Raw genomic sequence first — 144,179 nt, 5'->3', positions numbered from 1 at the left:
TACAATTCTCACAGGCAAACCAAAATTGGACAATAGAAGGTTGGAAAAACGTTGCCTGGTCTGATGAGTCTGGATTTCAGCTGCGACTTTCAGATGGTCGGGTCAGAATTTGGCGTAAATAACATGAAAGCATGGATCCATCCTGCCTTGTATCCACGGTTCAGGCTGGTGGTGTAATGGTGTGGTGGATCCATCCTCCCTTGTATCCACGGTTCAGGCTGGTGGTGGTGGTGTCATGGTGTGGTGGATCCATCCTGCCTTGTATCCACGGTTCAGGCTGGTGGTGGTGTCATGGTGTGGTGGATCCATCCTGCCTTGTATCCATGGTTCAGGCTGGTGGCGGTGGTGTCATGGTGTGGTGGATCCATCCTGCCTTGTATCAATGGTTCAGGCTGGTGGTGGTGGTGGTGTCATGGTGTGGTGGATCTATCCTGCCTTGTATCAACGGTTCAGGCTGGTGCTGGTGTCATGGTGTGGGGGATCTATCCTGCCTTGTATCAACTGTTCAGGCTGGTGGTGATGGTGTGGATCTATCCTGCCTTGTATCTATCCTGCCTTGTATCAACGGTTCAGGCTGGTGGCGGTGGTGTTCTAGTATGGGGGAGATTTTCTTTGCACACTTTGAGCTCCTTAGTACCAATTGAGCATTGGTTAAATGCCATGGCCCCCCTGAGTATTGTTGATGACCATGTCCATGCCTTCATGACTCCAGTGTCCCCATCTTCTGATGGCTCCTTCCAGCAGGGTAATGCTCCATGTCCCAAAGCTCAAATCATCTCACACTGGTTTCTGGAATATTACAATGAGATCACTGCATTCCAACAGCCTCCACAGTCCCCAGATCTCCATCCAACAGACCACCTTTGGGATGTGGTGGAACGGGAGATTCTCATCATGGATGTGCAGCCAACAGCATCTCACAGTTGCTGCAGATTTATCAATATGGTGCAAAATCTCTGAGGAATGTTTCCAACACCTTGTTGGATCTATGCCACGAAGAATGAAGGCAAAAGGAGGTCCAACCAGGGACGAGCAAGGTGGACCTAATAGAGTGGCCGGTGCGTGTATATTTCTTCTACACAGCAGCGTAGTGTGAGCTGTGAGAACAGGTCCATGTAAAGTGTTCAGTATAGGGGTCAGGGCCCAATTGTTTCATGAGGTGCTTGTAGTACAGATAATAGAATGTTCCTAATCATTTATTAAGGGAAACTGGGCAGAAGTCATTCTGATATGACTGGGTCATGCTGCTATCTACAGAAATATTGGACACTGACAGCCAAAATAAGTGTTTTCCAGCATAACATCTCCCATCATGCTTCAGTTTTTTGCTAGTGTTTTATGAGTATGGACGTCTGTTCTCCAAGAGAAGCAAAACCTTTTTGTTGGCTCTTTTATTCGTACAGTACAGGGCACAGGCTGAATATTCATAGTCCCTGCGTTGTGAGGGGAAGGCTTGTAATCTCAGGTTAATATTCAATATTTGGGAAGATTGAAGGCACCAGGTGAAGAGGGAGACTGGCTACTAGAGGGTTGGACACATGGACTATATATGTGGAGATGTTCTCTCCAGACTAGCACAACACTTCTCCTTAGATCTCTTTATCAAGTTGCTAGGCCTCGGACCTGAGTTGATTGCACTTAACTATCCTTCAGGTGACTGGAAATTAGCAAAGCTTTGCTGGACACACCCCCCTGGAAGCCTCCCATATAACCCTACCCTCTCCATGAGTCTTCAGTTTCTTGGTCGTGTCCGTAGGTCATGAACCTTTTCTATATGAAGAAATCACTCCTAGCTTAACTAGTTTAAAGTTTTACTTCAGTTTCTTCAACTCTTCACTGTTTGCTAATACAACAATAGGAGTGCATCCAGATTGTTGCGGCCTCTGTAAAACCTTGAGAGCTGAACCCGGGCCCTATGCCGGGTGGGGACAGCCTTGTAATGTTGATTTGGGACTGGATCCTATATATTCACTCACTTCAGCACTTGGTGCAACGTGTGTAGTAGGCCACAGGGTGCGATACAGTTCCAGGGTCATGGTCCATATCTATTGTACCCAGATGCTGAAGAGCCCTCCGGGAGTTTGCACACCGTGTTGGGAGAAGGCTGGACCCTATGAAGGCACCAGGGATGTGGACAATACTGTAGCCTCACTATTTACAGGCTTTCAAAATAGTATTTGCTCTGTGATAAAGTTATAAGGAAACCAAGTGTTGAGTGAAATTCGTTCCCTTGTTCAGTGTTAAAAGTATGAAACCTGGAGGTAAAATTCCACCATTCAGAGCTTAGTCTCAGATGCATAACAAGGTGCTACATCACACAACAGGTCGCACCGTTACCACAAATCTCACCTAGCTCCCTTTTTTAAGATATTGGGATGCCTTCTTTTGCATTCTTCAACCTCGAAGGTCTAATCTGCAACTGGCTATTGCTGCAAATTCTGTTTGCCAACTAATTGCACTAGGGCAATGATCAAACAGGATCTGGTCTTCTGGGATTGAACCTTGGCAGAGCACTTACAAACACTGCCCTTTGCCTTACTCTTGAATTTTTGATTCCTTCGAACAAGTCATGACATAGATGTCCAAAATGGCTTTCATTTCTGTCCTTATGTGCAGGTCTTATGACTAAGGGCCTGGACAGCTGAAGCGAATGTTGAATCACACACGTGCCCTTTGAAGAGGTTGTATTTTTGGTGAGGGACTTGACAAATTCATTAAATACGTCACAGGAGGAAAATTACTTCTTACATAATGTACCTAATAATAAATTACCTCCTTAAAAGGGAGTGCCATTGGTTTCCTCAGAATTCAGCTTCAAAACCAAGATTCAGTCCTACCTTTTGACACAAGACTTAGAACACTATCAAGTCCACACCAAAATCCTCTTCACAATGAAGAGGTGCCATAAGAGTGTGGGGGGGGGGGGAAGCATCTGTTTGTCTTTTTCTGGATCACAAATATCTTAGACCCGTGGGTTCATTGGGTAGTTAGAAAGGGCTACAAAATAGAGTTCAATACTCTGTCCCCCTTATTGGTTTCCTCTTTCATACCTACTGAAAGCTTCTCAAGGACATTCAAATTTTCACACCACCCTGAATCATCTCCCAGGGGGTGGTCATTCCAATTCTATTGGAGGACAGGTTCAGATTATTCTGGTGAAACCTGTTCACTGGGGCTTCACCTTCCAAAGTTTTGCATGAAATGCTGAGGGTTGGTTATTGCCTCTGTGAGACGAGGAATACTTAACATTAGTAGACATTCAAGATGTTTATCTACAGTACATATCCCCATTTCTCCACCTCACCTACGCTTTCGATGCTTCACAGTAGGAGACAAACGCTTCCAATTTGTTCCACTCCTATTTGGGTTATCCTCTACACCCAGAGTATTGACAAAGTCACTTGCACCTCTTCTTGTCCTCACCCTAGAAACAAAAAAATTAGTCCTAACCCTTTTAATAAAAGGACACTTACCTGCCCAAGGATCCAGTGCAATTCTCACCAGGCTGGTTCTTCGCGGCTCTTCAAGTCCCCGGTGCCGGCATCTTCAGTGTGAAAAGCTGGCTGTGACTCCTTGCAACTTCACACTGCGCATGTGCAAGCCGTGCTGTAGTTTGTAAATGGTCCCGCACCCTTCGGGGACCTATGACATGTCCCAAGAAGCTGCAGGGAGGGATGGGGGTGATCCGAGCTGAAGTGGGAATGAGTATGTGTCAAAACCAGGTACTCCATCCTCCTAAAAAAAAAATGTAATCTGCTTTCAAAAGAGCCCTTCAACCTTCCCTTCACTTTAAAATTCTTAGGCCTCATTTTGGACACGAGCCAGGCTAAAGTCTCTTCTAGCCAACAAAATTCTCTTTTTAAGATCACCTGCTGAGATACTAAAATTGAAGACATCCCTCCGTGAAATTCACTGAGAGTTCTGGGCCTCATGGTCGCCTTGTTTGAAGCCATACCTTTTGCTCAATTCCAGTCTAGGCCTCTCCAACACAACATCTTGTTGACCTGGAACAAGCATGCTCCTCTCCAGCCGAGCAAGGAACTCCTTACTTCCAATCCAATCTATCCTTCACAATGAGGAAGTTGTTTCTAACATACCCATGGAGGGTGATAACAGATGTCAGTGTTCCAGTCTCTTACAGTTCAGGAAATCTGGTCATCCAAAGAATCCAAACTCTCTATCAACATCCTGGAGCTCACAACAATAATACTAGACCCACCTTCTTCAGGGTCACTTGGTCAGGGTCCAATCAGACAACACCACAGTTGGGACCTATATCAACTACCAAGATGGTACTGGTCATCAGCCAGCCCTGATGGAAGCAAGTCTGATCATCACATGGATGGAAAAACACTGCCCAGCCCCCACTGCTGTTCTCTTCTCAGGAATGGATAAGTGTAAGGCACATTACCACCTGGACCAATGGAAATGAGTCCTTCATCCCAACATCTTCAATCTCTTAGGTCAGAAATGGGAAACACTAGATGTGGACATCCTGATCTCCAGGTACAACAAGTTACCCCTGTCTGTTGCCAGTACCAAGGATCCGCTATCTCTGGATGTTCTGATAATTCCCTGGACCTTGTTCCAGTTCATATATGCCTTTCCTAGAGATTCTTGTGGCAGCAACCTGACCCAGAAGAACCTGGTACACAGAAACACGTACACTTCTCATCCTGCTTCTCAGTTACTGGCTGTAATGAGATGGTTGTTGAAACCCAGGTCTTGAGGGACAGGCTTATCTCGGGGCAGCACAATGGCCACATGGTTAGCACTTTTGCCTGGCAGTACTTGGGTTTTTGGTTCAAATCCCAACCACAGCACCACCTGCCTGGAGTTTACATGTTCTCCCTCTGGAATGTGGAAGGAAACCAGAGTACCTGGAGGAGGAAACCCACACAGGCAAAGACATACAGGTAGGTTAACTGGCTCCTGTCTAAATTGTCCCTAGTATGTGTATGTATGAATGTGAGTTAGGGACCCTAGATTGTACTCCCCTCGGGGGCGGGGCCTAATGTGAAGGTACAATATATATGTAAAGTGCTGCGTAAATTGATGGCGCTATATAAGTACCTGAAATAAATGTAATAAAATTTTTCTGCTATCCCACAATGCTCCAAGCCAGAAAACTTCCAGAATAATGTACGATCATACCTGGAAATCCCGGAGGTTTCTTTATGCCTCACATTCTGGCCTTTCTACGATCAGGACTTGACCAGAGTATGGCCTGAAGGGTTCCACCTTGTCCATCTTGTTCCAAAAACCTCTGGCTTCATTTTCCCTGATCTAAACCTGTAATCAAGGTGTTTCTTGGATCGGATCACCTTTACAGCACCCTGTGCTTCCTTAGGACCTTGAAGCGGTTCTCCTAGTCTGAAATCAAATTAGAAGTGAACTGCTACAAATACTGACCTTTAATAGAAGAACACTTACCTGTCCAGAGGTCAAGTTCCGTCTTCACCCCAACTGGATCTTCACTGGTCTGCCAGTCCCTGGTGCTGGCATGTTTACTGTGGGCAGACGGCTGATTCCTTGTGGCTTCATATCCAGCTGCCCACTGCGCCCGTGCGTGCCACGCTGTGGTTTGTGAACGGTCCCACAGCTTTCTGGGAATTGTCACGTGTCCCATAGGGTTGTGAATGGGGGAGGATTCAGGTGGATCGCTGCAGCAATCTGCCTGGAAGTGTGAGCGGTTACCTGTCAAAAGGGTAAGCATTTGGGGGCTAAGAATGTGCATGCATCATACATACTAGGGGGTTCATGGTGAAGGATCGGGGGGGGTCAATGGTGGAGAAGGATCTGGGGGGCTCAATAATGGTGGAGGATCTGGGGGGGTCAATAATGGTGGAGAAGGATCTGGGGGGCTCAATAATGGTGGAGGATCTGGGGGGGTCAATAATGGTGGAGAAGGATCTGGGGGGCTCAATAATGGTGGAGGATCTGGGGGGGTCAATAATGGTGGAGAAGCATCTGGGGGGTTCTGGTAGATCACATGCAATGCCAAGCTGAGGGCTCTAAAGCAAGCAAAATCCTCTCTTGTATTAAAAGAGGTATAGACTCCAGAGAGAGAGATATCACCCCCCCCCTCCCCCCCCCCGGGTACAAATCATTAGTAAGACCTCATCTGGAATATGCAGTTCAGTTTTCGGCTCCAATTCACAAAAAGAACATTGGGGAACTGGAGGAAGTACAGAGAAGGGCAACCAAACTGATACGAGGCATGGAGGAGATCAGCTATCAGGAGAGATTAGAGGGACTGAATGTATTCTCTACTGAGAAGAGGAGATTAAGGGGGGATATGATCTCCATGTATAATACATAAGGGGGGGATATGATCTCCATGTATAATACATAAGGGGGGATATGATCTCCATGTATAATACATAAGGGGGGATATGATCTCCATGTATAATACATAAGGGGGGATATGATCTCCATGTATAATACATAAGGGGGGGATATGATCTCCATGTATAATACATAAGGGGGGATATGATCTCCATGTATAATACATAAGGGGGGGATATGATCTCCATGTATAATACATAAGGGGGGGATATGATCTCCATGTATAATACATAAGGGGGATATGATCTCCATGTATAATACATAAGGGGGGGGATATGATCACCATGTATAATATATAAGGGGGGATATGATCACCATGTATAATAAATAAGGGGGGGTATGATCTCCATGTATAATACATAAGGGGGGATATGATCTCCGTGTATAATACATAAGGGGGGGGGGGATATGATCTCCGTGTATAATACATAAGGGGGATATGATCTCCATGTATAATACATAAGGGGGGGATATGATCTCCATGTATAATACATAAGGGGGGATATGATCTCCATGTATAATACATAAGGGGGATATGATCACCATGTATATTACATAAGGGGGGATATGATCTCCATGTATAATACATGGGGGGGGATATGATCTCCATGTATAATACATAAGGGGGGGATATGATCTCCATGTATAATACATAAGGGGGGGGGATATGATCTCCATGTATAATACATAAGGGGGGATATGATCTCCATGTATAATACATAAGGGGGGGATATGATCTCCATGTATATTACATAAGGGGGGGGATATGATCTCCATGTATAATACATAAGGGGGGATATGATCTCCATGTATCATACATCAGTGGTTCATATAGTGATCTCGGTGTAGTTATTCCCCCTGAGGTCATCACAGAGGACAAGGGGGCGCTCTTTACGTCTGGAGGAAAAGAAATGTCATCTCCAAACACGGAAAGGTTTCTTCACAGTAAGAGCTGTGAGAATGTGGAATAGACTCCCTCCAGAGTTGGGTGTGGCCAGCTCAGTGGATTGCTGTAGGAAAGTCCTGGATCCTTTCTTGGATACACAGAATATAACTGGATATAACATTTATAGGGAAAGTTGATCCCGGGAATATCCGATTGCCTCTCGGGGGGTCAGGAAGGAATGTTTCCCTTGCAGGAGGAGATTATATCGTACTTTGCTGGTTTTTGCCTTCCTCTGGATCAACTATTGGTGTAGGATTAAAACTTTTTTTTTTTTTATGGTTGAACTGGATGGACTTTTGTCTTTTTTTCAGCCAGACTAACTATGGAACTATATGTAACCCATCAGAGAACTCTCTTTGGATGATCTTTTCTGTAAAGTGGCCTTCTTAGTGGCAATCACATCTGTCAGGCTTGTCTCTGATCTAGTATATCTGCCTTGTCAGGTGCCATTCCTAATCCTTCACAAAGACAAAGTAGTCCTGCATACCAGACCTGCCTGTCCATCCGAGGTGGTATCTAACTCACCAAAATGAAGACAGTCCTTTCCTACTCTTCAGCACCCTAAAGAGATTGCTCTTCATTGTGTGGATGTTGTCAGAGCTATCAGAGTTTATTTTTAAAGCCGCAGCTTTTTCTTGTCATCGGGACCTGGCAAAGGACATCCGGGCCTGATAGCGACATTGTTGGACGTGATGGAGAAGTCAATGGGGGGGGTGGTGTCTGGGCTGGGGGGAAGACTAGGAGCTCGGTTTTGGAGAGGTTCAGTTTAAGGAAGTGGAATGACATCCAGTATAATATGTCGCTCAGTAGGTGTGTGATTCGGGCGGAGACCGAGGGGGTGAGGTGGGGGGTTGAGAGATTTGCGTGTCATCGGCATAGAGGTGATAGTTGAAGCTGTGAGAGTGTATGAGTTTGCCAATGGAGGAGGTGTAGATGGACAATAGAAGGGTACTGAGAACGTAGCCTTGAGGGACCCCAACAGAGAGGGGGAGTGAGGGGGAGGTGGTAGCATTATAGGTAATGCTGGAAGAGCATTGTGATAGGTAGGACGAGAGCCAGGAGAGGGCGGAGTCTCTGAGGCCGAGGGAGTGTAGTTTTTTGAGGAGGAGGGGGTGGACTGTTTGGAAGGCCGCAGAGAGGTCAAGGAGTAGGAGCACTGAGTAGTGGCCATTAGCTTTGGCGGTTAGCAGGTCGTTGGAGAGTTTGAGTAGGGTGGTTTCGGTGGAGTGTAGGGCGGTTTCGGTGGAGTGTAGGGGACGGAAGCCGGACTGTAGGTGATCGAGGAGGTTGTTGTCGTTGAGTGAGAGCTTAGGCGAGTGGAGATGGCAGATGTCCAAAGTTTTGCAGATGCAGCCTTCGGCCGCAAGGTTCTTGCAGCAGCCCTGTGAGTTGGGTCTGTTGCCCCTTGTGACATGCCTACTTACATGCCCCCACCTTTACAATTCATCAACACTACGTGTGTTTTGCTGTGAGCACACAATAGCACCAGTGTGTTGCCCTTCCTCTTGGTCTGTGCACTGCCACCTTGGTCTTCACCAAGGTCCTAGCCCATGTACGTACTCTACCTGCTTCGAGGACATTCCTATAGTGGGATACCTAGATGACATTCTGCTGAGAGAACAGTCAGTACAGATCTTATCAGTTAATGTTCAAGACCCTGAACCTCCTAAAGTCTGTGCTGGAACTGGTTAACCTTTTGTAATAAATTGGCTTTCTTCTAGGTACCACTCCTAGGACTAAGTGATCTTTGACCTACTGGCCTACAAATCTGGCTCTGGAGTAAAGGGAATCCTTCCTTTTATCAGTCAGGAATTTTCTCATGACATATGGCTCCTGAGGAGTCATGAACACCACCTCAGGGCCGGGGACATGGTCACATGGAAGCTCACTTCCCAATTACCTTAATGCAATTAGGAGTCTTTTAGTTAATTCTTTGCAGCTCAAACCTCTTGACTGCAGGGTCATCCAACCCAGACAGCAGTAGCTTGCATTGACCATCAGTAAGAAACCAAATGTCTCATATTTCAAAGACATGCTGACCAGATTCTGTCTTGGGCAGAACTTCATGTTCCAGCCCTGGCTGCCATGCACATTCCAGGCTTGGAAAGTTGGAAGGAGGAATTCTTCAGTTGACAACATCTAGATTCAGAAGAGAACAAAGGACATCACTTCACACAATCCACTTTATTGAACCAAGATAAAACCAATACAGACCATGGAAATACAATGGGGGGGCTGGCAGGTAAACACGTGTTACGCTAAAGACAGCGATTATTCATTACCCAGTGGACCCACAAAGTACAAAGTGTTGGTTTTCAGCAACAGCTGTTCCTCCTGATCAACCCTGGGTCCATCTCCTGCTACAGTAAACCAATTTAAATGTAAAGAGAGATCTGCAAATAACAACAGTTTTAACTTCTTCAAAGTGCAATGCATAAAATCCAACGCACCAACCACGGGATATGTGCAGGAATTCCCCCATTGCACAACTGAGATAGCAAATCTGAAAATCAAGCTGTAAAGAATGTATGGGAAGAAGAAACAAAAAACAACAAACCACGAAGAAAACACCACATCATTTATACATGTATATTGGATCAATCCCAAATCAGAAGATATACAAATGATAAAAATAGATATTCCTCAGATCAATAACAAAGTCTATTATATCTGGGATGGTGAGGATAGGATGAAGGCCAAGAAGGCAATGGAACGGGCAGAGACACAGAAAATAATCAAGAGATCAGTAAAACAATCACATCAGAGAGGGAGGGGTGAGGCCATTGCTGGGCAAGGAAGTCACTCATAAAAATGGGTAAGATCCCATTCAACCCATTAGGAATACGTGTACACAAAAAATCCAAAAGACGTCATGTTTGCACAGCAATCTAAAGCCATCTCCACCCCGAGGAGACCTGTCCACCTTCTTGATGACCTGTATGCTCAAAGCACTAAGGTCACCTCCATGAGCACTGTTCACATGACTGGCGACATTGGTAGAACGATTCTTTTGTATGTCATAAACATGGTCATGAAGGCGATCTTGTAGCCTCCTAGTTGTCCTACCAACATATTCTACTTAACAACTTCTACAGGCAATCAAACATATCAGATGCTTAGTATTACAGGTGATAAAGTTCTTGATACTGTTAACCAGGGGTGTCAAACTGGCAGCCCTCCAGCTGTTGCAAAACTACAAGTCCCATCATGCCTCTGCCTTTGGGAGTCATGCTTGTAACTGTCTGCCTTGCAATGCCTCATGGGACTTGTAGTTTAGCAACAGCTGTAGGTCCACCAGTTTGACATCCCTGTTGTAAACCTTGCCACTAATTATGGATCTAAGTTCCTCCCCTTTCCTAATACAGGAGCAGCAGGAAAAACTGTCTATACCACACCTATAGTTACCCTCTGCCATGTTCTCTGGGTTGTTCTAGAGGAGAAACAGCTAGAGGACAGAGGATTGCCCAAAGTTGGTGCATGTCAGGAAACAGTTTTAGTACCTTGGGACAATATTTGTGCAAACTGGTGGTCCCTACCTGGGACTACACCTCTCCTTCGTTATGAATAAGTTGTTCCTGTCAGTATTGTTAGCTATACTCACACCACGATCCATCATGGGAGCCGGATAACCTCTCTGTAAAAAGTGATCCCTCATGTGTGTCACCTCTCTACTGAAATCTTCATCCTTATTGCAAATCCTACACAATCATAGGAACTGTCCCGCGGGAATCCCCCTAAATGTGTGTTTTGGGATGTCCTGAGTCGGCTCGTAGAATGCTATTGCCTGATAAGGGTTTCCAACATGAACTGGAGACCACTGCACCCTCACACCCCCTCAGTGTGACATCCAAGAAATGAATACTATGATCACTCATCTGTCCAGTGACACCGAGGCGAAGTTCATTGTCATTAAGATGCAACAAGAAACCTTCCAAATCCCCGAACTCACCGGAACGGATGAAGATCAAATCATCTGTGTGGTACCTAAAAAATTGGATGCAGGGATGGAACAGGTTGTTAGGTCCAAATATCTTCACCCTCTCCCATCAACTCATGTAGAGGTTGGTGAGACAGGACCTGGCACCCATCGCCACCCCACAGTGTTGGAGGTAAAAACACCATCAAAAGAATAGTTGTGTGATAATAGGTATTCAAGACATTCCAAAATGAATTCCCTCTGTATGCAGAAATGTGTGAAATGCATTTACCTGTCCTTCCCCCGCTGTATTTCCACTGTCTGTATTGGTTCAATAAAGTGGAATGTTTGGAGTGCAGCTGGTCGGATGTCATTTGTTCTCATCTATGCAGCACACGAGCCGGACTACTACCTCCAGGAGGAGTTGTGCTTGGAGATTGGGAGTCTCTCTACCTTATATATATATATATATATATATATATATAATACCTTATATCTATATATATATAGATACATATATCTAGATCCAGAAGTGTGGTCTCTCCACCCGGAGATGTTTCAAGATCTCTCTTGCAGGTAGTGAACTCCGGACATGGACCTTCCAGCTTCAACAAACTGACAAAGGTTGTCTCTGGGTCCAGGGATCCTCCAGCCTTGGCACTGGAAGTTCTGATGGCTCTGTAGAGTTAATTTTACCTGACCTTCCACTTTATCTCCCTTGAAACATTTTTATCATCTGCTTTTCAGGATCAAAATAGGGATCATTCTGGTGATTGCCATTGCATTGTACTGGCCTAGGATGATGTGCTACTCAGGCCCCAACAGGTTACTGGCAGAGTCTCTGTGGGCTCTCATACCACCCGGATCTCTGATTCCAAGGACCAGGCTACCACCCTGCCTTTGGTTCAAGGGTTTACCAACATTGTTGAAGTGCTAAGGGATAGAGGTCCATCAAATGTTGTCATTCCTATGCTCTTGAATTCATGAGAAATCCACCATTTACAAGGTTTGCCATTGTACCTGGAAAGCTTACTTCCGATGGTGTGAGGCACAGAGGTTTTATCTCAGTACTCCATGGAATGTGTCCGGACCTTCCTTCAGTCTGGTCTGGCCTCTAGCATCTAGCCTTGAGTACTGTCGGGACAGATCACTGCTCTAGACTGCTTGTCTCCTGTCACTTGGTACAGTGTCTTGAAAAACTCTTCCTCCCCTTTGAAATTTTCCACATCTAACAAACCTGAGGGCTTCACAGAACAGCTGGATTTATACTGAGATCACATGGCACACGGGGGCTCTATTTACTAATGAGGTGACTTCTGAAGGCAATTGGTTCCACTAGATTGTAGTTAGGGGTATCAGAGTAAAGGGGGCTGAATACAAATGTCCCCCACGCTTCTCACAGATTTATTGGTCACAAATGTTGGAAACCATTTCTCATTTTCCTTCCACTTCACAATTATGGGCCACTTTGTGTCCGTCCATCACATCCAATCCTGATAGATACATTGTAACATGACAACATGGGGGGGGATACATTGTAACATGACAACATGGGGGGGCATTCCAGGGGGAGGGGGGATACATTGTAACATGACAACATGGGGGACATTTCAGGGGAGAGGGGCATACATTGTAACATGACAACATGGGGGACATTTCAGGGGGGAGGGGGGATACATTGTAACATGACAACATGGGGGGACATTCCAGGGGGAGGGGGGATACATTGTAACATGACAACATGGGGGACATTTCAGGGGAGAGGGGCATACATTGTAACATGACAACATGGGGGACATTTCAGAGGGGAGGGGGGATACATTGTAACATGACAGCATGGGGGACATTCCGGGGGGAGGGGGGATACATTGTAACATGACAACATGGGGGACATTCCGGGGGGAGGGGGGATACATTGTAACATGACAACATGGGGGACATTTCGGGGGGGGATACATTGTAACATGACAACATGGGGGACATTTCAGGGGAGAGGGGCATACATTGTAACATGACAACATGGGGGACATTTCAGGGGGGAGGGGGGATACATTGTAACATGACAACATGGGGGGACATTCCAGGGGGAGGGGGGATACATTGTAACATGACAACATGGGGGACATTTCGGGGGGGGATACATTGTAACATGACAACATGGGGGACATTTCGGGGGGGGGGATACATTGTAACATGACAACATGGGGGACATTTCGGGGGGGGGGGGGGGACTTCTTCAAGGCGCTGTAAAAGCATTCACACTCAATCTTACTCCACCTGTATTTTCCTGGGATGGGATTGAACTGCACTTTGAACCTATCATGGATGTTCCTGTCCACCAAGAAGGTTCCTTTTCCTTGTCATCATCTAGATCACGGGTGTCAGACTGGTGGCCCTCCAGCTGTTGCCAAACTACAAGTCCCATGAGGCATTGCAAGATTGATAGTTACAAGCATGACTCCCAAAGGCAGAGGCATGATGGGACTTGTAGTGTCGCAGCAGCTGGAGGGCGGCCAGTTTGACACCCCCGGTGTAGATGAAGTGGCAGCCACATTCATCTGCTGTAAGATGGACAATGGGGATTGCTCTTTTCCATGCTACCATAAAATATATTTTTATTCAGCGTAAGATCTTTTTGAAATGTGAGATGAAAGTCTGTCACTGTTTATAGGAAGCGAGTTTTATGTGAGTTGCAGGTTTGGGTCATCGCCCATCAATATACAGAGAGACAGGCAACACACCCGAGTCACATCAACTTCTCTTTTGTTCTCTAATATCTATCAATTATCTCCCATCTGCTCCACCGAACTGGGATGACATCTTCCCGGAAATGCTATCGTACCATTAATCATCCGTGTGCACTATGCCAATAAATGAAAGTCAAGCTGATGGCTATATGGGCCCCGCTCAATGCCAGGAATACCATTCAGCCAATTGGGAAGGGGTTGTCACCAAGAGATCCCGCAGCCGATCCAGTAAAAAGATTAGTCTTTATGGAGACACAACAGATGGGTTTTTGGAGAAGCTGGTCCTTGTTCTGTTGGTTTTAGTCACGATCAGGGGCGGACTGACAACTCATGGGGCCCCCGGGCAATAGGGGATCATGGGGCCCCTGTGTCCTTGCCCAAACACAAAATAGCCTATGAAAGGGTACCAGGGGCATCTCATGGGGCCCCCTACTGACTCCAGGCCCTCGGGCACTGCCCGAGTTTCCAAATGGTCAGTCCGCCCTGGTCACAATACGACTTTGCCGTGTAGAGCAGGGGTGTCAAACTGGTGGCCCCCCAGCTGTTGCCAAACTACAAGTCCCATCATGTCTTATTCTTCTTCTCAATTCAGGAAGTCTCCAGTAATCACATACCTCAAAAAAACAAAAACTCAAAATAGTGTCATATCCTTTATACAATTAAAATATACACCCCCCCAATATATACCCCCCAATGTATACCCCCCAATATATACCCTCCAATATATACCCCCCAATATATACCCCCAATATATACCCCCAATGTATACCCCCCCCAATGTATACCCCACAATATATACCCCACAATATATACCCCCCAATGTATACCCCCCAATGTATACCCCACAATATATACCCCACAATGTATACCCCCCAATGTATACCCCACAATATATACCCCACAATATATACCCTCCAATATATACCCCCCAATGTATACCCCACAATATATACCCCACACTGTGCAACAACAACAACAAAAAAAAAATATTTTTTTACAAGAGTATAGATATAGATGCGTTCAGCTGCACATATATTCCATAACCTTCGATATATAATCAAACTTTTCAATGTGAAACACTCCAATATGTGTTCACTCCAACCAATCAGTGACGCATTCCTGTGTATATCACCCACTATATCCAACTGTGCTGACAAACCACTCCAACTCGTGCAGCAATGAATGATTACCCTCCTTTGACTTTTTCTGAAGTGACGAAACGCGTCAGACCAACGTGACGTCTGACGCATGGTCTTCGAACCGGAAGTGCGATTGCGGCCATTTTGGAAGAGGGAACATGCGGTTACTGTTCCCTAAGCTTTGTCCATAGACCCCGTCTCTAATGTGAGGAGCTGCTTTTCTTAACCCCTCGCCTACCGGGCACTTCTACCCCCTTCCTTACCAGGCCAATTTTCAGCTTTCAGCGCTGCCGCACTTTGATTGACAATTGCGCGGTCATGCAACATTGTACCCATATGAAATTTTGATAATTTTTTTCTCACAAATAGAGCTTTCTTTCGGTGGTATTTAATTACCGCTGGGCGCTTTACTTTTTGCGCTATAAATAAAAAAAGTGCAAAAAATTTGAGAAAAAAAAAAGTTTCTTTGTTTCTATTATAAAATTTTTCAAACAGGTATTTTTTCTCCTTCACTGATGTGTGTTGATGAGGCAGCACTGATGGGCACTGATAGGCGGCACTGATGGGCACTGATAGGCAGCACTAAAGGGCACTGATAGGCAGTACTAATGAGGTGGCACTGATAGACAGCAGTAATGAGGTGTCACGGATAGGCGGCACTAATATGCAGCACTGATAGGCGGCACTGATAGGTGACACTGATGATGGGTACTGATAGACGGCACTGACTGGCATCACTGCTGGGCACTGACTGGTGGCACTGACTGGCACAACCGCTGGGCACTGACTGGCAGCACTGCTGGGCTGCACTGGTGGGTGGCACTGGTGGGCACAGGTGGGTGGCACTGCAGAGTGGCACAGGTGGGTGCATTGCTGGGCACAGGTGGGTGATCTGCTGGGCACAGGTGGGCGGAACTTGCGGGTGGCACTGCTTGGCACTGATCATCAGTGCCCTGATGATCGGTGCCGATCCCCGCTCTGACAACTGCCGGTTCTCGGCAGTACTTTCCTCACGATCTGACAGCGTGAGGAAAGTGCAGCCGAGAACCGGCACTTGCATTTCCCTCTGATCAGCGTGTCATTGGACACCGCTGATCACGTGGTAAAAGGCCGCTGTGATTGGCCTTTTACCACATCACGTGATCAGCTGTGTCCGCAGGACACAGCGATCACGGAGATCGCCGGGTGCGCGCCCCCTGGGGTGCGCAGGAGAGCGCGTTCTGGGAGGACGTCATATGACGCCCACTCAGAACTGGCCGGCCGCAGTGCAGCCGTCATTCGGTTATCTGCGGTCGGCTACTAGTTAATCTTTGATGTAAGTTGCTGAATACATTTGTACTTCATTGAATCTACCTGATCTAACTACTGATTTATGAGGAAATTATAGGAAAAGATGGGTAGATCCCGAAGAAAGAGATTATCCCAGTCTTGTGATGTGACTTTCTGATACACCCAGAGGCTAATCATTCATTGCTGCACGACTTGGAGTGGTTTGTCAGCACAGTTGGATATAGTGGGTGATATACACAGGAATGCTTCACTGATTGGTTGGAGTGAACACATATTGGAGTGTTTCACATTGAAAAGTTTGATTATATATCGAAGATTATGGAATATATGTGCAGCTGAACGCATCTATATCTATACTCTTGTAAAAAAAATATTTTTTTGTTGTTGTTGTTGCACAGTGTGGGGTATATATTGTGGGGTATATATTGGGGGGTATACATTGGGGGGTATATATTGGAGGGTATATATTGGGGGGTATACATTGGGGGGTATATATTGGGGGGTATATATTGTGGGGTATATATTGGAGGGTATATATTGGGGGGTATATATTGGGGGGTATATATTGGAGGGTATATATTGGGGGGTATATATTTTAATTGTATAAAGGATATGACACTATTTTGAGTTTTTGTTGCGGGTGCATTGTTGGTCAGTGGTGAGTGGAGGGGTCAGCGGGTGCATTGTTGGTCAGTGGTGAGTGGAGGGGTCTGCGGGTGCATTGTTGGTCAGTGGTGAGTGGAGGGGTCTGCGGGTGCATTGTTGGTCGGTGGTGAGTGGAGGGGTCTGCGGGTGCATTGTTGGTCGGTGGTGAGTGGAGGGGTCTGCGGGTGCATTGTTGGTCAGTGGTGTGTGGAGGGGTCAGCGGGTGCATTGTTGGTCGGTGGTGAGTGGAGGGGTCTGCGGGTGCATTGTTGGTCGGTGGTGAGTGGAGGGGTCTGCGGGTGCATTGTTGGTCAGTGGTGAGTGGAGGGGTCTGCGGGTGCATTGTTGGTCAGTGGTAAGGTGGTGAGTGGAGGGGTCTGCGTGTGCATTGTTGGTCAGTGGTGTGGTGGTGAGTGGAGGGGTCTGCGGGTGCATTGTTGGTCAGTGGTGAGTGGAGGGGTCTGCGGGTGCATTGTTGGTCGGTGGTGTGGTGAGTGGAGGGTCTGCGGGTGCATTGTTGGTCAGTGGTGTGGTGGTGAGTGGAGGGGTCTGCGGGTGCATTGTTGGTCAGTGGCGTGGTGGTGAGTGGAGGGGTCTGCGGGTGCATTGTTGGTCAGTGGTGTGGTGAGTGGAGGGGTCTGCGGGTGCATTGTTGGTCAGTGGTGTGGTGAGTGGAGGGGTCTGCGGGTGCATTGTTGGTCAGTGGTGAGTGGAGGGGTCTGCGGGTGCATTGTTGGTCAGTGGTGGTGAGTGGAAAGGTCTGCGGGTGCATTGTTGGTCAGTGGTGTGGTGAGTGGAGGGGTCTGCGGGTGCATTGTTGGTCGGTGGTGAGTGGAGGGGTCTGCGGGTGCATTGTTGGTCGGTGGTGAGTGGAGGGGTCTGCGGGTGCATTGTTGGTCAGTGGTGAGTGGAGGGGTCTGCGGGTGCATTGTTGGTCAGTGGTAAGGTGGTGAGTGGAGGGGTCTGCGTGTGCATTGTTGGTCAGTGGTGTGGTGGTGAGTGGAGGGGTCTGCGGGTGCATTGTTGGTCAGTGGTGAGTGGAGGGGTCTGCGGGTGCATTGTTGGTCGGTGGTGTGGTGAGTGGAGGGTCTGCGGGTGCATTGTTGGTCAGTGGTGTGGTGGTGAGTGGAGGGGTCTGCGGGTGCATTGTTGGTCAGTGGCGTGGTGGTGAGTGGAGGGGTCTGCGGGTGCATTGTTGGTCAGTGGTGTGGTGAGTGGAGGGGTCTGCGGGTGCATTGTTGGTCAGTGGTGTGGTGAGTGGAGGGGTCTGCGGGTGCATTGTTGGTCAGTGGTGAGTGGAGGGGTCTGCGGGTGCATTGTTGGTCAGTGGTGGTGAGTGGAAAGGTCTGCGGGTGCATTGTTGGTCAGTGGTGTGGTGAGTGGAGGGGTCTGCGGGTGCATTGTTGGTCAGTGGTGTGGTGGTGAGTGGAGGGGTCTGCGGGTGCATTGTTGGTCAGTGGTGTGGTGGTGAGTGGAGGGGTCTGCGGGTGCATTGTTGGTCAGTGGTGGTGAGTGGAGGGGTCTGCGGGTGCATTGTTGGTCAGTGGTGGTGAGTGGAGGGGTCTGCGGGTGCATTGTTGGTCAGTGGCGTGGTGGTGAGTGGAGGGGTCTGCGGGTGCATTGTTGGTCAGTGGTGGTGAGTGGAGGGGTCTGCGGGTGCATTGTTGGTCAGTGGTGAGTGGAGGGGTCTGCGGGTGCATTGTTGGTCAGTGGTGGTGAGTGGAAAGGTCTGCGGGTGCATTGTTGGTCAGTGGTGTGGTGAGTGGAGGGGTCTGCGGGTGCATTGTTGGTCGGTGGTGAGTGGAGGGGTCTGCGGGTGCATTGTTGGTCGGTGGTGAGTGGAGGGGTCTGCGGGTGCATTGTTGGTCAGTGGTGAGTGGAGGGGTCTGCGGGTGCATTGTTGGTCAGTGGTAAGGTGGTGAGTGGAGGGGTCTGCGTGTGCATTGTTGGTCAGTGGTGTGGTGGTGAGTGGAGGGGTCTGCGGGTGCATTGTTGGTCAGTGGTGAGTGGAGGGGTCTGCGGGTGCATTGTTGGTCGGTGGTGTGGTGAGTGGAGGGTCTGCGGGTGCATTGTTGGTCAGTGGTGTGGTGGTGAGTGGAGGGGTCTGCGGGTGCATTGTTGGTCAGTGGCGTGGTGGTGAGTGGAGGGGTCTGCGGGTGCATTGTTGGTCAGTGGTGTGGTGAGTGGAGGGGTCTGCGGGTGCATTGTTGGTCAGTGGTGTGGTGAGTGGAGGGGTCTGCGGGTGCATTGTTGGTCAGTGGTGAGTGGAGGGGTCTGCGGGTGCATTGTTGGTCAGTGGTGGTGAGTGGAAAGGTCTGCGGGTGCATTGTTGGTCAGTGGTGTGGTGAGTGGAGGGGTCTGCGGGTGCATTGTTGGTCAGTGGTGTGGTGGTGAGTGGAGGGGTCTGCGGGTGCATTGTTGGTCAGTGGTGTGGTGGTGAGTGGAGGGGTCTGCGGGTGCATTGTTGGTCAGTGGTGGTGAGTGGAGGGGTCTGCGGGTGCATTGTTGGTCAGTGGTGGTGAGTGGAGGGGTCTGCGGGTGCATTGTTGGTCAGTGGCGTGGTGGTGAGTGGAGGGGTCTGCGGGTGCATTGTTGGTCAGTGGTGGTGAGTGGAGGGGTCTGCGGGTGTATTGTTGGTCAGTGGTGGTGAGTGGAGGGGTCTGCGGGTGCATTGTTGGTCAGTGGTAAGGTGGTGAGTGGAGGGGTCTGCAGGTGCATTGTTGGTCGGTGGTGTGGTGGTGAGTGGAGGGGTCTGCGGGTGCATTGTTGGTCGGTGGTGTGGTGGTGAGTGGAGGGGTCTGCGGGTGCATTGTTGGTCAGTGGCGTGGTGGTGAGTGGAGGGGTCTGCGGGTGCATTGTTGGTCAGTGGTGGTGAGTGGAGGGGTCTGCGGGTGCATTGTTGGTCAGTGGTAAGGTGGTGAGTGGAGGGGTCTGCGTGTGCATTGTTGGTCAGTGGTGTGGTGGTGAGTGGAGGGGTCTGCGGGTGCATTGTTGGTCAGTGGTGAGTGGAGGGGTCTGCGGGTGCATTGTTGGTCAGTGGTGAGTGGAGGGGTCTGCGGGTGCATTGTTGGTCGGTGGTGTGGTGAGTGGAGGGTCTGCGGGTGCATTGTTGGTCAGTGGCGTGGTGGTGAGTGGAGGGGTCTGCGGGTGCATTGTTGGTCAGTGGTGTGGTGAGTGGAGGGGTCTGCGGGTGCATTGTTGGTCAGTGGTGAGTGGAGGGGTCTGCGGGTGCATTGTTGGTCAGTGGTGGTGAGTGGAAAGGTCTGCGGGTGCATTGTTGGTCAGTGGTGTGGTGAGTGGAGGGGTCTGCGGGTGCATTGTTGGTCAGTGGTGTGGTGGTGAGTGGAGGGGTCTGCGGGTGCATTGTTGGTCAGTGGTGTGGTGGTGAGTGGAGGGGTCTGCGGGTGCATTGTTGGTCAGTGGTGTGGTGGTGAGTGGAGGGGTCTGCGGGTGCATTGTTGGTCAGTGGTGGTGAGTGGAGGGGTCTGCGGGTGCATTGTTGGTCAGTGGTGGTGAGTGGAGGGGTCTGCGGGTGCATTGTTGGTCAGTGGCGTGGTGGTGAGTGGAGGGGTCTGCGGGTGCATTGTTGGTCAGTGGTGGTGAGTGGAGGGGTCTGCGGGTGTATTGTTGGTCAGTGGTGGTGAGTGGAGGGGTCTGCGGGTGCATTGTTGGTCAGTGGTAAGGTGGTGAGTGGAGGGGTCTGCAGGTGCATTGTTGGTCGGTGGTGTGGTGGTGAGTGGAGGGGTCTGCGGGTGCATTGTTGGTCAGTGGCGTGGTGGTGAGTGGAGGGGTCTGCGGGTGCATTGTTGGTCAGTGGTGGTGAGTGGAGGGGTCTGCGGGTGCATTGTTGGTCAGTGGTGAGTGGAGGGGTCTGCGGGTGCATTGTTGGTCAGTGGTGAGTGGAGGGGTCTGCGGGTGCATTGTTGGTCAGTGGTGTGGTGGTGAGTGGAGGGGTCTGCGGGTGCATTGTTGGTCAGGGGTGAGAGAGGGGTCTGCGGGTGTATTGTTGGTCAGAGGTAAGGTGGTGTGGTGAGTGGAGGGGTCTGCGGGTGCATTGTTGGTCAGTGGTGTGGCCAACCGACCAACAATGCACCCGCAGACCCCTCCACTCACCACCACACCACTGACCAACAATGCACCCGCAGACCCCTCCACTCACCACACCACTGACCAACAATGCACCCGCAGACCCCTCCACTCACCACCACACCACTGACCAACAATGCACCCGCAGACCCCTCCACTCACCACCACACCACTGACCAACAATGCACCCGCAGACCCCTCCACTCACCACCACACCACCGACCAACAATGCACCCGCAGACCCCTCAACTCACCACCACACCACCGACCAACAATGCACCCGCAGACCCCTCCACTCACCACTGACCAACAATGCACCCGCAGACCCCTCCACTCACCACGACACCACTGACCAACAATGCACCCGCAGACCCCTCCGCACACCACTGATCAACAATGCACCCACAGACCCCTCCACTCACCACCACACCACTGATCAACAATGCACCCGCAGACCCCTCCGCACACCACTGATCAACAATGCACCCACAGACCCCTCCACTCACCACCACACCACTGATCAACAATGCACCCGCAGACCCCTCCACTCACCACTGACCAACAATGCACCCGCAGACCCCTCCACTCACCAAACCACTGACCAACAATGCACCTGCAGACCCCTCCACTCACCACACCACCGACCAACAATGCACCCGCAGACCCCTCCACTCACCACTGACCAACAATGCACCCGCAGACCCCTCCACTCACCACCACACCACTGACCAACAATGCACCCGCAGACCCCTCCACTCACCACTGACCAACAATGCACCCGCAGACCCCTCCACTCACCACCACACCACTGATCAACAATGCACCCACAGACCCCTCCACTCACCACCACACCACTGATCAACAATGCACCCGCAGACCCCTCCGCACACCACTGATCAACAATGCACCCGCAGACCCCTCCACTCACCACCACACCACCGACCAACAATGCACCCGCAGACCCCTCCACTCACCACCACACCACTGACCAACCATGCACCCGCAGACCCCTCCACTCACCACTGACCAACAATGCACCCGCAGACCCCTCCACTCACCACCACACCACCGACCAACAATGCACCCGCAGACCCCTCCACTCACCACTGACCAACAATGCACCCGCAGACCCCTCCACTCACCACCACACCACTGACCAACAATGCACCCGCAGACCCCTCCACTCACCACCACTGACCAACAATGCACCCGCAGACCCCTCCACTCACCACCACACCACTGACCAGCAATGCACCCGCAGACCCCTCCACTCACCACCACACCACTGACCAGCAATGCACCCGCAGACCCCTCCACTCACCACACCACTGACCAACAATGCACCCGCAGACCCCTCCACTCACCACCACACCACTGACCAACCATGCACCCGCAGACCCCTCCACTCACCACTGACCAACAATGCACCCGCAGACCCCTCCACTCACCACCACACCACTGACCAACAATGCACCCGCAGACCCCTCCACTCACCACCACTGACCAACAATGCACCCGCAGACCCCTCCACTCACCACCACACCACTGACCAGCAATGCACCCGCAGACCCCTCCACTCACCACCACACCACTGACCAGCAATGCACCCGCAGACCCCTCCACTCACCACACCACTGACCAACAATGCACCCGCAGACCCCTCCACTCACCACCACACCACTGACCAGGGTGGATTTGATGTAAATCCTCGTTTTCTACATACAGACTAATTCTTCTGGTATAATATACAAGTAGATGAAGATTTATAGAATAACAACTTTTCATGTTAGTTTTTTTAGGGTTAGGTTATGTTATAACATTTTTGCTGTGAAGAGGCATCTGATCTCCGCTGAGTCACATTCAGTTTTGGGAACTGCAAAGTAAACCAATCATCTGTGATAATATCTTGTAGGCCGAGAAACTGCGCAATAATCCTACAGACACCTCTGGAGAGCGTGACATTGTGAGGAGGGAGGGGCTGACATTGTGAATGGAGTCATGGGATTTATGTACCAAACAATGAACCATATACAGCCTTATGCTACATAATTACAAAACTCATCTTTATTTCATGATGGAATAACCTTTATATGGTAATAGATTTTCTTTCAATTTAAATAAATAAAATCCGATTTAAATAAAAAAAATCTGATTTTTTTTATTTTTAAAAAAAAATCATTGATTTTTATCCACCCTGCCACTGACCAATAATGCACCCTGTGGATGGAGGGGTCTGTGGGTGCATTGTTGGTCAGTGGTGTGGTGGTGAGTGGAGGGGTCTGCGGGTGCATTGTTGGTCAGTGGTGTGGTGGTGAGTGGAGGGGTCTGCGGGTGCATTGTTGGTCAGTGGTGAGTGGAGGGGTCTGCGGGTGCATTGTTGGTCAGTGGTGGTGAGTGGAGGGGTCTGCGGGTGCATTGTTGGTCAGTGGTGAGTGGAGGGGTCTGCGGGTGCATTGTTGGTCAGTGGTGTGGTGGTGAGTGGAGGGGTCTGCAGGTGCATTGTTGGTCAGTGGTGTGGTGGTGAGTGGAGGGGTCTGCAGGTGCATTGTTGGTCGGTGGTGTGGTGGTGAGTGGAGGGGTCTGCAGGTGCATTGTTGGTCAGTGGTGTGGTGGTGAGTGGAGGGGTCTGCAGGTGCATTGTTGGTCGGTGGTGTGGTGGTGAGTGGAGGGGTCTGCGGGTGCATTGTTGGTCAGTGGTGGTGAGTGGAGGGGTCTGCAGGTGCATTGTTGGTCGGTGGTGTGGTGGTTAGTGGAGGGGTCTGCAGGTGCATTGTTGGTCAGTGGTGAGTGGAGGGGTCTGCGGGTGCATTGTTGGTCAGTGGTGAGTGGAGGGGTCTGCGGGTGCATTGTTGGTCAGTGGTGTGGTGGTGAGTGGAGGGGTCTGCGGGGGCATTGTTGGTCAGTGGTGTGGTGGTGAGTGGAGGGGTCTGCGGGTGCATTGTTGGTCAGTGGTGAGTGGAGGGGTCTGCGGGTGCATTGTTGATCAGTGGTGAGTGGAGGGGTCTGCGGGTGCATTGTTGGTCAGTGGTGAGTGGAGGGGTCTGCGGGTGCATTGTTGGTCAGTGGTGAGTGGAGGGGTCTGCGGGGGCATTGTTGGTCAGTGGTGTGGTGGTGAGTGGAGGGGTCTGCGGGTGCATTGTTGGTCAGTGGTGTGGTGGTGAGTGGAGGGGTCTGCGGGTGCATTGTTGGTCGGTGGTGTGGTGGTGAGTGGAGGGGTCTGCGGGTGCATTGTTGGTCAGTGGTGAGTGGAGGGGTCTGCGGGTGCATTGTTGGTCAGTGGTGAGTGGAGGGGTCTGCGGGTGCATTGTTGGTCAGTGGTGAGTGGAGGGGTCTGCGGGTGCATTGTTGATCAGTGGTGAGTGGAGGGGTCTGCGGGTGCATTGTTGGTCAGTGGTGAGTGGAGGGGTCTGCGGGTGCATTGTTGGTCAGTGGTGAGTGGAGGGGTCTGCGGGTGCATTGTTGGTCAGTGGTGAGTGGAGGGGTCTGCGGGTGCATTGTTGGTCAGTGGTGAGTGGAGGGGTCTGCGGGGGCATTGTTGGTCAGTGGTGAGTGGAGGGGTCTGCGGGTGCATTGTTGATCAGTGGTGGTGAGTGGAGGGGTCTGCGGGTGCATTGTTGGTCGGTGGTGTGGTGGTGAGTGGAGGGGTCTGCGGGTGCATTGTTGGTCGGTGGTGAGTGGAGGGGTCTGCGGGTGCATTGTTGGTCAGTGGTGTGGTGGTGAGTGGAGGGGTCTGCGGGTGCATTGTTGGTCAGTGGTGAGTGGAGGGGTCTGCGGGTGCATTGTTGGTCAGTGGTGAGTGGAGGGGTCTGCGGGTGCATTGTTGGTCGGTGGTGAGTAGAGGGGTCTGCGGGTGCATTGTTGGTCAGTGGTGTGGTGGTGAGTGGAGGGGTCTGCGGGTGCATTGTTGGTCAGTGGTGTGGTGGTGAGTGGAGGGGTCTGCGGGTGCATTGTTGGTCAGTGGAGGGTTCTGCGGGTGCATTGCTGGTCAGTGGTGGTGAGTGGAGGGTTCTGTGGGGGCATTGTTGGTCAGAGGCAAGGGCCATGGGGGGCAGGTGTCATTACTGGCGCAGCACAAATGTGTGACAGACTGCCTGACACCCCGACTGGGTATCTCCACCAAACTCCAGCTTCCTCCAATCTGGAACAGAATATATCAGATGTACCCCAATCATCAGACAGACCCGATGTTGGACTATTAACAAGCAAACATCACAACATTTATACACAACAACCTTCCCCGGGACGGCTGTGACCCACATCACAAGTTCCAGAGGAGAATTACATAATCAGACACATGAAAGCAATAGATTCCTTCCCGGCACCTAGCACCCTGGACTCTGGAGGGGAATGAACAAAGTGAGAGCTGATCACCTAATTACAGCAAACAATAGTTGATGCCAGGAAACCATCTATCCAGGATAATAGTCCCACTATGCCAAGGGGTCCCAGAAACAGTCCCTCTCGCTCTGATTGCATGGAAAGGGTAGGTAGTATAATTCATGGCCAGCCAGGTACCCAGGGATGGGGGAAAGGTTCCTTGTAACCCCAAGAGGGGGGTCTCCTTAGTCCTGGGAAGAAGGCTGGCCCCCCAGGCCCCTCCAATTCTGTGACAAGTGGTATGTCCAGCACATGAAGATATGAAGACCATGCTCACTCCCCCCCCCAGGATTGATGGTCAGTTGGGTTTATGGGTGGCACGTTGATTCATGTCACAGTGGGTGCCCAAGTGCTGTAGAATGAGGACCTGCAGGCATGTAGATCAGCACAGCAGGGCAATACGGGGGGCATATATCACAGGGACATTGGGGTTGGGCACGCACCGTGGGTCGGGGTTGTTTCTTCGTTTTGTGGTCCTCTCCAGTCATCGTTGGACTGTTTCGTGACTCTAGTAGCAGGACAGGTCATGGAGGAACCTTCACCGGCGTGGATTCAGCCGCAGGGATGGCAGCGCAGTGAACAGTTCACCTCAATGGCTTTCACCTTTTTTATGAAGTGTGAAATCTCTCACATTCCGAGACAATTATGAAGTCATTATTGTTAATTGCTGGAGAGGAATGAACACAATAGGATTGGGATTGTCTCATGAAATGTCACATAAAACTCCGGAAGGAAAGATTCTGACATTTGCAGATGCCAGTAGATGGCTTTTATTTGCCTGGTATCATCATATGGAAAGTGATTACCTCCCTCTAGAAGAGAATGAACAATCAGAGCGGTTCCTTTCCTACTCCATGTGAAATCAGATTCCAGGCATTCTTCTTCAATGGTGGCTGGAGCTCGGAGGGCCAGGAACCTGTCAGGCCCTTATATCGGTCCCTAATGGGCCACTGGGACACAAGATCCGGATACTTTGCTTGTTTGTCTGATTGTCCGACAACAAAAACGTTACACTTTGTGAGAAGCTGACAAAATATCTGATTTATACGGCACCATGATTATTTAGGAGTCATTGCAGAACCCCAACAACCACCAGGCCGATCCCACTGTAGCACACCCTTGGGTGGAACTTGGCTAGATATATAGGTTCAGCTCCCACCTGAATCTGGTGACACCTCCGATTATCCCCAGAACACTCCGACACTCTGAGAATATTCTTTATGGGTTTTATTGAAGAAGACAAACCCTGAAAAAGAACCATCTGATGTAACACCCGAAATGTACATAAAACACAGATACCACTCTGCATAACACAGTAAGAAGTCACAATTCACTCGCCAAAGGCTCCAAAAACTGACTAGTATCACACTGACTAGTATCACGCTGACTAGTATCACGCTGACTAGTGTCACACTGATTGGTATCACGCTGACTAGTATCACGCTGACTAGTATCATGCTGACAAGTATCACACTGATTGGTATCACGCTGACTAGTATCACGCTGACCAGTATCACGCTGACTAGTATCACACTGATTGGTATCACGCTGACTAGTATCACGCTGACTAGTATCATGCTGACTAGTATCACACTGACTAGTATCACACTGATTGGTATCACGCTGACTAGTATCACGCTGATTGGTATCACACTGACTAGTATCACACTGATTGGTATCATGCTGACTAGTGTCACGCTGACTAGTATCACGCTGACTAGTGTCACGCTGACTAGTGTCACGCTGACTAGTGTCACGCTGACTAGTATCACCCTGACAAGTATCACCCTGACTATTATCACTCTGACTAGTATCACGCTGACTAGTATCACACTGACTAGTATCACGTTGACTAGTATCACACTGACTAGTATTACGCTGACTAGTATCATGCTGACTAGTATCACACTGACTAGTATCACGCTGACTAGTATCACGCTGACTAGTATCACACTGACTAGTATCACGCTGACTAGGGTGACATATGAGAGTGACATTGACACATGAAACAATGACTGTTAATGAGGTTTAGCAGCTCACTGACATTTGCTGTAGCAGTTCTATCTAGAGCAGAAATGTCCTACCTAACCTCTGGCCAGTGGGATGAAACTTAAAGTCTCTCAATGTTGGGGCCCTTTAATCAATGGAAGAGCGCTCTCTCTCTGCATGGGAGGGTATTGTAGTCCAGGGGTAGCAGGATAGCACAGTCTCCTTTAGGCAGAATCTTCCAGTGAACATTACATAGGAAACACTTCAACAAATCTTCACCATACAGGGGAAATCCTGATGTACTGACACTCGCTCAGTATATTCAGAGCAGCAAGCTTCTGTGAGGACTTGGAACTAAACGCACTCTTCAGCCACAAATCTTGAGGAGACAAACCAGTAATATACAGAGACAGAGTTCTCTCATCAATCAGCATCAGGAATAGCTAATTATGAGCAGCTTGGGCTTTCCAAGATCTGTGTCACTCTGAGAATTAGAGAGCAGGCTTTCTCATGACCATTCTCCAGAGATGAACAGCAAATGCAGCAATATCAAAATCCCCTTTCATCACAGAGTACTCACTGTTTCTGGATTGTCCTCTAGATAGCATTAGACAGTAGTAGAAATCCTCTCTCTTTCAGCAGCTCAAACTTTGGGAGACACATGCACTTGAGTGGCTGTAATCCTGAGTGTCCTCCTGCAACAATTCCTCTGCTATAGGATTGGACAATAGAAGATTGGAGAAACGTTGCCTGGTCTGATGAATCTGGATTTCAGCTGCGACATTCAGATGGTGGGGTCAGAATTTGGCGTAAACAACATGAAAGCATGGATCCATCCTGCCTTGTATCAACGGTTCAGGCTGCTGGTGGTGGTGTCATGGTGTGGTGGATCTATCCTGCCTTGTATCAATGGTTCAGGCTGGTGGTGGTGGTGTCATGGTGTGGTGGATCTATCCTGCCTTGTATCAATGGTTCAGGCTGGTGGTGGTGGTGTCATGGTGTGGTGGATCTATCCTGCCTTGTATCAATGGTTCAGGCTGGTGGTGGTGGTGTCATGGTGTGGTGGATCCATCCTGCCTTGTATCAACAGTTCAGGCTGGTGGTGGTGGTGTCATGGTGTGGTGTATCCATCCTGCCTTGTATCAATGGTTCAGGCTGATGGTGGTGGTGGATCTATCCTGCCTTGTATCAATGGTTCAGGCTGGTGGTGGTGTCATGGTGTGGGGGATCCATCCTGCCTTGTATCAATGGTTCAGGCTGGTGGTGTCATGGTGTGGTGGATCCATATTGCCTTGTATCAATGGTTCAGGCTGGTGGTGTCATGGTGTGGGGGATCTATCCTTCCATGTATCCATGGTTTAGGCTGGTGGAGGTGGTGTCATGGTGTGGGGGATCCATCCTGCCTTGTATCAATGGTTCAAGCTGGTGGTGTCATGGTGTGGTGGATCCATCCTTCCTTGTATCAATGGTTCAGGCTGGTGGTGGTGGTGTCATGGTGTGGTGGATCCATCCTGCCTTGTATCAATGGTTCAGGCTGGTGGTGGTGGTGTCATGGTGTGGGGGATCCATCCTGCCTTGTATCAATGGTTCAGGCTGGTGGTGGTGGTGTCATGGTGTGGTGGATCCATCCTGCCTTGTATCAATGGTTCAGGCTGGTGGTGTCATGGTGGGGGGGGATCTATCCTGCCTTGTATCAATAGTTCAGGCTGGTGGTGGTGTCATGGTGTGGGGGATCCATCCTGCCTTGTATCAATAGTTCAGGCTGGTGGTGGTGTCATGGTGGGGGGGGATCCATCCTACCTTGTATCAATAGTTCAGGCTGGTGGTGGTGGTGGTGTCATGGTGTGGGGGATCCATCCTGCCTTGTATCAATAGTTCAGGCTGGTGGTGGTGGTGTCATGGTGTGGGGGATCCATCCTGCCTTGTATCAATGGTTCAGGCTGGTGGTGTCATGGTGTGGTGGATCTATCCTTCCATGTATCCATGGTTTAGGCTGGTGGAGGTGGTGTTATAGTGTGGGGGAGATTTTCTTGGCACACTTTGGGCCCCTTAGTACCAACTGAGTATCGGTTAAACACCATGGCCTACCTGAGTATTGTTGCTGACCATGTCCATCCCTCTATGACTCCAGTGTCTTCTGATGGCTCCTTCCAGCAGGATAATGCTCCATGTCACAAAGCTCAAATTATCTCCAACATGACAATGAGGTCACTGGACTCCAATGGCCTCCACAGTCACCAGATCTCCATCCAATAGAGCCCCTTTGGGATGTGGTGGAACGGGAGATTCCCATCATGGATGTGCAGCTGACAAATCTGCAGCAACTGCGTGATTCTAGCATGTCAATACGGAGCAAAATCTCCTAGGAACGTTTCCAGCACCTTGTGTGATCTATGCCACGAAGAATAAAGGCAAAAGGGGGTCCAACCCTGGAATAGCAAGGGGGACCTAATAAAGTGGCCAAAACATTCGTCCAATCTATGAATAGTAGAAAGGTCCGGTCCCAGCATGTAGGCCCTTTACAGAACCATCTAGAGGGGGGGGGGGACAAAGAGAAGGGCAATGTATGAAATCCCTTCTTCAGCTCTGTGTATGCAAAGGAGCATGGGGGGCTCTTGTCCATAATGGGGGGTGGTACTGACACCGACAGATGATCCACATTGGCTCACAATTGATATGATGCAGAAATATTATAGAATAGAATAAAGGTGAATAAAGCCCATGGACCGGATGGCAGACACCCACGGGGCCTTACAGAATCCAGCTCTGTCATCTCACAGCCATTGTTTCTCAGTTTTAGGGACTCTTTAATGACTGGCATAGTACCACGGGATTGGCGTAAGGCCAATGTGGGGCCAATATTTAAAAAATGGTCAAAATCTCTCCCAAGTAATTATAGAGCTGTTAGTGTAACTTCTATAGTTGGGAAGATACTGGAGAGTTTAATAAAAGACCACAGAGAGGAGTTCTTGCAGGAAACAAATATTGTAACAGACAGCGTGGATTCATGACAGACAGAAGTTGTCACACAAATCTGATTTCTTTTTAAGAGGTGAGCAAAATCTTGGACAGAGGGGTGGCGGTGGACGTGGTATACTTGGACAGAGGGGTGGCGGTGGACGTGGTATACATGGACAGAGGGGTGGCGGTGGATGTGGTATACTTGGACAGAGGGGTGGCGGCAGACATAGTATACTTGGACAGAGGGGTGGATGCGGTATACTTGGACAGAGGGGTGGCAGTGGACGTGGTATACTTGGACAGAGGGGTGGCAGTGGACGTGGTATACTTGGACAGAGGGGTGGCGGTGGACGTGGTATACTTGGAAAGAGGGGTGGCGGTGGAAGCGATATACGTGGACAGAGGGGCGGCGGTGGAAATGGTATACTTGGATAGAGGAGTGGCGGTGGACGTGGTATACTTAGACAGAGGAGTGGCGGTGGACGTGGTATACTTGGACAGAAGGTGGCGGTGGACGTGGTATACTTGGACAGAGGGGTGGAAGTGGAAGCGATATACGTGGACAGAGGGGCGGCGGTGGACGTGGTATACTTGGACAGAGGAGTGGCGGTGGACGTGGTATACTTGGACACAGTTCCCTACACATGGCTAATGTGTAAGGTACCCCAAGGTTCAGTGTGATTTGTGGGGTACCCCAAGGTTCAGTGTGATTAGTGGGATACCCCAAGGTTCAGTGGGATTAGTGGGGTACCCCAAGGTTCAGTGTGATTAGTGGGGTACCCCAAGGTTCAGTGTGATTTGTGGGGTACCACAAGGTTCAGTGTTATTAGTGGGGTACCCCAAGGTTCAGTGTTAGTAGTGGGGTACCCCAAGGTTCAGTGTTAGTAGTGGGGTACCCCAAGGTTCAGTGTTGGGACCCTTACTTTGTAATCTATATATACGATATGGTGTCGGGGATCTCAGTTTGCAGATGACACCAAGCTGTGCCGGGAATAACGTCCTTACAGGATGTCTCCAACATAAGGGGGGATATGATCTCCATGTATAATACATAAGGGGGGATATGATCTCCATGTATAATACATAAGGGGGGATATGATCACCATGTATAATACATAAGGGGGGGATATGATCTCCATGTATAATACATAAGGGGGGATATGATCTCCATGTATAATACATAAGGGGGATATGATCTCCATTGTATAATAAATAAGGGGGGATATGATCTCCATGTATAATACATAAGGGGGGGATATGATCTCCATGTATAATACATAAGGGGGGATATGATCTCCATGTATAATACATAAGGGGGGGATATGATCTCCATGTATAATACATAAGGGGGGGATATGATCTCCATGTATAATACATAAGGGGGGATATGATCTACATGTATAATACATAAAGGGGGGATATGATCTCCATGTATAATACATAAGGGGGGATATAATCTCCATGTATAATACATAAGGGGGGGATATGATCTCCATGTATAATACATAAGGGGGGATATGATCTCCATGTATAATACATAAGGGGGGATATGATCTCCATGTATAATACATAAGGGGGGATATGATCTCCATATATAATACATAAGGGGGAGTATGATCTCCATGTATAATACATAAGGGGGATATGATCTCCATGTATAATACATAAGGGGGGGATATGATCTCCATGTATAATACATAAGGGGGGATATAATCTCCATGTATAATACATAAGGGGGGGATATGATCTCCATGTATAATACGTAAGGGGGGATCTGATCTCCATGTATAATACATAAGGGGGGATATGATCTCCATGTATAATACGTAAGGGGGGATCTGATCTCCATGTATAATACATAAGGGGGGATATGATCTCCATGTATAATACATAAGGGGGGATATGTTCTCCATGTATAATACATAAGGGGGGATATGATCACCATGTATAATACATAGGGGGGATATGATCTCCATGTATAATACATAAGGGGGATATGATCTCCATGTATAATACATAAGGGGGGATATGATCTCCATGTATAATACGTAAGGGGGGATATGATCTCCATGTATAATACATAAGGGGGGATATGATCTCCATGTAGAATACATAAGGGGGGGGATATGATCTCCATGTATAATACATAAGGGGGGGATATGATCTCCATGTATAATACATAAGGGGGATATGATCTCCATGTATAATACATAAGGGGGGATATGATCTCCATGTATAATACATAAGGGGGATATGATCTCCATGTATAATACATATGGGGGGAATATGATCTCCATGTATAATACATAAGGGGGGATATGATCTCTATATATAATACATAAGGGGGATATGATCTCCATGTATAATACATATGGGGGGAATATGATCTCCATGTATAATATATAAGGGGGGGATATGATCACCATGTATAATACATAAGGGGGATATGATCTCCATGTATAATACATAAGGGGGGATATGATTACTATATATAATACATAAGGGGGGATATGATCTCCATGTATATTACATAAGGGGGATATGATCTCCATGTATAATACATAAGAGGGGATATGATCACCATGTATAATACATAAGGGGGGATATGATCTCCATGTATAATACATAAGGGGGGATATGATCTCCATGTATAATACATAAGGGGGGATATGACCTCCATGTATAATACATAAGGGGGATATGATCTCCATGTATAATACATAAGGGGGATATGATCTCCATGTATAATACATAAGGGGGGGATATGATCTCCGTGTATAATACATAAGGGGGGGATATGATCTCCATGTATAATACATAAGGGGGGATATGATCTCCATGTATAATACATAAGGGGGGGGGGATATGATCGCCATGTATAATACATAAGGGGGGGGGATATGATCTCCATGTATAATACATAAGGGGGATATGATCTCCATGTATAATACATAAGGGGGATATGATCTCCATGTATAATACATAAGGGGGGGATATGATCTCCATGTATAATACATAAGGGGGGATATGATCTCCATGTATAATACATAAGGGGGGATATGTTCTCCATGTATAATACATAAGGGGGGGATATGATCTCCATGTATAATACATAAGGGGGGATATGATCTCCATGTATAATACATAAGGGGGGATATGATCTCCGTGTATAATACATAAGGGGGGGATATGATCTCCATGTATAATACATAAGGGGGGGGGGATATTATCTCCATGTATAATACATAAGGGGGATATGATCTCCATGTATAATACATAGGGGGGATATGATCTCCATGTATAATACATAAGGGGGGGGGATATGATCTCCATGTATAATACATAAGGGGGATATGATCTCCATGTATAATACATAAGGGGGGATATGATCTCCATGTATAATACATAAGGGGGGAAATGATCTCCATGTATAATACATAAGGGGGGGGATATGATCTCCGTGTATAATACATAAGGGGGGGATATGATCTCCATGTATAATACATAAGGGGGGATATGATCTCCATGTATAATACATAAGGGGGGGGGGATATGATCGCCATGTATAATACATAAGGGGGATATGATCTCCATGTATAATACATAAGGGGGATATGATCTCCATGTATAATACATAAGGGGGGGATATGATCTCCATGTATAATACATAAGGGGGGATATGATCTCCATGTATAATACATCAGGGGGGATATGATCGCCATGTATAAATACATAAAGGGGGGTATGATCACCATGTATAATACATAAGGGGGAGGATATGATCTCCATGTATAATACATAAGGGGGATATGATCTCCATGTATAATACATAAGGGGGATACAATCTCCATGTATAATACATAAGGGGGGATATGATCTCCATGTATAATACATAAGGGGGGATATGATCTCCATGTATAATACATAAGGGGGGATATGATCGCCATGTATAATACATAAGGGGGATATGATCTCCATGTATAATACATAAGGGGGGATATGATCTCCATGTATAATATATAAGGGGGGATATGATCTCCATGTATAATACATAAGGGGGATATGATCTCCATGTATAATACATAAGGGGGGATATGATCTCCATATATAATACATAAGGGGGATATGATCTCCATGTATAATGCATAAGGGGGGATATGATCACCATGTATAATACATAAGGGGGGATATGATCTCCGTGTATAATACATAAGGGGGGATATGATCTCCATGTATAATACCTAAGGGGGATATGATCTCCATGTATAATACATAAGGGGGGATATGATCTCCATGTATTATACATAAGGTGGATATGATCTCCATGTATAATACATAAGGGGGGATATGATCTCCATGTATAATACATAAGGGGGGATATGATCTCCATGTATAATACATAAGGGGGGATATGATCTCCATGTATAATACATAAGGGGGATATGATCTCCATGTATAATACATAAGGGGGGGATATGATCTCCATGTATAATACATAAGGGGGGATATGATCTCCATGTATAATACATAAGGGGGGATATGATCTCCATGTATAATACATAAGGGGGGGATATGATCTCCATGTATAATACATAAGGGGGGATATGATCTCCATGTATAATACATAGGGGGGAGAAGGATCCGGGGGTTCTGGTAGATCACATGCAATGCCAAGCTGCGGGTTCAAAAGCGAGCAACATCCTCTCTTGTACTAAAAGAGGTAGACTTCAGACAGAGAGACATCCCCCCCCCCCCGATAGAGAGAGATATCATCCCCCCCCCCCCACACACAAACACACACATACAAATCATTAGTAAGACCTCATCTGGAATATGCAGTTCAGTTTTGGGCTCCAATTCACAAAAAGAACATTGGGGAACTGGAGGAAGTACAGAGAAGGGGAACCAAACTGATACGAGACATGGAGGAGATCTGCTATGAGGAAAGATTAGAGGAACTGAATGTATTCTCTACTGAGAAGAGGAGATTAAGGGGGGATATGATCTCCATGTATAATACATAAGGGGGGGATATGATCTCCATGTATAATACATAAGGGGGGGGATATGATCTCCATGTATAATACATAAGGGGGATATGATCTCCATGTATAATACATAAGGGGGGATATGATCTCCATGTATAATACATAAGGGGGATATGATCTCCATGTATAATACATAAGGGGGGATATGATCTCCATGTATAATACATAAGGGGGGGATATGATCTCCATGTACAATACATAAGGGGGGATATGATCTCCATGTATAATACATAAGGGGGGATATGATCTCCATTTATAATACATAAGGGGGGATATGATCTCCATGTACAATACATAAGGGGGGATATGATCTCCATGTATAATACATAAGGGGGGATATAATCTCCATGTATAATACATAAGAGGGGGATATGATCTCCATGTATAATACATAAGGGGGGGATATGATCTCCATGTATAATACATAAGGGGGGATATGATCTCCATGTATAATACATAAGGGGGATATGATCTCCATGTATAATACATAAGGGGGGGTATGATCTCCATGTATAATACATAAGGGGGGATATGATCTCCATGTATAATACATAAGGGGGGATATGATCTCCATGTATAATACATAAGGGGGGATATGATCTCCATGTATAATACATAAGGGGGGATATGATCTCCATGTATAATACATAAGGGGGGATATGATCTCCATGTATAATACATAAGGGGGGGATATGATCTCCATGTATAATACATAAGGGGGATATGATCTCCATGTATAATACATAAGGGGGGATATGATCTCCATGTATAATACATAAGGGGGGATATGATCTCCATGTATAATACATAAGGGGGGATATGATCTCCATGTATAATACATAAGGGGGGATATGATCTCCATGTATAATACATAAGGGGGGGATATGATCTCCATGTATAATACATAAGGGGGATATGATCTCCATGTATAATACATAAGGGGGGATATGATCTCCATGTATAATACATAAGGGGGGTATGATCTCCATGTATAATACATAAGGGGGGATATGATCTCCATGTATAATACATAGGGGGGGATATGATCTCCGTGTATAATACATAAGGGGGATATGATCTCCGTGTATAATACATAAGGGGGATATGATCTCCATGTATAATACATAAGGGGGGATATGATCTCCATGTATAATACATAAGGGGGGATATGATCTCCATGTATAATACATAAGGGGGGATATGATCTCCATGTATAATACATAAGGGGGGATATGATCTCCATGTATAATACATAAGGGGGATATGATCTCCATGTATAATACATAAGGGGGATATGATCTCCATGTATAATACATAAGGGGGGATATGATCTCCATGTATAATACATAAGGGGGATATGATCTCCATGTGTAATACATAAGGGGGGGATATGATCTCCATGTATAATACATAAGGGGGGGATATGATCTCCATGTATAATACATCAGTGGTTCATATAGTGAACTCGGTGTAGTCATTCACCCTGAGGTCATCACAGAGGACAAGGGGGCGCTCTTTACATCTGGAGGAAAAGAAATGTTATCTCCAAACACGGAAAGGTTTCTTCACAGTAAGAGCTGTGAGAATGTGGAATAGACTCCCTCCAGAGTTGGTTGTGGCCAGCTCAGTGGGTTGCTGGAGGAAAGTCCTGGATTCTTTCTTGGATACACAGAATATAACTGGATATAACATTTATAGGGAACGTTGATCCCGGGAATATCCGATTGCCTCTCGGGGGGTCAGGAAGGAATTTTTTTCCCTGCAGGAGGAGATTGGATCGTGCTTTGTTGGGTTTTTTTTGCCTTCCTCTGGATCAACTGTGGGTGTAGGATTATAACTTTTTTTTTTTAATAATTGAACTGGATGGACTTTTGTCTTTTTTCAGCCAGACTATGTAACTATCAGTAGCTGCTGGATTAATTCCCCTCTTAACCCCCCCGGAGGTATTCCCGAGTGTAGCTCGGGGTAAAGTTTCATCACCACAAGCGGTAACCCCCCCCAGCTACACTCGGGAATACACTGCAGCGTTGCTCCGGGATCTCTTCTGCACTTACCTTGTCCTGCTGTCCCGCGATGTCCCCCCTGCAGTGTCCCCTGTAATGTCCTCCAGCCGATGCCGGCATCCATCTTCCGGGCTCCGTTCCCTGCGACGTCGGGACGTACGGGGGACGGAACCGCGGGAAATTTGAAATTTGTGAAAGTGACATTCACTAAATAGACTAAAATCACATCGTATAACATTCCTGTATCCAACCATTTCACATACATTGTGTCCCGAGTGCTTTGTCCGGTGCCCTGCCTGCATTTTTACCGCCCTTTCTGCCTGGAAACTGAGAAACGTGCATGGTGTCCAAAAAGCGTCCCTTTAGGTCAGACGCGGGTTTAGACCGGCTAGAGAACAGCGATAGTAAATCAGAACCACTTGCAGAATTGAGTGATAATGATTCGTGGGGGAAATTCCTCATCAGACACTGAAAACGATTCTGCGACTGAGCTCAGCGATGGGCCAACTTGGCCCTCTATTTCACATTTCAGTGTTTTTGGTTTGATTATATTATTGAATTAAATTTATTATTATTATATTATTATTTTTTATGATTATTTATTAAATTATAATTTATGATTTCGTGTTTCAAATTTTAACATCCTCGGGATGGTTACTAGACTCTTGTCCGGACAGATTTCAGGGAGTTATTCCTAAAAATTACAGCCTACAATAAATAAAGTACATATTTCCATGCAAAAAAATGTACCGTTTTGAGCACAGAAATACTGACATAATCAGACCGCTAGGGAGGGTAACCTGCTCACCCTCTTCACTCCAGCCAAATCTCCCATGGAACTGGCTGGGCTTCCACTTGAAGTTTGCCTGTCTTAGGCCTAGTAGCAGAGAGCGGTTCCAGGTTATCCACCACTGGAAGCAGAACATGGATGTTGATGACTTTTATGTTCTTTGCCCGTGTTCTCTTTCATGTTAGGTTTTCTAATAAACAGGATTTGTCTTGAGGGCCTCTCCATCACTGAAGGTTGTTAGCCCATGAAGTGTGTAAGTTGATTTCTACGTTTCCTGACTTCTTCCTTCCAGGTCAGGATGAACATTGTCCAGTCTTGTGCTCAGTGATTTGGTGGTGGACTATGTGCCTCTGCGGTGATGTGAGATCCTGACTGTGCCAAAAGCAGACCATTCATGTCATGGCTGTCCAGCATCATCGCAGCACAGAGGAGAAATAAAAGGACATGGCCAACATTTGTATAGAGAGAAGATCATTGAATGTAAAAGATGATTAACAATTACACTATTTTACTGTATTCTCATCATTTCCATAAAGTTTTAATATCTATCAATAATGTACTATATATATGTCAGGATTATCACACAAGAAAACAACGAGAATGAAACCAATACTAGGCTTTGTGGCGTAGCTTTGTCCAATGTTGGGTCTGCCCTGATGTCACCTTCCTCGTTTCTTCTCCAGGTGGGTGCCGGACCTGAACCCCCCCAATGCAGAGTTCTCACATACTGCATGTCGTCAATATGGGGGTGAGAGGTCCTATTCTCTAATGCTGAATCTCCACCAACGGAGGGTAAACGATTACCAGGGGTCCAAACTCAATGGGAAATAATGAGGTTCGATAGAAATGAAAGTGAGCGAGGATTTGTTCTAGATAAGTACGTCGGTGAGAAGAGCTGAACTCACCACAATTCTCAGGCTTCCTAAAACAAGTCAGTAAAACTGTTGCTGTGACTAAGCGCAGGAATTATCTCAAGCAGAAATTTCACAAGACTTCAGGGAAGTCCTCTTCTGACGCCTTGAGCTCTTCCAATGACACACCTATCACCTCCCAGCCAAGCATCTTATAAACTGAACAGCCCATCACCCAACTTACTAACAGAGACAACTAACAGGATCATTCCAACAGCTGGTCAGGTAAGTACAGAAATGCTCAGAACAAAGCATGAATGCAAAAACCTGAGAGCAGGGATAGGTCATTGTATTGAAGGAAGAAAATGTGGAGAGCCAAGGGCATGAACTACCATGAGAATGTACATCCTACCTAGAGGGGGTGCAGGGAGTCTGAGAGAGGGAGGGCAGAGAACTGAGAGTAGGAGGAGTGCGGAGAACTGAGAGTAGAGGAGTGCGGAGAGTCTGAGAGTAGGAGGAGTGCGGAGAGTCTGAGAGAGGGAGTGCAGAGAGTCTGAGAGTAGAAGGAGTGCAGAGAGTCTGAGAGTAGGAGGAGTGCGGAGAGTCTGAGAGTAGAAGGAGTGTGGAGAGTCTGAGAGTAGGAGGAGTGCGGAGAACTGAGAGTAGAGAGAGTGCGGAGAACAGAGAGTAGAGGAGTGCGGAGAGTCTGAGAGTAGAGGAGTGCAGAGAGTCTGAGAGTAGGAGGAGTGCGGAGAGTCTGAGAGAGGGAGGGCAGAGAGCCTGAGAGTAGAAGGAGTGCGGAGAGTCTGAGAGAGGGAGTGCAGAGAGTCTGAGAGTAGGAGGAGTGCGGAGAGTCTGAGAGTAGGAGGAGTGCGGAGAGTCTGAGAGAGGGAGGGCAGAGAGCCTGAGAGTAGAAGGAGTGCGGAGAGTCTGAGAGAGGGAGGGCAGAGAACTGAGAGTAGAGAGAGTGCAGAGAGTCTGAGAGACGGAGTGCAGAGAACTGAGAGTAGAGGAGTGCGGAGAGTCTGAGAGTAGGAGGAGTGCAGAGAACTGAGAGTAGGAGGAGTGCGGAGAGTCTGAGAGAGGGAGGGCAGAGAACGAAGAGTAGAGAGAGTGCAGAGAGTATGAGAGAGGGAGTGCAGAGAACTGAGAGTAGAGGAGTGCGGAGAGTCTGAGAGTAGAAGGAGTGCAGAGAGTCTGAGAGTAGAAGGAGGACAGAGAGTCTGAGAGAGGGAGTGCAGAGAACTGAGAGTAGAGGAGTGCAGAGAGTCTGAGAGAGGGAGTGCAGAGAACTGAGAGTAGAGGAGTGCAGAGAGTCTGAGAGAGGGAGTGCAGAGAACTGAGAGTAGGAGGAGTGCGGAGAGTCTGAGAGTAGAAGGAGTGCAGAGAGTCTGAGAGAGGGAGGGCAGAGAACTGAGAGTAGGAGGAGTGCGGAGAGTCTGAGAGTAGAAGGAGTGCAGAGAGTCTGAGAGAAGGAGTGCAGAGAGTCTGAGAGAAGGAGTGCGGAGAGTCTGAGAGTAGAAGGAGGACAGAGAGTCTGAGAGAGGGAGGGCAGAGAACTGAGAGTAGGAGGAGTGCGGAGAGTCTGAGAGTAGAAGGAGTGCAGAGAGTCTGAGAGAAGGAGTGCAGAGAGTCTGAGAGTAGAGGGAGTGCAGAGAGTCTGAGAGTAGAAGGAGTGCAGAGAGTCTGAGAGTAGGAGGAGTGCGGAGAGTCTGAGAGAGGGAGTGCAGAGAGTCTGAGAGTAGGAGGAGTGCGGAGAGTCTGAGAGAGGGAGGGCAGAGAACTGAGAGTAGAAGGAGTGCAGAGAGTCTGAGAGTAGGAGGAGTGCAGAGAGTCTGAGAGTAGAAGGAGTGCGGAGAGTCTGAGAGTAGAAGGAGTGCGGAGAGTCTGAGAGAGGGAGGGCAGAGAGTGAAGGGAGTAGAGAATGTCTGGGCGTAGAGGAGTACGGAATGTCTGATAGTAGAGGAGTACGGAATATCTGGGTGTAGAGGAGTATGGAATGTCTGAGAGAAGAGGGGTACGGAATGTCTTAGATTAGAGGAGTACAGAATGTCTGAGAGTAGAGGAGTACGGAATGTCTGAGAGTAGAGGAGTACGGAATGTCTGGGAGTAGAGGAGTACGGAATGTCTGAGAGTAGAGGAGTACGGAATGTCTTAGAGTAGAGGAGTACGGAATGTCTTAGAGTAGAGGAGTACGGAATGTCTGAGAGTAGAGGAGTACGGAATGTCTGAGAGTAGAGGAGTACGGAATGTCTGAGAGTAGAGGAGTACGGAATGTCTGGGAGTAGAGGAGTATGGAATGTCTGAGAGTAGAGGAGTACGGAATGTCTGAGAGTAGAGGAGTACGGAATGTCTGAGAGTAGAGGAGTACGGAATGTCTGAGAGTAGAGGAGTACGGAAAGTCTGAGGGTAGAGGAGTACGGAATGTCTGAGAGTAGAGGAGTACGGAATGTCTGAGAGTAGAGGAGTACGGAATGTCTGAGAGTAGAGGAGTACGGAATTTCTGAGAGTAGAGGAGTAGGGAATGTCTGAGAGTAGAGGAGTACGGAATGTCTGGGAGTAAAGGAGTATGGAATGTCTGGGAGTAGAGGAGTACGGAATGTCTGGGAGTAGAGGAGTACGGAATGTCTGAGAGTAGAGGAGTACGGAAAGTCTGAGAGTAGAGGAGTACGGAATGTCTGGGAGTAGAGGAGTATGGAATGTCTGAGAGAAGAGGGGTACGGAATGTCTTAGATTAGAGGAGTACAGAATGTCTGAGAGTAGAGGAGTACGGAATGTCTGAGAGTAGAGGAGTACGGAATGTCTGGGAGTAGAGGAGTACGGAATGTCTGAGAGTAGAGGAGTACGGAATGTCTTAGAGTAGAGGAGTACGGAATGTCTGAGAGTAAAGGAATACGGAATGTCTGGGAGTAGAGGAGTACGGAATGTCTGGGAGTAGAGGAGTACAGAATGTCTATGAGGAGAGGAGTACGGAATGTATTAGAGTAAAGGAGTACGGAATGTCTGTGAGGAGAGGAGTACGGAATGTCAGAGATTAGAGGAGTACAGAATGTCTGAGAATAGAGGTGTACGGAATGTCTGAGAGTAGAGGAATACAGAATGTAAGGGAGTAGAGGAGTACAGAATGTCAGGGATTAGAGGAGTACGGAATGTCTAGGAGTAGAGGAGTACTGAATGTCTGAGAGTAGAGGAGTTCGGAATGTCTGAAAGTAGAGGAGTACGGAAAGTCTGAGAGTAGAGGAGTACGGAATGTTGGAGAGGAGAGGAGTACGGAATGTCTGGGAGTAGAGGAGTACGAAATTTTTGAGAGTAGAGGAGTACGGAATGTCTGAGAGTAAAGGAGTATGAGATGTCTGTGAGGAGAAGAGTACGGAATGTCAGAGATTAGAGGAGTACGAAATGTCTGAGAGTAGAGGAGTACGGAATGTCTGAGAGTAAAGGAGTACGGAATGTCTGGGAGTAGAGGAGTACGGAATGTCTGGGAGTAGAGGAGTACAGAATGTCTGAGAGTAGAGGAGTACAGAATATCTGAGAGTAGAGGAGTACGGAATGTAAGGGAGTAGAGGAGTACAGAATGTCAGGGATTAGAGGAATACGGAATGTCTAGGAGTAGAGGAGTACTGAATGTCTGAGAGTAGAGGAGTACGGAAAGTCTGGGAGTAGAGGAGTACGGAATGTCTTAGAGTAAAAGAGTACGGAATGTCTATGAGGAGAGGAGTGCAGAGAGTCTGAGAGTAGAAGGAGTAGAGGAGTACAGATTGTCTGGAAGTAGAGGAGTACGGAATGTCTGAGAGTAGAAGAGTACGGAATGTCTGAGAGTAGAGGAGTACGGAAAGTCTGGGAGTAGAGGAGTACAGAATGTCTGAGAATAGAGGAGTACGGAATGTCTGGGAGTAGAGGAGTACGGAAAGTCTGAGAGTAGAGGAATACGGAATGTCTAGGAGTAGAGGAGTACGGAATGTCTGGGAGTAGAGGAGTACGGAAAGTCTGAGAGTAGAGGAATACGGAATGTCTGAGAGTAAAGGAGTACGGAAAGTCTGAGAGTAAAGGAGTACGGAATGTCTGGGAGTAGAGGAGTACGGAATGTCTGAGACTAAAGGAGTACAGAATGTCTGAGAGTAGAGGAGTACGGAATGTCTGGGAGTAGAGGAGTACGGAATGTCTGAGAGTAGAGGAGTACGGAATGTCAGGGAGTAGAGGAGTACGGAATGTCTGGGAGTAGAGGAGTACGGAATGTCTGAGAGTAGAGGAGTACGGAATGTCAGGGAGTAGAGGAGTACGGAATGTCTGGGAGTAGAGGAGTACGGAAAGTCTGAGAGTAGAGAAATACGGAATGTCTGGGAGTAGAGGAGTACGGAATGTCTGGGAGTAGAGGAGTACGGAATGTCTGTGAGTAGAGGAGTACGGAATGTCTGAGAGTAGAGGAATACGGAATGTCTGGGAGTAGAGGAGTACGGAATGTCTGGGAGTAGAGGAGTACAGAATGTCTATGAGGAGAGGAGTACGGAATGTATTAGAGTAAAGGAGTACGGAATGTCTGTGAGGAGAGGAGTACGGAATGTCAGAGATTAGAGGAGTACAGAATGTCTGAGAATAGAGGAGTACGGAATGTCTGAGAGTAAAGGAGTACGGAATGTCTGGGAGTAGAGGAGTACGGAATGTCTGGGAGTAGAGGAGTACAGAATGTCTGAGAGTAGAGGAGTACAGAATATCTGAGAGTAGAGGAGTACGGAATGTCTGAGAGTAGAGGAGTACGGAATGTCTGAAAGTAGAGGAGTACGGAAAGTCTGGGAGTAGAGGAGTACAGAATGTCAGGGATTAGAGGAGTACAGAATGTCTAGGAGTAGAGGAGTACTGAATGTCTGAGAGTAGAGGAGTTCGGAATGTCTGAAAGTAGAGGAGTACGGAAAGTCTGGGAGTAGAGGAGTACGGAATGTTGGAGAGGAGAGGAGTACGGAATGTCTGGGAGTAGAGGAGTACAAAATTTTTGAGAGTAGAGGAGTACGGAATGTCTGAGAGTAAAGGAGTATGAGATGTCTGTGAGGAGAAGAGTACGGAATGTCAGAGATTAGAGGAGTACGAAATGTCTGAGAGTAGAGGAGTACGGAATGTCTGAGAGTAAAGGAGTACGGAATGTCTGGGAGTAGAGGAGTACGGAATGTCTGGGAGTAGAGGAGTACAGAATGTCTGAGAGTAGAGGAGTACAGAATATCTGAGAGTAGAGGAGTACGGAATGTAAGGGAGTAGAGGAGTACAGAATGTCAGGGATTAGAGGAATACGGAATGTCTAGGAGTAGAGGAGTACTGAATGTCTGAGAGTAGAGGAGTACGGAAAGTCTGGGAGTAGAGGAGTACGGAATGTCTTAGAGTAAAAGAGTACGGAATGTCTATGAGGAGAGGAGTGCAGAGAGTCTGAGAGTAGAAGGAGTAGAGGAGTACAGATTGTCTGGAAGTAGAGGAGTACGGAATGTCTGAGAGTAGAAGAGTACGGAATGTCTGAGAGTAGAGGAGTACGGAAAGTCTGGGAGTAGAGGAGTACAGAATGTCTGAGAATAGAGGAGTACGGAATGTCTGGGAGTAGAGGAGTACGGAAAGTCTGAGAGTAGAGGAATACGGAATGTCTAGGAGTAGAGGAGTACGGAATGTCTGGGAGTAGAGGAGTACGGAAAGTCTGAGAGTAGAGGAATACGGAATGTCTGAGAGTAAAGGAGTACGGAAAGTCTGAGAGTAAAGGAGTACGGAATGTCTGGGAGTAGAGGAGTACGGAATGTCTGAGACTAAAGGAGTACAGAATGTCTGAGAGTAGAGGAGTACGGAATGTCTGGGAGTAGAGGAGTACGGAATGTCTGAGAGTAGAGGAGAACAGAATGTCTGGGAGTAGAGGAGTACGGAATGTCTGAGAGTAGAGGAGTACGGAATGTCTGAGAGTAGAGGAGTACGGAAAGTCTGAGAGTAGAGGAGTACGGAATGTCTGGGAGTAGAGGAGTATGGAATGTCTGAGAGAAGAGGGGTACGGAATGTCTTAGATTAGAGGAGTACAGAATGTCTGAGAGTAGAGGAGTACGGAATGTCTGAGAGTAGAGGAGTACGGAATGTCTGAGAGTAGAGGAGTACGGAATGTCTGGGAGTAGAGGAGTATGGAATGTCTGAGAGTAGAGGAGTACGGAATGTCTGAGAGTAGAGGAGTACGGAATGTCTGAGAGTAGAGGAGTACGGAATGTCTGAGAGTAGAGGAGTACGGAAAGTCTGAGGGTAGAGGAGTACGGAATGTCTGAGAGTAGAGGAGTACGGAATGTCTGAGAGTAGAGGAGTACGGAATGTCTGAGAGTAGAGGAGTACGGAATTTCTGAGAGTAGAGGAGTAGGGAATGTCTGAGAGTAGAGGAGTACGGAATGTCTGGGAGTAAAGGAGTATGGAATGTCTGGGAGTAGAGGAGTACGGAATGTCTGGGAGTAGAGGAGTACGGAATGTCTGAGAGTAGAGGAGTACGGAAAGTCTGAGAGTAGAGGAGTACGGAATGTCTGGGAGTAGAGGAGTATGGAATGTCTGAGAGAAGAGGGGTACGGAATGTCTTAGATTAGAGGAGTACAGAATGTCTGAGAGTAGAGGAGTACGGAATGTCTGAGAGTAGAGGAGTACGGAATGTCTGGGAGTAGAGGAGTACGGAATGTCTGAGAGTAGAGGAGTACGGAATGTCTTAGAGTAGAGGAGTACGGAATGTCTGAGAGTAAAGGAATACGGAATGTCTGGGAGTAGAGGAGTACGGAATGTCTGGGAGTAGAGGAGTACAGAATGTCTATGAGGAGAGGAGTACGGAATGTATTAGAGTAAAGGAGTACGGAATGTCTGTGAGGAGAGGAGTACGGAATGTCAGAGATTAGAGGAGTACAGAATGTCTGCGAATAGAGGTGTACGGAATGTCTGAGAGTAGAGGAATACAGAATGTAAGGGAGTAGAGGAGTACAGAATGTCAGGGATTAGAGGAGTACGGAATGTCTAGGAGTAGAGGAGTACTGAATGTCTGAGAGTAGAGGAGTTCGGAATGTCTGAAAGTAGAGGAGTACGGAAAGTCTGAGAGTAGAGGAGTACGGAATGTTGGAGAGGAGAGGAGTACGGAATGTCTGGGAGTAGAGGAGTACGAAATTTTTGAGAGTAGAGGAGTACGGAATGTCTGAGAGTAAAGGAGTATGAGATGTCTGTGAGGAGAAGAGTACGGAATGTCAGAGATTAGAGGAGTACGAAATGTCTGAGAGTAGAGGAGTACGGAATGTCTGAGAGTAAAGGAGTACGGAATGTCTGGGAGTAGAGGAGTATGGAATGTCTGGGAGTAGAGGAGTACAGAATGTCTGAGAGTAGAGGAGTACAGAATATCTGAGAGTAGAGGAGTACGGAATGTAAGGGAGTAGAGGAGTACAGAATGTCAGGGATTAGAGGAATACGGAATGTCTAGGAGTAGAGGAGTACTGAATGTCTGAGAGTAGAGGAGTACGGAAAGTCTGGGAGTAGAGGAGTACGGAATGTCTTAGAGTAAAAGAGTACGGAATGTCTATGAGGAGAGGAGTGCAGAGAGTCTGAGAGTAGAAGGAGTAGAGGAGTACAGATTGTCTGGAAGTAGAGGAGTACGGAATGTCTGAGAGTAGAAGAGTACGGAATGTCTGAGAGTAGAGGAGTACGGAAAGTCTGGGAGTAGAGGAGTACAGAATGTCTGAGAATAGAGGAGTACGGAATGTCTGGGAGTAGAGGAGTACGGAAAGTCTGAGAGTAGAGGAATACGGAATGTCTAGGAGTAGAGGAGTACGGAATGTCTGGGAGTAGAGGAGTACGGAAAGTCTGAGAGTAGAGGAATACGGAATGTCTGAGAGTAAAGGAGTACGGAAAGTCTGAGAGTAAAGGAGTACGGAATGTCTGGGAGTAGAGGAGTACGGAATGTCTGAGACTAAAGGAGTACAGAATGTCTGAGAGTAGAGGAGTACGGAATGTCTGGGAGTAGAGGAGTACGGAATGTCTGAGAGTAGAGGAGTACGGAATGTCAGGGAGTAGAGGAGTACGGAATGTCTGGGAGTAGAGGAGTACGGAATGTCTGAGAGTAGAGGAGTACGGAATGTCAGGGAGTAGAGGAGTACGGAATGTCTGGGAGTAGAGGAGTACGGAAAGTCTGAGAGTAGAGAAATACGGAATGTCTGGGAGTAGAGGAGTACGGAATGTCTGGGAGTAGAGGAGTACGGAATGTCTGTGAGTAGAGGAGTACGGAATGTCTGAGAGTAGAGGAATACGGAATGTCTGGGAGTAGAGGAGTACGGAATGTCTGGGAGTAGAGGAGTACAGAATGTCTATGAGGAGAGGAGTACGGAATGTATTAGAGTAAAGGAGTACGGAATGTCTGTGAGGAGAGGAGTACGGAATGTCAGAGATTAGAGGAGTACAGAATGTCTGAGAATAGAGGAGTACGGAATGTCTGAGAGTAAAGGAGTACGGAATGTCTGGGAGTAGAGGAGTACGGAATGTCTGGGAGTAGAGGAGTACAGAATGTCTGAGAGTAGAGGAGTACAGAATATCTGAGAGTAGAGGAGTACGGAATGTCTGAGAGTAGAGGAGTACGGAATGTCTGAAAGTAGAGGAGTACGGAAAGTCTGGGAGTAGAGGAGTACAGAATGTCAGGGATTAGAGGAGTACAGAATGTCTAGGAGTAGAGGAGTACTGAATGTCTGAGAGTAGAGGAGTTCGGAATGTCTGAAAGTAGAGGAGTACGGAAAGTCTGGGAGTAGAGGAGTACGGAATGTTGGAGAGGAGAGGAGTACGGAATGTCTGGGAGTAGAGGAGTACAAAATTTTTGAGAGTAGAGGAGTACGGAATGTCTGAGAGTAAAGGAGTATGAGATGTCTGTGAGGAGAAGAGTACGGAATGTCAGAGATTAGAGGAGTACGAAATGTCTGAGAGTAGAGGAGTACGGAATGTCTGAGAGTAAAGGAGTACGGAATGTCTGGGAGTAGAGGAGTACGGAATGTCTGGGAGTAGAGGAGTACAGAATGTCTGAGAGTAGAGGAGTACAGAATATCTGAGAGTAGAGGAGTACGGAATGTAAGGGAGTAGAGGAGTACAGAATGTCAGGGATTAGAGGAATACGGAATGTCTAGGAGTAGAGGAGTACTGAATGTCTGAGAGTAGAGGAGTACGGAAAGTCTGGGAGTAGAGGAGTACGGAATGTCTTAGAGTAAAAGAGTACGGAATGTCTATGAGGAGAGGAGTGCAGAGAGTCTGAGAGTAGAAGGAGTAGAGGAGTACAGATTGTCTGGAAGTAGAGGAGTACGGAATGTCTGAGAGTAGAAGAGTACGGAATGTCTGAGAGTAGAGGAGTACGGAAAGTCTGGGAGTAGAGGAGTACAGAATGTCTGAGAATAGAGGAGTACGGAATGTCTGGGAGTAGAGGAATACGGAATGTCTAGGAGTAGAGGAGTACGGAATGTCTGGGAGTAGAGGAGTACGGAAAGTCTGAGAGTAGAGGAATACGGAATGTCTGAGAGTAAAGGAGTACGGAAAGTCTGAGAGTAAAGGAGTACGGAATGTCTGGGAGTAGAGGAGTACGGAATGTCTGAGACTAAAGGAGTACAGAATGTCTGAGAGTAGAGGAGTACGGAATGTCTGGGAGTAGAGGAGTACGGAATGTCAGGGAGTAGAGGAGTACGGAATGTCTGAGAGTAGAGGAGTACGGAATGTCTGGGAGTAGAGGAGTACGGAATGTCTGAGAGTAGAGGAGTACGGAATGTCAGGGAGTAGAGGAGTACGGAATGTCTGGGAGTAGAGGAGTACGGAATGTCTGAGAGTAGAGGAGTACGGAATGTCAGGGAGTAGAGGAGTACGGAATGTCTGGGAGTAGAGGAGTACGGAAAGTCTGAGAGTAGAGAAATACGGAATGTCTGGGAGTAGAGGAGTACGGAATGTCTGGGAGTAGAGGAGTACGGAATGTCTGTGAGTAGAGGAGTACGGAATGTCTGAGAGTAGAGGAATACGGAATGTCTGGGAGTAGAGGAGTACGGAATGTCTGGGAGTAGAGGAGTACAGAATGTCTATGAGGAGAGGAGTACGGAATGTATTAGAGTAAAGGAGTACGGAATGTCTGTGAGGAGAGGAGTACGGAATGTCAGAGATTAGAGGAGTACAGAATGTCTGAGAATAGAGGAGTACGGAATGTCTGAGAGTAAAGGAGTACGGAATGTCTGGGAGTAGAGGAGTACGGAATGTCTGGGAGTAGAGGAGTACAGAATGTCTGAGAGTAGAGGAGTACAGAATATCTGAGAGTAGAGGAGTACGGAATGTCTGAGAGTAGAGGAGTACGGAATGTCTGAAAGTAGAGGAGTACGGAAAGTCTGGGAGTAGAGGAGTACAGAATGTCAGGGATTAGAGGAGTACAGAATGTCTAGGAGTAGAGGAGTACTGAATGTCTGAGAGTAGAGGAGTTCGGAATGTCTGAAAGTAGAGGAGTACGGAAAGTCTGGGAGTAGAGGAGTACGGAATGTTGGAGAGGAGAGGAGTACGGAATGTCTGGGAGTAGAGGAGTACAAAATTTTTGAGAGTAGAGGAGTACGGAATGTCTGAGAGTAAAGGAGTATGAGATGTCTGTGAGGAGAAGAGTACGGAATGTCAGAGATTAGAGGAGTACGAAATGTCTGAGAGTAGAGGAGTACGGAATGTCTGAGAGTAAAGGAGTACGGAATGTCTGGGAGTAGAGGAGTACGGAATGTCTGGGAGTAGAGGAGTACAGAATGTCTGAGAGTAGAGGAGTACAGAATATCTGAGAGTAGAGGAGTACGGAATGTAAGGGAGTAGAGGAGTACAGAATGTCAGGGATTAGAGGAATACGGAATGTCTAGGAGTAGAGGAGTACTGAATGTCTGAGAGTAGAGGAGTACGGAAAGTCTGGGAGTAGAGGAGTACGGAATGTCTTAGAGTAAAAGAGTACGGAATGTCTATGAGGAGAGGAGTGCAGAGAGTCTGAGAGTAGAAGGAGTAGAGGAGTACAGATTGTCTGGAAGTAGAGGAGTACGGAATGTCTGAGAGTAGAAGAGTACGGAATGTCTGAGAGTAGAGGAGTACGGAAAGTCTGGGAGTAGAGGAGTACAGAATGTCTGAGAATAGAGGAGTACGGAATGTCTGGGAGTAGAGGAGTACGGAAAGTCTGAGAGTAGAGGAATACGGAATGTCTAGGAGTAGAGGAGTACGGAATGTCTGGGAGTAGAGGAGTACGGAAAGTCTGAGAGTAGAGGAATACGGAATGTCTGAGAGTAAAGGAGTACGGAAAGTCTGAGAGTAAAGGAGTACGGAATGTCTGGGAGTAGAGGAGTACGGAATGTCTGAGACTAAAGGAGTACAGAATGTCTGAGAGTAGAGGAGTACGGAATGTCTGGGAGTAGAGGAGTACGGAATGTCTGAGAGTAGAGGAGAACAGAATGTCTGGGAGTAGAGGAGTACGGAATGTCTGAGAGTAGAGGAGTACGGAATGTCAGGGAGTAGAGGAGTACGGAATGTCTGGGAGTAGAGGAGTACGGAAAGTCTGAGAGTAGAGAAATACGGAATGTCTGGGAGTAGAGGAGTACGGAATGTCTGGGAGTAGAGGAGTACGGAATGTCTTGGAGTAGAGGAGTACGGAATGTCTGAGAGTAGAGGAATACGGAATGTCTGGGAGTAGAGGAGTACGGAATGTCTGGGAGTAGAGGAGTACAGAATGTCTATGAGGAGAGGAGTACGGAATGTATTAGAGTAAAGGAGTACGGAATGTCTGTGAGGAGAGGAGTACGGAATGTCAGAGATTAGAGGAGTACAGAATGTCTGAGAATAGAGGAGTACGGAATGTCTGAGAGTAAAGGAGTACGGAATGTCTGGGAGTAGAGGAGTACGGAATGTCTGGGAGTAGAGGAGTACAGAATGTCTGAGAGTAGAGGAGTACAGAATATCTGAGAGTAGAGGAGTACGGAATGTCTGAGAGTAGAGGAGTACGGAATGTCTGAAAGTAGAGGAGTACGGAAAGTCTGGGAGTAGAGGAGTACAGAATGTCAGGGATTAGAGGAGTACAGAATGTCTAGGAGTAGACGAGTACTGAATGTCTGAGAGTAGAGGAGTTCGGAATGTCTGAAAGTAGAGGAGTACGGAAAGTCTGGGAGTAGAGGAGTACGGAATGTTGGAGAGGAGAGGAGTACGGAATGTCTGGGAGTAGAGGAGTACAAAATTTTTGAGAGTAGAGGAGTACGGAATGTCTGAGAGTAAAGGAGTATGAGATGTCTGTGAGGAGAAGAGTACGGAATGTCAGAGATTAGAGGAGTACGAAATGTCTGAGAGTAGAGGAGTACGGAATGTCTGAGAGTAAAGGAGTACGGAATGTCTGGGAGTAGAGGAGTACGGAATGTCTGGGAGTAGAGGAGTACAGAATGTCTGAGAGTAGAGGAGTACAGAATATCTGAGAGTAGAGGAGTACGGAATGTCTGTGAGGAGAGGAGTACGGAATGTCTTAGAGTAAAAGAGTACGGAATGTCTATGAGGAGAGGAGTGCAGAGAGTCTGAGAGTAGAAGGAGTAGAGGAGTACAGATTGTCTGGAAGTAGAGGAGTACGGAATGTCTGAGAGTAGAAGAGTACGGAATGTCTGAGAGTAGAGGAGTACGGAAAGTCTGGGAGTAGAGGAGTACAGAATGTCTGAGAGTAGAGGAGTACGGAATGTCTGTGAGGAGAGGAGTACGGAATGTCTTAGAGTAAAGGAGTACGGAATGTCTGAGAGTAGAGGAGTACGGAATGTCTGAGAGTAGAGGAGTACGGAATGTCTGGGAGTAGAGGAGTACAGAATGTCTGAGAGTAGAGGAGTACGGAATGTCTGAGAGTAGAGGAGTACGGAATGTCTGAGAGTAGAGGATTTTGGAATGTCTGAGAGTAGAGGAGTACGGAATGTCTGATAATAGAGGAGTACGGAATGTCTGGGAGTTGAGGAGTACGGAATGTGTGAGAGTAGAGGAGTACGGAATGTCTGAGAGTAGAAGAGTACGGAATGTCTGGGAGTAGAGGAGTACAGAATGCCTGGGTGTAGAGGAGTACGGAATGTCTGAGAGTAGAGGAGTATGGAATGTCTGCGAGTAGAGGAGTACAGAATGTCTGCAAGTAGAGGAGTACGGAATGTCAGAGAGCAGAGGAGAACGGAATATCTGGGAGTAGAGAAGTACGGAATGTCTGAGAGTAGAGGAGTACGGAATGTCTGGGAGTAGAGGAGTACGGAATGTCTGAGAGTAGAGGAGTACGGAATGTCTGAGAGTAAAGGAATACAGAATGTAAGGGAGTAGAGGAGTACGGAATGTCTAGGAGTAGAGGAGTACTGAATGTCTGAGAGTAGAGGAGTTCGGAATGTCTGAAAGTAGAGGAGTACGGAAAGTCTGAGAGTAGAGGAGTACGGAATGTTGGAGAGGAGAGGAGTACGGAATGTCTGGGAGTAGAGGAGTACGAAATTTTTGAGAGTAGAGGAGGACAGAATGTCTGGGAGTAGAGGAGTACGGAATGTTGGAGAGGAGAGGAGTACGGAATGTCTGGGAGTAGAGGAGTACGAAATTTTTGAGAATAGAGGAGTACGGAATGTCTGAGAGTAAAGGAGTATGAGATGTCTGTGAGGAGAAGAGTACGGAATGTCAGAGATTAGAGGAGTACGAAATGTCTGAGAGTAGAGGAGTACGGAATGTCTGAGAGTAAAGGAGTACGGAATGTCTGGGAGTAGAGGAGTACGGAATGTCTGGGAGTAGAGGAGTACAGAATGTCTGAGAGTAGAGGAGTACAGAATATCTGAGAGTAGAGGAGTACGGAATGTCTGTGAGGAGAGGAGTACGGAATGTCTTAGAGTAAAAGAGTATGGAATGTCTATGAGGAGAGGAGTGCAGAGAGTCTGAGAGTAGAAGGAGTAGAGGAGTACAGAATGTCTGGAAGTAGAGGAGTACGGAATGTCTGAGAGTAGAAGAGTACGGAATGTCTGAGAGTAGAGGAGTACGGAAAGTCTGGGAGTAGAGGAGTACAGAATGTCTGAGAGTAGAGGAGTATGGAAAGTCTGGGAGTAGAGGAGTACGGAATGTCTGAGAGTAGAGGAGTACATAATATCTGAGAGTAGAGGAGTACGGAATGTCTGTGAGGAAAGGAGTACGGAATGTCTTAGAGTAAAGGAGTACGGAATGTCTGAGAGTAGAGGAGTACGGAATGTCTGAGAGTAGAGGAGTACGGAATGTCTGGGAGTAGAGGAGTACAGAATGTCTGAGAGTAGAGGAGTACAGAATGTCTGAGAGTAGAGGAGTACAGAATGTCTGCAAGTAGAGGAGTACGGAATGTCAGAGAGCAGAGGAGAACGGAATATCTGGGAGTAGAGAAGTACGGAATGTCTGAGAGTAGAGGAGTACGGAATGTCTGGGAGTAGAGGAGTACGGAATGTCTGAGAGTAGAGGAGTACGGAATGTCTGGGAGAAGAGGAGTATGGAATTTCTGGGAGTAAAGGAGTACGGAATGTCTGGGAGTAGAAGAGTACGGAATGTCTGAGAGTAAAGGAGTAAGGAATGTCTGGGAGTAGAGGAGTACGGAATGTCTTAGAATAGAGGAGTACGGAATGTCTGGAAGTAGAGGCGTACGGAATGTCTGAGAGTAAAGGAGTAAGGAATGTCTGGGAGTAGAGGAGTACGGAATGTCTTAGAATAGAGGAGTACGGAATGTCTGAGAGTAGAGAAGTACGGAATGTCTGGAAGTAGAGGAGTACGAAATGTCTTAGAATAGAGAAGTACGGAATGTCTGGGAGTAGAAGAGTACGGAATGTCTAGTAGTAGAGGAGTACGGAATGTCTGATAATAGAGGAGTACGGAATGTCTGGGAGTTGAGGAGTACGGAATGTGTGAGAGTAGAGGAGTACGGAATGTCTGAGAGTAGAAGAATACGGAATGTCTGGTAGTAGAGGAGTACGGAATGTCAGAGAGCAGAGGAGAACGAAATGTCTGGGAGTAGAGGAGTACGGAATGTGTGAGAGTAGAGGAGTATGGAATGTCTGCGAGTAGAGGAGTACAGAATGTCTGCAAGTAGAGGAGTACGGAATGTCAGAGAGCAGAGGAGAACGGAATATCTGGGAGTAGAGAAGTACGGAATGTCTGGGAGAAGAGGATTATGGAATATCTGGGAGTAAAGGAGTACGGAATGTCTGGGAGTAGAAGAGTACGGAATGTCTGAGAGTGGAGGAGTACGGAATGTCTAGGAGTAGAGGAGTACGGAATGTCTGAGAGTAGAGGAGTACGGAATGTCTTAGAATAGAGGAGTACGGAATGTCTGAGAGTAGAGGAGTACGGAATGTCTGAGAGTAGAAGAGTACGGAATGTCTGGGAGTAGAGGAGTATGGAATGCCTGGGTGTAGAGGATTACGGAATGTCTGAGAGTAGAGGAGTACGGAATGCCTGGGTGTAGAGGAGTACGGAATGTCTGAGAGTAGAGGAGTATGGAATGTCTGCGAGTAGAGGAGTACGGAATGTCAGAGAGCAGAGGAGAACGAAATGTCTGGGAGTAGAGGAGTACGGAATGTGTGAGAGTAGAGGAGTATGGAATGTCTGCGAGTAGAGGAGTACAGAATGTCTGCAAGTAGAGGAGTACGGAATGTCAGAGAGCAGAGGAGAACGGAATATCTGGGAGTAGAGAAGTACGGAATGTCTGAGAGTAGAGGAGTACGGAATGTCTGGGAGTAGAGGAGTACGGAATGTCTGGGAGTAGAAGAGTACGGAATGTCTGAGAGTGGAGGAGTACGGAATGTCTAGGAGTAGAGGAGTACGGAATGTCTGAGAGTAGAGGAGTAAGGAATGTCTGGGAGTAGAGGAGTACGGAATGTCTTAGAATAGAGGAGTACGGAATGTCTGAGAGTAGAGAAGTACGGAATGTCTGGAAGTAGAGGAGTACGGAATGTCTTAGAATAGAGAAGTACGGAATGTCTGGGAGTAGAAGAGTACGGAATGTCTGGTAGTAGAGGAGTACGGAATGTCTGAGAATAGAGGAGTACGAAATGTCTGGGAGTAGAGGAGTACGGAATGTCTGAGAGTAGAGGAATACGGAATGTCAGGGAGTAGAGGAGTACAGAATGTCTGAGAGTAGAGGAGTATAGAATGTCTGAGAGTAGAGGAGTACGGAATGTCTGAGAGTAGAGGAGTACGGAATGTCTGGGAGTAGAGGAGTACGGAATGTCTGGGAGTAGAGGAGTACGGAATGTCTGAGAGTAGAGGAGTATAGAATGTCTGAGAGTAGAGGAGTACGGAATGTCTGAGAGTAGAGGAGTACGGAATGTCTGGGAGTAGAGGAGTACGGAATGTCTGGGAGTAGAGGAGTACGGAATGTCTGGGAGTAGAGGATAACAGAATGTCTGAGAGTAGAGGAGTACGGAATGTTTGAGAGTAGCGGAGTACGGAATGTCTGAGAGTAGAGGAGTATGAAATGTCTGTGAGGAGAGGAGTACGGAATGTCTGAGAATAGAGGAGTACGGAATATCTGAGAGTAGAGGTGTACGGAATGTCTGAGAGTAGAGGAGTACAGAATGTCTGGGAGTAGAGGAGTACGGAATGTCGGAGAGTAAAGGAGTACGGAATATCTGGGAGTAGAGGAGTAAAGAATGTCTGAGAGTGGAGGAGTACAGAATGTCTGGGAGTAGAGGAGTACGGAATGTCTGGGAGTAAAGGAGTATGAAATGTCTGTGAGGAGAGGAGTACGGAATGTGAGAGATTAGAGGAGTACAGAATATCTCAAAGTAAAGGTGTACGGAATGTCTGAGAGTAAAGGAGTACGGAATGTCTGGGAGTAGAGGAGTACGGAATGTCTGTGAGGAGAGGAGTACGGAATGTCCCGGAGTAGAGGAGTACGGAATGTCAGAGAATAGAGGAGTACGGAATGTCTAGGAGTAAAGGAGTACGGAATTTCTGAGAGTAAAGGAGTACGGAATATCTGGGAGTAGAGGAGTACGGAATGTCTGAGAGTAGAAGAGTACAAAATGTCTGAGAGTAGAGGAGTACGGAATGTCTGAGAGTAGAGGAGTACGGAATGTCTGAGAGTAGAGGAGTATGGAATGTCTGACAGTAGAGGAGTACGGAATGTCTGGGAGTAGAGGAGTACTGAATGTCTGGGAGTAGAGGAGTACGGAATGTCTGAGAGTAGAGGAGTACGGAATGTCTGACAGTAGAGGAGTACGGAATGTCTGGGAGTAGAGGAGTACGGAATGTCTGAGAGTAGAGGAGTACGGAATGTCTGAGAGTAGAGGAGTACGGAATGTCTGGGAGTAGAGGAGAACAGAATGTCAGGGAGTAGAGGAGTACGGAATGTCTGGGAGTAGAGGAGTACTGAATGTCTGGGAGTAGAGGAGTACGGAATGTCTGAGAGTAGAGGAGTACGGAATGTCTGAGAGTAGAGGAGTACGGAATGTCTGAGAGTAGAGGAGTACGAAATGTCTGAGAGTAGAGGAGAACAGAATGTCTGGGAGAAGAGGAGTACAGAATGTCTGAGAGTAGAAGAGAACGGAGTGAAGGAGAGAAGGAGTACGGAATGTCTGAGGGTAGAGGAGTATGGAATAACTGGTAGTAGAGGAGTACGGAATGTCAGGGAGTAGAGGAGTACGGAATGTCTGGGAGTAGAAGAGAACGGAGTGAAGGAGAGAAGGAGTATGGAATGTCTGGTAGTAGAGGAGTACGGTATGTCTGAGAGTAGAGGAGTACGGAATGTCTGGTAGTAGAGGAGTATGGAATGTCTGGGAGTGGAGGAGTACGGAATGTCTGAGAGTAGAGGAGTACGGAATGTCTGAGAGTAGAGGAGTATGGAATGTCTGAGGGTAGAGGAGTATGGAATAACTGGTAGTAGAGGAGTACGGAATGTCAGGGAGTAGAGGAGTACGGAATTTCTGGGAGTAGAAGAGAACGGAGTGAAGGAGAGAAGGAGTATGGAATGTCTTGTAGTAGAGGAGTACGGAATGTCTGGGAGTAGAGGAGTACGGAATGTCTGGGAGTAGAGGAGTACTGAATGTCTGGGAGTAGAGGAGTACGGAATGTCTGAGCGTGGAGGAGTATAGAGTCTCAGGGTTTAGAGGAGTACGGAATTTCTGGGAGTAGAAGAGAACGGAGTGAAGGAGAGAAGGAGTATGGAATGTCTTGTAGTAGAGGAGTACGGAATCTCAGGGTGTAGAGGAGTACGGAGTCTCAGGGTGTAGAGGAGTACGGAGTCTCAGGGTGTAGAGGAGTACGGAATGTCTGAGAGTAGAGGAGTACGGAATGTCTGAGAGTAGAGGAGTACGGAATGTCTGAGAGTAGAGGAGTACGGAATGTCTGAGAGTAGAGGAGTACGGAATGTCTGAGAGTAGAGGAGTACGGAATGTCTAAGAGTAGAGGAGTACAGAATGTCTGAGCGTGGAGGAGTATAGAGTCTCAGGGTTAAGAGGAGTACGGAATCTCAGGGTGTAGAGGAGTACGGAATGTCTGAGAGTAGAGAATTACGGATTCTCAGGGTGTAGAGGAGTATGGAGTCTCAGGGTGTAGAGGAGTATGGAGTCTCAGTGTCTAGAGGAGTACGGAATGTCTGAGAGTAGAGGAGTACGGATTCTCAGGGTGTGAGGAGTACGGAGTCTCAGGGTGTAGAGTACAGAATGTCTGATAGTAGAGGAGTACGGAGTCTCAGGGTGTAGAGGAGTACGGAATGTGTGAGAGTAGAGGAGTATTGAATGTCTGTGAGTAGAGGAGTACGGAATGTCTGAGAGTAGAGGAGTACGGAATGTCTGAGAGTAGAGGAGTACGGAAAGTCTGAGAGTAGAGGAATACGGAATGTCTGGGAGTAGAGGAGTACGGAATGTCTGGGAGTAGAGGAGTACGGAAAGTCTGAGAGTAGAGGAATACGGAATGTCTAGGAGTAGAGGAGTACGGAATGTCTGGGAGTAGAGGAGTACGGAAAGTCTGAGAGTAGAGGAATACGGAATGTCTGAGAGTAAAGGAGTACGGAAAGTCTGGGAGTAGAGGAGTACGGAATGTCTGGGAGTAGAGGAGTACGGAATGTCTGAGACTAAAGGAGTACAGAATGTCTGAGAGTAGAGGAGTACGGAATGTCTGGGAGTAGAGGAGTTTGGAATGTCTGAGAGTAGAGGAGTACGGAAAGTCTGAAAGTAGAGGAATACGGAATGTCTGGGAGCAGAGGAGTACGGAATGTCTGGGAGTAGAGGAGTACGGAATGTCTGGGAGCAGAGGAGTATGGAATGTCTGGGAGTAGAGGAGTACGGAATGTCTGAGACTAAAGGAGTATGGAATGTCTGAGAGTAGAGGAGTACGGAATGTCTGGGAGTAGAGGAGTACGGAATGTCTGAGAGTAGAGGAGTACGGAAAGTCTGAGAGTAGAGAAATACGGAATGTCTGGGAGTAGAGAAGTACGGAATGTCTGGGAGTAGAGGAGTACGGAATGTCTTGGAGTAGAGGAGTACGGAATGTCTGAGAGTAAAGGAATACGGAATGTCTGGGAGTAAAGGAATACGGAATGTCTGGGAGTAGAGGAGTACGGAATGTCTGGGAGTAGAGGAGTACAGAATGTCTATGAGGAGAGGAGTACGGAATGTATTAGAGTAAAGGAGTACGGAATGTCTGTGAGGAGAGGAGTACGGAATGTCAGAGATTAGAGGAGTACAGAATGTCTGAGAATAGAGGTGTACGGAATGTCTGAGAGTAGAGGAATACAGAATGTAAGGGAGTAGAGGAGTACAGAATGTCAGGGATTAGAGGAGTACGGAATGTCTAGGAGTAGAGGAGTACTGAATGTCTGAGAGTAGAGGAGTTCGGAATGTCTGAAAGTAGAGGAGTACGGAAAGTCTGAGAGTAGAGGAGTACGGAATGTTGGAGAGGAGAGGAGTACGGAATGTCTGGGAGTAGAGGAGTACGAAATTTTTGAGAGTAGAGGAGTACGGAATGTCTGAGAGTAAAGGAGTATGAGATGTCTGTGAGGAGAAGAGTACGGAATGTCAGAGATTAGAGGAGTACGAAATGTCTGAGAGTAGAGGAGTACGGAATGTCTGAGAGTAAAGGAGTACGGAATGTCTGGGAGTAGAGGAGTACGGAATGTCTGGGAGTAGAGGAGTACAGAATGTCTGAGAGTAGAGGAGTACAGAATATCTGAGAGTAGAGGAGTACGGAATGTAAGGGAGTAGAGGAGTACAGAATGTCAGGGATTTGAGGAATACGGAATGTCTAGGAGTAGAGGAGTACTGAATGTCTGAGAGTAGAGGAGTACGGAAAGTCTGGGAGTAGAGGAGTACGGAATGTCTTAGAGTAAAAGAGTACGGAATGTCTATGAGGAGAGGAGTGCAGAGAGTCTGAGAGTAGAAGGAGTAGAGGAGTACAGATTGTCTGGAAGTAGAGGAGTACGGAATGTCTGAGAGTAGAAGAGTACGGAATGTCTGAGAGTAGAGGAGTACGGAAAGTCTGGGAGTAGAGGAGTACAGAATGTCTGAGAGTAGAGGAGTACGGAATGTCTGGGAGTAGAGGAGTACGGAAAGTCTGAGAGTAGAGGAATACGGAATGTCTAGGAGTAGAGGAGTACGGAATGTCTGGGAGTAGAGGAGTACGGAAAGTCTGAGAGTAGAGGAATACGGAATGTCTGAGAGTAAAGGAGTACGGAAAGTCTGAGAGTAAAGGAGTACGGAATGTCTGAGAGTAGAGGAGTACGGAATGTCTGAGACTAAAGGAGTACAGAATGTCTGAGAGTAGAGGAGTACGGAATGTCTGGGAGTAGAGTAGTACGGAATGTCTGAGAGTAGAGGAGAACAGAATGTCTGGGAGTAGAGGAGTACGGAATGTCTGAGAGTAGAGGAGTACGGAATGTCTGGCAGTAGAGGAGTACGGAATGTCTGGGAGTAGAGGAGTACGGAAAGTCTGAGAGTAGAGAAATACGGAATGTCTGGGAGTAGAGGAGTACGGAATGTCTTGGAGTAGAGGAGTACGGAATGTCTGAGAGTAGAGGAATACGGAATGTCTGGGAGTAGAGGAGTACGGAATGTCTGGGAGTAGAGGAGTACAGAATGTCTATGAGGAGAGGAGTACGGAATGTATTAGAGTAAAGGAGTACGGAATGTCTGTGAGGAGAGGAGTACGGAATGTCAGAGATTAGAGGAGTACAGAATGTCTGAGAATAGAGGAGTACGGAATGTCTGAGAGTAAAGGAGTACGGAATGTCTGGGAGTAGAGGAGTACGGAATGTCTGGGAGTAGAGGAGTACAGAATGTCTGAGAGTAGAGGAGTACAGAATATCTGAGAGTAGAGGAGTACGGAATGTCTGGGAGTAGAGGAGTACTGAATGTCTGAGAGTAGAGGAGTTCGGAATGTCTGAAAGTAGAGGAGTACGGAAAGTCTGGGAGTAGAGGAGTACGGAATGTTGGAGAGGAGAGGAGTACGGAATGTCTGGGAGTAGAGGAGTACAAAATTTTTGAGAGTAGAGGAGTACGGAATGTCTGAGAGTAAAGGAGTATGAGATGTCTGTGAGGAGAAGAGTACGGAATGTCAGAGATTAGAGGAGTACGAAATGTCTGAGAGTAGAGGAGTACGGAATGTCTGAGAGTAAAGGAGTACGGAATGTCTGGGAGTAGAGGAGTACGGAATGTCTGGGAGTAGAGGAGTACAGAATGTCTGGGAGTAGAGGAGTACAGAATGTCTGAGAGTAGAGGAGTACAGAATATCTGAGAGTAGAGGAGTACGGAATGTCTGTGAGGAGAGGAGTACGGAATGTCTTAGAGTAAAAGAGTACGGAATGTCTATGAGGAGAGGAGTGCAGAGAGTCTGAGAGTAGAAGGAGTAGAGGAGTACAGATTGTCTGGAAGTAGAGGAGTACGGAATGTCTGAGAGTAGAAGAGTACGGAATGTCTGAGAGTAGAGGAGTACGGAAAGTCTGGGAGTAGAGGAGTACAGAATGTCTGAGAGTAGAGGAGTACGGAATGTCTGGGAGTAGAGGTGTACGGAATGTCTGGGAGTAGAAGAGTACGGAATGTCTGAGAGTGGAGGAGTACGGAATGTCTAGGAGTAGAGGAGTACGGAATGTCTGAGAGTAGAGGAGTAAGGAATGTCTGGGAGTAGAGGAGTACGGAATGTCTTAGAATAGAGGAGTACGGAATGTCTGAGAGTAGAGAAGTACGGAATGTCTGGAAGTAGAGGAGTACGGAATGTCTTAGAATAGAGAAGTACGGAATGTCTGGGAGTAGAAGAGTACGGAATGTCTGGTAGTAGAGGAGTACGGAATGTCTGAGAATAGAGGAGTACGAAATGTCTGGGAGTAGAGGAGTACGGAATGTCTGAGAGTAGAGGAATACGGAATGTCAGGGAGTAGAGGAGTACAGAATGTCTGAGAGTAGAGGAGTATAGAATGTCTGAGAGTAGAGGAGTACTGAATGTCTGGGAGTAGAGGAGTACGGAATGTCTGGGAGTAGAGGAGTACGGAATGTCTGGGAGTAGAGGAGTACGGAATGTCTGAGAGTAGAGGAGTATAGAATGTCTGAGAGTAGAGGAGTACGGAATGTCTGAGAGTAGAGGAGTACGGAATGTCTGGGAGTAGAGGAGTACGGAATGTCAGGGAGTAGAGGAGTACGGAATGTCTGGGAGTAGAGGAGTACTGAATGTCTGGGAGTAGAGGAGTACGGAATGTCTGAGAGTAGAGGAGTACGGAATGTCTGAGAGTAGAGGAGTACGGAATGTCTGAGAGTAGAGGAGTACGAAATGTCTGAGAGTAGAGGAGAACAGAATGTCTGGGAGAAGAGGAGTACAGAATGTCTGAGAGTAGAAGAGAACGGAGTGAAGGAGAGAAGGAGTACGGAATGTCTGAGGGTAGAGGAGTATGGAATAACTGGTAGTAGAGGAGTACGGAATGTCAGGGAGTAGAGGAGTACGGAATGTCTGGGAGTAGAAGAGAACGGAGTGAAGGAGAGAAGGAGTATGGAATGTCTGGTAGTAGAGGAGTACGGTATGTCTGAGAGTAGAGGAGTACGGAATGTCTGGTAGTAGAGGAGTATGGAATGTCTGGGAGTGGAGGAGTACGGAATGTCTGAGAGTAGAGGAGTACGGAATGTCTGAGAGTAGAGGAGTATGGAATGTCTGAGGGTAGAGGAGTATGGAATAACTGGTAGTAGAGGAGTACGGAATGTCAGGGAGTAGAGGAGTACGGAATTTCTGGGAGTAGAAGAGAACGGAGTGAAGGAGAGAAGGAGTATGGAATGTCTTGTAGTAGAGGAGTACGGAATGTCTGGGAGTAGAGGAGTACGGAATGTCTGGGAGTAGAGGAGTACTGAATGCCTGGGAGTAGAGGAGTACGGAATGTCTGAGCGTGGAGGAGTATAGAGTCTCAGGGTTTAGAGGAGTACGGAATTTCTGGGAGTAGAAGAGAACGGAGTGAAGGAGAGAAGGAGTATGGAATGTCTTGTAGTAGAGGAGTACGGAATCTCAGGGTGTAGAGGAGTACGGAGTCTCAGGGTGTAGAGGAGTACGGAGTCTCAGGGTGTAGAGGAGTACGGAATGTCTGAGAGTAGAGGAGTACGGAATGTCTGAGAGTAGAGGAGTACGGAATGTCTGAGAGTAGAGGAGTACGGAATGTCTGAGAGTAGAGGAGTACGGAATGTCTGAGAGTAGAGGAGTACGGAATGTCTAAAAGTAGAGGAGTACAGAATGTCTGAGCGTGGAGGAGTATAGAGTCTCAGGGTTAAGAGGAGTACGGAATCTCAGGGTGTAGAGGAGTACGGAATGTCTGAGAGTAGAGAATTACGGATTCTCAGGGTGTAGAGGAGTATGGAGTCTCAGGGTGTAGAGGAGTACGGAGTCTCAGTGTCTAGAGGAGTACGGAATGTCTGAGAGTAGAGGAGTACGGATTCTCAGGGTGTGAGGAGTACGGAGTCTCAGGGTGTAGAGTACAGAATGTCTGATAGTAGAGGAGTACGGAGTCTCAGGGTGTAGAGGAGTACGGAATGTGTGAGAGTAGAGGAGTATTGAATGTCTGTGAGTAGAGGAGTACGGAATGTCTGAGAGTAGAGGAGTACGGAATGTCTGAGAGTAGAGGAGTACGGAAAGTCTGAGAGTAGAGGAATACGGAATGTCTGGGAGTAGAGGAGTACGGAATGTCTGGGAGTAGAGGAGTACGGAAAGTCTGAGAGTAGAGGAATACGGAATGTCTAGGAGTAGAGGAGTACGGAATGTCTGGGAGTAGAGGAGTACGGAAAGTCTGAGAGTAGAGGAATACGGAATGTCTGAGAGTAAAGGAGTACGGAAAGTCTGGGAGTAGAGGAGTACGGAATGTCTGGGAGTAGAGGAGTACGGAATGTCTGAGACTAAAGGAGTACAGAATGTCTGAGAGTAGAGGAGTACGGAATGTCTGGGAGTAGAGGAGTTTGGAATGTCTGAGAGTAGAGGAGTACGAAAGTCTGAGAGTAGAGGAATACGGAATGTCTGGGAGCAGAGGAGTACGGAATGTCTGGGAGTAGAGGAGTACGGAATGTCTGGGAGCAGAGGAGTACGGAATGTCTGGGAGTAGAGGAGTACGGAATGTCTGAGACTAAAGGAGTATGGAATGTCTGAGAGTAGAGGAGTACGGAATGTCTGGGAGTAGAGGAGTACGGAATGTCTGAGAGTAGAGGAGTACGGAAAGTCTGAGAGTAGAGAAATACGGAATGTCTGGGAGTAGAGAAGTACGGAATGTCTGGGAGTAGAGGAGTACGGAATGTCTTGGAGTAGAGGAGTACGGAATGTCTGAGAGTAAAGGAATACGGAATGTCTGGGAGTAAAGGAATACGGAATGTCTGGGAGTAGAGGAGTACGGAATGTCTGGGAGTAGAGGAGTACAGAATGTCTATGAGGAGAGGAGTACGGAATGTATTAGAGTAAAGGAGTACGAAATGTCTGTGAGGAGAGGAGTACGGAATGTCAGAGATTAGAGGAGTACAGAATGTCTGAGAATAGAGGTGTACGGAATGTCTGAGAGTAGAGGAATACAGAATGTAAGGGAGTAGAGGAGTACAGAATGTCAGGGATTAGAGGAGTACGGAATGTCTAGGAGTAGAGGAGTACTGAATGTCTGAGAGTAGAGGAGTTCGGAATGTCTGAAAGTAGAGGAGTACGGAAAGTCTGAGAGTAGAGGAGTACGGAATGTTGGAGAGGAGAGGAGTACGGAATGTCTGGGAGTAGAGGAGTACGAAATTTTTGAGAGTAGAGGAGTACGGAATGTCTGAGAGTAAAGGAGTATGAGATGTCTGTGAGGAGAAGAGTACGGAATGTCAGAGATTAGAGGAGTACGAAATGTCTGAGAGTAGAGGAGTACGGAATGTCTGAGAGTAAAGGAGTACGGAATGTCTGGGAGTAGAGGAGTACGGAATGTCTGGGAGTAGAGGAGTACAGAATGTCTGAGAGTAGAGGAGTACAGAATATCTGAGAGTAGAGGAGTACGGAATGTAAGGGAGTAGAGGAGTACAGAATGTCAGGGATTAGAGGAATACGGAATGTCTAGGAGTAGAGGAGTACTGAATGTCTGAGAGTAGAGGAGTACGGAAAGTCTGGGAGTAGAGGAGTACGGAATGTCTTAGAGTAAAAGAGTACGGAATGTCTATGAGGAGAGGAGTGCAGAGAGTCTGAGAGTAGAAGGAGTAGAGGAGTACAGATTGTCTGGAAGTAGAGGAGTACGGAATGTCTGAGAGTAGAAGAGTACGGAATGTCTGAGAGTAGAGGAGTACGGAAAGTCTGGGAGTAGAGGAGTACAGAATGTCTGAGAGTAGAGGAGTACGGAATGTCTGGGAGTAGAGGAGTACGGAAAGTCTGAGAGTAGAGGAATACGGAATGTCTAGGAGTAGAGGAGTACGGAATGTCTGGGAGTAGAGGAGTACGGAAAGTCTGAGAGTAGAGGAATACGGAATGTCTGAGAGTAAAGGAGTACGGAAAGTCTGAGAGTAAAGGAGTACGGAATGTCTGGGAGTAGAGGAGTACGGAATGTCTGAGACTAAAGGAGTACAGAATGTCTGAGAGTAGAGGAGTACGGAATGTCTGGGAGTAGAGTAGTACGGAATGTCTGAGAGTAGAGGAGAACAGAATGTCTGGGAGTAGAGGAGTACGGAATGTCTGAGAGTAGAGGAGTACGGAATGTCTGGCAGTAGAGGAGTACGGAATGTCTGGGAGTAGAGGAGTACGGAAAGTCTGAGAGTAGAGAAATACGGAATGTCTGGGAGTAGAGGAGTACGGAATGTCTGGGAGTAGAGGAGTACGGAATGTCTTGGAGTAGAGGAGTACGGAATGTCTGAGAGTAGAGGAATACGGAATGTCTGGGAGTAGAGGAGTACGGAATGTCTGGGAGTAGAGGAGTACAGAATGTCTATGAGGAGAGGAGTACGGAATGTATTAGAGTAAAGGAGTACGGAATGTCTGTGAGGAGAGGAGTACGGAATGTCAGAGATTAGAGGAGTACAGAATGTCTGAGAATAGAGGAGTACGGAATGTCTGAGAGTAAAGGAGTACGGAATGTCTGGGAGTAGAGGAGTACGGAATGTCTGGGAGTAGAGGAGTACAGAATGTCTGAGAGTAGAGGAGTACAGAATATCTGAGAGTAGAGGAGTACGGAATGTCTGGGAGTAGAGGAGTACTGAATGTCTGAGAGTAGAGGAGTTCGGAATGTCTGAAAGTAGAGGAGTACGGAAAGTCTGGGAGTAGAGGAGTACGGAATGTTGGAGAGGAGAGGAGTACGGAATGTCTGGGAGTAGAGGAGTACAAAATTTTTGAGAGTAGAGGAGTACGGAATGTCTGAGAGTAAAGGAGTATGAGATGTCTGTGAGGAGAAGAGTACGGAATGTCAGAGATTAGAGGAGTACGAAATGTCTGAGAGTAGAGGAGTACGGAATGTCTGAGAGTAAAGGAGTACGGAATGTCTGGAAGTAGAGGAGTACGGAATGTCTGGGAGTAGAGGAGTACAGAATGTCTGGGAGTAGAGGAGTACAGAATGTCTGAGAGTAGAGGAGTACAGAATATCTGAGAGTAGAGGAGTACGGAATGTCTGTGAGGAGAGGAGTACGGAATGTCTTAGAGTAAAAGAGTACGGAATGTCTATGAGGAGAGGAGTGCAGAGAGTCTGAGAGTAGAAGGAGTAGAGGAGTACAGATTGTCTGGAAGTAGAGGAGTACGGAATGTCTGAGAGTAGAAGAGTACGGAATGTCTGAGAGTAGAGGAGTACGGAAAGTCTGGGAGTAGAGGAGTACAGAATGTCTGAGAGTAGAGGAGTACGGAATGTCTGTGAGGAGAGGAGTACGGAATGTCTTAGAGTAAAGGAGTACGGAATGTCTGAGAGTAGAGGAGTACGGAATGTCTGAGAGTAGAGGAGTACGGAATGTCTGGGAGTAGAGGAGTACAGAATGTCTGAGAGTAGAGGAGTACGGAATGTCTGAGAGTAGAGGAGTACGGAATGTCTGAGAGTAGAGGATTTTGGAATGTCTGAGAGTAGAGGAGTACGGAATGTCTGATAATAGAGGAGTACGGAATGTCTGGGAGTTGAGGAGTACGGAATGTGTGAGAGTAGAGGAGTACGGAATGTCTGAGAGTAGAAGAGTACGGAATGTCTGGGAGTAGAGGAGTACGGAATGCCTGGGTGTAGAGGAGTACGGAATGTCTGAGAGTAGAGGAGTATGGAATGTCTGCGAGTAGAGGAGTACAGAATGTCTGCAAGTAGAGGAGTACGGAATGTCAGAGAGCAGAGGAGAACGGAATATCTGGGAGTAGAGAAGTACGGAATGTCTGAGAGTAGAGGAGTACGGAATGTCTGGGAGTAGAGGAGTACGGAATGTCTGAGAGTAGAGGAGTACGGAATGTCTGAGAGTAAAGGAATACAGAATGTAAGGGAGTAGAGGAGTACAGAATGTCAGGGATTAGAGGAGTACGGAATGTCTAGGAGTAGAGGAGTACTGAATGTCTGAGAGTAGAGGAGTTCGGAATGTCTGAAAGTAGAGGAGTACGGAAAGTCTGAGAGTAGAGGAGTACGGAATGTTGGAGAGGAGAGGAGTACGGAATGTCTGGGAGTAGAGGAGTACGAAATTTTTGAGAGTAGAGGAGGACAGAATGTCTGGGAGTAGAGGAGTACGGAATGTTGGAGAGGAGAGGAGTACGGAATGTCTGGGAGTAGAGGAGTACGAAATTTTTGAGAATAGAGGAGTACGGAATGTCTGAGAGTAAAGGAGTATGAGATGTCTGTGAGGAGAAGAGTACGGAATGTCAGAGATTAGAGGAGTACGAAATGTCTGAGAGTAGAGGAGTACGGAATGTCTGAGAGTAAAGGAGTACGGAATGTCTGGGAGTAGAGGAGTACGGAATGTCTGGGAGTAGAGGAGTACAGAATGTCTGAGAGTAGAGGAGTACAGAATATCTGAGAGTAGAGGAGTACGGAATGTCTGTGAGGAGAGGAGTACGGAATGTCTTAGAGTAAAAGAGTATGGAATGTCTATGAGGAGAGGAGTGCAGAGAGTCTGAGAGTAGAAGGAGTAGAGGAGTACAGAATGTCTGGAAGTAGAGGAGTACGGAATGTCTGAGAGTAGAAGAGTACGGAATGTCTGAGAGTAGAGGAGTACGGAAAGTCTGGGAGTAGAGGAGTACAGAATGTCTGAGAGTAGAGGAGTACAGAATATCTGAGAGTAGAGGAGTACGGAAAGTCTGGGAGTAGAGGAGTACGGAATGTCTGAGAGTAGAGGAGTACATAATATCTGAGAGTAGAGGAGTACGGAATGTCTGTGAGGAGAGGAGTACGGAATGTCTTAGAGTAAAGGAGTAAGGAATGTCTGAGAGTAGAGGAGTACGGAATGTCTGAGAGTAGAGGAGTACGGAATGTCTGGGAGTAGAGGAGTACAGAATGTCTGAGAGTAGAGGAGTACAGAATGTCTGAGAGTAGAGGAGTACAGAATGTCTGCAAGTAGAGGAGTACGGAATGTCAGAGAGCAGAGGAGAACGGAATATCTGGGAGTAGAGAAGTACGGAATGTCTGAGAGTAGAAGAGTACGGAATGTCTGGGAGTAGAGGAGTACAGAATGCCTGGGTGTAGAGGATTACGGAATGTGTGAGAGTAGAGGAGTATGGAATGTCTGCGAGTAGAGGAGTACAGAATGTCTGCAAGTAGAGGAGTACGGAATGTCAGAGAGCAGAGGAGAACGGAATATCTGGGAGTAGAGAAGTACGGAATGTCTGAGAGTAGAGGAGTACGGAATGTCTGGGAGTAGAGGAGTACGGAATGTCTGAGAGTAGAGGAGTACGGAATGTCTAGGAGAAGAGGAGTATGGAATTTCTGGGAGTAAAGGAGTACGGAATGTCTGGGAGTAGAAGAGTACGGAATGTCTGAGAGTAGAGGAGTACGGAATGTCTGGAAGTAGAGGAGTACGGAATGTCTGAGAGTAGAGGCGTACGGAATGTCTGAGAGTAAAGGAGTAAGGAATGTCTGGGAGTAGAGGAGTACGGAATGTCTTAGAATAGAGGAGTACGGAATGTCTGAGAGTAGAGAAGTACGGAATGTCTGGAAGTAGAGGAGTACGAAATGTCTTAGAATAGAGAAGTACGGAATGTCTGGGAGTAGAAGAGTACGGAATGTCTGGTAGTAGAGGAGTACGGAATGTCTGATAATAGAGGAGTACGGAATGTCTGGGAGTTGAGGAGTACGGAATGTGTGAGAGTAGAGGAGTACGGAATGTCTGAGAGTAGAAGAGTACGGAATGTCTGGGAGTAGAGGAGTACGGAATGCCTGGGTGTAGAGGAGTACGGAATGTCTGAGAGTAGAGGAGTATGGAATGTCTGCGAGTAGAGGAGTACGGAATGTCAGAGAGCAGAGGAGAACGAAATGTGTGGGAGTAGAGGAGTACAGAATGTCTGCAAGTAGAGGAGTACGGAATGTCAGAGAGCAGAGGAGAACGGAATATCTGGGAGTAGAGAAGTACGGAATGTCTGAGAGTAGAGGAGTACGGAATGTCTGGGAGTAGATGAGTACGGAATGTCTGAGAGTAGAGGAGTACGGAATGTCTGGGAGAAGAGGATTATGGAATATCTGGGAGTAAAGGAGTACGGAATGTCTGGGAGTAGAAGAGTACGGAATGTCTGAGAGTGGAGGAGTACGGAATGTCTAGGAGTAGAGGAGTACGGAATGTCTGAGAGTAGAGGAGTACGGAATGTCTTAGAATAGAGGAGTACGGAATGTCTGAGAGTAGAGGAGTACGGAATGTCTGAGAGTAGAAGAGTACGGAATGTCTGGGAGTAGAGGAGTACGGAATGCCTGGGTGTAGAGGATTACGGAATGTCTGAGAGTAGAGGAGTACGGAATGCCTGGGTGTAGAGGAGTACGGAATGTCTGAGAGTAGAGGAGTATGGAATGTCTGCGAGTAGAGGAGTACGGAATGTCAGAGAGCAGAGGAGAACGAAATGTCTGGGAGTAGAGGAGTACGGAATGTGTGAGAGTAGAGGAGTACAGAATGTCTGCAAGTAGAGGAGTACGGAATGTCAGAGAGCAGAGGAGAACGGAATATCTGGGAGTAGAGAAGTACGGAATGTCTGAGAGTAGAGGAGTACGGAATGTCTGGGAGTAGAGGAGTACGGAATGTCTGGGAGTAGAAGAGTACGGAATGTCTGAGAGTGGAGGAGTACGGAATGTCTAGGAGTAGAGGAGTACGGAATGTCTGAGAGTAGAGGAGTAAGGAATGTCTGGGAGTAGAGGAGTACGGAATGTCTTAGAATAGAGGAGTACGGAATGTCTGAGAGTAGAGAAGTACAGAATGTCTGGAAGTAGAGGAGTACGGAATGTCTTAGAATAGAGAAGTACGGAATGTCTGGGAGTAGAAGAGTACGGAATGTCTGGTAGTAGAGGAGTACGGAATGTCTGAGAATAGAGGAGTACGAAATGTCTGGGAGTAGAGGAGTACGGAATGTCTGAGAGTAGAGGAATACGGAATGTCAGGGAGTAGAGGAGTACAGAATGTCTGAGAGTAGAGGAGTATAGAATGTCTGAGAGTAGAGGAGTACGGAATGTCTGAGAGTAGAGGAGTACGGAATGTCTGGGAGTAGAGGAGTACGGAATGTCTGGGAGTAGAGGAGTACGGAATGTCTGAGAGTAGAGGAGTATAGAATGTCTGAGAGTAGAGGAGTACGGAATGTCTGAGAGTAGAGGAGTACGGAATGTCTGGGAGTAGAGGAGTACGGAATGTCTGGGAGTAGAGGAGTACGGAATGTCTGGGAGTAGAGGATAACAGAATGTCTGAGAGTAGAGGAGTACGGAATGTTTGAGAGTAGCGGAGTACGGAATGTCTGAGAGTAGAGGAGTATGAAATGTCTGTGAGGAGAGGAGTACGGAATGTGAGAGATTAGAGGAGTACAGAATGTCTCAAAGTAAAGGTGTACGGAATGTCTGGGAGTAGAGGAGTACGGAATGTCTGTGAGGAGAGGAGTACGAAATGTCCCGGAGTAGAGGAGTACGGAATGTCAGAGAATAGAGGAGTACGGAATGTCTAGGAGTAAAGGAGTACGGAATTTCTGAGAGTAAAGGAGTACGGAATATCTGGGAGTAGAGGAGTACGGAATGTCTGAGAGTAGAAGAGTACAAAATGTCTGAGAGTAGAGGAGTACGGAATGTCTGGGAGTAGAGGAGTACGGAATGTCTGAGAGTAGAGGAGTATGGAATGTCTGACAGTAGAGGAGTACGGAATGTCTGGGAGTAGAGGAGTACTGAATGTCTGGGAGTAGAGGAGTACGGAATGTCTGAGAGTAGAGGAGTACGGAATGTCTGACAGTAGAGGAGTACGGAATGTCTGGGAGTAGAGGAGTACGGAATGTCTGAGAGTAGAGGAGTACGGAATGTCTGAGAGTAAAGGAGTACGGAATGTCTGGGAGTAGAGGAGAACAGAATGTCAGGGAGTAGAGGAGTACGGAATGTCTGGGAGTAGAGGAGTACTGAATGTCTGGGAGTAGAGGAGTACGGAATGTCTGAGAGTAGAGGAGTACGGAATGTCTGAGAGTAGAGGAGTACGGAATGTCTGAGAGTAGAGGAGTATAGAATGTCTGGGAGAAGAGGAGTACAGAATGTCTGAGAGTAGAAGAGAACGGAGTGAAGGAGAGAAGGAGTACGGAATGTCTGAGGGTAGAGGAGTATGGAATAACTGGTAGTAGAGGAGTACGGAATGTCAGGGAGTAGAGGAGTACGGAATGTCTGGGAGTAGAAGAGAACGGAGTGAAGGAGAGAAGGAGTATGGAATGTCTGGTAGTAGAGGAGTACGGAATGTCTGAGAGTAGAGGAGTACGGAATGTCTGGTAGTAGAGGAGTATGGAATGTCTGGGAGTGGAGGAGTACGGAATGTCTGAGAGTAGAGGAGTACGGAATGTCTGAGAGTAGAGGAGTACGGAATGACTGAGAGTAGAGGAGTACGGAATGACTGAGAGTAGAGGAGTACGGAATGTCTGACAGTAGAGGAGTACGGAATGTCTGAGAGTAGAGGAGTACGGAATGTCTGAGAGTAGAGGAGTACGGAATGTCTGGGAGTAGAGGAGAACAGAATGTCAGGGAGTAGAGGAGTACGGAATGTCTGGGAGTAGAGGAGTACGGAATGTCTGAGAGTAGAGGAGTACGGAATGTCTGAGAGTAGAGGAGAACAGAATGTCTGGGAGAAGAGGAGTACGGAATGTCTGGGAGAAGAGGAGTACAGAATGTCTGAGAGTAGAAGAGAACGGAGTGAAGGAGAGAAGGAGTACGGAATGTCTGAGGGTAGAGGAGTACGGAATGTCTGGGAGTAGAAGAGAACGAAGTGAAGGAGAGAAGGAGTATGGAATGTCTGGTAGTAGAGGAGTACGGAATGTCTGAGAGTAGAGGAGTACGGAATGTCTGGTAGTAGAGGAGTATGGAATGTCTGGGAGTGGAGGAGTACGGAATGTCTGAGAGTAGAGGAGTACGGAATGTCTGAGAGTAGAGGAGTATGGAATGTCTGACAGTAGAGGAGTACGGAATGTCTGGGAGTAGAGGAGTACGGAATGTCTGACAGTAGAGGAGTACGGAATGTCTGGGAGTAGAGGAGTACGGAATGTCTGAGAGTAGAGGAGTACGGAATGTCTGAGAGTAGAGGAGTACGGAATATCTGGGAGTAGAGGAGAACAGAATGTCAGGGAGTAGAGGAGTACGGAATGTCTGGGAGTAGAGGAGAACGGAATGTCTGGGAGTAGAGGAGAACGGAATGTCTGAGAGTAGAGGAGTACGGAATGTCTGAGAGTAGAGGAGTACGGAATGTCTGAGAGTAGAGGAGAACAGAATGTCTGGGAGAAGAGGAGTACAGAATGTCTGAGAGTAGAAGAGAACGGAGTGAAGGAGAGAAGAAGTACGGAATGTCTGAGGGTAGAGGAGTATGGAATAACTGGTAGTAGTGGAGTACGGAATGTCAGGGAGTAGAGGAGTACGGAATTTCTGGGAGTAGAAGAGAACGGAGTGAAGGAGAGAAGGAGTATGGAATGTCTTGTAGTAGAGGAGTACGGAATGTCTGGGAGTAGAGGAGTACGGAATGTCTGGGAGTAGAGGAGTACTGAATGTCTGGGAGTAGAGGAGTACGGAATGTCTGAGCGTGGAGGAGTATAGAGTCTCAGGGTTTAGAGGAGTACAGAATCTCAGGGTGTAGAGGAGTACGGAGTCTCAGGGTGTAGAGGAGTACGGAGTCTCAGGGTGTAGAGGAGTACGGAATGTCTGAGAGTAGAGGAGTACGGAATGTCTGAGAGTAGAAGAGTATGGAATGTGTGGGTGTAGAAGAGTACGGAATGTCTGAGAGTAGAGGAGTACGGAATGTCTGAGAGTAGAAGAGTACGGAATGTCTGAGAGTAGAGGAGTACGGAATGTCTGAGAGTAGAGGATTACGGAATGTCTGAGAGTAGAGGAGTACGGAATGTCTGAGAGTAGAGGAGTACGGAATGTCTAAGAGTAGAGGAGTACAGAATGTCTGAGCGTGGAGGAGTATAGAGTCTCAGGGTGAAGAGGAGTACAGAATGTCTGAGAGTAGAGAATTACGGAGTCTCAGGGTGTAGAGGAGTATGGAGTCTCAGGGTGTAGAGGAGTACGGAGTCTCAGTGTCTAGAGGAGTACGGAATGTCTGAGAGTAGAGGAGTACGGATTCTCAGGGTGTGAGGAGTACGGAGTCTCAGGGTGTAGAGTACAGAATGTCTGATAGTAGAGGAGTACGGAGTCTCAGGGTGTAGAGGAGTACGGAATGTGTGAGAGTAGAGGAGTATTGAATGTCTGTGAGTAGAGGAGTACAGAATTTCTGAGAGTAGAGGAGTGCGGAATTTCAGGGTGTAGAGGAGTACGGAGTCTCAGGGTGTGAAGGAGTACGGAGTCTCAGGGTGTGAAGGAGTACGGAGTCTCAGGGTGTGGAGGAGTACGGAGTCTCAGGGTGTGGAGGAGTACGGAGTCTCAGGGTGTGGAGGAGTACGGAGTCTCAGGGTGTGGAGGAGTACGGAGTCTCTGGGTGTGGAGGAGTACGGAGTCTCTGGGTGTGGAGGAGTACGGAGTCTCAGGGTGTGGAGGAGTACGGAGTCTCAGGGTGGGGAGGAGTACGGAGTCTCTGGGTGTGGTGGAGTACGGAGTCTCTGGGTGTGGAGGAGTACGGAGTCTCAGGGTGGGGAGGAGTACGGAGTCTCTGGGTGTGGAGGAGTACGGAGTCTCAGGGTGTGGAGGAGTACGGAGTCTCAGGGTGTGGAGGAGTACGGAGTCTCTGGGTGTGGAGGAGTACGGAGTCTCTGGGTGTGGAGGAGTACGGAGTCTCAGGGTGTGGAGGAGTACGGAGTCTCTGGGTGTGGAGGAGTACGGAGTCTCAGGGTGTGGAGGAGTACTGAGTCTCAGGGTGTGGAGGAGTACTGAGTCTCAGGGTGTGGAGGAGTACGGAGTCTCAGGGTGTGGAGGAGTACGGAGTCTCAGGGTGTGGAGGAGTACGGAGTCTCTGGGTGGGGAGGAGTACGGAGTCTCTGGGTGGGGAGGAGTACGGAGCCTCTGGGTGGGGAGGAGTACGGAGTCTCAGGGTGGGGAGGAGTACGGAGTCTCAGGGTGTGGAGGAGTACGGAGTCTCAGGGTGTGGAGGAGTACGGAGTCTCTGGGTGGGGAGGAGTACGGAGTCTCTGGGTGGGGAGGAGTACGGAGTCTCTGGGTGTGGAGGAGTACGGAGTCTCAGGGTGGGGAGGAGTACGGAGTCTCTGGGTGTGGAGGAGTACGGAGTCTCAGGGTGTGGAGGAGTACGGAGTCTCTGGGTGTGGAGGAGTACGGAGTCTCAGGGTGTGGAGGAGTACGGAGTCTCAGTGTGTGGAGGAGTACGGAGTCTCAGGGTGTGGAGGAGTACGGAGTCTCAGGGTGTGGAGGAGTACGGAGTCTCAGGGTGTGGAGGAGTACTGAGTCTCAGGGTGTGGAGGAGTACGGAGTCTCAGGGTGTGGAGGAGTACGGAGTCTCAGGGTGTGGAGGAGTACGGAGTCTCAGGGTGTGGAGGAGTACGGAGTCTCAGGGTGTGGAGGAGTACGGAGTCTCAGGGTGTGGAGGAGTACGGAGTCTCAGGGTGTGGAGGAGTACGGAATGTCTGAGACATTAGAGACTTCCCTTCCTTAGTTCTATAACATTTGGATTTCTCCTGAATGAGAATCTTCCATTCCTGGTTGATGGTGTTCAGGTTGTCCTCCCGTCTGACCTCCCATTCCAGGAGACGTCTTACTTTTCCTTTGCAGAGATTTCCCCTCACCGAACGTGTTCTCATCCCCCAACGTGTTCCCGTCCCCCAACGTGTTCCCGTCCCCCAACGTGTTCCCATCCCCCAACGTGTTCCCATCCTCCAACGTGTTCCCATCCCCCAACATGTTCCCGTCCCCCAACGTGTTCCCGTCCCCCAACGTGTTCCCGTCCCCCAACGTCTTCCCATCCCCCAACGTGTTCCCGTCCCCCAACGTGTTCCCGTCCCCCAACGTGTTCCCGTCCCCCAACGTGTTCCCATCCCCCAACGTGTTCCCGTCCCCCAACGTGTTCCCATCCCCCAACATGTTCCCGTCCCCCAACGTGTTCCCGTCCCCCAACGTGTTCCCGTCCCCCAACGTCTTCCCATCCCCCAACGTGTTCCCGTCCCCCAACGTGTTCCCATCCCCCAACGTGTTCCCATCCCCCAACGTGTTCCCGTCCCCCAACATGTTCCCGTCCCCCAACGTATCCCCGTCCTCCAACGTGTTCCCGTCCCCCAACGCATTCCCTTCCTCCAACGTGTTCCCGTCCCCCAACGTGTTCCCATCCCCCAACGTGTTCCCGTCCCCCAACGTGTTCCGGTCCCCCAACGCATTCCCTTCCTCCAACGTGTTCCCGTCCCCCAATGTGTTCCCATCCCCCAACGTGTTCCCATCCCCCAACGTGTTCCCATCCCCCAACGTATCCCCGTCCTCCAACGTGTTCCCATCCCCCAACGTATCCCCGTCCTCCAACGTGTTCCCGTCCCCCAACGTGTTCCCGTCCCCCAACGCGTTCTCCTCCCCCAACGCGTTCCCGTCCCCCAACGTATCCCCGTCCTCCAACGTGTTCCCGTCCCCCAACGCGTTCTCCTCCCCCAACGCGTTCCCGTCCCCCAACGTATCCCCGTCCTCCAACGTGTTCTCCTCCCCCAACGTGTTCCCGTCCCCCAACGCGTTCTCCTCCCCCAACGCGTTCCCGTCCCCCAACGCGTTCTCCTCCCCCAACGCGTTCCCGTCCCCCAACGCGTTTTCTTCCTCCAAAACATTCCCGTCCCCCAACGCGTTTTCCTCCCCCAACGCGTTCCCGTCCCCCAACGCATTCCCTTCCTCCAACGCGTTCCCGTCCCCCAACGCGTTCCCTTCCTCCAACGTGTTCCCTTCTTCCAACGTGTTCCCTTCCTCCAACGTGTTCCCGTCCCCCAACGTGTTCCCGTCCTCCGTGTTCCCATCCTACAACGTGTTCCCTTCCTCCAACGTATTACCATCCTCCAACGTGTTCCCATCCCCCAACATGTTCCCGTCCCCCAACGTGTTCCCGTCCTCCAACGTGTTCCCATCCCCCAAGGTGTTCCTGTCCCCCAACATGTTCCCGTCCCCCAACGTGTTCCCATCCTCCGTGTTCCCGTCCTCCAACGTGTTCCCGTCCCCCAACGTGTTCCCTTCCTCCAACGTGTTCCCGTCCCCCGTGTTCCCGTCCTCCAACGTGTTCCCGTCCCCCAACGTGTTCCCGTCCTCCAACGTGTTCCCTTCCTCCAACGTGTTCCCGTCCCCCGTGTTCCCGTCCTCCAACGTGTTCCCGTCCCCCAACGTGTTCCCGTCCCCCAAGGTGTTCCCGTCCCCCAAGGTGTTCCCATCTCCCAACGTGTTCCCGTCCCCCAAGGTGTTCCTGTCCCCCAACGTGTTCCCGTCTCCCAACGTGTTCCCGTCCTCCAACGCGTTCCCGTCCCCCAAGGTGTTCCCGTCCCCCAACGTGTTCCCGTCCTCCAACGTGTTCCCGTCTCCCAACGTGTTACCATCCTCCAACGTGTTCCCGTCCCCCAAGGTGTTCCCGTCCCCCAACATGTTCCCGTCCTCCAACGTGTTCCCGTCTCCCAACGTGTTCCCGTCCTCCAACGTATTACCATCCTCCAACGTGTTCCCATCCCCCAAGGTGTTCCTGTCCCCCAACATGTTCCCGTCCCCCAACGTGTTCCCGTCCTCCAACGTGTTCCCATCCCCCAAGGTGTTCCTGTCCCCCAACATGTTCCCGTCCCCCAACGTGTTCCCATCCTCCGTGTTCCCGTCCTCCAACGTGTTCCCGTCCCCCAACGTGTTCCCGTCCTCCAACGTGTTCCCTTCCTCCAACGTGTTCCCGTCCCCCGTGTTCCCGTCCTCCAACGTGTTCCCGTCCTCCATCGTGTTGCCTTCCTCCAACGTGTTCCCTTCCCCCAACGTGTTCCTGTCCTACAACGTGTTCCCGTCCCCCAAGGTGTTCCCGTCCCCCAACGTGTTCCCATCTCCCAACGTGTTCCCGTCCTCCAACGTGTTCCCGTCCTACAACGTGTTCCCGTCCCCCAAGGTGTTCCCGTCCCCCAACGTGTTCCCGTCTCCCAACGTGTTCCCGTCCTCCAACGCGTTCCCGTCCCCCAAGGTGTTCCCGTCCCCCAACGTGTTCCCGTCCTCCAACGTGTTCCCGTCTGCCAACGTGTTACCATCCTTCAACGTGTTCCCGTCCCCCAACATGTTCCCGTCCTCCAACGTGTTCCCGTCTCCCAACGTGTTCCCGTCCTCCAACATGTTCCCGTCCTACAACGTGTTCCCGTCCCCCAAGGTGTTCCCGTCCCCCAACGTGTTCCCGTCTCCCAACGTGTTCCCGTTCCCCAACGTGTTCCCGTCTCCCAACGTGTTCCCGTCCTCCAACGTGTTCCCGTCCCCCAAGGTGTTCCCGTCCCCCAACGTGTTCCCGTCCCCCAACGTGTTCCCGTCTCCCAACTTGTTACCATCCTCCAACGTGTTCCCGTCCCCCAAGGTGTTCCCGTCCCCCAACGTGTTCCCGTCCTCCAACGTGTTCCCGTCTCCCAACGTGTTCCCGTCCTCCAACGTGTTCCCGTCTCCCAACGTGTTCCCGTCCTCCAACATGTTCCCGTCCTACAACGTGTTCCTGTCCCCCAACGTGTTCCCGTCCCCCAACGTGTTCCTGTCTCCCAACGTGTTACCATCCTCCAACGTGTTCCCGTCCTCCAACGTGTTCCCGTCTCCCAACGTGTTCCCGTCCTCCAACGTGTTCTCGTCCCCCAAGGTGTTCCCGTCCCCCAACGTGTTCCCGTCTCCCAACGTGTTCCCGTCCTCCAACGCGTTCCCGTCCTCCAACGTGTTCCCATCCTGCAACGTGTTCCCATGTGCCGGGTTCAGCCTTTCCTGGAGCCTAACTCCTCCCATCCAGAACAGGACACCATCCCTGACTAAATGTTCCATTCAGGGCCCCCTGGTGACATTGATCACTCATCTGATTTCCAATTGGCCTCCAAAATCTTGTGTGAACTCTTTTTCCAACCTTCTAGTTCCAGCAGTGAATGGTGATGACAGGTCCTCTTTGTTTACATATCCAGAAAGGGAACGTGATTTGGTGTTAGCCATGATCCTGTAGAGAATGGAGACCAGCGGCCGGGAACTTCAGGCTACATTCAGTACTTAGTAAAAGCCAAACCACGTAGTCCAAATCACCAGGTACAGAATCAGTGTCCAGGTCACAAGTGGGGTTCGGCTCAGGAGGCTGAGAGCCGGCGTTGAGGTCACAAGCGGGGTTCGGCTCAGGAGGCAGAGAGCCGGCGTTGAGGTCACAAGCGGGGTTCGGCTCAGGAGGCAGAGAGCCGGCGTTGAGGTCACAAGCAGGGTTCGGCTCAGGAGGCAGAGAGCCGGCGTTGAGGTCACAAGCGGGGTTCTGCTCAGGAGGCAGAGAGCCGGCGTTGAGGTCACAAGTGGGGTTCTGCTCAGGAGGCAGAGAGCCGGCGTTGAGGTCACAAGTGGGGTTCGGCTCAGGAGGCTGAGAGCCGGCGTTGAGGTCACAAGCGGGGTTCGGCTCAGGAGGCAGAGAGCCGGCGTTGAGGTCACAAGCGGGGTTCGGCTCAGGAGGCTGAGAGCCGGCGTTGAGGTCACAAGCGGGGTTCGGCTCAGGAGGCAGAGAGCCGGCGTTGAGGTCACAAGCGGGGTTCGGCTCAGGAGGCAGAGAGCCGGCGTTGAGGTCACAAGCGGGGTTCTGCTCAGGAGGCAGAGAGCCGGCGTTGAGGTCACAAGCGGGGTTCTGCTCAGGAGGCAGAGAGCCGGCATTGAGGTCACAAGTGGGGTTCTGCTCAGGAGGCAGAGAGCCGGCGTTGAGGTCACAAGCGGGGTTCGGCTCAGGAGGCAGAGAGCCGGCGTTGAGGTCACAAGTGGGGTTCTGCTCAGGAGGCAGAGAGCCGGCGTTGAGGTCACAAGCGGGGTTCTGCTCAGGAGGCAGAGAGCCGGCGTTGAGGTCACAAGTGGGGTTCTGCTCAGGAGGCAGAGAGCCGGCGTTGAGGTCACAAGCAGGGTTCTGCTCAGGAGGCAGAGAGCCGGCGTTGAGGTCACAAGCGGGGTTCGGCTCAGGAGGCAGAGAGCCGGTGTTGAGGTCACAAGTTGGGGTTCGGCTCAGGAGGCAGAGAGCCGGCGTTGAGGTCACAAGTGGGGTTCTGCTGAGGAGGCAGAGAGCCGGCGTTGAGGTCACAAGTTGGGGTTCGGCTCAGGAGGCAGAGAGCCGGCGTTGAGGTCACAAGTCAGGGTTTGGCTCAGGAGGCAGAGAGCCGGCGTTGAGGTCACAAGTTGGGGTTCGGCTCAGGAGGCAGAGAGCCGGCGTTGAGGTCACAAGTTGGGGTTCGGCTCAGGAGGCAGAGAGCCGGCGTTGAGGTCACAAGTGGGGTTTGGCTCAGGAGGCAGAGAGCCGGCGTTGAGGTCACAAGCGGGGTTTGGCTCAGGAGGCAGAGAGCCGGCGTTGAGGTCACAAGTTGGGGTTCGGCTCAGGAGGCAGAGAGCCGGCGTTGAGGTCACAAGTGGGGTTCTGCTCAGGAGGCAGAGAGCCGGCGTTGAGGTCACAAGTCAGGGTTGGTTCAGGAGGCTGAGAGCCGGCGTTGAGGTCACAAGTCAGGGTTGGTTCAGGAAGCTGAGAGCCGGCGTTGAGGTCACAAATCTGGGTTGGTTCAGGAGGCAGAGAGTCGGCGTTGAGGTCACAAGTTGGGGTTCGGCTCAGGAGGCTGAGAGCCGGCGTTGAGGTCACAAGTTGGGGTTCGGCTCAGGAGGCTGAGAGCCGGCGTTGAGGTCACAAGTCAGGGTCGGTTCAGCAGGCAGAGAGGCAGCTGTCAGGGCTCCGGGTATGACCAGAGGTGTGTGACTGACGCAGGGAAACGCAGACTTCAGATAAGTTATAAACAATATAATTTATTTACACTAACAATACAAACATAAACGCAGTGCAATACTAAAACATAATACAGTGCAAACAAACCAAACCACCCACACATAATACATACAATGCAAGCGTCGTCAGGCAGGCCGGGTCAATAACAATCGGGCAGGTAGGTACAGGGGGTCAGGCAGAGAATGGTCGGGGTCACAAGCCAGGGATCAAACAGGAGAAGTCAGCAGAGGTCCGGATCAGGCAGAGTCAGCAACGAATCAGTCGGACAGGAACAGGAACAGGAACAGGAATGCAGGAACAAGATACAGGGCCCATAGAAAAACACACACCAAGGCAGAGACTGCAGGTCTGGCCATCCCTTAAATACACCTGCATGATCAACTTCAGGTGTTTGGCTGGCTGCAGGGTTGAGTATCTGAGTGCCGGGAGCACCCGCTGGCCAGCCCTGGTACTGCAGCCCACAAGGCAGGTGGGTCCCACCATTACTGGCAAGTCCATTCCTGACAGCAGCATTGAGATCACAAGTCAGGGTTGGTTCAGCAGGCAGAGAGCTGGCGTTGAGGTCACAATTCAGGTTTGGCTCAGGAGGCTGAGAGCCGGCGTTGAGGTCACAAGTTGGGGTTAGTTCAGCAGGCAGAGAGCCGGCGTTGAGGTCACAAGTCGGGGTTTGTTCAGCAGGCAGAGAGCCGGCGTTGAGGTCAAAACTCGGGGTTGGTTCAGGGTGGCATAGAGTCAGCGTTGAGGTCACAAGTCAGGGTTGGTTTAGGCGGCATAGAGTCAGCGTTGAGGTCACAACTAAGGGTTGGTTCAGGGTGGTATGGAGTCAGCGTTGAGGTCACAAGTCGGGGTCAGTTTAGGTGGCATAGAGTCAGCGTTGAGGTCACAAGTCGGGGCCAGTTTAGGTGGCATAGAGTCAGCGTTGAGGTCACAAGTCAGGGTTGGTTCAGCAGGCAGAGAGCCAGCGCTGAGGTTACAAGTCAGGGTTTGTTCAGGAGGCATAGAATCAGCGTTGAGGTCCCAAATCGGGGTCAGTTCAGGTGGAATAGAGTCAGCATTGAGGTCACAAGTAGGGTCGGTTTCAGTGGCATAGAGTCAGCATTGAGGTCACAATTCAGGGTTGGTTCAGCAGGCAGAGAGCTGGCGTTGAGGTCACAATTCAGGTTTGGCTCAGGAGGCTGAGAGCCGGCGTTGAGGTCACAAGTTGGGGTTAGTTCAGCAGGCAGAGAGCCGGCGTTGAGGTCACAAGTCGGGGTTTGTTCAGCAGGCAGAGAGCCGGCGTTGAGGTCAAAACTCGGGGTTGGTTCAGGGTGGCATAGAGTCAGCGTTGAGGTCACAAGTCAGGGTTGGTTTAGGCGGCATAGAGTCAGCGTTGAGGTCACAACTAAGGGTTGGTTCAGGGTGGTATGGAGTCAGCGTTGAGGTCACAAGTCGGGGTCAGTTTAGGTGGCATAGAGTCAGCGTTGAGGTCACAAGTCGGGGCCAGTTTAGGTGGCATAGAGTCAGCGTTGAGGTCACAAGTCAGGGTTGGTTCAGCAGGCAGAGAGCCAGCGCTGAGGTTACAAGTCAGGGTTTGTTCAGGAGGCATAGAATCAGCGTTGAGGTCCCAAATCGGGGTCAGTTCAGGTGGAATAGAGTCAGCATTGAGGTCACAAGTAGGGTCGGTTTCAGTGGCATAGAGTCAGCATTGAGGTCACAATTCGGGTCGGTTTAGGTGGCATAGAGTCAGTATTGAGGTCACAAGTCAGGGTCTATTCAAGTGGCAGAGAGCCAGTGTTGAGGTCACAAGTCGGGGTCTATTCAAGTGGCAGAGAGCCAGTGTTGAGGTCACAAGTAGGGTCGGTTTCAGTGGCATAGAGTCAGCATTGAGGTCACAATTCGGGTCGATTCAGGTGGCAGAGAGCCAGTGTTGAGGTCACAAGTCAGGGTTCGGCTCAGGAGGCAGAGAGCCGGCATTGAGGTCACAAGTCGGGGTTTGTTCAGCAGGCAGAGAGCCAGTGCTGAGGTCACAAGTCAGGGTTCGGCTCAGGAGGCAGAGAGCCAGCGTTGAGGTCACAAGTCGGGGTTGGTTCAGCAGGCAGACAGCCGGCATTGAGGTCACAACTCGGGGTTTGTTCAGGGTGGCATAGAATCAGCATTGAGGTCCCAACTCGGGGTCAGTTCAGGTGGCATAGAGTCAGCATTGAGGTCACAGGTCAGGGTTGGTTTAGGTGGCATAGAGTCAGCATTGAGGTCACAGGTCAGGGTTGGTTTAGGTGGCATAGAGTCAGCGTTGAGGTCACAAGTCAGGGTTGGTTTAGGTGGCATAGAGTCAGCGTTGAGGTCACAAGTCAGGGTTGGTTCAGGGTGGCATGGAGTCAGCGTTGAGGTCACAAGTTGGAGTCGGTTTAGGTGGCATGGAGTCAGCGTTGAGGTCACAAGTTGGAGTCGGTTTAGGTGGCATGGAGTCAGCATTGAGGTCACAATTCGGGGTCAGTTTAGGTGGCATAGATTCAGCGTTGAGGTCACAAGTAGGGTCGGTTTCAGTGGCATAGAGTCAGTATTGAGGTCACAATTTGGGTAGATTCAGGTGGCAGAGAGCCAGCGCTGAGGTCACAAGTCAGGGTTGGTTCAGCAGGCAGAGAGCCAGCGCTGAGGTCACAAGTCAGGGTTCGGCTCAGGAGGCAGAGAGCCGGCATTGAGGTCACAAGTCGGGGTTTGTTCAGCAGGCAGAGAGCCAGCGTTGAGGTCACAAGTCAGGGTTGGTTCAGCAGGCAGAGAGCCAGCGTTGAGGTCACAACTCGGGGTTTGTTCAGGGTGGCATAGAATCAGCGTTGAGGTCCCAACTCGGGGTCAGTTCAGGTGGCATAGAGTCAGCATTGAGGTCACAGGTCGGGGTTGATTCAGGGTGGCATGGAGTCAGCGTTGAGGTCACAAGTAGGGTCGGTTTCAGTGGCATAGAGTCAGCATTGAGGTCACAATTCGGGTCGGTTTAGGTGGCATAGAGTCAGTATTGAGGTCACAAGTCGGGGTCGATTCAAGTGGCAGAGAGCTGGTGTTGAGGTCACAAGTCGGGGTCTATTCAAGTGGCAGAGAGCCGGTGTTGAGGTCACAAGTCAGGGTTGGTTCAGCAGGCAGAGAGCCAGCGCTGAGGTTACAAGTCGGGGTTTGGCTCAGGAGGCTGAGAGCCGGCGTGGAGGTCACAAGTCGGGGTTAGTTCAGCAGGCAGAGAGCCGGCGTGGAGGTCACAAGTCGGGGTTAGTTCAGCAGGCAGAGAGCCAGCATTGAGGTCACAAGTAGGGTCGGTTTCAGTGGCATAGAGTCAGCATTGAGGTCACAATTCGGGTCGATTCAGGTGGCAGAGAGCCAGTGTTGAGGTCACAAGTGGGGTTCGGCTCAGGAGGCAGAGAGCCAGCATTGAGGTCACAAGTTAGGGTCGGTTCAGGTGGCATAGAGTCAGCATTGAGCTCACAAGTGGGGTTCGGTTCAGCAGGCAGAGAGCCAGCGTTGAGGTCACAAGTCAGGGTTTGTTCAGGGTGGCATAGATTCAGCGTTGAGGTCACAGGTCGGGGTTTGTTCAGGGTGGCATAGAGTCAGCGTGGAGGTCCCAACTCAGGGTCAGTTCAGTTGGCATAGAGTCAGCATTGAGGTCACAAGTCGGAGTCGGTTTAGGTGGCATAGAGTCAGCGTTAGGTCACAAGTCGGGGTTGGTTCAGGGTGGCATAGATCCAGCATTGAGGTCACAAGTAGGGTTGGTTTAGGTGGCATAGAGTCAGTATTGAGGTCACAAGTCGGGTCGGTTTAAGTGGCTTAGAATAAGCTCTGAGGACACAAGTCGGGTAGGTTCAGGTGGCATAGAGTCAGCGATGAGGTTACAATCTAGGGTTGGTTTAGGGTGGCATAGAGTCAGCGTCGAGGTCCCAACTCGGGGTTGGTTCAGGCTGATAGAGAATTAGCATTGGGGTTACAAGCCAGAATGGGTCCAGATGGCATAGAGTAAGCATTGAGGTCACAAGTCGGGTCGGTTTAAGTGGCTTAGAGTAAGCTCTGAGGACACAAGTCGGGTCGGTTCAGGTTGCATAGAGTCAGCATTGAGGTCACAAGTCGGGTCGGATCAGGTGGCAGAGTCAGCGTTGAGGTCACAAGTCAGGTCAGTTCAGGTGGCATAGAGTCAGCATTGAGGTCACAAGTCGGGTCGGTTTAGGTGGCATAGAGTCAGCGTCGAGGTCACAAGTCAGGGTTGGTTCAGGGTGGCATAGAGTTGGTGTTGAGGTCACAAGTCAGGGTCGGTTCAGGTGGCATAGAGTTGGTGTTGAGGTCACAAGTTAGGGTCGGTTCAGGTGGCATAGAGTCAGCGTCGAGGTCACAAGTTAGGGTCGGTTCAGGTTCGCATAGAGTTGGTGTTGAGGTCACAAGTCAGGGTCGGTTCAGGGTGGCATAGAGTTGGTGTTGAGGTCACAAGTCGGGTCGGTTTAGGTGGCATAGAATCAGCGTCGAGGTCACAAGTCAGGGTTGGTTCAGATGGCAGAGAATCAGCATCGAGGTCACAAGCTGGGGTTGGTTCAGGTGGCATAGAGTCAGCATTCAGGTCACAACTCGGGGTCGGTTCAGGGTGGTAGAGAATTAGCACTGGGGTCACAAGTCCCCCTGTTGAGACAGCAGGAAGTTGGTGTTGAGGTCACATGACAGGGTAGCATCAGGCAGCAAAGGATTATCATTGGTGTCACAAGCCGGGGTCGGTTACAAGCAGCAATTGAGGTATCACAAGGACTATGTGTGGTGCACAATATTATGGCAAGGAAACGGGAAAGACTTAAATAGCTGATCAATCGCTCTGATTGGCCATATGATCAGATTCAGGTGAGACTCATTGAAACTGCAATTCAGTTCATTAGAACTTTGACAATTCCAATCGTTAATTCAGAGGCTGCAGTGACAGAAGTCATAAGTCATGCTCCAGCCTGTGGGAGACCTGAGTTCATGAGCTGGAAGACTGGAAGACTCTGCTGACATTTAGTAAGAATAGGATGACTGCATTGCTTCCCAATGGAGCGTAACTATCACTCCGCAGGAACAGCAGAGGTACCACCTGCATACAAATCACGTATGAAACGTCCATGTGACAATGCTGCTGCTCAAGGGTGGCTACACCGTTCCTCCAGAGATACAGTAGAGGAGTGGAGACACCCTGACACAGGAAGTGTGCTGCCCGGGTCACCAGGTGAAAATACAGTACATTAAAAAAGCATCCACCACATCTAAGGACTGTTAAGCTGCAATATACACCATAGTTACATAGTTCCATAGTTAGTCTGGCTGAAAAAAGTCCATCCAGTTCAACCATTATAAAAAAAGGAAAAAGTTGAACCCACAGTTGATCCAGAGGAAGGCAGAAATCCCAGCAAAGCACGATCCAATCTGCTCCTGCAGGGGAAACAATTCCTTCCTGATCCCCCGAGAGGCAATCGGATATTCCCTGGATCAATAATCGGATATTCCCGGGATCAATAATCGGATATTCCCGGGATCCACTTTCCCTATAAATGTTATATCCAGTTATATTCTGTTTATCCAAGAAAGGATCCAGGACTTTCCTGCAGCAATCCACTGAGCTGGCCACACCCAACCCTGGAGGGAGTCTATTCCACATTCTCAGCTCTTACTGTGAAGAAACCTTTCCGTGTTTGGAGATGACATTTCTATTCCTCCAGACGTGAAAAGCGCCCCCTTGTCCTCTGTGATGACCTCAGGGGGGATAACTACACCGAGTTCACTATATGAACCACTGAACACTATATTGCCCCAAGTATTGGGCCGCCTGCCTCTCCACGCACGTGAACCTTAATGTCCTTCCAGTCTTAGTCCGTAGGGTTCAATATTGAGTTGGCCCCGCCCTTTCCACACACATGACCTTTAATGGCCCCCCAGTCTTAGTCCGTAGGGTTCAATATTGAGTTGGCCCCGCCCTTTGCAGCTAGAACAGCTTCAACTCTTCTGGGAAGGCTGTCCACAAGGTTTAGGAGGGTGTCTATGGCAGGGGTGTCAAAACTATGGCCCTCCAGCTGGTGAAGTACTACAAGTCACATCATGCCTCTGCCTCTGGGTGTGTTGCCTGTGGATGTCAGAGTCTTGCAAGGCCTCATGGGACTTGCAGTTCCTCAACACCTGGAGGACCATACTGTGGACACCCCTGGTCTTCTTCCAGAAGCACATTTGTCAGGTCAGGCACTGATGTCGGGGGAGGAGGCCTGGCTCGCAGTCTCCGCTCTAATTCATCCCAAAGGTGTTCTATGGGGTTGAGGTCAGGACTCTGTGCAGGACAGTCAAGTTCCTCCACCCCAAACTGGCTCCTCCATGTCTATATGGACCTTGCTTTGTGCACTGGTGGGCAGTCATGATGGAACAGGAAGAGGCCATCCCCAAACTCTTCCCACAAATTTGGGAGCAGGAAATTGTCCAAAATGTTGCCTTAAGAGTTCCCTTCACTGGAACTAGGGGGCCAAGCCCAACCCCTGAAAAACACCCCCACACCATAATCCCCCCTCCACCAAACTTTACACTTGGCACAATGCAGTCAGGCAAGTACCGTTCTCATGGCCACCGCCAAACCCAGACACGTCCATCAGATTGCCAGACAGAGAAGCGTGATTGTTCCCTCCAGAGAACACGCCTCCACTTCTCTAGAGTCCAGTGGCGGCGTGCTTTACACCTCGGCATCGGACGCTTTGCATTGCACTTGGTGATGGAAGGCTTGGATGCAGCTGCTCGGCCATGGAAACCCATTCCATGAAGCTCTCTACGCACTGTTGTTGGGCTCATCTGAAGGCCACACCAAGTTTGGAGGTCTTTAGCTATTGACTCTGCAGACAGTTGGCGACTTCTGCGCACTGTGCGCTTCAGCATGCGCTGACCCCGCCCTGTCATGTGACGTGGCCTACCAGTTGGTGGCTGAGTGGCTGTTGTTCCCAGTGGCTTCCACTTTGTTATAATCCCACTAACAGTTGAGCGTGGAATATTTAGTAGCCAGGAAATGTCACGGATGGACTTATTGCCCAGGTGGCCACCTATCACGGGACCACGCTTGGGGTCACTGAGCTCCTGAGAGCGACCCATTCTTTCACCGATGTTTGTAGAAGCCGTCTGCATGCCTAGGGGCTTGATTGTATACACCTGTGTCCATGGAGGGGACTGGAACACCTGAATCACATGATATGGAGGGGATTGGAACACCTGAATCACATGATATGGAGGGGATTGGAACACCTGAATCACATGATATGGAGGGGATTGGAACACCTGAATCACATGATATGGAGGGGATTGGAACACCTGAATCACATGATTGGGAGGGGGTTGGAACACCTGAATCACATGATTGGGAGGGGATTGGAACACCTGAATCACATGGTTTGGAGGGCGGGGCCAATACGTCTGGCAGTATAGTGTATGAACTCTTTGTTCTGCAGTTTAGATGCACTTTAAGGTTTATCATGATTGGATATTTCTCTATGGTATGGAAGTTTGCAATATAAGGTATGGTGGGACTTCCCAGAGAGATTGCAGATGTGGACTTGGGAATGGTTTCCTTGAGCCCCCAAATAAACGTCATGATACCCATAATACATGTGGAAGAATACAAAATGGTAGAACCCAGAAATAATAGTCATTCTTCTGTTCAACCGCCTAATGTCTGTCCCTCCATCCACAGGGAGTCATGCTGAACCTCATCGTCCTCCTGGCACTCTGCCTCTCTGCTGTGGATGGCCAGTTCCCACGAGCCTGCTCCACAGAAGCCTCCTTTCACACCAAGACTTGTTGTCCACTTTGGAAGGACAAAAGCCCATGTGGTATTTTTTCAGGCCGAGGAAGATGTAGAAACTGGTCCAATTTACATAGAAAAGAGATTCCCCTAACTAATGACGATCGTCTGGACTGGCCATTGTTCTACTATGAGAATACTTGTGAGTGCAATGGAAACTACAGTGGCTTTGACTGCGGGGACTGTAAATTTGGCTATCATGGAGAGAGATGTGACCGAAAAAAAATTGTAACGCGAAGGGATATTCGGGAACTGACCTTTCTAGAGCAGAAAAGATTTTTCAGTTACTTGGCTCTAGCAAAGACCACCAAAAGCCAAGACTTTGTTATCCTGAGCACTGGAGACAGGTTCCACCGGGAGACTTACCGCTTTGTAGATGCCTCTCTGTATGATGTGTTCGCATGGATGCATTATTACGCCATGAAAGCAATCCTAATAAACAGTAGATTTGATCCTAATAAAAACTTTGCCCACCAAGGCCCAATATTTCCAGGATGGCATCGCCTAAATCTCCTCTTCCTGGAGAGACAAATCCAGCTGATGACGGGAGATGAAGATTTCGCTATTCCATACTATGACTGGAGGGGAGAGAAGAACTGCTCCATCTGTACAGATGAACTGCTGGGAACCAATGATGCTCAGGCTGTGCTGAGTCCATATTCTCACTTCTCTTTCTGGAAGGTAAGTCATATCATCATGTTCCATCTTCACCTTTATGACCCTCCAAAGTATGTTGGCTCAACCCCCTGGACCAACATGCAGTATATAAATGTATATGTAAATACCAAACACCATCCAGGTGCTTTTAAAATTCTATGATTGCTTTTTCTATTGCTTGTTGATGTTGTAGAGAATTCCATAGAATAAATACTGTTACTGTAAAGAGCCCCTTACCAATCTGATGGGAAGATCTTCTCTTATGCACAGCTTTTGTTTGCATGTCCTTTGTAAAGTCATTTGGATGAAAACTATACTTGGCAAATCTTTATATTGGCCATTTCCTTCCAGACACCTTGGAGAGGGTCTAGGGGTATATGCAGGCCCCGACTGGGACAAAACATAGGTCTGGGCATTTTGGATTGAGCAGCCCCAAGCCCGGGGACCCTTTCCTTGGAGTCCGGGGATGGTACGCCAGGGCCCAGTCGCAAGAGCAACCTTTGCAACCCTGGTAGTTCCGCCACTAGTGTCAGTCAGTTTTTATTTTATTTTTTACAATTTTAGATTTTATTTTTTAAATTTTTTTGCAGGAGCCCTGTTGGGGGGCTTTGGCGAGAGGGAAATGAAGAAAGGAAGGAGAGACAGAGAAAGGGAGGGAGGGAAGAGAGAAAGAAAGAATACAGATACAAGACTGTCGGGGAGTGTGGGCAGGGTAGACATAGGAGGAAAGGGCAGGAGGAGGAGCGGAAGAACCAGCTTTCTCTCTCCTCTCCCGTCTGTGGTGGAGGTGATGGTGGGGGAACTGTTAGCACTGGGGACAGTCTTTCCTGACAGAACCCATTGGCAGAGCTGCAGGAGATGAGGTGGGGGCTAGCCGGCAGGGAGTATACAGGAGCCCATGGCAGCAGGACATAGATAGAAGTGTTGGTACATAGAGGAACCGGTCCATGCATTTCTCACCCGCCACCACTGAACGTCTGCAGGAGGAAGAGGGGGAGAAGCAGGCATAAGAAATGCACGGTCTGGTTCCTCTATGAGCTTCCCGGCTCCTATCCAGGCAGCCCTGGTCCACTGGGCAAATGCCCGGTGTGCCCTATGGTCAGGCCTGAGTATATGGGATGCCCAACTTGACTTGAAACAATAACTCTAAGGACAAACGTCCTAAATTGTGTACAAACATGTAGGATCCTGGACTTTCTACTCCTTCCAAAGCAGCATCTGTGTCCTGACAGATCAGTAACAGTCTCTGTAAGGAGCACTTGGCCTCTTCAGACCCCAGCTGGGAAACTGCCCATTCACCTGACTGTCTTTGAAGAGTATCCCAGAGCAAGAGTATCTAGAATAGACTTGCAGCACTGTCCCAGGGAGAACTGGTTGGGTATAGCACCTAGTAGCCTCCTCTCCTGTAGGTTGGGGGTGTGTAGAGGAACCCACACTGTCCTTGTGTCCTGTAGCTTTGTGCAAACTTTTTCAGGCTTTTCTCTGGGCTAATTTCTTTCCACGCTAGCAGGCTGTCCTTCCTCAGTGGCTGTAGGGCAGTGGAGCTCCCTCTGTTGCCTTCCTTTTCCCATCTTTCCAACCTCCAGTCTAGAGGCAGAACCCCCTTCTCTGGGGTCCTCTCCCAGGCTACACAGCAGCACAGCTCAGCACTCCATCTTCCACCTGACTACCCTGCTAGCCAGGCTTTCTCATATTGATGGACTGATTAGGCCACCTTGCCAGGACTTCTGTCTGGGGATTGGCCAGATTCCCATAAACGTGCAGATCAGCTTCTTCTGGCCTCCACCCATTAGCTTCTACAAACGTCTCCAAGCTTCTAGAACCAGGGAGAGGTACCGGAGGCCTGACATGTAGAGCCTTCCAGCCTGACTTAAAGTAAACTCACTGACTCCCAGGCTTCTAACAAGCCTCTAACTACACTCACAAACTGTATACACCAGAGGGCGCTACACTAGCATTTTGCCATTTTTAAATAATGGTACAATATCTTCTGTGGAACAATCTTGTGGGACCATTCCAGGAGAAGCCCTGAGCAGAGGCCCCTTCTAAACCACACAGCCCAGGCATCATCTTCCTTGCAGCCAGTTACTCCTCCTCTCCAGCCATTTGATTGACAAGTCACCGGGAGAGGGGAGAAAGGAGGTCTCTGATTGTCTGCATCAGCATCCCTGCCTCTGGAACCCACATAAGCAGCAGCCAGGAGCCAGAATGGAAGGAAAGCCACAAATGGCAAGGAAGGTACCACCAGCTCACAGGGAGGAAGGTGGCCAGCTGGATCCCACTAGCAACCATGGAGAGGGGCACACAAAGTGCAGGAGAAAGCTGGAAGCAGCTTAGGCTAGATGAGGGGGCAGTAACCAAACATTCATAGGAGTGGGGTGAGCGAGAGTCCAAGGGCCCACAAGGCCACCGGGGAGGGCAATGGATCACTAGCTAAGAAGGTGCAGGCTAGAGAGGGGAGGCCCAGGGCATTATGGACTGCTTCTCATCTGACATCTCCCCCCACCGCAGACGTGCAAGCAGTGGTGAGACCTATACCCCTCATTTGCCAGGAACTGAGAACTACTTCAATCCACCTTCATCCAGCTACTTGCATTGTTACCTCCACTACCTTACAATACAAGGGTATGAACCTTTACTTGTTGGCATTGCTGTGTTAAAGTCGTTCCATTTTGGCCTCTTGTTCATCTCAGCAGGGACGTTTCACAGTCAGTTAGGGGAATGGGTAGTATTATACTTGTCAAATGTCACAACCGTTTCCCATATCACTGTGTATTGTTTTCGCTAAGATGCCCATCTTAAAGGTTTTTGAAAATATCGGCACTGCCCGCTAACACCACCGACTGTGAGAAAGAGTTCCATAATCTTACCACTCTAACAGTAAAGAACCCCTTACATATTTTGAGATTAAAATGCTTCATGTCCAACCTCCCCAATTCTGCTGGACTTGCTTGCTGCTGCTTGGCAATGCATGCTATTGCTGAGTCTGTCATCTACTTGAACCCTCTGGTCCTTTTCCACCCTGGTATCCCCCAGAGGTTCTCATCCTCGAGAGTAACTTGCATTCATATTTTTAGGCCCCAAGTTCATTACTTCACATTTTCATTCCTTGAACCTTATCTGCCATATTGATGCCCACCCCTGTATTTTATTCAGGTCTCCCTGTAAAGTTTCTATATCCTGCTGTGAAGTTCTTACCCTGCTACCTATTACCTAGTTTTGTCAGCAAACTCTGAGATGGAACTATTTATCCCAATTCTATATCATTTGTGAACAAATTAAACAGAATGAGTCCCAGGACAGAGCCTTGGGGTACCCCACTTGTAACTCCACATCTGTCTTTTTCAACCTTTTTTCCGACCACATCCTTTAACATTTTGCGCAGTCTTGAGGCCCCCCCAAAACGAATCATTTTACCCAACACAGCAGCATCCTCACATGTAGGACACCCAACGTTACAGGCGACCGACTCTTCCAAAGCAAAGACACCGCTGCACACTGGTACTGACAGCTTCTCTCTTCTCCCTCGGTTTCTCTCCGTCACTCAGCTAATGTGACCCCCAAAGGGTTGGGGCGCTAAACAGCATCCTTATCAACTGCTGACATCATTGGTTGTTAGAACGCTGGCGGCTGGAAGGTTGTAATGACACATGGTGGTGCAGGGTGTAATGAAAACCTTTTAAGTAAAAGGCCTGCTTCATCCACCTCCTGGCTTGTATACAGTTTTTGGGGAATTTTCAGGCATTTTGCCAAGGCACCCCTGAAGAAACCTAAAGGCACCCTGGTTGAAAAAGGCTGCTCTAGACCATTCTGAGTACACGCTATTTGTCAGTACCCTCTGGATGAGCTCCTGTAGCCAGTTTTCTATCCAGGTACATACTTTATCATCAATGCAAACAGACATTAATTAGTAAATTAAATATTTATGGGGAACTGTGCTGAATGCTTCGGTGAAATCCAGATACACCACATCCATCACAGGCATTTCTCTGTCCAGATTAAAGCTGACTTCCTCAAAGCATATTAAGAGGTTGATCTCAGACGACTGATCCTTCATAAATCCATGCTGGTTACTACTAGAAATATTATTTTTGTCAGCAAATTATTGTATAGTGTCCCTTATCATCCCCTCCAATAGTTTACATACTATTGATGTTAGGCTGACTGATCTGTAGTTTCCTAGGTCCAAATCTTTCCCTTTTTTTCAGTATTGGTACCATGTTAGCATTTTGCTAATCAGCTGGTACCATTCAGTCAGTAAGCTGTCTTTAAAAATGAGGAATATTGGTCTGGCTATAACATGGCTAAGTTCTTTGAGGACTCCTGGGTGAAAAGTAGGCCACATATTAAGCAATTTTCTTTCCTGCAACCACAGGTTTTCTTGATTTGTTCGATTTTCCACATCAACACATTCAGTGTTGATGGGGGAATCCCTCCTGTGGAGCTTTTGTATTTTGACAGCGGTTTCCCAGCCATCAGAATACAATGATCACTGCTAGCGCTACACGGCAGGCTGGTAGTACTGAAGGCAATTGATGGATCGCCTTCAGTGCAACCAGTCTGCCCATATGTGGATTGAAATTCATCCGGTCCCTGCCATCTACGGCCGGCTTGAATCACCTGGTCTGGGTGATTTTTTCTTATTAAGTTTTTTAGTTTTTTTTGAATACTGGATTCTGTTAGTCACAAGGATACAACCAATACAATGTCTTGTCTGTTACACCCCTCCGTTCCATTCATATAAACTGGAGAGAAGAATGGATTTAATACAATGGCCTTCCCCTTGACACTTGTAACCAACTTTTTATTCTCCTCCACCATGTGTCTCTTTTTGTCTATTTTAACTTTCCTGATCAAACTCTTACATTACTTATTGTATTCCTTGTACGTTTTTCCGGAAACCGTATATGTGGCCATAACCTTTGATACTATACCTCCCGACACGGCAAATAAATCGCCAACTTCACTCACAGAGGTGCCAGCTAAGCGGCACCAACAATTTGCCCTCTTTGAAGCTCAGTAAGCTCTGACATGACTCCTAATTACTAGCAACGCATGCAGCGAATGAGGAAAGTGAGGCTTCCCACCTGTTAGCTAGGTGTCTCATCATACAGCGGAACCAAGAGAATGTTCCATCACTTCCCCTTTCACTGCCAAACATAGCATCACTTTCACACCTGCCAATCATGGAGTGTTTCCATTTCTTTGTCTAACCCCCTGTATATACATTATATACAGTCAGTGGGGGAGGGGAGCCCCTTCTAATGTGGATAACTTTAGATTTCTCAATATTGAACCTCCTCTGTCTTATAGTTCCCCATCCACCTCAATGATGTCACATCCTGTGATGAAGTGAGTCCCCGGCATTTTTTGTCATCAGCAAACCCTGATATCGAGCTCTTGATATAAAGATTGTAGAGTAGAAGGTCAAGAACGTGGTGCCAGCCTATGATGGTGACTGGGGACATCTTTGGGAAATGCCATTGGAGGCAAGGCTATAAGGCTGAATGTGAGGGGTGTCCATGGCTTTAGGAGCATAACCTCCTTATATATAGTTCATGTATATTGTATCTTCTGTCCTTTAAAGTTTGGAATTAGAAATGCTTCAAAAATATAAAATGTATGTTTAGCCAAAACCTTTTTTTACAATGTTGTAGTTTCGGATAGAATAGGGAAGCATTGAAAGCTCTGCCAGGTCACGTTGTGCTGTGTGCTTACCATTGGACCATCGGGGAGATTTGCATTCACTTCTTGTCACAGAGATACAACAGGAAGTTACAGGAAATCTCCCAGAATGAGTGGAGTTCCCCTCTTGGACAGCTGTCTGTGGAACAAGTGTCCCCAATGAAAGATTTACACTGACCTCATGTTCTGGGGACAACCTTCATATTTTAGGTCACCCAATAATGTCTACTCCAGTGACAATGGGCAGCAATACACACCTAGAGTGATGAATCTCCTCAATGGGGACACATTCATAAAAACATCACAAAGAGTTGAACGTTTCCCACTTCTTTTCTGTAGATGCACTGTGAATAAAATAAAACACATTGACCTCCATAATATCTGCCAAGTTTACTGTATCGTCTTTCATTGAAGGCAATTTGCAGTGGCTTCGATTTCCCCGATGAATACTGTCCTTTGGCCGATGAAGAATATAAATGGGAAAGACTACACCGGAAGCCGGGAACCACACCCTACGCGCCCAACCTGCCCACCTTCGAGGATGTAGATAATGCGCTAAAGCTGGAAGAATTGGATACTCCTCCCTTCAATGAGACATCCATTCTCAGCTTCCGGAACGCCCTGGAAGGTACGGCCGATATCTCATGGGGTAGCTATGATTGTAATATTTGTATTTGAAATTTACATATTTATGGGGTTTATAATCAAGCTGCTGATTTGTTGATTTTTATTTTCGGCACACTAAAGTGCAGAGTGGGGTGAATATTATTATTATTGACTAGATCTAAATATCTAACAGAAGAAACAGAAATTCAATATCATGGAGACATATTATGGGATGTTATTTCTCAGTCTTTTTAGTAACTTCTCAATAAAAACAAATCTAACTAAAATCCAGCTGAGAATGACGGAGATGAGAAGGCCTTGGGAACCGGGAAAACCAACCGCAGCGCTCAGTGCCGACAAAGGCAACAGATGATGTACAAAAGGACAGGAAATATGCTGAACAAATACCGGACTAATTCATCAGCTACTAATGTTTCATGTGAACAGCTTAGAGGATGAAAGGAAGCCATTGTGCGCTGCTAGAACCCCCAGAGCCCCCAATGTGTTGTGTCTCGTAGTCCCACCCATCTAGCCTAGGGACCACCAGCACAGGAGAACCGACACCCACCATCTTGTGCAAGTCCTTAGACTTAGATAAGAGTCATCAATAAAAAGAATGATCCCCTCCATATATACACAAGAAGAGACATTTCTAATGATATTGGTGCATCCAGCCAAATCCTCCCTTATATAAAGGAGATATAGACTCCAGAGAGAGAGATATCACCCCCCCTCCCCCCCGGGTACAAATCATTAGTAAGACCTCATCTGGAATATGCAGTTCAGTTTTGGGCTCCAATTCGCAAAAAGAACATTGGGGAACTGGAGGAAGTACAGAGAAGGGCAACCAAACTGATACGAGGCATAGAGGAGATCAGCTATGAGGAGAGATTAGAGGAACTGAATGTATTCTCTACTGAGAGGAGGAGATTAAGGGGGATATGATCTCCATGTATAATACATAAGGGGGGATATGATCTCCATGTATAATACATAAGGGGGGGATATGATCTCCATGTATAATACATAAGGGGGGTATGATCTCCATGTATAATACATAAGGGGGGTATGATCTCCATGTATAATACATAAGGGGGGATATGATCTCCATGTATAATACATAATGGCTGATATGATCTCCATGTATAATACATAAGGGGGGATATGATCTCCATGTATAATACATAAGGGGGGATATGATCTCCATGTATAATACATAAGGGGGGTATGATCTCCATGTATAATACATAAGGGGGGTATGATCTCCATGTATAATACATAAGGGGGGTATGATCTCCATGTATAATACATAAGGGGGGATATGATCTCCATGTATAATACATAAGGGGGGATATGATCTCCATGTATAATACATAAGGGGGGATATGATCTCCATGTATAATACATAAGGGGGGATATGATCTCCATGTATAATACATAAGGGGGGGGTATGATTTCCATGTATAATACATAAAGGGGATATGATCTCCATGTATAATACATAAGGGGGGATATGATCTCCATGTATAATACATAAGGGGGGATATGATCTCCATGTATAATACATAAGGGGGGATATGATCTCCATGTATAATACATAAGGGGGATATGATCTCCATGTATAATACATAAGGGGGGATATGATCTCTATGTATAATACATAAGGGGGGGATATGATCTCCATGTATAATACATAAGGGGGATATGATTTCCATGTATAATACATAAGGGGGATATGATCTCCATGTATAATACATAAGGGGGATATGATTTCCATGTATAATACATAAGGGGGGGTATGATCTCCATGTATAATACATAAGGGGGGATATGATCTCCATGTATAATACATAAGGGGGGATATGATCTCCATGTTTAATACATAAGGGGGGATATGATCTCCATGTATAATACATAAGGGGGGATATGATCTCCATGTATAATACATAAGGGGGATATGATTTCCATGTATAATACATAAGGGGGGATATGATCTCCATGTTTAATACATAAGGGGGGATATGATCTCCATGTATAATACATAAGGGGGATATGATCTCCATGTATAATACATAAGGGGGGATATGATCTCCACGTATAATACATAAGGGGGATATGATCTCCGTGTATAATACATAAGGGGGGATATGATCTCCATGTATAATACATAAGGGGGGGATATGATCTCCATGTATAATACATAAGGGGGATATGATCTCCATGTATAATACATAAGGGGGGATATGATCTCCATGTATAATACATAAGGGGGGATATGATCTCCATGTATAATACATAAGGGGGGGGATATGATCTCCATGTATAATACATAAGGGGGGATATGATCTCCATGTATAATACATAAGGGGGGATATGATCTCCATGTATAATACATAAGGGGGATATGATCTTCATGTATAATATATAGGAGGGGATATGATCTCCATGTATAATACATAAGGGGGATATGATCTTCATGTATAATATATAGGAGGGGATATGATCTCCATGTATAATACATAAGGGGGGATATGATCTCCATGTATAATACATAAGGGGGGGTATGATCTCCATGTATAATACATAAGAGGGGATATGATCTCCATGTATAATACATAAGGGGGAGATATGATCTCCATGTATAATACATAAGGGGGAGATATGATCTCCATGTATAATACATAAGGGGGGGATATGATCTCCATGTATAATACATAAGAGGGGATATGATCTCCATGTATAATACATAAGGGGGATATGATCACCATGTATAATACATAAGGGGGGATATGATCTCCATGTATAATACATAAGGGGGGATATGATCTCCATGTATAATACATAAGGGGGATATGATCTCCATGTATAATACATAAGGGGGGATATGATCTCCATGTATAATACATAAGGGGGGATATGATCTCCATGTATAATACATAAGGGGGGATATGATCTCCATGTATAATACATAAGGGGGATATGATCTCCATGTATAATACATAAGGGGGGATATGATTAATATATATAATACATAAGGGGGGATATGATCTCCATGTATAATACATAAGGGGGATATGATCTCCATGTATAATACATAAGGGGGGATATGATCTCTATGTATAATACATAAGGGGGGGATATGATCTCCATGTATAATACATAAGGGGGATATGATTTCCATGTATAATACATAAGGGGGATATGATCTCCATGTATAATACATAAGGGGGATATGATTTCCATGTATAATACATAAGGGGGGGTATGATCTCCATGTATAATACATAAGGGGGGATATGATCTCCATGTATAATACATAAGGGGGGATATGATCTCCATGTTTAATACATAAGGGGGGATATGATCTCCATGTATAATACATAAGGGGGGATATGATCTCCATGTATAATACATAAGGGGGATATGATTTCCATGTATAATACATAAGGGGGGGTATGATCTCCATGTATAATACATAAGGGGGGATATGATCTCCATGTATAATACATAAGGGGGGATATGATCTCCATGTTTAATACATAAGGGGGGATATGATCTCCATGTATAATACATAAGGGGGATATGATCTCCATGTATAATACATAAGGGGGGATATGATCTCCACGTATAATACATAAGGGGGATATGATCTCCGTGTATAATACATAAGGGGGGATATGATCTCCATGTATAATACATAAGGGGGGGATATGATCTCCATGTATAATACATAAGGGGGATATGATCTCCATGTATAATACATAAGGGGGGATATGATCTCCATGTATAATACATAAGGGGGGATATGATCTCCATGTATAATACATAAGGGGGATATGATCTTCATGTATAATATATAGGAGGGGATATGATCTCCATGTATAATACATAAGGGGGGATATGATCTCCATGTATAATACATAAGGGGGGATATGATCTCCATGTATAATACATAAGAGGGGATATGATCTCCATGTATAATACATAAGGGGGAGATATGATCTCCATGTATAATACATAAGGGGGAGATATGATCTCCATGTATAATACATAAGGGGGGGATATGATCTCCATGTATAATACATAAGAGGGGATATGATCTCCATGTATAATACATAAGGGGGATATGATCACCATGTATAATACATAAGGGGGGATATGATCTCCATGTATAATACATAAGGGGGGATATGATCTCCATGTATAATACATAAGGGGGATATGATCTCCATGTATAATACATAAGGGGGGATATGATCTCCATGTATAATACATAAGGGGGGATATGATCTCCATGTATAATACATAAGGGGGGATATGATCTCCATGTATAATACATAAGGGGGATATGATCTCCATGTATAATACATAAGGGGGGATATGATCTCCATGTATAATACATAAGGGGGATATGATCTCCATGTATAATACATAAGGGGGGATATGATTAATATATATAATACATAAGTGGTCCCTATAGTGAACTTAGAAAGGTTTCTTCACTGGAAAAGCTGTGAAAATGTTGAATAGATTCCCTCAAGAAATATTTCTGGCCATCTCGGTAGATTGCTTTAAAAAGGCGCTGAATGCACACTAACCCGAAGTGCACCAAATGGAAGTGAATAGTTATATTCATAGATAATAACACCCGGGGTACGTCTCCAGGGAGTATCTGATTGCCTCCTGGGGCATCAGGAAGGAATTGATCTTCCCGTGCTTGAGCATTTTGAGGTTTTTTTTGCCTTCCTCTGGGTCAGCTGTTGGGTTTTGTACTTTCCTCAGAGCATACTGCTGATAACCGGCAAGTGTGAAAGTAGAAGTGTACACAGATAATCAGTGCAGGCCCAAAAGTGCCTATCAGTGCTGCCAATCTGTGCTGCCAATCTGTGCCAGTCAGTGCTTCCTATCGGTGCCCCTCAGTGACGCATATCACTGCAGCCTCATCAGTGCCCATCAGTACCGCCTCATCAGTGCTGCCTATCAGTGGCCATCAGTGACGCCTCATCAGTGCCGCCTCATCAGTGCTGCCTATCAGTGGCCATCAGTGACGCCTCATCAGTGCCGCCTCATCAGTGCTGCCTATCAGTGGCCATCCGTGGCGCCTCATCAGTGCTGCCTATCAGTGGCCATCAGTGCCGCCTCATCAGTGCCCATCAGTGCTGCCTATCAATGCCCATTAGTGCTGCCTATCAGTGCCGTCTCACCAGTGCCCATCAGTGCAGCCTCATCAGTGCTGCCTATCAGTGCCGTCTCACCAGTGCCCATCAGTGCAGCCTCATCAGTGCTGCCTATCAGTGCCGTCTCACCAGTGCCCATCAGTGCAGCCTCATCAGTGCTGCCTATCAGTGCCGTCTCACCAGTGCCCATCAGTGCAGCCTCATCAGTGCTGCCTATCAGTGCTGTCTCACCAGTGCCCATCAGTGCAGCCTCATCAGTGCTGCCTATCAGTGCCATCTCACCAGTGCCCATCAGTGCAGCCTCATCAGTGCTGCCTATCAGTGCCGTCTCACCAGTGCCCATCAGTGCTGCCTATCAGTGCCATCTCACCAGTGCCCATCAGTGCTGCCTATCAATGCCCATTAGTGCTGCCTATCAGTGCCGTCTCACCAGTGCCCATCAGTGCAGCCTCATCAGTGCTGCCTATCAGTGCCATCTCACCAGTGCCCATCAGTGCAGCCTCATCAGTGCTGCCTATCAGTGCCATCTTACCAGTGCCCATCAGTGCAGCCTCATCAGTGCTGCCTATCAGTGCCATCTCACCAGTGCCCATCAGTGCAGCCTCATCAGTGCTGCCTGTCAGTGCCATCTCACCAGTGCCCATCAGTGCAGCCTCATTAGTGCTGCCTATCAGTGCCATCCTACCAGTGCCCATCAGTGCAGCCTCATCAGTGCTGCCTATCAGTGCCATCTCACCAGTGCCCATCAGTGCAGCCTCATCAGTGCTGCCTATCAGTGCCATCTCACCAGTGCCCATCAGTGCAGCCTCATCAGTGCTGCCTATCAGTGCCATCTCACCAGTGCCCATCAGTGCAGCCCCAACACACATCAGTGAAGGAGAACAATTACCTGTCTGCAAAATTTTAGTAAAGAAAAATGTTTTTTCATAATTTTTTTTGTTTGTTTGTTTAGCAAAAAATAATCCCTCCCCCCCAGTGGTGATTAAATACAACCAAAAGAAAACTCTACTTGTGTGAAAAAATTATAAAAATGTCATCTGGGTACAGTGTTGCATGACCGCGCAATTGTCACTCAAAGTGCAACAGCGCTGAAAGCTGGCTGGGGCAGGGAGGGGGTATAAGTGCCCGGTAGGTGAGGGGTAAAAGGCAAAGCTCACCTTTTGTAAAAAAGAATAATAAATGAAGATCTTTTTACAGCTAAAAAATGTGCATTTATAATGTTTTGCCCTGGAGTATTGCATGCGTGATTAGCAGATCCTGGGTGCAATGTCAGGCTCCTGCAGACTCTCAGTCAGCTGTATGCTCTCATCTCCCGGATGGACAGGCAGAATCAATGAATTATGAGAGCGCTCATCAGCGCCCCCGCAGTTATCTGCCGCAATGGCAGATGGTACTTGTAGTCTATCCATTCACTGGAAACTGTGAATGCATGATATGTAGCCCTAACCCCTCACACCGCACTGTTTTTGAATTGTGGCAGAGGGTTCTGGGAAAGGGTCCCCCGTCCCCCTATCACAGAGGGGAATGCTGGCTGTGGGAGGTGGCTACATAAGAGCATGTTGAATGTTACATGAATATGAATGTTTCCTGCCCCTAAAGGGTATCCTTTAAGGTACGCAGGTGCAAGCAGCCTTCAATCTATACCAGGTGTATCAGTGGGGACCAAGCAGTGTGAGGAGTTGCGGCAGAACAGGGGACCCATCAAACCAAGCGGCTCCTCCAGGGGTAGCGCTACATGTACTGTATATAGAGGTTTCTGATGGATTTGTGATGTGAAATAACTTTGTAACTATGTAATTATGTAAGCTTCATTTGTTGACACTCCAATGTCCTCTCAAGATACAATGTACTTACGGACGATCCATCCATTTTCTTTAGGGTTCTTGTCACCAGATGGGGTGACAATGAAAAGAAGTTTACACAACCTGGTCCACATATATCTGGGAGGTACCATGTCCCAGATCCCCATCTCCAGCAATGACCCCATCTTCCTCTTACATCACGGCTTTATCGATAAGTAAGTATTAGAAATGTCAAGAGACCTGATACAAAAAAACGCAATAAGTCATTTTCAGAAACTTTCAGCCACATTGACTTTCATTCACAAAAGAGACCAACAATGAAAACAATGCCCTCCAGAAGTGGTAGGCTGCCTTTCTGTGATGGTAGATTACAAGGGGATGAAAGGGTTACTTTCCCATCTTCATCTACTCTACTCTTAAATCTTTAGGTGGATATTTGATGTATGAATATCAATATCTTCTCTCCCTCTGTCTATGGAGTCCAATGCCGGCTTGGTGACTGCAGATCACTCCTCTCCACTGGTGGAAAACTCCTTTGTAGATTCTGTCAGTCTGGAAAATGTTGAAATGGTTTAAAATGTAGAAAAAAGTGTATTTTTATATCTGCTGTAATAAAACAGGTAATGTCTTTTTGTGCAGGATCTTTGAAATGTGGGTAACGAGGTACAACAAATCTCCTGATGACTACCCTGAAAACAATCAGTTGGGTCAAGGGCCAAATGATTGTGCAACGCCATATTTCCCGTGTTACAAGAACAAAGACTTTGTATGCAGTTCAACAGAGTTTGGCTATCAGTATTCATCCTTCCTCAGAAAACCGCCCATGGGGCGCCAGAGTTACCAATGACCTGAAGATTTGGTTCCATGTTGTATGATTGATTTATGTCATCTACTTGCTAGAAATAAACTGATATGTAAACTGTCCACAGAGACTCAGATAGGAACATCACCTTGTGGACACCCAATGGTGGAGCCTCCAGTCATCTTCAGTTCCATCTTCAGTTCCATCTTCACATCCATCTTCACATCCATCTTCACATCCATCTTCACATCCATCTTCACCCCGGTGAAATGTCCATTACTTTCCTGGTATGAGGAACATTCTTCAAGTTCTCCAAGAAACCTAACCAAGCACAGCAAGAGTGGACAGACAGACAGACATGTGTTTGGGGTGCCTGTCCATCGATTGCTGGAGGCCTGTGGACATCATTATTCTCAGATCAAATGACTGGAGTCCTCTTCTCTCAGAAATAACATTTCTATACTTTGCTATTAAGATTAAAATACAAATGAATGTGTTGCAGAAGTTCCTAATTTTCTAGACGTCTTCTGTCCAACGGCAGCAGATTGTATCAGAACTATTCCTTTCTTACGTTTCTGAATGATTATCCGGGAAGTGACTGCTATGTGTGACGTATCTTTATATTTATTCCTATGCAGGGTTAGGGGCCTTCATACAATTTCCTCCGAAATCTGCATCTCAGGTGATGCAGATAAACAAACCAATCATCCAGATCAATCATGGACACCGTGCCCAGAGGGCAGCATGGAAGACTTTGAAGTTTTAGTATAATCCTAATCTATAAAATATTATACATTCATAAAAATACACAACGAGGCTGTGATCCCCCTAAACGCAGTTATATACGCATGATGTATTCATTAAAAAGTCACGAAAAGGGAAGACTTGGCCACTAATATGGTCCCGAGCTGCCAAGACCTCAATATGCACACTTTACAAAGAAAACAGAACTTTCACTGGTATCCATCCCAGATAGACTCCGAACTCTTTCCCTGACAGCTGGCAGTAGGTGCTGGAGATGCCGGACACGTGGAACGATCCAACATATATGTAGTGGTATTGCCCCCTTATCCAACCTTCTTGGTGAACTGTCCACACACCAATCTACCGCCTTTTGACATCCCTTTGTTTTTAGGTCTACCTCCATGCACTTCCTGTAAGACGTGAACCATTGTTGGCCATGTCCTGATGGCAGTGCAATGCTTGGTAGTCCTATCTTGGAGAAGAAACACGAACCCCCTTCTGTAACGGAACTCCACTTCTGGATCAGGGATGTCAGGAGGATGGAATATCTTACAGCCACCATTAGAGACTCGGCTGACAAATACAATGGGGTTCGGAAATTGGGGCATACATTGGAAGATCCTATCTAGCCTACCTTCATATAATCTCTTCAGCACCCCTACTAACCCAGACATTGGGTGGGCCGCACTTGGGCCCTGATTGGTACTCAAGGACTCGGGATGTTCATCTCTCTGCTCCCCCCTTCTCTACTACCCTTTCTCTTCCTAGTATTCCATCTTTCTTTCCTTAGATTCCTTATCTCTTCAACTAGATTTCTGCTCCACTGGCTGACCATTAAAGTGGTTGTACACCTTCCATATCCCCAGTGCAGTGACTGGCCTCAGGTGATGCACAGAGATTAAACAAATCCTCCTACATAAGTTGTACCTTTTTATCTGCAGCTATCTCTTCTCTACATCTATTCAAAGTGCTGAATTAATAAAGCTTTGTTCATATTTCATGTCTGAGGTTTACCATTGCTTTACACTCGGCCATTTTCCACCCCCCACAGCGTTCCTTCAGTCACATTCTTACCTCGGTAGTTAGTGTTAGACAATGGTGGAAGATTGGGCTGCTGGGAATCTTGGCTTCATCTGGGACTCGTTAGAAGAACTCTTGTATGTCTATGTAGGTTACGTCTCATGGCTTCCAATGGGCACATTCTGCTTGGTGTCCTCCAATGTTTGATATGCTCGCTGTCTTAGCCACGCCTCTTCTCTCTCTATTGTAACTTTACAAAAATATTCCTAATAAAAAAATCACAAAAAGCAAATGTGACTTCATATCAACCTCTTGTATTTATGTGTATAACAAACCAAGGCTGGGGGAGGGAGGGCCACCAAGATGGCGCAGAGGGAGGGGCTGACCAGTGGTTTCTGCTCCTTCACCGTCCAATCCTAGGCTGGAGGAGAGTGGCAGAGCTGATTCATTCTCTGGAATGGATGGATACAAATCTGTGATCAGGTAATGGAGCCCCATATATGTAATACATGTTTGTATATTGAATTCTGGGGGGGGGGGGCGGAGAGGTTTTCAGCCCCATATATGTATTTAGTTGCACATTTTTCCGTTTTTCTGGAATTCAGATTTAAAGGCTAAGTTCACCTTTTTTGGCAGAATTTTCATAATAAATAGAATTCTTTTGTAATGTCATTTCTGGTGCAGCCGTCCCGAAGTTCTCATCTCTCACCTCATCCACGGAAGCTTCGAAATCTCACTGTTCCCTTTCAGTATTAAAAGCGTCTTTCTTGCATCACTTCCTGTAGTCATCTCCCATCATTCACCGATGGGCCATACACCATACAATCTAATTGTACAATCTCCCTTAGATCTACCATCAGCTAGGGAGTGCAAGGGGCTGCCTGATTGGATACAGAGCGATTGGACAGATGTTGTGGCCTCCTATTCCCTACTTCTGGTAAATCGAAGGGGAATTGTACAGAGATTGTGCAATCGGATTGCAATCTATAAATTCTCGATTGACAGTAACCATGACTAGGCATTGTATTATATTATCACACAATAGTGTATGGCCAACTCGATACAACGACATAGGAGGGCTGGATGGAGACACTCAGCAGTCAGGCCCCATTCACCTCATTGGTTGTACCAGACTAAGAAACATCTGCACATAAGGGGCGCTCACGTTCCTGCAGGCATTTTTTGGGGGGTGTTTTGGAGCAGCCTATTCACTTGCCCTGTGTGTGACAAACACCTCAAAGAAGCTCAGGAACGTTTTCTAGAATGCAACGTTGTGCGTTTAGACAGATTGACACATTTGCAGAACATGGTTCCTGTCTCTTTAAGAAGATGAACAGCAGCGGAGGAAGTCACTGTAAATGCTCTCCCCGGACCCCTCATTCCTTGTATCCGCTCTCCCCGGACCCCTCATTCCTTGTATCCGCTCCCCCCGGACCCCGCATTCCTTGTATCCGCTCTCCCCGGACCCCGCATTCCTTGTATCCGCTCTCCCCGGACCCCTCATTCCTTGTATCCGCTCTCCCCGGACCCCTCATTCCTTGTATCCGCTCTCCCCGGACCCCTCATTCCTTGTATCCGCTCTCCCCGGACCCCTCATTCCTTGTATCCGCTCTCCCCGGACCCCGCATTCCTTGTATCCGCTCTCCCCGGACCCCGCATTCCTTGTATCCGCTCTCCCCGGACCCCTCATTCCTTGTATCCGCTCTCCCCGGACCCCGCATTCCTTGTATCCGCTCTCCCCGGACCCCTCATTCCCTGTATCCGCTCTCCCCGGACCCCGCATTCCTTGTATCCACTCTCCCCGGACCCCTCATTCCCTGTATCCGCTCTCCCCGGACCCCGCATTCCCTGTATCCGCTCTCCCCGGACCCGGCATTCCCTATATCCGCTCTCCCCGGACCCCGCATTCACTGTATCCGCTCTCCCCGGACCCCGCATTCACTATATCCACTCACCCTGGACACCGCATTCACTGTATCCACTCTCCCCGGACCCCGTATTCACTATATCCGCTCTCCCCGGACCCCGCATTCCCTGTATCCGCTCTCCCCGGACCCCGCATTCCCTGTATCTGCTCTACCTGGACCCCGCATTCCTTGTATCCGCTCTCCCCGGACCCCTCATTCCTTGTATCCGCTCTCCCCGAACCCCGCATTTCTTGTATCCGCTCTCCCCGGACCCCGCATTCACTATATCCGCTCTTCCTGAACCCCGCATTCACTATATCCGCTCTCCCCGGACCCCGCATTCACGATATCCGCTCTCCCCGGACCCCGCATTCACGATATCCGCTCTCCCCGGACCCCGCATTCACTATATCCGCTCTCCCCGGACCCCGCATTCACTATATCCCCTCCCCCGGACCCCGCATTCACTATATCACTACAGTGCATATCCCCCCTTATGTATTACACATGGAGATCATATCCCCCTTATGTATTATACATGGAGATCATATCCCCCCCTTATGTATTATACATGGAGATCATATCCCCCCCCTTATGTATTATACATGGAGATCATATCCCCCCTTATGTATTATACATGGAGATCATATCCCTCCTTATGTATTATACATGGAGATCATATCCCCCCTTATGTATTATACATGGAGATCATATCCCCCTTATGTATTATACATGGAGATCATATCCCCCTTATGTATTATACATGGAGATCATATCCCCCCTTATGTATTATACATGGAGATCATATCCCCCCCTTATGTATTACACATGGAGATCATATCCCCCTTATGTATTATACATGGAGATCATATCCCCCTTACGTATTACACGTGGAGATCATATCCCCCTTATGTATTATACATGGTGATCAAATCCCCCCTTATGTATTATACATGGAGATCATATCCCCCTTATGTATTATACATGGAGATCATATCCCCCTTATGTATTATACATGGTGATCATATCCCCCCTTATGTATTATACACGGAGATCATATCCCCCTTATGTATTATACATGGAGATCATATCCCCCTTATGTATTATACATGGAGATCATATCCCCCCTTATGTATTATACATGGAGATCATATCCCCCCTTATGTATTATACATGGAGATCATATCCCCCCTTATGTATTATACATGGAGATCATATCCCCCCTTATGTATTATACATGGAGATCATATCCCCCCCTTATGTATTATAGATGGAGATCATATCCCCCTTATGTATTATACATGGAGATCATATCCCCCCTTATGTATTATACATGGTGATCATATCCCCCCTTATGTATTATACATGGAGATCATATCCCCCCCTTATGTATTATACATGGAGATCATATCCCCCTTATGTATTATACATGGAGATCATATCCCCCCCTTATGTATTATACATGGAGATCATATCCCCCTTATGTATTATACATGGAGATCATATCCCCCCCCTTATGTATTATACATGGAGATCATATCCCCCCTTATGTATTATACATGGTGATCATATCCCCCTTATGTATTATACATGGAGATCATATCCCCCTTATGTATTATACATGGAGATCATATCCCCCTTATGTATTATACATGGAGATCATATCCCCCTTATGTATTATACATGGAGATCATATCCCCCCTTATGTATTATACATGAAGATCATATCCCCCTTATGTATTATACATGGAGATCATATCCCCCTTATGTATTATACATGGAGATCATATCCCCCCTTATGTATTATACATGGAGATCATATCCCCCCCTTATGTATTATACATGGAGATCATATCCCCCATATGCATTATACATGGAGATCATATCCCCCCTTATGTATTATACATGGAGATCATATCCCCCCTTATGTATTATACATGGAGATCATATCCCCCCTTATGTATTATACATGGAGATCATATCCCCCCTTATGTATTATACATGGAGATCATATCCCCCTTATGTATTATACAAGGAGATCATATCCCCCCTTATGTATTATACAAGGAGATCATATCCCCCCCTTATGTATTATACATGGAGATCATATCCCCCCTTATGTATTATACATGGAGATCATATCCCCCCTTATGTATTATACATGGTGATCATATCCCCCCTTATGTATTATACATGGAGATCATATCCCCCCCTTATGTATTATACATGGAGATCATATCCCCTCCCCCCCTTACGTATTATACATGGAGATCATATCCCCCTTATGTATTATACATGGAGATCATATCCCCCCTTATGTATTATACATGGAGATCATATCCCCCTTATGTATTATACATGGAGATCATATCCCCTCCCCCCCTTACGTATTATACATGGCGATCATATCCCCCCTTTTGTATTATACATGGAGATCATATCCCCCCTTATGTATTATACATGGAGATCATATCCCCCTTATGTATTATACATGGAGATCATATCCCCCCTTATGTATTATACATGGAGATCATATCCCCCCCTTATGTATTATACATGGAGATCATATCCCCCATATGCATTATACATGGAGATCATATCCCCCCTTATGTATTATACATGGAGATCATATCCCCCCTTATGTATTATACAAGGAGATCATATCCCCCTTATGTATTATACATGGAGATCATATCCCCCCTTATGTATTATACATGGAGATCATATCCCCCCCTTATGTATTATACATGGAGATCATATCCCCCTTATGTATTATACATGGAGATCATATCCCCCCTTATGTATTATACATGGAGATCATATCCCCCTTATGTATTATACATGGAGATCATATCCCCCCTTATGTATTATACATGGAGATCATATCCCCCTTATGTATTATACATGGAGATCATATCCCCCCTTATGTATTATACATGGTGATCATATCCCCCCTTATGTATTATACATGGAGATCATATCCCCCCTTATGTATTATACATGGTGATCATATCCCCCCTTATGTATTATACATGGAGATCATATCCCCCCTTATGTATTATACATGGTGATCATATCCCCCTTATGTATTATACATGGAGATCATATCCCCCCTTATGTATTATACATGGAGATCATATCCCCCCCCCTTATGTATTATACATGGAGATCATATCCCCCATATGCATTATACATGGAGATCATATCCCCCCTTATGTATTATACATGGAGATCATATCCCCCCTTATGTATTATACATGGAGATCATATCCCCCCCTTATGTATTATACATGGAGATCATATCCCCCCCTTATGTATTATACATGGAGATCATATCCCCCCTTATGTATTATACATGGAGATCATATCCCCCCTTATGTATTATACATGGAGATCATATCCCCCTTATGTATTATACATGGAGATCATATCCCCCCCTTATGTATTATACATGGAGATCATATCCCCCTTATGTATTATACATGGTGATCATATCCCCCTTATGTATTATACATGGAGATCATATCCCCCCTTATGTATTATACATGGAGATCATATCCCCCCTTATGTATTATACATGGAGATCATTTCCCCCCCTTATGTATTATACATGGAGATCATATCCCTCCCTTATGTATTATACATGGAGATCATATCCCCCCCCTTATATATTGTACATGGAGATCATATTCCCCCTTATGTATTATACATGGTGATTATATCCCCCCTTATGTATTATACATGGCGATCATATCCCCCCCTTATGTATTATACATGGAGATCATACCCCCCTTATGTATTATACATGGAGATCATATCCCCCCCTTATGTATTATACATGGCGATCATATCCCCCCCTTATGTATTATACATGGAGATCATACCCCCCTTATGTATTATACATGGAGATCATATCCCCCCTTATGTATTATACATGGAGATCATATCCCCCCCTTATGTATTATACATGGAGATCATATCCCCCCTTATGTATTATACATGGAGATCATATCCCCCCTTATGTATTATACATGGAGATCATATCCCCCCTTATGTATTATACATGGAGATCATATCCCCCTTATGTATTATACATGGAGATCATATCCCCCCTTATGTATTATACATGGAGATCATATCCCCCCTTATGTATTATACATGGAGATCATATCCCCCCTTATGTATTATACATGGAGATCATATCCCCCCTTATGTATTATACATGGTGATCATATCCCCCCTTATGTATTATACATGGAGATCATATCCCCCCTTATGTATTATACATGGAGATCATATCCCCCCTTATGTATTATACATGGAGATCATATCCCCCCTTATGTATTATACATGGAGATCATATCCTCCCTTATGTATTATACATGGTGATCATATCCCCCCCTTATGTATTATACATGGAGATCATATCCTCCCTTATGTATTATACATGGAGATCATATCCCCCCCTTATGTATTATACATGGAGATCATATCCCCCCTTATGTATTATACATGGAGATCATATCCCCCCTTATGTATTATATATGGAGATCATATCCCCCCTTATGTATTATACATGGAGATCATATCCCCCCTTATGTATTATACATGGAGATCATATCCCCCTTATGTATTATACATGGAGATCATATCCCCCCTTATGTATTATACATGGTGATCATATCCCCCCTTATGTATTATACATGGAGATCATATCCCCCCTTATGTATTATACATGGAGATCATATCCCCCTTATGTATTATACATGGAGATCATATCCCCCCTTATGTATTATACATGGAGATCATATCCCCCCTTTATGTATTATACATGGAGATCATATCCCCCCTTATGTATTATACATGGAGATCATATCCCCCCTTATGTATTATACATGGAGATCATATCCCCCTTATGTATTATACATGGAGATCATATCCCCCCCTTATGTATTATACATGGAGATCATATCCCCCCCTTATGTATTATACATGGAGATCATATCCCCCCTTATGTATTATACATGGAGATCATATCCCCCTTATGTATTATACATGGAGATCATATCCCCCCTTATGTATTATACATGGAGATCATATCCCCCCTTATGTATTATACATGGAGATCATATCCCCCCTTATGTATTATACATGGAGATCATATCCCCCCTTATGTATTATACATGGTGATCATATCCCCCCTTATGTATTATACATGGAGATCATATCCCCCCTTATGTATTATACATGGAGATCATATCCCCCCCTTATGTATTATACATGGAGATCATATCCCCCCTTATGTATTATACATGGAGATCATATCCCCCCCTTATGTATTATACATGGTGATCATATCCCCCCCCCCTTATGTATTATACATGGAGATCATATCCCCCCCTTATGTATTATACATGGAGATCATATCCCCCCTTATGTATTATACATGGAGATCATATCCCCCCTTATGTATTATACATGGAGATCATATCCCCCCTTAATCTCCTCTTCTCAGTAGAGAATACATTCAGTTCCTCTAATCTCTCCTCATAGCTGATCTCCTCCATGTCTCGTATCAGTTTGGTTGCCCTTCTCTGTACTTTCTCCAGTTCCCCAATGTTGTTTTGTGAATTGGAGCCCAAAACTGAACTGCATATTCCAGATGAGGTCTTACTAATGATTTGTACCCGGGGGGGGGGGGTGATATCTCTCTCTCTGGAGTCTATACCTCTTTTAATACAAGAGAGGATTTTTCTCGCTATAGAGCCTGCAGCTTGGCATTGCATGTGATCTACCAGAACCCCCGGATTCTTCTCCACCATTGACCCCCCAGTTGTACCCCCCTAGTATGTATGATGCATATTCTTAGCCCCCAAGTTCAGAGCCTTACATTTATCACCATTAGCCCTCATTGGCCCCATAGCCCCCCAATTACACAGAGCATTGAGGTCGGCTTGTAAGTTGGAGACATCCTGTAAGGACGTTATTCCCGGCACAGCTTGGTGTCATCTGCAAACTGAGATCCCCGACACCATATCATGTATATAGATTACAGAGCACATGTCCCAACACTAAATCTTGGGGTTCCCCACTAATAACACTGAACCTTGGGGTACCCCACTAATAACACTAAACCTTGGGGTACCCCACTGCTAACACTAAACCTTGGGGTACACCACTAATAACACTGAACCTTGGGGTACCCCACTAATAACACTAAACCTTGGGGTACCCCACTAATAACACTAAACCTTGGGGTACCCCACTGCTAACACTAAACCTTGGGGTACACCACAAATCACACTGAACCTTGGGGTTCCCCACTAATAACACTGAACCTTGGGGTACCCCAAGAATAACACTAAACCTTGGCGTTCCCCACTAATAACACTGAACCTTGGGGTACCCCACTAATAACACTAAACCTTGGGGTACCCCACTACTAACACTAAACCTTGGGGTTCCCCACTAATAACACTGAACCTTGGGGTAGCCCACTACTAACACTAAGCCTTGGGGTTCCCCACTAATAACATGTCCCCCACTAATAACACTGAACCATGGGGTACTCCACTAATGACACTGAACCATGAGGTACCCCACTAATGACACTGAACCTTAGGGTACCCCACTAATAACACTGAACCTTGGGGTACACCACTAATAACACTGAACCTTGGGGTACCCCACTAATGACACTAAACCTTGGGGTCTCCCACTAATAACACTGAACCTTGGGGTACCCCACTAATGACACTAAACCTTGGGGTCTCCCACTAATAACATTGAACCTTCGGGTACACCACTAATGACACTAAACCTTGGGGTCTCCCACTAATAACACTGAACCTTGGGGTACCCCACTAATGACACTAAACCTTGGGGTCTCCCACTAATAACATTGAACCTTGGGGTACACCACTAATGACACTGAACCTTGGGGTCTCCCACTAATAACACTGAATCATGGGGTACCCCACTAATAACACTGAACCTTGGGGTACCCCACCGACACCTCTCTTTGAATACGATCTTTTAGCCAGTTTTCTATCCATTTACATTCAGATTTTTCCAGCCTGTAGACTTTACCTTACACATTAGCCGTGTGTGGGGAACTGTGTCAAACGCTTTTGCAAAATCCAAATATCCCACATCCACTGCCACCCCTCTGTCCGAGTGTACCACATCCACCGCCACCCCTCTGTCCAAATATACCACGTCCACTGCCACCCCTCCATCCAAGTATTCCCTGTCCACTGCCACCCCTCTGTCCAAGTATTCCATGTCCACTGCCACCCCTCTGTCCAAGTATATCATGTTCACCTCCACCCCTTTGTCCAAGTATATCACATCCACCGCCACCCCTCTGTCCAAGTATACCACGTCCAAAGCCCCCCCTCTGTCCAAGTATACCACATCCACCGCCACCCCTCTGTCCAAATATACCACGTCCACTGCCACCCCTCCATCCAAGTATTCCCTGTCCACTGCCACCCCTCTGTCCAAGTATTCCATGTCCACTGCCACCCCTCTGTCCAAGTATATCATGTTCACCTCCACCCCTTTGTCCAAGTATATCACATCCACCGCCACCTCTCTGTCCAAGTATACCACGTCCAAAGCCCCCCCTCTGTCCAAGTATACCACATCCACCGCCACCCCTCTGTCCAAATATACCACGTCCACTGCCACCCCTCCATCCAAGTATTCCCTGTCCACTGCCACCCCTCTGTCCAAGTATTCCATGTCCACTGCCACCCCTCTGTCCAAGTATATCATGTTCACCTCCACCCCTTTGTCCAAGTATATCACATCCACCGCCACCCCTCTGTCCAAGTATACCACGTCCAAAGCCCCCCCTCTGTCCAAGTATACCACATCCACCGCCACCCCTCTGTCCAAATACACCACGTCCACTGCCACCCCTCCATCCAAGTATTCCCTGTCCACTGCCACCCCTCTGTCCAAGTATTCCATGTCCACTGCCACCCCTCTGTCCAAGTATATCATGTTCACCTCCACCCCTTTGTCCAAGTATATCACATCCACCGCCACCCCTCTGTCCAAGTATACCACGTCCAAAGCCCCCCCTCTGTCCAAGTATACAACGTCCACCGCCACCCCTCTGTCTAAGTATACCACATCCTCCGCCACCCCTCTGTTCAAGTATACCACGTCCACCGCCACCCCTCTGTTCAAGTATACCACGTCCACCACCACCCCTCTGTCCAAGTATACCACGTCCACCACCACCCTCTGTCCAAGTATACCACGTCCACCGCCACTCCTCTGTCCGAGTATACCACATCCACTGCCACCCCTCTGTCCAAGTATGCCATGTCCACCCTCACCCCTCTGTCCAAGTATGCCATGTCCACCGTCACCCCTCTGTCCAAGTATGCCACGTCCACTGCCACTCCTCTGTCCAAGTATACCACGTCCACCGCCACCCCTCTGTCCAAGTATGCCACGTCCACTGCCACTCCTCTGTCCAAGTATGCCACATCCACTGTCACTCCTCTGTCCAAGTATACTATGTTCACCGCCACCCCTCTGTCCAAGTATATGACATCCACAGCCACCCCTCTGTCCAAGTATACCATGTCCACCACCACTCTTCTGTCCAAGTATACCACGTCCACCACCACCCCTCTGTCCAAGTATACCACGTCCACCACCACCCCTCTTTCCAAGTATACCACGTCCACCACCATCCCTCTGTCCAAGTATACCACGTCCACCCCCACCCCTCTGTCCAAGTATACCACGTCCACCGCCACCCCTCTGTCCAAGTATACCACGTCCACCACCACCCCTCTGTCCAAGTATACCACATCCACCACCACTCCTCTGTCCAAGTATACCGCGTCCACAGCCACCCCTCTGTCCAAGTATACCACATCCACTGCCACCCCTCTGTCCATGTATACTATGTTCACCTCCACCCCTCTGTCCAAGTATACCACATCCACCCCTCTGTCCAAGTATACCACGTCTACTGCCACCCCTCTGTCCAAGGTTTTGCTCACCTCTTCATAAAAAGAAATCAGATTTGTGTGACAACTTCTGTCTTTCATGAATCCATGCTGTCTGTTACAATATTTGTTTCCAGCAAGAACTCCTCTCTGTGGTCTTTTATTAAACTCTCCAGTATCTTCCCAACTATAGAAGTGACACTAACAGGTCTATAATTACTTGGGAATGATTTTGTCCCCTTTATAAATATTGGCCCCACATTGGCCTTACACCAATCCCGTGGTACTATGCCAGTCATTAAAGAGTCCCTAAAAATGAGAAACAATGGCTGTGAGATGACAGAGCTGAATTCTGTAAGGCCCCGTGGGTGTCTGCCATCCGGTCCACGGGCTTTATTCACCTTTATTCTGTATAAATATTTCTGCATCATATCAATTGTGAGCCAATGTGGATCATCTGGGGGGTGTCAGTACCACGCCCATTATGGACAAGAGCCCCCCCATGCTCCTTTGTATACACAGAGCTGAAGAAGGGATTTCATACATTGCCCTTCTCTTTGTCCCCAGTCACCCCCTCTAGATGGTTCTGTAAAGGGCCTACATGCTGGGACCGGACCTTTCTACTATTCATAGATTGGAGGAATGTTTGGGGTCGGTCCTGCTTTCTGTCCTTCGTTTTCAATTTTTGGGCCTTTATTTCCTTTTTGCATATTCTGTTCTATTCTTTGTAATGTGTAAACGATGATCGCGTTCCTTCATTTTTATATTTAATAAAAGCTCTTTTCTTATTATCTATCGCTTTTGTAACTTTGGCCGTAAGCCACATAGGTTGGATTTTTAGCCTTTTATACTTGGTGCCCACGGGGATATATTCTGCAGTGTGGTAACATAAAGTCTTTTTGAAGAACTCCCATGTCTGTGTTGTGTTCATCGATACCAATATTCCCTCCCAGACTAAGTCTTGGAGAGTAGCTCTCAGCCTTGGAAAATTAGCTCTCTTAAAGTTGAGCGTTTTTATTTTTCCTGTATGTGCTCACTGTTTACAGCTAACAATAAATGAAATCATGTTATGGTCACGGCTACCCAGATGTTCTTTTATATGGACATTAGTAATAATCTCTGCTTGGTTGGAGATGACCAGGTCCCGCAGAGCATCATTCCTAGTTGGGGCCTCTATGAAATGTACCATAAAATTGTCCTGTAGTAGGTTTATACATTGTTGCCCTTTAACTGTTCCTGCAGTACCATTACTCCAGCCAGTTTCCGGGTAGTTACCATCCCCCATTATTATCACTGTCCCAGCCCTTTCCATCTGTGCGAGGAGCTGAATCTCCACCTCCTCATTAACACTGGGAGGCCTATAACAAACTCCAATGATGACCTTTGTAGTACCGCCCCCCATGTGCAGTTCCACCCATAATACTTCAGCCTCATCACACTCTCCATCAACTAGGTCCTCTTTCACACTCGCTCTGAGATCACTTCTCACATAGACACAGACTCCACCCCTTTCCTGTTTCAGACTCCACCCCCTTTCCTGTTCCCCGTCTCTCCGAAAGAGAACCTAGCCAGGAATATGAATGGCCCAGTCATGTGAGGAATGAAGCCAAGATTCAGCAATACCAATTCAGTCCTAGTTCTCTTCATGCACCAAACCTTCCAACTCACCTATTGTGCTGGGCACACTTCTGGCATTGGTCCATTCACTGACACCTTGTCCATTCACTGACACCTTATTCATTCACTGACACCTTGTTCACATGTATTCTGTGTATTTTTTATTTTCATACAAATGTTACCAATTCCACTGGTTGTTTGTAACATGGGAACTTTATTATCATCTGCCATAGCCCTCCCCCCATCTTTCCCTATTCCACCACCAATAAGGACTGACCCCTCTCTGATCTGTCTACCCCGTTATAATAGAATTCTCCCTCCCCCCTCCATCCTTCCCTTCAACTTGCAGCCTAGTTCTTTAAATTGTTTCTCAAGGCTCCTTCACCTGCCATGTATTCTGTCATTGGTTCCAACATGGACCAACATGGACCAAGACAGCTGGGTCATGCCCAGCCCCTCCCAGTAATGTATCCACCGGGTCCACCACCTGGAACCAGGGAGACAGCAAACCATTCGGTTGAGGCAATCCTGGTGACCAATTATTCAATCAGTCCTTCTGATTATAGAATCCTCTACTACCACCAGCTGTCTAGGCCTTCCTGCACTACCCTCCGCCCCTCCCCCAGTATAGGCCTTCCTGCACTACCCTCCCTCCCAGTATAGGCCTTCCTGCACTACCCTCCCTCCCAGTCTAGGCCTTCCTGCACTACCCTCCCTCCCAGTCTAGGCCTTCCTGCACTACCTTCCCTCCCAGTCTAGGCCTTCCTGCACTACCCTCACCACCCTTCCCAGATGGTCTGCCCTCCCGGCTGTTAAGGATAGCAGTGACATCCAGGGCTGCCACCCCTGAGCTTGCCACCCTCGCATCTTCACCCAACTTGGCAAATCTGTTTGGGTGCTCAAACCCAGGGCCAGCCTTCCTTTTCTGTGATCCACTACCACTCCCTCTCATTACAATAGCCCATCTTTCTACCTGATAATCCTGATTAGCCCTCCCTCCCCTCTGAAACATGCACACATCACCCCCATACTTAAAAAGCCCTCCTTGGACCCCAATGACCCGAACAACCTCATACCCATCTCCCTGCTCCCATTTACATCCAAACTCCTCGAGCGCCTCGTCTACACCCGCCTATGCTCTCACCTCAACGACAACAACCTCCTCGATCCCCTACAGTCCGGCTTCCGTCCCCTACACTCCACCGAAACTGCCCTACACTCCACCGAACCCGCCCTACACTCCACCGAAACTGCCTTACTCAAACTCTCCAATGACCTGCTAACCGCCAAAGCTAATGGCCACTATTCAGTGCTCCTACTCCTTGACCACCCCCTCCTCCTCAAAAAACTACACTCCTTCGGCCTCAGAGATTCTGCTCTCTCCTGGCTTTCATCCTACCTGTCACAATGCTCCTTCAGCGTTACCTATAATGCTACCACCTCCCCCTAACTCCCCCTCTCTGTTGGGGTCCCTCAAGGCTCCGTCCTCGGGCCCCTTCTCTTCTCCATCTACACCTCCTCCCTTAGCCAACTCATACACTCTCACGGCTTCAACTACCACCTCTATGCCGACGACACACAAATCTATCTCTCAACCCCCCCACCTCACCCCCTCGGTCTCCACCCCCCACCTCACCCCCTCGGTCTCCACCCGAATCACACACCTACTGAGCGATATATCAGACTGGATGTCGCTCCACTTCCTTAAACTGAACCTCTCCAAAACTGAGCTCCTACTCTTCCCCCCAGCCCGGACACCACCCCCCATTGACTCCTCCATCACATCCAATAATGCCACCATCAAACCCGCATCGCAGGCCAGAGTACTTGGTGTCATTCTGGACTCCAACCTATCCTTCCAGCCCCGAGTCCAATCTTTAACAAACTCGTGCCGCCTCCACCTCCGCCACATGCAGACTCCACCTCCGCAACATGCAGACTCCGCCTCCGCAACATGCAGACTCCGCCTCCGCAACATGCAGACTCCACCTCCGCAACATGCAGACTCCACCTCCGCAACATCGCCAAAGTCCGCACGTTCCTAACCCCAGAAACCACTAAACAGCTCATCCACTCCCTCATCATATCACGACTCGACTACTGCAACTCCCTCCTCACTGGCCTGCCTCGCCGCTGGCTATCCCCGCTTCAGTCCATCCTGAATACGGCTGCCAGACTCATTCACCTTTCCAACCGCTCCATCTCTGCCACCCCCCTCTGCCAATCCCTCCACTGGCCTCCACTCACTGTCCTCCACCCCCCTCTGCCAATCCCTCCACTGGCCTCCACTCACTGTCCTCCACCCCCCTCTGCCAATCCCTCCACTGGCCTCCACTCAGTGTCCTCCACCCCCCTCTGCCAATCCCTCCACGTGCCTCCACTCAGTGTCCTCCACCCCCCCCTGCCAATCCCTCCACTGGCCTCCACTCACTGTCCTCCACCCCCCTCTGCCAATCCCTCCACTGGCCTCCACTCAGTGTCCTCCACCCCCCTCTGCCAATCCCTCCACTGGCTTCCGATTGCACAACGGATCAGATACAAAATCCTAACACTGACGTACAAAGCCGTCCACCATACTGCCCCGAACTACATCACCGACCTAATATCCAAGTACCACCCAACACGCACACTCCGCTCCTCACAAGACCTCCTTCTCTCTAGTTCCCTGGTCTCCTCCTCCCATGCCCGCCTCCAGGACTTCTCCAGGGTGTCACCCATCCTCTGGAACTCCCTGCCCCAACCCATCAGATTATCACCTACTCTCCTCTCCTTTAGGCGCACCCTGAAAACCCATCTCTTCAGGGAAGCCTACCCCACCCCCTGCTAACTTGCCGAACTCCTCCACTCTTCCTACCACCCCATCCCCCACAGCCACTTCCTCCTGTGCCACCATCCCCTCCCTCCTAGATTGTAAGCTCCAAGGATCAGGGCCCTCGATCCCCTCATGTATCACATTGTATTTGTATTGTTCTGTCACATGTTCTGTCCCCCTCTGTAATGTACAGCGCTGAGCCAACTATCGGCACTTTATAAATACTGTATAATAATAATTAGCCCCTCCGCCCTCCACATCAATCCCATTAGCTACCCACTGAGAGAGCAGAAGACCCCTTTCAAGGTTGTCGGTTCTGCCCAGTGTTGAAACTTGCTCCTCCAGATCTCTGGATCTCACATCTGTCGCAACAGTATCCATCCTGGAGGCGATCTGTCGCAGCGGGGTCCATCCTGGAGGTGATCTGTCGCAGCGGGGTCCATCCTGGAGGCGATCTGTCGCAGCGGGGTCCATCCTGGAGGTGATCTGTCTCAGCGGTATCCATCCTGGAGGTGATTTGTCTCAGCGGTATCCATCCTGGAGGTGATCTGTTGCAGCGGGATCCATCCTGGAGGTGATCTGTTGCAGCGGGATCCATCCTGGAGGTGATCTGTCTCAGCGGGGTCCATCCTGGAGGTGATCTGTCTCAGCGGTATCCATCCTGGAGGTGATCTGTCTCAGCGGTATCCATCCTGGAGGTGATCTGTTGCAGCGGGATCCATCCTGGAGGTGATCTGTTGCAGCGGGATCCATCCTGGAGGTGATCTGTCTCAGCGGGGTCCATCCTGGAGGTGATCTGTCTCAGCGGTATCCATCCTGGAGGCGATCTGTCGCAGCGGGGTCCATCCTGGAGGTGATCTGTCTCAGCGGTATCCATCCTGAAGGTGATCTGTTGCAGCGGGGTCCATCCTGGAGGTGATCTGTCACAGCGGGATCCATCCTGGAGGTGATCTGTCTCAGTGGGATCCATCCTGGAGGTGATCTGTCTCAGCGGGGTCCATCCTGGAGGTGATCTGTCTCAGCGGGGTCCATCCTGGAGGTGATCTGTCACAGCGGTATCCATCCTGGAGGCGATCTGTCGCAGCGGGGTCCATCCTGGAGGTGTTCTGTCTCAGCGGTATCCATCCTGGAGGCGATCTGTCACAGCGGGGTCCATCCTGGAGGTGATCTGTCTCAGCGGTATCCATCCTGGAGGTGATCTGTTGCAGCGGGGTCCATCCTGGAGGTGATCTGTTGCAGCGGGGTCCATCCTGGAGGTGATCTGTCACAGCGGGATCCATCCTGGAGGTGATCTGTCTCAGTGGGATCCATCCTGGAGGTGATCTGTCTCAGCGGGGTCCATCCTGGAGGTGATCTGTCTCAGCGGGGTCCATCCTGGAGGTGATCTGTCTCAGCGGGGTCCATCCTGGAGGTGATCTGTCTCAGCGGGATCCATCCTGGAGGTGATCTGTCTCAGCGGTATCCATCCTGGAGGTGATCTGTCTCAGCGGGGTCCATCCTGGAGGTGATCTGTCTCAGCGGGATCCATCCTGGAGGTGATCTGTCTCAGCGGGGTCCATCCTGGAGGTGATCTGTCTCAGCGGTATCCATCCTGGAGGTGATCTGTCTCAGCGGGGTCCATCCTGGAGGTGATCTGTCTCAGCGGGGTCCATCCTGGAGGTGATCTGTCTCAGCGGGGTCCATCCTGGAGGTGATCTGTCACAGCGGGGTCCATCCTGGAGGTGATCTGTCTCAGCGGGGTCCATCCTGGAGGTGATCTGTCACAGCGGGGTCCATTCTGGAGGTGCAGCTCCATTGCAGCATACATGTGGCACACTGTGCACTGCACAAACCCCTCCCCCGCTACACCTCATATCCCAGGTACAGTATTATTATACAGGATTTATATGGCGGCAACAGTGTGCGCAGCGCTGTACAAACCCCTCCCCCACTACACCTCATATCCCAGGTACAGTATTAATAGGAAATATCAGATGTCCCTTACAGGTTAGTAGACTCCAGGTATAATGTGTTTTCCACTTCCTTTATCAAATGTCCAGCAAGCAAAATACAGGCGCGGTCAGAGTGAGCGCGCTCAGAGTGAGCTCTACAGGAAGCTATATAGTACCTGGAGCACGTGTGACCAATTAACCACTTCACTTAGTTAGCAGACTGAAGGGAGACAAGAAAAGGAAGAAAAAAATTGCTATTTAAAAAATGACAGAAAAAGTGATTTAAAGTAAAAGTTTCTAGCAAGACCCAAAGAAGAAAATAAAACAACTACAAGCACCAGCAATCACCAGCAATCACCAGCAATCACCAGCTGTCAAACGTAAAAATGTTTTTCACTCTCCACTCGTATTTCCCACTTTTTTAGCTATCAGCCAGCATAACGTGCCAGACGTTTGGTAAGTTGGATGGGGTGTAGGGTAGTATGGGTACTCCAGGACCACCGATAGAAACAGGAGGACAGATTTCTCTCTAATGCAAACGTCCATCACAAATCTGCTGCTCAACTCAGAACCTAATCCTCACGTAGGAAATAGCTGAGGCCAGAGGTATGTATCCCTCGGGGGGGAACTACCTGACTCCAGAAGACGGTTCACACCCAAGACTAGAACGGGTTGACAGTATGAAGCTCTCAGGAGAAGAACTACTTAGCTCAGCAATCCCAATAGTGTATAGTCACCAGGATCTTGCAGCAAACTAGTACTCATGAGGCCAGGGGGCAACTTCCTCCAGGGGCTTTCCAGTGAAGCAATGTGCTCTCCCTTCCCACCTTTTTAGTGAAGAGTCTGGCTCATCCAAAAGTCCCCCATTTTGACTCTTCTAGATCTGCAGGCCATGGTTTAAAGGCCTTACAAGGCATTATGTCTTTTTTTTATTCAGTCCAGCAACTTGTGAACTCAAATTAAAAGAATTTGCTGCAAATCCATTGTAGTGGTGAATTCACACCTCATCCTTACCCTGACAGCTTTATAGCAATGAAAACCCATTGGCATTCTGGGGTCACTTCGCCTTTCCTCCCATAGTCTTTGGCTAGTTTGGCATCTGTAGTCCTATTGACCTTCATGGATTCTGCTGTCTTTTATGGTTTATTGGAAAGGGTGAGATGTAGGATGAGAATCTGATGTGTTTAGCCATGAAAAGGTCTTCCATTCATTGGATCCTTCATTTGCTGGCTCCAGCCTTGTCCAATGATTGATTAGCTCTACATACAGTGGGGCAAAAAAGTATTTAGTCCCCACCAATGGTGCAAGTTCTCCCACTTACAGAGATGAGAGAGGCCTGTAATTGGCATCATAGGGAGACCTCAACTATGAGAGACAAAATCAGAAAACAAATCCAGACAATCTCATTGGCTGATCTGGAAAGAATTTATTTGCAAATTATGGTGGAAAATAAGTATTTGGTGAATATGAAAAGTTCATGTCAATACTTTGTTATATATCCTTTGTTGGCAATGACAGAGGTCAGACGTTTCCTGGAAGTCCTCACAAGGTTGGCACACACTGTTGCTGGTATGTTGGCCCATCCTCCATGCAGATCTCCTCCTCCATGCAGATCTCCTCTAGAGCAGTGATGTTTTGGGGCTGTCGCTGGGCAACACGGACTTTCAACTCCCTCCAAAGGTTTTCTATGGGGTTGAGATCTGGAGACTGGCTAGGCCACTCCAGGACCTTGAAATGCTTCTTAAGAAGCCACTCCTTCGTTCCCCGGGCGGTATGTTTGGGATCATTGGCCACCCCCCTCTGCCAATCCCTCCACTGGCTTCCGATTGCGCAACGGATCAAATTCAAAATCCTAACGCTGACGTACAAAGCTGTCCACCATACTGCCCCGTACTACATCTCTGACCTAATATCCAAGTACCGCCCAACACGCACACTCCGCTCCTCTCAAGACCTCCTTCTCTCTAGTTCCCTGGTCTCCTCCTCCCATGCCCGCCTCCAGGACTTCTCCAGGGTGTCACCCATCCTCTGGAACTCCCTGCCCCAACCCATCAGATTATCACCTACTCTCCTCTCCTTTAGGCGCACCCTGAAAACCCATCTCTTCAGGGAAGCCTACCCCACCCCCTGCTAACTTGCCGACCTCCTCCACTCTTCCTACCACTCCATCCCCCACAGCTATCTCCTCCTGTGCCACCACCCCCTCCCTCCTAGATTGTAAGCTCGAAAGAGCAGGGCCCTTGATCCCCTCATGTTTTGCATTGTATTGGTATTGTTCTGTCACATGTTCTGTCTCCCTTTGTAATGTACAGCGCTGAGCCAACTATTGGCGCTTTATAAATACTGTATAATAATAATAATAATAATAATTGTCATGTTGGAAGACCCAGCCACGTTTCATCTTCAATGCCCTTGCTGATGGAAGGAGGTTTGCACTCAAAATCTCACGATACATGGCCCCATTCATTCTGTTCTGTACATGGATCAGTCATCCTGGTCCCTTTGCGGAGAAACAGCCCCAAAGCATGATGTTGCCACCCCCATGCTTCACAGTAGGTATGGTGTTCTTTGGATGCAACTCAGCATTCTCTCTCCTCCAAACACGACGAGTTGTGTTTCTACCAAACAGTTCTATTTTGGTTTCATCTGACCATATGACATTCTCCCAATCCTCTTCTGGATCATCCAAATGCTCTCTAGCAAACTTCAGACGGGCCCCGACATGTACTGGCTTAAGCAGGGGGCCACGTCTGGCACTGCAGGATCTGAGTCCCTGGCGGCGTAGTGTGTTACTGATGGTAGCCTTTGTTACGTTGGTCCCAGCTCTCTGCAGGTCATTCACTAGGTCCCCCCGTATGGTCCTGGGGTTTTTGCTCACCGTTCTTGTGATCATTTTGACCCCACGGGGTGAGATCTTGCGTGGAGCCCCAGATGGAGGGAGATTATCAGTGGTCTTGTATGTCTTCCATTTTCTAATTATTGCTCCCACAGTTGATTTGTTCACACCAAGCTGCTTGCCTATTGCAGATTCAGTCTTCCCAGCCTGGTGCAGGTCTACAATTTTATTTCTGGTGTCCTTCGACAGCTCTTTGGTCTTCACCATAGTGGAGTTTGGAGTGTGACTGTTTGAGGTTGTGGACAGGTGTCTTTTATACTGATAACAAGTTCAAACAGGTGCCATTGATACAGGTAATGAGTGCAGGACAGAGGAGCCTCTTAAAGAAGAAGGTCCAGGTCTGTGAGAGCCAGAAATCTTGCTTGTTTGTAGGCGACCAAATACTTATTTTCCACCATAATTTGCAAATAAATTCTTTCCAGATCAGCCAATGAGATTGTCTGGATTTGTTTTCTCATTTTGTCTCTCATAGTTGAGGTCTCCCTATGATGCCAATTACAGGCCTCTCTCATCTTTGTAAGTGGGAGAACTTGTACCATTGGTGGTGACTGAATACTTTTTTGCCCCACTGTATATTAGTCCAGATAATGGGAAATGAAAATAATGTGATATCCTGTGGAACATTCCTTCTCCTGACTGAATTGTATAAGTTCTATTAACGTGGTACATATATCATTTCAGTCATTTCAGAAGGACTTATCTATAGGAAAGAAATATATTGCCTGCCTGAGATTCTTATATTTTATGAATACAAAGTGAAAGACGTCTTGGATTTCTGTGCTCAGATGGAAGGTCTATAAAATGGAAGAGATTCAACATCAGTTTCACCACAATAAAATTGTAATCTCTGAGAAGCCATAAAACACAGGAACAGCGCTTTTCTCTTGTATAATTGGCGCGTCGCAGCAAGCATTAAACAAATCAAAGCCACCATCACACTACATAATAAAATCACGGAGATAATCCATCCAAATCCAAACTTTAATCTAATTTCACAAAGTTGAGTGTCTGGAGAAAAGTGTTTGAAGTGAAACTTCTCTCAAGCAATAACTCTGTGAAATAGGCTTGCTCCGAATAATGACTAAGGTCAGCAATTAGTTGTCTGCCAGACTTTTCCATGTTCCCTCTAGTTCTTAGAGAGGGTGGGCAACGTTCGACACACCCAGCACCTCCCAGTCAAACATCTTATAAATTCAAGTGTCTCAGCATTATTATTTTCTGACAAAAGGATTGCTGCAGCTGGGAAGGTCCAACAAGAGATGCAGGTATAATGAATGGATCTCTTTTTTAATAATGGTAACTATTTTTTAACTTCAGATAATGTTAATCTGTATATGTCTCCTGCAAGCTTCCCTAAACATGGTTGGGGTTTTCTTTCTGGTTTCTTTCTGATGTTTTGTATGCACAAGGGGAGGGGGTATGGGTAAGGGTAGGGTTCAGAAGTGACTCCAAGTGGTCTTTACACAGAAATGCTTTTGAAAATAGTAAAAACTGTTAACACAGGAAAAGGACAATTATTCCTTCAGCTGGAAGCTCAGTCCACCCAATATGGACATTCCCGTGTTTTCTAGATGTTGGAGGGAAATTCCTGATGGCTTCATAAATCTGTTTTAGCTTCCAGTTCTTTTCATGTTTACTTCTACTCATATACCTAGTTTATGGTAATATGTCTTTTATGGATATCAGATCTGTAGGAGGAGATGAATGGTGAACTGGTCACAGAATATATCAGATGCCCCCAGCCCCTGTAGGCTTGAAAGATGCTAAATGGGCATTGGAGAGACACAGAGATGTTCAAAGTCTACATACCCTTCAGCTGGTTAATGGAGGCGCACCAGGCTTCCTGCTAGATTTTTTAATGTTTCTTCTAGCTAGAATGAGGTGATGGCAGAGAGCAGAAGAACTGAGATGCCAAGGTGGGATGGAATATGACTGGACACCATGGTGGTGACACTCAACCCACTGATTTTACCTGTAAGTAAAATATCAACTTTGTGTGGAGTAATTCATTTTGTCCACCATAAATCACTCTCACTGTATGTAGATTCTGGAAACAGTCTCATTTTGAAGAGTTTCCTTCCATACCATCACCCTGCCATGCCCTGCCCCATCTTAATGCAGTTTTGTCATTTTAGCCCTGAGCCAACTTGGATGATCAATGATATATTCTTGGAAAATAATGTGTCCTATTTCTATTTATACAATCTTGTTATTTGTTGATCGATCGATGTAGTGTACCCATTAGGTGTCTTGTTGTCTCTCATAGAGGGAACTGAGTAACCAATCAGAATGGTGACCAGTTACAATTGACAATTATACTCTTTCAGAGGTTAGACATCTACCTTACCGGTCAGTTTTCCAGTATTTTTGGATATTCTCTACACCCACTGTGCCTCAGACGCTTACTGGTTATATTGCTTCACTGATACCAAATAGCACAAAATAATGGCCAAAAAATTACCACTGCATTGGGTACCATTCAACTCATAGATACAACCTTCAAACTTATTCTCATAGTCAAAACATCATATAGCAACTATAGAAGGAATATACAGTTGTGTTCAAAATAATATCCGTGTGTTGAAAAAAGTGACTAAAGCTGCAAATCCTTCTAATCCTTTTCTTTCCATTCACACAAATGCATTGGGAACACGACACATTCTATTCCAAATCACAACATGAAGAAAAATACATCAAATTTGTGTTGTTCCTCCAAAAAAATGGAAGAAAAGTGAATATTAGACGGTTCAAAAAAAATGGCCGTGTTTGTATTCTTCTTTACAAACTCCAACATTCACTATATAAACTGAGAAATGTTTGAAGATTTTGCTTTCCTTTGAATGACTTCATGAATATTTGGTTGTAGTCGCACTGTTTCTGAGAACTGCTGTACATCTGTGTTGCATGGAGTCCCCCAACTTCTGGCCCCTGTGATCAGGTATTCCAGCCCAGGATGATTGGACCACATTCCACAGTTCTTCTCTATTTCTTGGTTTGGCCTCAGAAACGGCATTTTTGATGTCACCCCACAAGTTTTCTATTGGATGAAGATCCGGGGCTTGGGCTGGCCACTCCATAACGTCCATCTTGTTGGTCTGGAACCAAGATGTTGCAGGTTTACTGGTGTGTTTGGGGTCGTTGTCTTGTTGGAACCCCCATTTCAAGGGCATTTCCTCTTCAGCATAAGGCAGCATTCTGATGGATTCAAACTGATCCATGATCCCTGGTATGCGATAAATAGGCCCAACACCGTAGTATGAGAAACATCCCCATATCATGATGCTTGCACCACCATGCTTCACGGTCTTCACAGTGTACTGTGGCTTGAATTCAGTGTTTGGGGGTCGTCTGACAAACTGTCTCCGCCCACTAGACCCAAAAAGAACAATCTTACTGTCATCAGCCCACAAAATGTTGCGCCATTTCTCTTTAGGGCAGTCAATGTGCTCTTTGGCAGATTGTAACCTCTTCAGCACACGTCTTTTTCCCAACAGTGGGACTTTGCGGGGACTTCTTGCAGATAGCTTGGCTTCACATCGGCGTCTTCTAATTGTAACAGTCCTCACAGGGAACGTCACACCTTCTTTCATCTTCCTGGAGCTGATTGTTGGCTGAGTCCTCACAGGGAACGTCACACCTTCTTTCATCTTCCTGGATCTGATTGTTGGCTGAGTCTGCCCCATTTTGGCTATTCTTCTCTCTATTCCAATGGTAGTTTTTCGCTTTCTTCCTCGTCTTTCAGGTTTTGGTTGCCATTTTAAAGCATTTGCCATCATTTTAGCTGAGCAGCCGATCATTTTCTGCACTTCTTTATATGTTTTCTCCTCTCCAATCAACTTTTTAATCAAGGTACGCTGTTCTTCTGAACAATGTCTGGAACCACCCATTTTCCTCAGAATTTCAGAGAGAAATGCACTGTAACCAGCATGTCCAACATTTGCTGCCTTCCTTCCTTAAATAAGGGCAGTCATTACCACCTGTTTATCAAAGAATGAATGACCTCACTAATAGAACTCCACACGGCTATTATTGTGAACACGCCCCTTTCAATGAGTGATTCAATGACACAGAATCAGCAGCATGCATGTCATGACTGTCGGGTCTGTTGGATTTCTATGACTCTACTACACCTGCTAGGAAATTATCTGCCATGTAGAAATATCATTTCCACCAAAAACAGGGATTGATCCGGTTAGTGATGTCTGACTGATAGTATTTTCAACACAACTGTATATCAGTAAAGTGTCAGCAGCCACTTCAGTTTCATATCCACCAGGAAGTAGAAACCCGGCCCAGTAAGAAATATTGAGAACTATTTTATAGAGTACAAAGTAACGTGCCATGTACATACATCAACCAGAGTTCAACACATACACTGTACTGCACGCCTGCCTTTCCACACACATGAACTTTAATGGATCCCCAGTCTTAGTCCGTAGGGTTCAATATTGAGTTGGCCCCGCCCTTTCCACACACATGAACTTTAATGGATCCCCAGTCTTAGTCCGTAGGGTTCAATATTGAGTTGGCCCCGCCCTTTCCACACACATGAACTTTAATGGATCCCCAGTCTTAGTCCGTAGGGTTCAATATTGAGTTGGCCCCGCCCTTTCCACACACATGAACTTTAATGGATCCCCAGTCTTAGTCCGTAGGGTTCAATATTGAGTTGGCCCCGCCCTTTCCACGCACATGACCTTTAATGGCCCCCCAGTCTTAGTCCGTAGGGTTCAATATTGAGTTGGCCCCGCCCTTTCCACGCACATGACCTTTGATGGCCCCCAGTCTTAGTCCGTAGGGTTCAATATTGAGTTGGCCCCGCCCTTTCCACGCACATGACCTTTAATGGCCTCCCTGTCTTAGTCCGTAGGGTTCAATATTGAGTTGGCCCCGCCCTTTCCACGCACATGACCTTTAGTGGCCTCCCAGTCTTAGTCCATAGGGTTCAATATTGAGTTGGCCCCACCCTTTGCAGCCTTCTGGGAAGGCTGTCCACAAGGTTTAGGAGGGTGTCTATGGGAAGGCTGGACCATTCTTCCAGAAGCACATTTGTCAGGTCAGGCACTGATGTCGGGGGAGGAGGCCTGGCTCGCAGTCTCCGCTCTAATTCATCCCAAAGGTGTTCTATGGGGTTGAGGTCAGGACTCTGTGCAGGACAGTCAAGTTCCTCCACCCCAAACTGGCTCCTCCATGCCTTTATGGACCTTGCTTTGTGCACTGGTGGGCAGTCATGTTGGAACAGGAAGGGGCCATCCCCAAACTCCTCCCACAAAGTTGGGAGCATAAAATTGTCCAAAATGTTGCCTTAAGAGTTCCCTTCACTGGAACTAGGGGGCCAAGCCCAACCCTTAAAAAACACCCCCACACCATAATCCCCCCTCCACCAAACTTTACACTTTGCACAATGCAGTCAGGCAAGTACCGTTCTACTGGCCACCACCAAACCCAGACATGGCCATCGGATTGCCAGACAGAGAAGTGTGATTGGTCACTCCAGAGAACACGTCTCCCCTGCTCTAGAGTCCAGTGGCGGCGTGCTTTACACCACGGCATCCGACGCTTTGCATTGCACTTGGTGATGGAAGGCTTGGATGCAGCTGCTCGGCCATAGAAACCCATTCCATGAAGCTCTCTACGCACTGTTGTTGGGCTCATCTGAAGGCCACACCAAGTTTGGAGGTCTTTAGCTATTGACTCTGCAGACAGTTGGTGACTTCTGCGCACTGTGCGCTTCAGCATGCGCTGACCCCGCCCTGTCATGTGACGTGGCCTACCACTTGGTGGCTGAGCGGCTGTTGTTCACAGTTGCTTCCACTTTGTTATAATCCCACTAACAGTTGAGCGTGGAATATTTAGTAGCCAGGAAATGTCACGGATGGACTTATTGCCCAGGTGGCCACCTATCACGGGACCACGCTTGGAGTCACTGAGCTCCTGAGAGCGACCCATTCTTTCATCAATGTTTGTAGAAGCCGTCTGCATGCCTAGGGGCTTGATTGTATACACCTGTGTTCATGGAGGGGATTGGAACACCTGAATCACATGATAGGGAGGGGATTGGAACACCTGAATCACATGATATGGAGGGGATTGGAACACCTGAATCACATGATTGGGAGGGGATTGGAGCACCAGAATCACATGATATGGAGGGGATTGGGACACCTGAATCACATGATATGGAGGGGATTGGAACACCTGAATCACATGATATGGAGGGGATTGGAACACCTGAATCCAGTGATTGGGAAGGGATTGGAACTCCTGAATCACATGATATGGAGGGGATTGGAACACCTGAATCCAGTGATTGGGAAGGGGGGCCCAATACTTTTAGCAATATAGTGTATGTAAAGATCATGAGGCCACCAAATAATGTCTTCATTCCCTGTATACAATGAAAATCCAACAAGGAGGAAAGGAAAATATAGAGCAGTGATAGAAGAAAAATAAAAACCACACAGCAATCACAAGAAAAATAAGAGAGGCAATGGAAGCCACACGAGAAGGCGACTCGATCACCACGTCAGATCACTTTTATCTTTTCCTTTCTTTCATTGGGCACCAGAAATAAAAATGTAATTTGGAGCATAATCCTTACCTCTTTCATATTTTTACATAGTTAGTCTGGTTGAAAAAAGATGCATCCAGTTAAACCAACAGAAGAAAGAAAAATGATATACAATCCTATATACACAATCCAATACCTGCAAAAGATCCAGAGGAAGGAAAAAACCCCCCAATGATGTATGATCCAATGTGCTCCACCAGGGGAAATAATTCCACCCTGATCCCCCAAGAAGCAATCGGATAATACCTGCATTCCATTTACCTATAAATGTTTGTATCTCTTTATATTATGTGTATATTTGAAATGATCCAGGCCTTTCTGAACACAATCATTAGTTCTTCAGGGAGTCTATTCCACATTTTCACAGCTCTTACTTTGGAGAAACCTTTCTGTATTTTGAGGTTAAATTTCTTTTCCTCCAGACATAAAAAAATGCCACCTTGTTCTCTGTGATGACCTCAGGATGAATAACTACACCGAGTTCAATATATGGACCACCTATACATGGTGATCATATCCCCCCTTATGTATTATACATGGTGATCATATCCCCCCTTATGTATTATACATGGAGATCATATCCCCCCCTTATGTATTATACATGGAGATCATATCCCCCTTATGTATTGTACATGGAGATCATATCCCCCCCTTATGTATTATACATGGAGATCATATCCCCCCCTTATGTATTATACATGGAGATCATATCCCCCTTATGTATTATACATGGTGATCATATCCCCCCTCATGTATTATACATGGTGATCATATCCCCCCCTTATGTATTATACATGGAGATCATATCCCCCCTTATGTATTATACATGGAGATCATATCCCCCTTATGTATTATACATGGAGATCATATCCCCCCCTTATGTATTATACATGGAGATCATATCCCCCCTTATGTATTATACATGGAGATCATATCCCCCTTATGTATTATACATGGAGATCATATCCCCCCTTATGTATTATACATGGAGATCATATCCCCCTTATGTATTATACATGGAGATCATATCCCCCCCCTTATGTATTATACATGGAGATCATATCCCTCCTTATGTATTATACATGGAGATCATATCCCCCCCTTATGTATTATACATGGTGATCATATCCCCCCCTTATGTATTATACATGGAGATTATATTCCCCCTTATGTATTATACATGGAGATCATATCCCCCCCTTATGTATTATACATGGTGATCATATCCCCCCCTTATGTATTATACATGGTGATCATATCCCCCCTTATGTATTATACATGGAGATCATATCCCCCCTTATGTATTATACATGGAGATCATATCCCCCCCTTATGTATTATACATGGAGATCATATCCCCCCTTATGTATTATACATGGAGATCATATCCCCCCCTTATGTATTATACATGGAGATCATATCCCCCCTTATGTATTATACATGGAGATCATATCCCCCCTTATGTATTATACATGGTGATCATATCCCCCCTTGTGTATTATACATGGTGATCATATCCCCCCTTATGTATTATACATGGTGATCATATCCCCCCCTTATGTATTATACATGGAGATCATATCCCCCCCTTATGTATTATACATGGAGATCATATCCCCCCTTATGTATTATACATGGAGATCATATCCCCCCTTATGTATTATACATGGAGATCATATCCCCCCTTATGTATTATACATGGAGATCATACCCCCTTATGTATTATACATGGAGATCATATTCCCCCCTTATGTATTATACATGGAGATCATATCCCCCCTTATGTATTATACATGGAGATCATATCCCCCCCTATGTATTATACATGGAGATCATATCCCCCTTATGTATTATACATGGAGATCATATCCCCCTTATGTATTATACATGGAGATCATATTCCCCCCTTATGTATTATACATGGAGATCATATCCCCCCTTATGTATTATACATGGTGATCATATCCCCCCCCTTATGTATTATACATGGAGATCATATCCCCCCTTATGTATTATACATGGTGATCATATCCCCCCCTTATGTATTATACATGGAGATCATATCCCCCCTTATGTATTATACATGGAGATCATATCCCCCCTTATGTATTATACATGGAGATCATATCCCCCCCCTTATGTATTATACATGGTGATCATATCCCCCCTTATGTATTATACATGGTGATCATATCCCCCCTTATGTATTATACATGGAGATCATATCCCCCCCTTATGTATTATACATGGAGATCATATCCCCCCCTTATGTATTATACATGGAGATCATATCCCCCCCTTATGTATTATATATGGAGATCATATCCCCCCTTATGTATTATACATGGAGATCATATCCCCCCTTATGTATTATACATGGAGATCATATCCCCCCCTTATGTATTATACATGGAGATCATATCCCCCCCTTATGAATTATACATGGAGATCATATCCCCCCTTATGTATTATATATGGAGATCATATCCCCCTTATGTATTATACATGGAGATCATATCCCCCCCTTATGTATTATACATGGAGATCATATCCCCCCTTATGTATTATACATGGAGATCATATCCCCCCTTATGTATTATACACGGAGATCATATCCCCCCTTATGTATTATACATGGAGATCATATCCCCCCTTATGTATTATACATGGAGATCATATCCCCCCTTATGTATTATACATGGTGATCATATCCCCCCTTATGTATTATACATGGTGATCATATCCCCCCTTATGTATTATACAGAGAGGATTTTGCTCGCTTTAGAGCCCCCAGCTTGGTATTGCATGCCATTATTAAGCAAGTGATCTACCAGAACCCCCAGATCCTTCTCCACCATTGACCCCCCAGATCCTTCTCCACCATTGACCCCCCACATCCTTTTCCACCATTGACCCCCCAGATCCTTCTCCACCATTGACCCCCCACATCCGTATCCACCATTGACCCCGCAGATCCTTGTCCACCATTTACCCCCCCCACATCCTTCTCCACCATTGACCCCCCAGATCCTTCTCCACCATTGACCCCCCACATCCTTATCCACCATTGACCCCGCAGATCCTTGTCCACCATTGACCCCCCCACATCCTTCTCCACCATTGACCACGCAGATCCTTCTCCACCATTGACCCCCCAGATCCTTCTCCACCATTGACCCCCCACATCCTTATCCACCATTGACCCCCCACATCCTTATCCACCATTGACCCCCCAGATCCTTCTCCACCATTGACCACCCCAGATCCTTCTCCACCATTGACCCCCCACATCCTTATCCACCATTGACCCCGCAGATCCTTTTCCACCATTGACCCCCCACATTCTTCTCCACCATTGACCCCGCAGATCCTTGTCCACCATTGACCCCCCAGATCCTTCTCCACCATTGACCCCCACATCCTTCTCCACCATTGACCCCCCAGATCCTTCTCCACCATTGACCCCTCACATCCTTATCCACCATTGACCCCCCAGATCCTTCTCCACCATTGACCCCCCACATCCTTATCCACCATTGACCCCGCAGATCCTTGTCCACCATTGACCCCCCCCCCCAGATCATTCTCCACCATTGACCCCCTTGTTGTACCCCCCCTTGAATGTATGATGCATATTCTTATATTTCTGGATCATATCAATTGTGAGCCAATGTGGATCATCTGGGGGGTGTCAGTACCACGCCCATTATGGACAAGAGCCCCCCCATGCTCCTTTGTATACACAGAGCTGAAGAAGAGATTTCATACATTGGCCTTCTCTTTGTCCCCAGTCCCCCCCCCCTCTTGATGGTTCTGTAAAGGGCCTACATGCTCATATTGTCTATTTATGTAAATGATAAATTCTGCTCAAACCAGCTGAAGAACAATTCAAAAATATATTTTCCAGTGTCCAATTCTCTGCCTTTGGAGGGATTAGAACTACCTGTAAAGGGGTTGCTGGCAGGTTAATATTACATATTCTTGGCTATCTTTTTAAAACCATATTTAACAGTTGTATTATGTCCATGAGCTGTGGTTTGGTATTTAACTATTAATGCTTTTTGATATTCAGATTTAAGTGGCTACTGCAATGCTCACGTTCAGTAGCACTAACCCCCTTCCCCCACTCTATATACTTGATGCATGGTTCAAGCTATTATTCTTCCATTGGTGCTTCTATTTAATGTCTTCTATTAGAAATATTTGCAGATTTAATATTGACCGTCTGATAATGTCTGTCCCTCCATCCACAGGGAGTCATGCTGAACCTCATCGTCCTCCTGGCACTCTGCCTCTCTGCTGTGGACGGCCAGTTCCCACGAGTCTGCTCTACAGAAGCCGCCTTTCACACCAAGACTTGTTGTCCACTTTGGAAGGACAAAAGCCCATGTGGTTTATTTTCAGGCCGAGGAAGATGTAGAAACTGGTCCAATTTACCTGGAAAAGAGCTTCCCCTAACTAATGACGATCGTCTGGACTGGCCAAGGTTCTACTATGAGAATACTTGTGAGTGCAATGGAAACTACAGTGGCTTTGACTGCGGGGACTGTATATTTGGACATTATGGAGAGAAATGTGACCGGAAAAAAATGGTAGTGCGGAAGGAGATACGGGAACTGACCTTTCTAGAGCAGAAAAGATTTTTCAGTTACTTGGCTCTAGCAAAGACCACCAAAAGCCAAGACTTTGTTGTCCTGAGCACCGGAGACAGGTTCCACCGGGAGACTTACCGCTTTGTAGATGCCCCTCTGTATGATGTGTTTGTGTGGATGCATTATTATTCCATGAAAGCAATCCTAATAAACAGTACATTTAATCCTAATAAAAACTTTGCCCATCAAGGCCCAGTATTTCCAGGATGGCATCGCCTAAATCTCCTCTTCCTGGAGAGACAAATCCAGCTGATGACGGGAGATGAAGATTTCGCTATTCCATACTATGACTGGAGGGGAGAGAAGAACTGCTCCATCTGTACAAATGAACTGCTGGGAACCAATGATGCTCAGGGTGTCCTTAACCCATATTCTCACTTCTCTTTCTGGAAGGTGAGTTGCCCTCTGCTATACCTCTACTGTAATGGTGGAAGTTCAGCCAAATATAAGAGATCCACAATCCAAATACAAGATCACTCCCCAAAGATTTTCAGCTCCAGATAAGATTTATTGTAACAACAGCATGCTGCTTACTCCTACCCAAAGCCATGCCCCAACATGTTTCACCACAACAGGGCGAAGTCATGGAGATAGTGAGTAGTGAAGGGGAACAAATCTAAGCACTCCCAGAGGGTCTAATTAGACACAGCAATACCCCATCCAAAAACTGACCCTTAAAAATATTCAAGGGTGCATGGGAGTGGTATATTATTATTCTGCTGGAAAATCACATATCTGGTGGTGTACATGACTTGGTGAATAGGGTGTAGAGTAGATCAATGGGTCAGCATCCTCAATACATCCCACTTATAGAAAAAATCTTAATTCAAAATTAAAAGTGTAAACCAAAAAAATAGTAACAATAAAAACATTTCCCCTCTGATCAATAGTGACTTCCCATCTAAATATATTATATTAAAGTGTTACTAACCCCACATCATAAAAACTATCAATACATGATGTATTACATGCTGTTCATACTCAGTCACTGTGAGATTCATTTCTATATTCTGCAAAATACCTGGTTGATCCTGCTGTTCTCCCCCATCTGCCCATTTCCCCAATTCAGCTAGGGATTTTGCAGCTGTAGAGGCAACTCTGCACATGCTCAGTTTTCAGTGCGTTTCCATGCTGAGCATTTCCTATCTGTTACATCTAAGAAGCCCATGGGACCACAGAATCACACATATGGGCATATACACAGTGGTAGTGGTACATGACAGCCCACTCCCTCCCTCCTCCTCCATGTCCACTAACCAGCTAAAGAAAGTGGTGGCAGGATATTACATCTTGTTGGATGGAGGCTTCATCTCCCTGTTATTCTAATACACAGGCTGGGGGGGGGGGACAGCCTGTGATTGGCAGAAATCTGCCTACACCATGTTATTGACAAAAAATAAGGATTGTATTTCTAATATATATTTGCATGACAATTTGAGACAGTTTATTGATATTATTTATTTAGTTTTACTCGGTATCTTAAAGGCTGTTTTTTTTTTTATTTTGAACATGCCTCTCAGGGGATCGGGAAGGAATTTCTTCCCCCACTGAAGCAAATTGGATTATGCTTTATTGGGTTTTTTACCTTCCTCTGGATTAACTGTGGGTATAGGATAGTGTAAAAATGTTTTTTTTTCCCTTTTATTGGTTGAACTAGATGGACTTGTGTGGCTACCTATTTGGCTATGTGACCAGCAGCAGAAGACTAGAAGCTCCTCCTGCTTATGTTTCCCTGCAGACAGAATGGGAGAGAGCCGGGTCATGTGACAGCTGTATATTGGAAAAAGCTACTTAGATGTTTTTTCAATCAAAATAATTGCAGAGCCATCATCTATGTACAGAAATAGAAAGGGAATGTAAATTAAACAATGTGTGTTCAGTATATCTTTAACTTCAATATCATTTCTCAATACTCGATAGCTAATAATAATTTCTAATTATTCAAGCACAGGATGATAAAATCACTCATTTAAAATTCACATTCATGTGACTCTCCCATATGGAAGGAGAAAATAGAAAGGAGCTTCACATAAAGGGGAGGGGAATGGGTAGGGGGAGACAGGAAGGCAAGGAAAAGGGGAAGGGAAATGAGGAATGTAACCCCCCTATTCATCAGTGATATCTTACTTAGAATGAATCCCCTTTGAGGTCCAGAACACTTCTTTTGGCTAATATAGAGAACCTGCCCCCCCCCCCTCATGGGGCAGCCAACTCTCTCAATAATAATGTTGTCCCTAAGGGTCAGGTCGTCTAATTGAGAATCATGTTGTTCCTTGAAATGATTGGCCACATTGGTCTTTTTGTGGGACCTGATATTAGAGAGATGGCCATGTATCTGGTCATGTAATCTTGTGGTGGTTCTGCCTATATAATATTTATTGCATGTAATGCACCCATGACATCAATGAAATATCTCAGCAGTTGGCAGTTAACATTGTCCAATTCCCTAGACTCCACCATTCACATGTGATCAGATAACGGGAGCATCTCCCAGCAAGCAACCACTTGAACAGAAGGTAGCACCACACATGAATACATTTCCATAAAACATCATCCTGACACTTTTCCTCAAATCTGTACTCTGAGAAATCTTGTCTACAAATGGAAGAGGGTGGAAGAGTTCAGCGACTGGTAACTGAAATGGGCAGATTATTTTTGTTACCTTAATTTGGGATAAGGACAAGAAAAAGCTTGTGCTGAAATGTTTCAAGTTGTAACTATTTTATTCCATGGCTGAAACTTTCTTTCTAGTCAGTCTGCAGTGGGTTTAATTTCCCTGATGAATACTGTCCATTGGCTGATTATGAAGAGAAAATGGAGAGATTACATAGGAAGCCAGGAGCTACTCCATATGCTCCCAGTCTGCCCTCCTTCCAAGATGTGGAGAACACCCTGAAACTGAGCAACTTTGACACCCCACCGTTCAATGACACGTCCTTATTCAGCTTCAGAAATGCCTTGGAAGGTGAGTCTAGTATGTTCTGTGCCCGCTGCCCGATGAATCTTATCAGTAAGTGTTAAATTAAAAGACCTAATAGAAGAATAAAAACTGCTGTGAGGACATCATGCTCAAGAGGAAGGAGGTGGATATCTTTGTACTTTAACTCTGCTCACGTCACCAAAGGTCAGAGACGTTGGTATGTGATAATAGGGATTGGTAGACAAGTGCCCATCCCAATATAGCAACCTGTTCCTAATAGAGACACACTCTTGGGTCTGATCTAAGTGTAGCACTACCCCCTTAGGGGTCGCTGAGTTATTTTCGGGTCCCTGTCACTCTGGACCCCGTTCTGAAAGCCCAACCCCTGCTGACACCACAGTATTCTCTTGACCATAGTAAATTACCACCAGAAAGTAGACTCACACACAGATTAGAGAAAAATGATGTGAGGTCTATATTAACCTCTTTGCGCCGGCCGCACGCAAATGTGCCTCCTGGAGTCTGGGCCTTGACGCCGAGCAGCCGCACATTTGTGTGCAATTAAGAAAAACATATGTGCTGAGAGCGCGCGCCCTGCGTGCTTCCAGCACACATGTCCGGTACTCATGGAAAGGTCCTGATCTTCTCTTTCGATCGGGACCTTTCCCAATCCTGTGACCGCCGTAACATCGAATCACGGCAGTCACATGACCCTAAAACCCGCCCCATCTCCCCGCTTCTGAAACCCTTAAAGGGCTGGGAGGCACTGGCGCCAAGGGGTTAAACTTCAATGTATGCTTGGTTAACCTGTGCAAAGTAGTACTGGTATGTGCTAATGACAATGGTGGTAGAGGCTCCTGGTATGTGCTAATGACAATGGTGGTAGAGGCTCCTGGTATGTGCTAATGACAATGGTGGTAGAGGCTCCTGGTATGTGCAAAGGCAGTTGTCACTCTTATCAACTCTAAGCAAAGAAACAACTCAATCAGCAGAATCTCAAACAGTTTTAGCAGGCCTGCTTTTCAGAATTTAACCCAATATCTCCAGCCTGAGGTGTTTTATTTAGTCCCCAGTGAGCAAGGAGAACTATCAACGGGTGGACTAGCTCCCTTTGGGCCCTCAGATTCTGACCCAGCTGGTGCACAAGTGGGAAGAGATGTAGGTGACAGTTCCTCAAAGGAATAATAATAGGAAAGGAAAGAGAAAGGGCAAGTACTTTCCCTTAGAGTGGCACTTGATTTAGGTGGTGCCTCTTTAAGGCACTGGGCAAGTGGTAGATTTAAGGCAAGTAAGGTGTCAAAAGCTGGCAGAAGTGTTTGTTCTCAAAGGCAACTCCTCTCCGAGCTGGAAGGACTAATGACAATGGTGGTAGAGGTTCCTTTAAGAGGGTAGGCTGATATTTAAGGGAACACTGATGTGGTCTGACCTGCAGAAGGAGTGCACTGCGGTCAGCTCTGATGATTGGACTGTGATGCAAATGTGGCCCCCACAAGCTATCTGGTCTCACTTGCAGCATTACGTCTGGTCACCGCGTTCCAGGTCACCTACTGGCAGACTGTCTTGCTGAACAGGGCGGCAAGGCTAGCGGTTAGGGACTCCTCCTTGCCTTTCTTCTCTTTAGCTCTGTTGCCTGGTCCGGTTCTCCGGCAGTCAGCACAACTCTCTCTCTGTCCCTGCTCTCCATCTCTCTCCCAGGCTCCTGTATATATCTGCCTCCACCCACATGTCAGCTCCTCTGGGAAATGTAGTCCTCTTTTACATGGCTTCCCAACAAAGTCCTGCGGTTCAGCATACAAGGTCCATGGGGCTGCTCTGCAGAGTGTGAGTGCCAATGAATTTCAGGTCACTGCCATCTTGTGTTTGTTTTACCATCCTGCAACTGATATTATAGCAGGGTGTTACATAAGTGGAATGGTGTGAAATTCTTTTCAGGTATGTTCTTTCCTCAATGTTCCGGATTAGTTTGGTTTGGCTGATCAGGCTGGTTATGGCTTCAGTAGTAAGCTGGTGCTTCCAGGGTGTCTGTGTGAATTTTCAGCCTGGCTTGCAATGCAGATTTCCTGTGTTACCCTAGTTCACATTTGTGCAGGTGGTGCCGCTGAAGATCCGCACCAAAATCCACCCGCACAGAGGAATGTGGACCCGTGGGGAGGTTCCATTAATTCTACTGGCACGCCGCCCACATTGGAAATTGCAACTGTACTGAGAACCGAGGTTCCCGTGTGTGCTGCGTTTTCCAAAGAAGTGCAGGGACTCCTTCCCTGCGGGTCTCGGGGCACGGGAGTCCATTCACATGAGATGTGGAGATATGAACCTAGCCTTAGTGTCAGCACTGTGATTGCTCAAAGCAGCTAGCTAGGCTGCCTGGGTGGGTAGAGGTTAAGCCAGGTTCTTAATTCTCCTGGGCTTTTCTGGGCTCTGTCCCCCATCCTGAGCTGAAAATAAAAAGAGGAAGGGCTCTGCTCAGAGCTTTGAGCCATGGCCTGCATGGGAAGGAGAGGCTCAGCAGGAAGATGTAACCATCAGCAACATACTTCTTGGGGACGTTCCTCTGGATCCAGGACTCTTCCACTGTATGGTCCTTAGAAGGTATGCCTTGGGCAACCTATGTTTAGTTAGTTAGGGGATGACTGTTATTGCACTTCTGGACTGTACTGTTGAGAATGCTCAGTAAACTTCAATTAACCATTTCCTGCCTGGTCTGAAGTTACTGCAAAGGGGTACATGGTGGTATAATGAGTATCACAAAGAGCAGGGCCTGTTACACACGAGGTGAAGGAGGAAGAAATGCAGTTGCTAAGAGTAACCAACACAAGGGAATGATATGGCAGCCAGACAGCGGGAGTACATTACCGGCAACGGTGATGGCTTCCCTGAATAGTGAGTGGAACAATGTGATGTTTCCCTTCTGAGTGGTCAGTATCCCAGATAACTGAGACCCCATCCGTGTGGCAGAGACCCTATGGACCTAGCCCTGGGTACAAAAGGACAAAAGGAAAGACAAGAGCGCAAACCCCATAGTACAGCCCCAGAAATAGAGGCCTCTGGATGTAGCCGATGTTCACACAGTACATGGCCGCGTTTCCAAGCTTCGTCCTCAGCCACAACCCGAATTGGACTGGTGCTCTGCGCTGTGGTTTTTTTGGTCCCCCATAGCTCAGTGAATCCAGTCGGTAAATGAAGAGTAAACCAAATTAAGTCATGCACACAGGAGGTGTCATGGCGGAACCTGTATTCTATCATTGGGAGTGAGATGATAGGAAAGCTGAATTGGTGGGATGGAACACAAGCTCAGCACTACCCCCTTAGGAATCGCTGAAGATTTGGGTCTCCCTATAGTCCTCCACAGCTCAGTGAATCCAGTGGGTACATGAAGAGTAAACCAAGTTAAGTCATTCACACAGGAGGTGTCATGGCGGAACCTGTATTCTATCATTGGGAGTGAAGTGATAGGAAAGCTGAACTGGTGGGATGGAACACAAGCTCAGCACTATTCCCTTAGGAATCGCTGAAGATTTGGGTCTCCCTATAGTCCTGCACAGCGAGGCAACATGCATTTTTCACAGACTTGCATCGAGGAGACAGTAAACAATCCTTGAGCTCGTTTTTAGGTTTTAATAGGGGAATTGAAGTTGGATGGGGTAAAGGGTGCATGGGGTACCCAAGGGAACTGCAAACTCAGGACAACTTCCTGGCAACTACATACAAGTCTTTACACAGCAAAATCTCTTCGTAGAGAGCTCTCCAGCCTATCCTGGTGTACCACCCCAGATAATCCTCTTCAATCCAGCTGTCTGAGAAATCCCTGGGCAAGGGAATCCAAGGCCTGCCACTTCCTATCTACATGTCTGGCTGGTATTAATGGTCATTAAAGACACAATTGTCTATAGTGTTACCACCTGCTACTTCCTCTACATTTGATCCACCATAAAAAGAGAGGCGACTCTTTCACCATCTAGCGATCCTTTTTAGATCTTGCCATCCATAGCCACCCAATCTCCTCAACTGACACGAGTACAGCGATACTACAAGCTGCAGTAGAAAAACCAAACCTTGTCCATTTTCATCATCTTCAATGATCACCTTTTTAGGCTCATTTCTGTTTTCAGAATCATAGGAAATGGAGAATGGAGCCTTAACCAGCAAGCCGCCAAACTCTGAAAATACCCTGATAACTCCTTTTTCTGATTTAGTGAGGAGGTCATTCTGGGTGAGTTTTGGGCTCAGATCCTGTGAATCTTTGGAAGAGTGAATTGTAAACAGTGCATTTCTAGTCATTACTTAGGGATCTTTTCACCCAACATTCATACCAGCTTAACAGAAGATTCAGTTGGAAAAGCTGAATCTCAGATGAATACGTCAATGGACCCTTACTTGTATTGCACATCAGTGCACTTGATGAACAAGGACTGAACATTAACATGAGAACCTGGCATAAGTTATATATAAAACAAAGGAATTGGAATCATATAATTTGTGATAATGACATAGAGCATAATGCTAGAAATACTGTGCAGCCGCATCAATAACAATATAGATCACAAAATCATGTATTAGAATTATATGTCAGATCCCCCGCCCCAATACCGGCAATGGGCATTACTGGGGTGACAACGCAGCTCCCCCATAGATATAGATTGGTAATTGAATGTTGTCAGCCCAGGACAGGAAGCGTGTTACTGGTTGGGACTACTGCTTCATAACATCATTACATTTTGGGGTCCAGGCAAATCCTCAGTCTGTCAGTGTGGGCTTTTCCAACTATGACCAGCTTAAAAGAAATGGTCAGATTTGACAATCTCGTATGGAGTTTCATCGTCTCAATCTCATCTTAAATCTTTCATTCAGTGCTATTAACAGCTGGATTAACCATAAAGGGAGACATACAACCAAAGCTCTTTTGGCTGTACTTGTCTGGTGGATCACAGGAGGGCATTCATTCTGCATTCCTGTGACCCATTTTCAGCCAACAGCAGGCTAAGGTCCGCTGTCGGCAGACATCACTCAGCCGGTTCAGGCTGGGGAGAGAGCCTGACATTAATGTTGGGATCCACGAAGATCCCTGAACTGGCAGGTGGCTCAGCTTCTCAGCCATCCGCTGAAAGCCTGAGCCTGCCACTCCCTCCCCCTCCACAGCCCAGCTCTCCAGTCAGCGCTGTGGGGGGGGGGGGGCAGAGCAGACTTCTATGAAGTCTGTCCACCATATAGTTAGGGTTAGACAAAGCCCATACACTTCTATGAAGTTTGTCTACCATATAGTTAGGGTCAGACAAAATTTATACACTTCTATGAGGTTTGTCCACCATAGAGTTAAGGTTAGACAAAACCCAATAGACTTCAATAAGATGTGTTTACCATGGGGTTCTGGTTAGACAAAATCTATACACTTCTATGAAGTCTATCCACCATATAGTTCGGGTTAGACAGAGCCCATACACTTCTGTAAACGTTGTCCACCATAGAGTTAGGGTTAGACAAAATCCATAGACTTTAATAAGATGTGTTTACCATGGGGTTCAGGTTAGACAAAGTCCGTACACTTCTATGAAGTTTGTCTACCA

General features: G+C 47.5%; 2 protein-coding genes across 3 annotated transcripts in view; both read left to right on the top strand.

Annotated features, from left to right (window-relative positions):
- Positions 1–39,316: 39,316 nt before the first annotated feature.
- LOC149431143 (tyrosinase-like) lies at positions 39,317–104,639 on the top strand. The gene is made up of 5 exons (XM_089665870.1): positions 39,317–39,421; positions 87,734–88,525; positions 94,601–94,814; positions 101,848–101,986; positions 102,411–104,639. The coding sequence occupies exons 1-5, from the start codon at positions 39,317–39,319 to the stop codon at positions 102,616–102,618; spliced, it is 1,458 nt and encodes a 485-aa protein (XP_089521996.1). The 3' UTR covers positions 102,619–104,639.
- A 21,066-nt stretch (positions 104,640–125,705) lies between these two features.
- The window catches only part of LOC149431142 (tyrosinase-like), a 23,907-nt gene continuing 5,433 nt past the window's right edge, over positions 125,706–144,179 (top strand). The window contains exons 1-3 of one of the 2 annotated variants that reach the window (XM_089665868.1): positions 125,706–125,771; positions 135,300–136,091; positions 138,450–138,663. In XM_089665868.1, the coding sequence (XP_089521994.1) occupies positions 125,769–125,771; positions 135,300–136,091; positions 138,450–138,663 (1,009 nt within the window). In that variant the 5' untranslated portion in view covers positions 125,706–125,768. The remainder of the gene's footprint in view (positions 125,772–135,299; positions 136,092–138,449; positions 138,664–144,179) is intronic. The other variant, XM_089665867.1, reaches the window with a different exon arrangement.

The sequence above is a fragment of the Staurois parvus genome, unplaced genomic scaffold (assembly GCF_062004578.1).
Source record: "Staurois parvus isolate SC_StPar_1 unplaced genomic scaffold, SC_StPar_1.0 ptg002385l, whole genome shotgun sequence".
NCBI lineage: Eukaryota > Metazoa > Chordata > Amphibia > Anura > Ranidae > Staurois > Staurois parvus.
This window is presented reverse-complemented; position numbering and strand designations above follow the sequence as displayed.

Excerpts from the sequence above, each read along its gene's own strand:
- LOC149431143 (XM_089665870.1), top strand. The coding sequence starts at position 39,317 with ATGACACACCTATCACCTCCCAGCCAAGCATCTTATAAACTGAACAGC. Across the intron at positions 94,815-101,847 it reads CTTCCGGAACGCCCTGGAAG|GGTTCTTGTCACCAGATGGG; the intron begins GTACGGCCGATA and ends CATTTTCTTTAG. Across the intron at positions 101,987-102,410 it reads CATCACGGCTTTATCGATAA|GATCTTTGAAATGTGGGTAA; the intron begins GTAAGTATTAGA and ends CTTTTTGTGCAG.